The sequence below is a fragment of the Pipra filicauda genome, unplaced genomic scaffold (assembly GCF_003945595.2).
Source record: "Pipra filicauda isolate LSUMZ 115617 unplaced genomic scaffold, ASM394559v2 scaffold32_size4067784_pilon, whole genome shotgun sequence".
Classification (NCBI taxonomy): Eukaryota; Metazoa; Chordata; class Aves; order Passeriformes; family Pipridae; genus Pipra; species Pipra filicauda.
This window is the reverse complement of record NW_024104454.1, coordinates 349,490-469,814: the sequence shown is the minus strand read 5'-3', so window position 1 is coordinate 469,814 and position 120,325 is coordinate 349,490. Positions and strand designations below refer to the sequence as shown.

At 38.8% G+C, this 120,325-nt stretch overlaps 3 protein-coding genes across 7 annotated transcripts; all 3 read left to right on the top strand.

The window, feature by feature from the left end:
• The first annotated feature begins 17,292 nt into the window (after positions 1 to 17,292).
• On the top strand, positions 17,293 to 32,488 carry ELF5 (E74 like ETS transcription factor 5). The gene is given in 7 exon segments (XM_027732628.2): positions 17,293 to 17,311; positions 17,454 to 17,578; positions 20,559 to 20,685; positions 27,088 to 27,321; positions 29,590 to 29,706; positions 31,301 to 31,496; positions 32,118 to 32,488. Coding segments are annotated over 5 exon segments (768 nt in total). The 5' UTR covers positions 17,293 to 17,311; positions 17,454 to 17,578; positions 20,559 to 20,561; the 3' UTR covers positions 32,215 to 32,488.
• A 23,973-nt stretch (positions 32,489 to 56,461) lies between these two features.
• On the top strand, positions 56,462 to 95,188 carry CPT1A (carnitine palmitoyltransferase 1A). 5 transcript variants are annotated; one of them, XM_027732622.2, is made up of 20 exons: positions 56,462 to 56,541; positions 68,449 to 68,527; positions 68,670 to 68,824; positions 69,794 to 69,933; positions 70,338 to 70,509; positions 73,645 to 73,746; positions 74,974 to 75,111; positions 75,987 to 76,064; positions 76,734 to 76,841; positions 77,875 to 77,962; positions 80,507 to 80,702; positions 81,721 to 81,909; positions 82,943 to 83,048; positions 84,202 to 84,318; positions 85,111 to 85,275; positions 85,942 to 86,076; positions 86,718 to 86,870; positions 88,419 to 88,523; positions 90,556 to 90,648; positions 92,084 to 95,188. In XM_027732622.2, the coding sequence occupies exons 3-20, from the start codon at positions 68,684 to 68,686 to the stop codon at positions 92,168 to 92,170; spliced, it is 2,313 nt and encodes a 770-aa protein (XP_027588423.1). In that variant the 5' UTR covers positions 56,462 to 56,541; positions 68,449 to 68,527; positions 68,670 to 68,683; the 3' UTR covers positions 92,171 to 95,188. The 5 variants fall into 5 exon arrangements, with proteins under 5 accessions (XP_027588423.1, XP_027588419.1, XP_039239845.1 ...); XM_027732618.2 differs by lacking the exon at positions 56,462 to 56,541 and adding an exon at positions 57,045 to 57,174 and having other exon boundaries at positions 92,084 to 92,399; XM_039383911.1 differs by lacking the exon at positions 56,462 to 56,541 and adding an exon at positions 58,680 to 59,806 and having other exon boundaries at positions 92,084 to 92,399.
• Positions 95,189 to 102,043: 6,855 nt separating this feature from the next.
• On the top strand, positions 102,044 to 107,153 carry LOC113993988 (tesmin-like). The gene is given in 9 exon segments (XM_039383925.1): positions 102,044 to 102,091; positions 102,322 to 102,327; positions 103,027 to 103,073; positions 103,075 to 103,145; positions 104,642 to 104,756; positions 104,758 to 104,823; positions 105,353 to 105,427; positions 106,959 to 106,998; positions 107,001 to 107,153. Coding segments are annotated over 9 exon segments (621 nt in total).
• The last annotated feature ends 13,172 nt before the right edge of the window (positions 107,154 to 120,325 follow it).

Here is a 120,325-nt window from a genome sequence, read left to right as displayed (position 1 = left end):
ATGAAGGAAAAAAGAAAAGGGGGAGCGAAAAAGGAGCCTTCTGACACCGAACATCCAAATCTAAATGCAGGGGGCAAAGTCAGAAGACTTGTGCCATCAGCTTCAAGGACACCAGATAGTGCTAGCCCAGCAATCGATACCACCCACGGCTCCATGCCAGGAGCAGTGCCCATCTGACCTGCATAGCTGCAGGCTTTCTGGAAAGCACATTCTTCTTTTGTCACTTCAGCTCTGATAAATTCTGAATCATCATTTCCTTGGTAAACTTTGGGAGGCAGAGTCCTCTCCCTCCTCACTCCAGCTTTTGTAGCCTGTTATTTTCAGAATTGAGACAGAACTAAAATGTTAGATTAATTTACCACTCTCTGTGTCAGTGCAAGACTACCTTCACTATATTATATGAGTCTATGAAACACCAAAAGCAGTTTCTCTCCTTAACTTTTAGCCCTTTAACTAGTGCTACTAGTTAAATCACTAGTGCTACTGCTGAACATCATGAGTCCAAATTCCTCCAGCCCAGTAATGGAGCTATGCTTCCACTGCCCCCAGTTGGCTCGCATAGGGAGGAGGCAGGATCTCTAGACCTGTCTCAAATCTTAACATTACCTTTTCTTCTGCCTGCCCGTGCCTGAGACTGGTAATGAGAAAGATATTCATTCCTTTGGTCTCAATACAAAGCTAGCTGTCACTTTGAGTGCTAGCTTATCTCTCTCCAGCTGTAATTAAAATGTCTAAGGAAGGGCAGCATATTCTTAAACTGCATACCTGTCTTGAGATAAAAACACTTTTTGTTGGATTAACTCTTCTGCATGCATACTGTGTGATTTGCATTCTTTTATCACAAAGAACTATTTCCTGCAGCCCTATTGTCACAATCAGAATTGTGACTGTTTCTAAATCAATGTTCACAATGACCAGTCAATATCAGCTTGTCCTCTGACAAAAATCATTCCCAGACATGTGAATCAAGCAGCTTTAGATGGGGAAGAAGAAATACATTTAGCCACAAATATTAGGAAGTTTTTTCTTTTGGGTAGTGGATCAGATGAGAGCTTAAATTCTTCTAATAATTTTCCTTCTCCTGTAAATGCATCCTACTATTATGGTAGCTGGAGAGTGAAGATGAGACAAAGAATCCTATGAATTGTTTCTAAAATGAGGGCAAACTTCTAGGTAGAAAAAGACCAAACTAAAGTAGGCTTTCCAATCCATACTAACAAACAGATCTTGAACCATAACATTTACTGTACTTAATCCTTGAAGTATTTGGCACAAACACATGCAATGGCTCTACCACTATAATCACAACTGTGGGAGTATATTTTTGCCCCTTTTTGCTTTAAGAGTGGATCTGTCTGTGAAGGTTATAGCATTTAGGCATTTGAAAAAACAGGGCACATAGACCTTACAACAGATCACATGATCCAATGCATCACTAAAACGTCAAGGAAAATTAAGCTCAGGATGAGTCTGTGCAATTGGTCATCATTCCTGCACATGGACAGTCTGTGAAGAAGCTATTTCTAGGATTGAGCTGCTTGACAGTGAGCAAAGTATAATGTTTTTTGACATTAAAATTAAATACCTGCACTTGCACGTAAATATGGCACACAGGTAATGGAAAAGTATGTAATTTAAAAAAGAAAAAAAAGGAAATTAAAATTATTCACAGTTCAAAATTTTATTCTTCCATGAAAAGGTGAGGAAAAAGGGAAGGAAGCAGAAAGGAATTTTAGTTCACCTTTTCAGCAGAAGTCCTAACTGTTTTTAAGATGATTCTTGATCTGTGAATGGAAGGAGGTACATGAATTAGCAACCTTCAACAGGAGAGAATAGAACTCAACAGTTACAACTCTTAGGTTTGTTATAGTCTCACCAAGGTTTTCTTTAATCTTTTTAATTCACTTTTGAATCTTCTGTTGTTACAGAGTCTGCAAAATGCATTATAGAGTTGCAAGATAAAGCCCAGGCATACCTATTCAACAGTGACTCACTGTGCAGCTTGAGCAAGCGTCTGTCTTATTTTGTGAAGAGGTGAATGGGGGAGTGATAGTTCTCAGTCTCGTAAAACCCTTCAAGAACTTCCTATGAAAACGACATAGCTCTGCCTCTACAATCTCTTACCTGCCTCCTTCCTAGCCCATAGTAACATAGTAACAGCAAAGCACAAAAGTCCTGCAGAAAAACAACTCCTACTACTCACCATGTATTTATATCAGGTGTTGGAACCCCCACCCATCTCTTCCCGACACTGATTTAATTATTGAGATATCTAGTAAGTGTATCTCATCTACAAGACCAATAATGTACCATCACTGTGGAGTGGGAGGTAGGGTGGGGACTGACAGCAAGCTAAATATATGGAGAGGGAAAAAGAAATAAAAGGAAAACCTTGCAGCAAAATATATGCTCAATTATTCAGGAGTTTTTAATAGGAGATCCATGAAAAAGGCAGAGGTGAGGGCTGTGGAGGGCTGTGAGCAGGTGGAGAATTCTGATGGCTGAAGGATAGGACTGAAGCTGGATCTGTGGTGTCCACTAAGTATCCAGTGGCTGGATGCTTTTAAGGTCCCAGTAACATTATTTGTGGGTCAGGGCCTTTACTATTCTGTGCAGTATCACTCCATACATCTAAAATGACAGAGATAAAGTCGTGGGACATTGTGTTAACTTTTTATACTTTTCAGAGCTTTTAGAAGAGATAAAGATGCCTTTACAATATCCTTTCCTGCTGTCTTCCTGCTACTAGATAAAGTGGAAGTAAAAAGAGCTCTTTGGTGGCCTGCCCTGGGTGACCCAAACTGCCTTGGCTCTGCCTGATGCAAGATCAGCCCACAGCGGGGAACGAACGACCCAGTGTCAAGGTAAGTGCAGCAAGTGCTCTTGAAAACATGAGATGTAGACAGTGTAAAAGCAGTGTTGTTTCCTGCTTTGACTCACCCTTTGTTTTTAATTTGATATGTCATCCACTTGTTTACAGTGACACAGACCTAGTCTGGAGAAACCAATATGTGATTTCCAAAGAGCTAACACATTCCATCATGGGTCATAATCCCACGCTTGATGGATACATCATGGCCTCTAAGAGTCATACTGGTGTGTGGAATTGCACAGGGGATAACTAATTTCTTGATTTGCCTGTCTCAGACGGTGCCATAAAGGTGGATATGTGTAATGGTAACAAAGCGCTGGGCTGTACTGACACATTGTGATTGGACTCGGCTGCAATATCACAGTTTCATAACACATAAGGTTCTGAAGAATCAAACAGACTCCAAACATCCTATAAAGCAGCCACACATAACCAGAGGTCAGACGTGCAAAAGCAGCGCTGGCCAGAGGCTGTGACCCAGTGCAAAGCATCCAGGTGTACAGTGTGGGTAGAGACAGAAAAAGAGAGGCAGAGGGCTGGGTATAGAGATACAGTCAGATATTACTTGATAGGAAAAACCTCAGGACAAGGGAAGGAGCACCATCTGGTGGAAAACAGGTCAAAATTAAAAGCATTGATTCTCCTGATCTTTTCTTTATCATCAGCTGGCAAACAATAAAAGAATTACTATCGCTTTTAACTCACTTTGCACAACTCTGGGAACCCCTGACTTACTCTTCACAGAAGATCAGATCTGTCTCACTGTATGTAATCTGTGAAGCTCATCACATAAGATAAAACTGTGAGTCTGGGGAAACTTGAAGTTTTAGGATCATTTTGATTTAAATTCTTGAGCAGAATTAAATCTAGGTATGACACGCATTAAAAAAAAATTTTACTTCTAAAATTGCAAATTTTCTAGATTCTACCTGTTGCAATTCTATACCAGCCCATACACATTTAGTGTTTTCTCTGAAAAAAATGCATCCTTAGGACTCTGTTTTTATACATTTTTAGGCATTATACCTCTCTGAAGTCAGATGAATCCCCCATCTTCATTTGTTACAGCTCTGAATTTCTTGAAAAGAGGGAATCAGAAGGATCAATGAGACCAAGAAATCCTAGTTACCTGAAAATTTGGATCTTCTGGCACAGTTCCCAAATCCCATATGGGCTGTGCCTCAGAAATTCCCATAGCAGCACTGTTAGCTATAGATATATCTTGTCTGGATTCTCTCCTGTCTAGTGGGTGTTGCAACACTAGATGTTGTCTTTTAGTAACAAACCTGAAGGTTCTCTTATTCCTCATTTTGCCATTTCCATTGAACCTGTGGTGTCCTTGGGACTCATAGTCATGTGTTAGATAGAGTTAAAACTGGCCAATAGCTGAAAAATATCCAAGGAGACAGACAGGAAAGATGCACATGAACTTACACACACAAAATTTCTTAGGAAACAAGACTGCAAAGATAAGAAGGCAAATGTGAGCCATTAACCAGTCTGATTGTTTTGCAATGAATGGATCTCAGGCTAATGATTGCAGAGTACTTCTGCAAGAGTATTCAATGCAGCAGTGGAAAGATGCCAAACCTATCCGGTAAACAATTCAGAAGAATTAAGAGCAACATTCAGCAGAATTAAGCTGATGAGTTAGAATTCAGGTCAATTCCAATGATTCTGTAATTTGGAAAAGAGAAAACATCTAGCAGGAGTTTCAGGTTTCAATATTGAATCAGCAAACACCATTTAATATTTTTACAGTAGGGAACATCCAAGGGACATCTGAAAAGAAACTCCAAAATCAGCAGCTTTCCAAATTACATTAGAAGCAGACTACCAAGTCTTTTAAATTGTGTCCTCGAATGGGGTCAGTTTCTTTTCCCTACTTTGATTTTAACAGCATTTACCTGTCTTGTACTCTGTCTAGCCCCTTGCTTACTCCCCCTCACTGGGAAAAATGAGAAAACTCATCCGTTGCAATAAAGATGGTTTAATAGGTAAAGCAAAAGCTGCACACACAAGCAAAACAGAACAAGGAATTCATTCACTGCTTCATCCATTGGCAGGCAGGTGCTCAGCCATCCCCAGGAAAGCAGGGCTGTGCAACAGCTCCTTGGGAAGACAAACACCGTAACTCTGAACATTCCCCCTTTTCTTCATCTTCCCCCAGCTCTATATACGGAGCATGATGTCACATGGTATGGAACCTGACCAAAGGTGGGGTCAGCTGTCCTGGCTGTGACGTCTTCCAACTCCTTGTGCACCCCCAGACCACTCATGGTTGGGGTGGGGTGAGGAGAAGAAAAGGACTTTGCTCTATGTAAGTGCTGCTCAGCAGTAACAAAAACACCCGTTATCAAAACTGTTTCCAGCACAATTACAAACATAGCCCCGTGCCCAGAAGAAAGTTAACTCTAGCCCTGCCAAAACCAGTGCTCTTTCCAGTAAAATTGAATGTTACACGGACAGTGTTTAGTCAAATACAGAGTTTATTAAGATTGTCTTTGATAAAAGGACTGATGGTTCTACACGCTTTTGGATTTGCTCATAAATGTTAATGATATCCAACACTGCATGTACAACATCAAATCTATTTGTAGCTACAGTCGCCAAAATGGCACTGACAAATAAATACATGTTTCTCCATGCTATCTATCTCACCCTCTCACCTTTGCTGTATACCATGCTGGAAACCACTTACACAATAGTAGCAATTGCACGAGGAAACAAGCATCTCTGTGTTTTCACAGTTCTGACAACAGACATCTGCAATCTTTTAAAATCCACCCTCTGCTTTTAGAGATGTTTCTTTTGCACTTGTGTGTTCCTTTACTAACAAATAAAGACCTCTGCTGGTTTTTTTGTTGGTTGGTTTTTTTTAATGATATATCACAGTTCAGTGGATGGAGTATTCTCTTGGTTGGATTATAATCTTGGACATCTTTTGCTCTAAGAAGCTATGTATCCATCCTGCCATTGCCGCATAGCTTCACATATTTGAACTAGGTAGAATTTGCCACTATGTGATTTGGCCAATAATGCCATTTCATGTAATATTCTTTTGAAATTTATATATTTTCACAAAATAATTCAATTTTTGGCAACAGGGAATTTTTTGGTGGAAAAAAAATGCTGCCCTGGCAGATTCCTCACCAGCACTGCATTCAAGTACTTATGAAAAAATGCAATGACTATACTGAAAAAAAGTCCTAACCTCTGCCTAGGAACTTGGATCTTGTGTCTCAACAGGGAGTCATAAAGAGAGCAGTTAAGCCATGAGCTGCATTCCTCACTGACAGCTCTGACCCACTTGGGAAGGCAGTATACATGGCCTCTACACTTAACCATGTAGCTTACACTACATCTGCCAAGCAGTAACTGCATATTCCAAGGAGAAATTTCCAGAGGTAATACTGAATTCAGACCTGGAGCCAATGCTAAGAGAAAAAAGAATTTGACTCACTTATTGAATCTATCTCATCAGTCCAACCTGTTCCTTGTTTCAGCCTTGGACCCATGCCTACTTGAGTACATTTAATGTACTAGTCTTGCTCCTATGCATATAATTATTGGTTTCAGACATATATGTGATTTCACAGAGTAATTCTCTTTTTTTTATTATTGTTTTAATTTTTTTAAATGGAAATAGAACTTAAACAATCACCTTTTTCCACTCTGCAGTCAAATAAAAAGGCTTCATAAATGAACTCCTTTTTGGTTTAAAACTACAAAGACTGTGAGATCTTTATGTAATGATGTTATGGTCTAGATGAATATAGGCTACTTGCTAATTACGTTCTTTATTGAAATTCTCTGCCTGAAGTGAGTTTGAGGCTTCTCGATGCCACAAGATATATAATGCCTTCTTTGACCACTTTCTTTTTCTTCTGCTTGTTGTTTGGGATTTTTTTATTCCCTAATGGGCAAATAAGAGGACTGGTTACAAAATGAGTCTATATATTTCATGTAAGGCTGCTGCAGACAGTCAGTTGATGCTTTTTGTAGCTAACTGAATAAGATGCACTGCAAATTTCAGATCAAAGTTCCATTTTGGGAAGTACTTACACACATCAACAGATAGATAAAACATTAACGACATCCAGAATGACCAGAAAGGAGCCCTTGCCATTGATAATTCTTCTCCATATTTTATCCTTGTTCTACGGGTGATTCTATACAGCACTTTTGAGCAAATTGAACTATCCAAACCTGCTTTCTGTTGAGATTTACAAACACATTCTCTTCTGAAAATTTTAGGTTATGGATGGTTATTGTATTCCTTTCAAGAATAATATTGCAATGTCAAATGAACCACTTAGATGATACCTACCTTCCTATACTTAATCATGCATGTATCTTAAAGGAGTTATTTATCTTAATGGGAATCACACTCTAAAATTTACTTCATCATGTGCCTAGGTGAAGGAGGACTGCGGCCAGACTAGGCACTAAAGACTTTTTCTAGGCACATTTTACAAATATACGGATTGTTCCTGTTTCAAAATTGTAATGTCTATTAAAAATTCATAAAATGCTGGAGACCTTCCAAAAGGTAATGTTTACAGATTTATATGAAAAAAAAAAAAAGAGACAGCACAAAGAATAATATTGACTACTGACTAAAAAATGAAGCATGAGTGGTCTGTGTGACTGTAAACCTTACATTACTGATCATTGCAAAAGCACTACTTGATAACAACTGTATCCCACTCTCACATGCTGTGTCTAATCTGTAGGACAGCTGATGCTGTAGTAATACAGACTCTTGGTTAATCCAAAGCATAAATTGAAGATTTGAAAACACCATTCCAGACCCCAACAGTAAAAGTGTACAAACACACTTTCCTCATTTTCTGGGTGTTTGGCACACATGCTGGACGGCAGCTCCCCATTGTTCCCTGCCTCTGCCCTCACAAGGCACCTCCCTGGCAGCTCTTCCCTTACAGAAATGTACAGACACATATTAGAGCAAATGTTCTCAAAGCATGACAACTGATTACTATCTAACTTGGCCTTGGTACAGCCTGAGCATGTTAAGACCTGACAGTACTTCAGAGTTGTAAAAGGAATTTGATGTTCAGTGAGGGCATGCCTTCTAAACTTCACTAAAAGTTGGTTTGGGAGAGAGCTGCAAGCCAGTATAACAGAAAATTAATTGATAGTAATAGGAGGAGTACAGGATGTCACAATCCTAGCTGAGTACATATAAAAAGAAAAACATAGCAATTGTAGCACAAACTAACATTGTACTTGTTAGCTCCTAGTTCAGCTTCCTGTCTCCCTGGCTGACCTTTGACTGTCATTTGTCTATTCAGGAAAGTGGCTGTGAATTAGTTGTCTATGAGGTGGAATATCCTAAAGCATGTTAGACCTCCAATTCAGTGCTTTCATGTAGCCTTAAATCACTATAGCCTAATCCTCAAGTATGATATGTAGCTTTCTTTTAGCAAGGATAATTTATCCTAGCCTAGCTTTCATTCTATCTTCTATCAAATTTTTGCAGAGCTCTAGTCACATACTCTTGTTTTCTGATCCTTTCAGAATGTGAGAGGAATAACGAAGTTCAAATGTGAATCCTTTGTAATGGCAACAAGGAAAGCCAAATGCTCTTTCCTCAGTGCCTCTTCATGTGAAGACCACGTGCTATTCTTTTGGGATATGTGAAGGGTTAAGGCTTGCTCTGCATGCACAACAATCAGCCATTTATCTGCTAATCCTTCGTGCTTAACTCCTGAAATGTCAAAAGCATTGTTTGAGCCAACAACATTGGCAGCATTAAGTTTTCTGTACTGCCCAACATTCCTGAGAAATAGGAGACACAGAAATTTCAATTTCTTTCTGGAAGCTGTCTAGTTAAGGTTTAATTTCAGCTGGCTGCTGCACTGATACCTTACAAGGTCGTTTGAGGGAGAAATTAAACAAAATGAAACACTAGAAGAGCCTTAAATGACCTTTCCAAATAGTAATGGACATCCACTATGCTTCTGTACAGCACAAATTATGTTACCTCTATGTTCAGGTTTAAAGTAAAACAAAAGGTCAAATGTGTGCATTTGTACAAAGAAATGCATGGCAAGACAAGAAGTCAAGCGCAGGTGTCCTTGTTGCTAGCTGCTCTTTGTGGTCCACAGGCTGTACTTTGAGCTGTTCTTCACTGTGTTACAAAGGCAATACATAGCCCAGTGAGCTTCCTGACCATAGTTTGAAAGGACTTTTGAAGCAATACTTTCTGCCAAGAATTAGTGTGTAATATTAATGGTATACTGGTTTAGAAAGAGGAAAGTCTTCCAGTGGAAAGAGGCTTACCTATTTGGCCTACCATCTAGACAGCCTAATTTGGGCACAACCATTGCTCTTTTCCTCTTGTATCTTCCAGCTGAATTTCAATCAGAATCAGTGAACATTTGGCCCTTCTATGTTATACCAGGGAAGGTGACAAAAAACTTTGCAGAAATCCAAGTAGTTACTTGGTTAGTCCCATTCATTTGCAAGTCTCCAGGAGAACATGGAGTCTTGCAGGATTTAATAATTCTCATAATTAAGTTTTTCAACTAAGGCTGTAATGAGTATTTCCACTCTGTTTCTTATGCCTCAAGTCATGAACATGTCATGAGGCTTGATGAGTTTTAAGAGAAAAACACAAGAGAAACTTTGTACTTGAAGGAGAGAACTTTTGTTTCTCATACATGGACACAAAGGGAAAAGTTTATTTAACTTGAACTATGTAGAGGTCTGTCATTGAGAGATGTTTTCCTTTCTGGTCACTAAAACATGAGCTACCTTTGCAGGCAGTAGCAAAGGCATGCAAAGGTGTGTAGCAACTAAGAGGTTACTTTTCTCTGCCTTTGAGTTTCAAGGATTTTGAAACAGGCTCAAACACTTTCTGAAGTTTCATGTTTCATTGAATCCCTTAATCCCTCCAATCTTGGCACCATTTCTCACTCATGCTTATATCTTAATCTCAAGTTTCTTGAGAACTATATGGACCTATTGTTTAAACCTGAGGCTGTGAATGACGGTGCATCTGGGAGTTTTGTTAGAGATTTTCCAGCTGCTTCTCATGATTTGGGGGGTGTGGATGTCTGAGGGGGAGAGTGGTGGTGCTTGTTCAGGTGGGCTGCACATGAACGCTGCATGAGGCTGATCGCGTCCATAGGAGCTCATTTTGTCTTTGCATGTTTTGCCACTTTTGTCACTGGATGCTCGTAAACTAACATAAAAATAGTCATAGAAAGCAAAGCATCTGATGCTAAAGGATCAACACCCGAGCAAATGTCATCAGTCCCTGTGGATTAGATGATCCTTACATTTCAGGTAGATACTACTCAGGGCAGCGGGCAAATTCCCTCTCAGCCTGCCTCACCTTCCCAGGTGCCCTCATATGGTAGGTATGAAGCACTGGAACTTCAGGGCCAGGCAAATGACAGTGTGGATGAAGGCCCATCCAGGTGGGAGGGGCTGCCCTAGGGTGAGTCAGTCCACCCCCCCGCATCATGACGGCCTCAGTTAAGAAAAACAAAGTGTAGATGTCATCAGTGACTCCCTCCAGAGAAGAACAGAGGGCCCGAAATGCTGACCAGGCCCAACCGATGGGGAAGTCTGCTGCTCCCTGGGGTCGAGATACGAGATGTTATGAAGAAATTCTTCAGCTTGTTGCAGCCCTCTGGTTCTTCAAGTGAGCAGTGATGAAGTCCCAACAAGAAGTCTGAAGTCAGTCAAGAGGGATCTCAGGGCCTTTGGCTGAGTGGTTGAAGGATCTAGAGCACAAATAGCGTGCTCTATCCTGTCAGCTGCAGGGAACTATGGGGATAGAAATAGGAAAATCATACAGATGCATACAGCCTCATCTGGCTCCAAATCTGATGTTACCAGCAGAATTTGGGGTTTTTTGATCACAGATCAGTTTACATGACACCAAGATTTCTGGCAACAGACGGAAAAAAGGATCTTTGCTCAGGAGTTAGCAGGTAAGCCAGATTTGACGAGGGCCCACTAGGACCCGGAGTCATCCTGCCTCACTCATCATGCTGGAGGCATCCAAACCCATCAATATCTTCAAAACTTTACTAGCAGAGAGGGCTTCAGCCAAGTCTGCCACAGGGCAAACTGCTCCTCAGTCCAGGGCTCTGGATGCAGGATTTGACATTCAAATTCTCCTTCCACCTAAAGACCCCACGTGTTTTGCTGCTTATGAGATAGGCATGCTGTCAGCTGATATTCTTTTAATTGTCTAATTAACGGAATTTCACATTGCATGGACTAATTCATTAAGTTGCAGCAATTTGCTTAGGAGGATTGCTTTTACACCTTATGGTTATAGAATCATAGAATCGTTTGTGTTGGAAGGGACCTTAAAGACCATCAAGTTCCACACCCACCCCCCCACCTCAGGCAGGAACACCTTCCAATAGACCAGGTTGCTCAGGGCCCCATCCAACCTGGCCTTGAACACTTCCAGGGATGGGAGCATTGACTTTAAAAAAAAAAAGGGGGGACTCAAGCTTACAAAGCTACAGAATCTGCAAGATGTGGAGAAAGGGATAACTTTGTTCAGACTTATCTAAAGCTCCATTTTCATGAATTAAGCCCTTCTAAGTTCCCATGAGTAGGAACAAAAAATTGGCCTCAACTTAAGAATGATTAAATATAGTGTTCTAAGACATATACAGATTTGTTAAACCAAGAAACCTGTTGTGTCTATGTATATCTTTAAGTCAGCCTTTCATATCGTCCCACAGTTTTTAAACAGAAAAGTGAAAAAATTTCAGGGTGCACCAAATGATGAATAGCACCAAACACATACAGATGACCATTCCCAGGTCAGAATAAATTTGAGATTCTTTACTTTTGGATCCTTGCTTTACTTACTTTTGCTTGAGATCCTTACTTTCATGTGGAGGTTGTAGTGAGGTGCATGTCAGTCTCTTCTCCCAAGTAACAAGAAACAGGATGAGAGGAAACAACTGCAAGTTGCACCACGGGAGGTTTAGATTGGATACTAGGAACAATTTCTTTACTGAGATTTTCTTCACTGACTGTCAAGAATTGGAACAGGTTGCTCAGGTATATGGTTGCATCACCATTTCTGGAGGTATTTGTAAGACCTGTAGATGTGGTGTTTAGGGACATGGTTTAGTGCTGGACTTGGCAGTACTGTGTTAACAGCTGGACTCAATGACACTAGAGGTCTTTTACAACCTAAATAATTCTATGATCTCCTATGTAGACAGGCCTCTTCATGAATATTGGTCATCTAAACTTCTGAGAGAAATAGGCACTTTTATTTTGCCTTTTTTATGGGCCTTGTAAATTAGGAGATGAAAGGTATTTTTAAGCGGTGATAATTTTTATAGCACTCAATTGATTTCTTCTGCTGTTTTCTAATACTTAAAATGTCTCAGACTGACTAACCCTTTTGTTTCCTAACTCCTCTGAGGTTAGTCTGTAGGGGAATTCTCATCAAATTTCAAAGACACACCCTTGATTTTTCTTCCCTTTAAAAAAAATAACAGAAGGTTGTGTAAAGCATTTTAACCCTCATTTCTGGTAACATAAGGAAAAATAATTCTCACTCCATCTGAAACTGGGAGGTGGCTACTGTAGTTAGAAGAGGAACAGGATCTAAAAGCAGAACCATTTCACCATCTTGGTAATCTGAATTTCTGGTTAAGAGATCAATGCCTGTGGGAAGTCTATGGCCCTACTTCCTTTCTGTCAAGCAGAAGACAGAAGAGAAAACAACAAGTTCTACCAAAATGTAGTAAATCCAATTTCTTGAGTTAAAAAGTGCACAAAGGCTTTTTAGTGCCAAAGTGAATCCAGCAAAGCAGCCTTATCTATAGAGAAGGCAAAACCATGCTGTTGGGCTGGTTGGCAAACCAATATTTCCATTCCAATCCATCTCCTGCTACAAATGTAAGGTGCTGTTGCCACACAAACTCAAAGACTCGAGCTCTGCCTATTCTTCACCACCAAGGCTCTAGTCAGGCTTTGTTTTTTCTTGGTATTTCTGTCACCATTTTTAATTCTAATACTAAAAACATTCAACACTGGCTTCTCACAAAAGTTTTTTAGAGCAGAAAATGTGCAGCCTGTGAATCTTTAGCATACAGTGACCATCCCACATAAAGCCAAGGATGTCAGTGGTTCCATCATTCTTGAACCCCACCCTGTCTGGTGGAGACAGTCTTTAGGATACAAGGGAATGGCATCTCAGAAGAGATGCTGGGAACTCATGCTATGCTGCAGTCTTGTTTATACATGTTCCTACACTTGTCTTCACTAATAGACTCTTCTGTCTTTAGTCACTATAGCACTATCTCTACATGGAATTACACGCACAAAGAAGACCCCCAAAACATGGAAAATCTGTACCTTTTCAGGAGACTGAGAAAACCTGTGGGAGTAGATGCTACAAAACTCAGCAGAATCCTGGATAACTAACTGTACCTGCTGCTGGTAAATGCTGAGCACCAGGGCACTGTCAGAAATGTGATATTTTAGTCATGTTTACTATGGTTTGGTCTGATTACATTCAGGTCGCAGTGCTGCAGAAGGTAAGCACAGTGAATTACTGCCAGGGTCACTGATCAGCAAATCATTGCAGGAAGATATTGAGGCTTTTTATGCGTGCAGCAATGTCAACAACATCTTAAATTCTGGGGTTTCCATTGGTCAGATCCACAGGGTTTAGCTCCTTGGGGAACTGTGTAAAGAATCTGTGTAAGCTACTCTCTTTGTACAGGACAATTTGATCTGTGGCCCCAAGGTTCTGCCATCTTGGCCCAAGGTCCCACTAGCTGGAAACTCTGGTTATTGCTCTGAATTGCAGGGACAGACTCTGGTTATTACTCTGAATTGCACTGCCCACTGGCTGCCATGGAACAAGTTCACAGCTATACGTGATAATCTGTGCCAATCCATTTGCCCGAGGAATATAAAACAAAATCATATCACAGTAGTATTACATTCTACTTAACCATTCAGATTTTTGGATCATTGTAACTTATCCTCAGTGCAAATGTCAGGGTGAGACTTCTGACAGTGATCCATGAGGTGACACACACCAAGGGAGCAATGGAGTATTTAACATGTTTCATGCATGCCACTAAACCTTCAGATTTCTGTTTTTCATACAATTTTTCAGATATATGTCAGGATTTGTAGGGAACATTTCTGCAAAAGAAAAATAGGGTTAATTAGTTCAGTTGATCCATCATTTGGTTAAGTAGGATGTCTTTTTCCAATAAATACTTTTCCAAGTAGATCTCCCAGAAATTTCTGCTATTCTGTGGAGAGTGGCATGATTCCAATTTAGAGGATTTACATGTCCGGGGGTGAAGACGTGATACTGTGTGTTCATAACATCCTCTGCTACAATAGGAGAGTTGACCTTGAGTTTTTTGTTATCTGTCAGTTCTGGATGGAGGAAACAGAGTTAATCAGGTTTCTCTGCTTCTGTAGTTGAAAGGAAAAAAAAACTGGATTAATATTTATGGTATTATGATCCCCACACTTTCCACATCATATAAGTCAAAGTCTCTTTTAGGTCACTCTGATGATAGCGATAAAAAATAATAACAGGTTATAAAGTGAGGAAATATCAGATGAAGCCAGTTTAATAGACTGTGAACAAAGTCCATTTTAGCCAGTCAAAATCGGTGATGTATTTGGATCAGAAACATCTCATTGTGTAATTTTTCAGTGTCCATTTGCACTCATCAGCAGCACTTCTCCAATAAGTCTGAAAAGTTCTGTGATTGGCAATTTTATTAAAAACTGTGAAAGATGGTGTCATGGACTAATCCAATAATAACTTCTTCCTGTTAATCTCAAGAGCTCAGTCAATTTTATTTAAACCTGCAGGCATTTGTTCATGAGCTGAGCACCAGTGCTCAGGTACTTCTGTGTAAATCAAGGTGCACAGCATGGACTGGTGCTGACTTGTGAATTCATAAGTGCAGAAGCATGTCTACAAGATTGTATCAAAAGAAAAGACTTTTCCCAGATCCTTGAGAAATGAGAATTTTCCTTAAATATCTTGATTAAGTGGCAGAGAAAGAAGAGGAAATTTCTTTTTTCTTTTTTTTTCTTTTTTTTTTTTTTTGTGGTGCAATTCTTAGGGTTATACCTATCACTTTATGTTCATGTAGCCTTTGAGATCCATTCTGTACAGTGCAGTAACTGCTACTCCTTATTTATACAGTTACTGATGTTTACAAGGTTACCAACAATTTCCTGTCTGGATTATCCCACAGTTTATATGCCGCTTTATCAATGCAAAAGCCACATTGCAGGAAATCACACTATTGCTTTGGAGAACATGATAAGCTGTTGCACAAACTTACTTGTTTGGTCTCATGCACTATGGACTGGGTTTCTGAAAAGATCTGCCTGCAACAGGACTGCCACAGCATAAATGCATTTTCCCCATTGATAGAAGCAATTCTATCATTCCATCATTCTACCGTTTTGAAATTTGAAGAGAGAAAGATAGAAGAAAGGTAAAAAGAGAAGGAAATTAAAAAAAAAAAAAAAAGGAAAAAAAAGAAACAAAGGGTGGAGAGATAATTTAGTTAGCTAAAGGAGAGCAAGGAGAGTGCAGTGGGCAGAAGGAAGAAGACGTCCTCTATGGCTAAGGCTTTGCTAAATGGGAGCCTGCAGGCTAAGCTTCAGTCAGGTTTGTCAGCCACCATCTCGTGTAACAGAAGGTGATTCTCCTGGTGCAATATGCTCTGAAATGGTGAGCTGGGACACTGCACTTGGGTGGCCCTCTACCAGCTCCATTAGCAGTGTTTCTTGGCATGACCCTGTTGCGCTGGGAAGATGAAATGTGGCACTCCCTCTGAGTCACTTCTTGTATTCACACCATGCAACATTACCTTGCATCAGAGTTGCTTCTCCCCACAGTCATGCCTCACCACTAGCATGAGATGCACATGACAGCAGCAGGGAGAAGCTTATGAGGCACCTGTCAGCACAGTCATGGAGAAGTAAATGCCTTTGCTTGAAGTGAGAGTACAAAAGAAAAGCAGAAAAGTAAACCAAAGGGAATCTGCAAGCTCCTGCCTCTGTTATTTGTCTCATTTAATCACTTCTCCCTTCCCCATTCCCCTGTTCCAAGAAAATTCTAGTTCACAAATTTCTGCAAATAAGCAAATCTTTGTCGAAAGCCCACCTAAAATGTATAAAAGACAACATATTTTCAGTACTAGAAATAGTATGTCTCAGAAGAATTGAGGTGTCATATGTGCCTAAATTTTAAACTCTCGCTGTTTGTGCAGCCACCCTCAAGAGACTGCTATTTACGATGGAGCTCTGGGGCACAAAAATATTTCGATCTAGTTGACCAAAACTATTCTTAATTTATATATTAAAGAAGTATCATGTTATGTTAGATGTGCCCATTTCATTCTTCAATTCATTCTTGCTGCCTCTGGTATCTCTGGTCTGCTGCTCCTAATCATACCAAGCATCCTATCCATGAACATTCAGATATCTTCATGATCATTTCAGACCTTAAGGCAGCCGCATCTGGCCTAGAACGCAGCAGGTTTTTGTGGGTCTCAGAGGCACAATGCTCAGCCCTACAGAGATTTCACCTGACGTAGGATGAGCACTGTCGTTTCTCTAACACCCACAGTAGTTTGCTGCATGACTTTAAGCCAGTCACTTTTCTACATCCTGGTCTTTGCCAGATGTAAAAGGTGAGAATGCCAATTCCTCAGCTTTGAGGGCTCTGAACAAAATTTGATAGCTCCTCATACATGCTCAGGTCACAAAAGAAGGAGTGAGACTCGCCTTAATGAGACTCGCCTTACACGTACCAGGTGTGCTTAGGTGGTCTGTAAGTCATGGTTGCATAAATCAACGCTTTTAGAGAAAGAGGAAAAAAACAATATTGCCACGGTCCGGTGGGTAGGGGAATAGGACCGCAACACTGCACAAAGGAGTCCGACAAGGTAGAAGATCAGGGTGCAATGGTACTTTATTGAGGTAGAGCAAGGACTTATACAGGGTCTGTTTCAGAAAGGCTTGGTAACAGGGGAGGAGCATGGGATTGACATCTCAGGGCACAACAGGGTAGGAGAACTCAGGAAAGGAGGAGGAACTTGGGAGGAGTCGGGCATTAGGGACCAATGGGGACTCATCCCGCACCGTGGCACTCCTCAGCCAATCAGCGCAGCATGACCGGGAAAATGAGGGAGTAAACAACTTCTGGCGGGAAAACAGCTCTGGGCAAGCCCGGGCAAGTCTTGGGCTATGCAAGCAAATGGGGTTAATACGGCCCTGTGGAGAAAACACATCAAACAATGTTTAAAACAGGGTATGAATGAGCAAGTCCATAAAATGGAATCCCTTCACACATTGAGAAGGTCCCTCCATGCTTTAAAGCGTTCCCATTCGGACACAGGCTCCTCAGCACAATGTGGGATAAAGGTAAACCTTCTGTACTTGAGAATGTTTCTCCCCTGGTCCTGGGCTACGTTGTACTATATATTATCACTGTCATCAGAAAGGGTGTGTATAAGAACTTGAAAAACCAAACCAACCTGTCTCTAAGGTGTTCCATATATCACAGTCCTGCAGGTGGCTTTATTTCTAAAGTTCTGGGCTGTGCTGCTGTCGAAGCCTCCTGCTCCCCCTTGCTCCCAAGACCTACTTCTGGACTTAACTGCTGCATAAGGAGTAATCACCTACCTAAAAGTAAGCTCCATTTCTTTACTGAAGTCATTGTTTATAAAAGAGCTATAGGCTGCCAAAACGGTTTTGCTGTGACGATTTTATCAGACACTCAACTGATGCACTGCCTGCCATTCTCATTTGCGCATCACCAGTTTTCTCAATGATAAACAGTTGACTTTGGTTTAATGAATTAATGGTGGAGACAAGCATGGACCTCAGCATCTTTTAATATGTTAACAATTTAGGCATGTCTCACTAAATCAAAAGAGATTGTTTGTAATGTAAAAACTAATTTCTAGATTCGGTGAACCCAGCACCAGCTGGAGTAAAACTAAGAGCTGTAAAGCTCTCCTGTTGTTTGAAAAAACCTGATTGACTCTTCCAATTTCTATGTCCCCCAAGTGTATTCAAGCAGATATGTGCATACATAAGCAGCACCTGCTAACGGTAAGATAATATTCAATATGGCTCAAACCAATATCCTGTTTGCATAAAATACATGAAAATATATTATCTTTTTCAATGATATTAATAATTAACATTTTTTCTGGAACATCCAGAGCTCTATATGGGAGCAGCAGTGTAAACTGCATATGAGTAAAACAGGATTTTTCCCTCCCAAATAGTTTTTGCTGCCTGTAAGGCATGTGGTCAAACCTGTTGGTAGGATTTGAAGCTGGCAGCTTTGCCCCACACCTGCAAGCCCATATGTAGTCCTCAGCAGAGACTGAGGCTGCCATTCCACTTCTTAGTTTCTCATTCTCAATTTTTTGTTTTTTAAATCCAGTGGCCTTGGATTTTTTTCATACCCCTCTTTGCTTGTAACAGTTCATCCATCTTCCCGGATACTATTTCTCCTTGAGCAAATCTACTTTCCTTGTTTCATGGATTCTGAATTTCATTCCAGACATTTCTTTATGGAAAGTCTTACATGTGGGGAGGGAGGTATAGAGTGGAGGAGATACTTTGAATAGGTTATCTTTGCAATCATTCTTAAATCATGTCTCTCCAATGATCTGCAGAGAGATTCTATTCTCTTCAAGATGGCAATTGGCTTTTAGCTGTTTTTTTTTGCCCACTGAGTTGGCACCAGGGTATACTCACAGTAGGCTGCTCATTGCACTGGGGGGATGATAGTGACAGGAACTCTTTTACATAGATGATAAACATGAGTAAGTCTCTAATTTGTTGGTTTTCAGAAATACTTGGGTCAATATACTTGGAATGTAGTAAATATTGGTTGACTTCTTTCTGCCTGGTCCTGTGAACTTCAGAATTCTATTCATAGTAAGCCTGTATCATCTCATTAAAGTATTGGAATTAAACAGTAAAGCAATTTCAGAAAGAAATTAAATATTTTATAGTTGTACTCAATAAATTTTTTATTATATGCTGCAGCAACTTGGAACTGATTCAAATGTCACTGGTTTGACTTCATAAATTGTTTGTAAATAGATATCTTCCCCTGTGTGGGCCACTCAGTCAGAGGAATGAAAAAAAAGAAGACTGGGACCATCATGAACTTAAATTCTGGTGATTTTTTTATGTCTGAGACCTTGCAGTTTCATATACATCCCTTTGTATGAATTCTGTAAAATTCTGCATTGCTCACTGAATATACAGTGTTCATCCAAATGCACAATTACACACATATGTATGTATGAGGTATTCTACATTAAATACTTTGGCAGAAACGCATAGAGAATGAAGGTTTTTACCAGACTGACAAAATCTCTAAATATTGCCTTCCGTGTTCCATCCATAATAATATGACTAGGTGAAAATGTGGTGTCCTGAAGTATTACCTTGCCACATATATGAATTCTAGTGTATCAAAGCATTTCAGGGGACTCCCAAATGTTTCCATGTTCCATATCTCATCATTGCTTAATTTAGACTAAGATCAGCTTTTTCTTACAACTCTGGAGACCATGAAAACTTCTGAATGCTTCCCATTTCTTCAGTATACACAGCTATTTGGACATTTTTTGACTTTGTAGTAGTTTTAAATTACACATTGATCTTTAAGACCAGACCATGTTACTCTAGTAAACATTTCAGGTGTCTTTCTTCTACAGATTACCCAAGATAAAATTAGTTATGAAACACAGAAGCAGTTTAGGTCTGGAAAAAAAAGAGACAAAACTGGTTTAAGCAGTTCTGTGTGAAGTCTGAAAGACCAGAGCCACAATTCGGTCCATGTATTTATTCAACAGCAGGAAGTCCATGTCCATTCCAGTCTGAGGAAATTAATGCATGTGTACATGCATGATATATGTATAAGAAAATGGAATGAGCAAAAATTCTCTTCTTCTGTACCTGCTCTAGTTCCTATCATAGATCATGTTTTTCTCTGACACTTGTTTCTCATATCACCAGTTAGTAACCACTTTGTTCTTCAGTAATCTTATTTTTTGTGCAAAAAGCTTCTTCCCTGAAGTGAATAACCATTTTTCTACATAAATTCTCAGTTTCTAATCACTTTTGAAAGCATATTTTTTTCTCAGACTTTGTTAATCTCCTCACACTCTGGTGTGGATGACAACTGTGGCAGTGTCTTACAGACAAAGTGAGCATCCTTATGGTCAGAACAATGTTTTCTCATTCATTTGTATGAGAACTTGCTCAAACCTTTTTTTCCAATGATATTATTGAACCATAATGTTAATATCATGTATATGTTTCTAATTGGTTTATTGCTCACTCTTATTTTTATATCCATAGATTTCATTATCAAGTTCCTAGGAATGTGTCATTACAATAATTTTTACTGAAAATCTATCTGTAGTATATTGGTCATCTGCCTTCTTTCTAAATTTCTCAGTTCCTTCACTGCAGTTTTCAGAAGATCATCATTAACTTCAGCTGAAGCTTAAATGACTGTGGGCAATGGTACCTCATAGAACTATACATACACAGCCAGGGAATAATGCCTATAGCCTTAAAACTTTGCTCCTTAATATTATCTTTCCATCTTCAACTAAAGTACTAATATCTTAAGGTGATGCTGGAGTCAGTAACTCAGAGCACATTTCTGCCAAACACAATGGTTTGTGATCCCCTGATGTCTTTGACAGGACTCTTTGGGACAACTGAAGATGTCTACACTGTCTGTGATCATCAAAGAGGTATGCAGACAGGCTCCAACAGAAAAAAAGAAATTGTACAATGTCAAAAACTGAAAAGTGATTTGGGTTCAATTCATTTTAGATGAATCATGCAGCAAAAAGGCTACAGATTCTGAAACTGCTGCTGAGCCTTCTGTTATATGCATTGTCTGCTCTGATCTTACTGACCTTTTCAAGCATATCACCAGTCATAGTTAAAGGTGCACAGGAATAGTAGCAGCTTTAGTTTTGTTTGTCATGCAATGTGTTGAACTGATGCTTTCTCCTCTTATTTGAAAACATGATACACCTAATTCAAGCAGAAACTTTCAAAGGCCATTGAAGTTCATTATGAGGGGCTCAGCATCTATGGCTTCAGATTCTTGACTCCTTTTGTTTACTCCATGTGTTTGAAATCCAGCATTTCTCACTGAAAAGATACCCACAATACACCACGTTAGCTATAGAATGGAAGAGTAATTTATTTTGGGAGATTTATGGTTCCTCACTCTGCAACTTTGTGGTGAATAGTGGAGACTGGGTAAATACACACTTAGATGGCAATGACTAGGATTCTGAAAGCCACTAGAGAACAGAACAGCTGTAGAAATGCATCTGTAATAGTGCAAGAGTTCCCCACTACAGAAATTGCCAATGTTAAGGGTGCAATGTTCTAACTGTGCATATGGAAAACCTGTGCTTTACCAGGCCTTACATCTCATGTGGGGAATCCCTAATCCGTTTGAAGGAATTTATTCCAAATGTTCTGGTGTCAGATCAGGTTCTTGTTCAGAAGTTTAAGTAAGCACTGCTTGTTAGAAATCTCCCTTCTGAATGCTTGGAATTAATTCCTGAATAGTCCTGGCATTCTTCTCTGTTCTCAGGTTGAGTCATTCAAAAGGCTCTGAAAAGGGAGGTAGTACAACCCACTCTGCTAATGAGCCAAACTTTTGGTTAGAAATGGGAAAAAATTACAACTATGCAAAATTTTTCTCTTCCGAAGCTATTTTTGTTCTTTTACATGAGAATACTGGTGGTTTTATGGAAAAGACCTTTCCTAGCAAGACACATTTTGAGTAATAACAGTAATTTCCACATGGCTCCTGATGATGCTAATCCATGACCACTGAGGACATAGTGTTTTGTTTCTATATCACTAAGTTTGACATATGAAATAGAATATAAATCTTCTTGCTTCAAGATGGTTATATTTAAAGCCCTGCAGGAATTGAATTTTTTTTAAAATCATACTGGTTTAATATTAGTTTTCATTCCATCTTAGAATACAGTCCTAACTTTCATTAAGAATTCCCAAACTCACAGAAAGCAGTCTGTTTTAAAATTTAAACATGCACTTTTAAATACCTGATATGATTCATTCAAAGTTAATTTTGGATCCCTTCTTCTTTTACCTTGACTTTTATTAAAGATCTACCTGTTATTCAACCTTCTTCCATGTCTTTAAACAAACAAACAAAACACCCCAAATACAAAACCCACAACACCGACATTGAAATAATCCCAAGGTAACTTCTGATATTGGCATATACACGTTTGCCAAAGGCAAAGTAGCCCATCTGAGGCATTTTGACAATATATAACTTTACTGTGGTCTGTTACTAGTTAACAGTATAAGGTCTGTGGTGCTACACCTGCCCAGCTCTGAATTCATCCAGATGAACAGTGGTGCAGCAGTTATACTCGAGCAATCATGTTAAGTTGAACTCCACTTGTAGCTAAGTGAAAAGCTCCCTTAGTTCTTAAGACACAAGCTTTATGCAACAATCAGGTCAGACTGCCTCTTGCTAAGCAAAGATGAGCTGAGGAAGTAATTAGCCTTTTCTGACCAAGGCAGGAGCTATGTTTCTTCCTGCACATGTTTTCTATTGCTCAATTCTTCATGCTTTTAGGCTTTCTAGGAGTCCTTTCTGGTTACAGTAATTTCTCTCCTGAATCAAATTTAAACCAGCCTTTGAATTCTCTTATCATTTCTTCCACAGTAGCCAAGGAGTACATATAACATGTCTAGCACACACAGATAAAGCCACTACTGCATTGCATAAGCAGCCCTTGAGCAGAAAAGTACTTTGCTCTGCAGCCAGAGTAGAATGTAGGTCAGCCTAATAACATTCAACCTGCACTTTTTTCTGGTGACAGTAATAGGCTTAAGGATCGTGATCCCAACATCTTTTGAAAACCTGTTTTGTGCTAGGTAGAAACAAAGTAGAAGCTCAAGTTAAACAGAAGAGAAAGTGATGGCAAGACTGTCTAGAAAGAAACAGATGAAGACAACTGATTTACAGGCTATTGCTAGGCTTAGGTCCTGTTCTAAAAGAACACTGTATTTTAGTGTATGAGCCCAAAGTAAGTTTCTAAAATATTTTCTGCAAAAATGTGAAGAAGTTCCAGCAAGCCCGATCAGTTACAGGACCCTGGCTTAGAGGGACTTTCATCTGGGACAGTGCAGCCACCCCCATGCTCCCACAGGGAGAACTACAGAGTTAGTTTGCCTTTCCATTCCCACACTGGTAATTTTACTGCTTTTATTTTCTGGCTATCAGAATATATCAGCATTTGTATCTCAGGGCATTTTTTTTAATACAAAGTGGAGGATATTAAAATTCGTGACACCAAAAATACTGTGTAATTTTTCATTTCTTCTCTATGTTTTCCAGCCCTTGGTGAAAAGGGCAAAATAATACAGAAAATTCACACAGTCTCTGACTTCTAAATTTCAAACATTATGACTAAATTAAATGTCTTTTCCAACAGACAAAAAGGTGGACCGTGTTACATAGGAATGATCTGCCCACCTTATATTAAAGCTGGACTACATATAAAGAGACCAGACAGTTTTGTTTTGGCTGATGGCAGTATTTCCCTCCACATATATTTTCCCACACATACTGTATTAGCTTGCCTGCATATGCCATGCAGCAGTCAATATATCCCTGGAAAAGTCTGGACAGCTGTCTTTCATTTGGCACACATTCCTGAACCTACTTGAGACTTATTGCCTTCCACAGCTTCACTTGTCACCACCAATAAAACCACATCTCCTACAAAGTAGGAGAGTCATTTTAGAGGTGTCACTTTAGCTAGGGAACTTCAATCAAGTCTCTTGACTGAACAAGCTCTGTAGTCTGGGAATATTATGTCAAGAGATGCTATTCTCTGAGAGCTGCCCAACCCAGGCTCCATGAAAAGTACAATAAGATAGTCAGTGCAGCTGAACAGGCAGTGGTGGAATGGAAAAGGTCTGAATTCTGTGTTTTCTTCTGCACCCCCTGCTACCCATCATCATCCTGTTTTAGGCACAATTCTGGTATGTTCTTGTCACTAGGGGGTCTATTGGCCCTTATGTTTTTGTATGGTGATATGAAGTTTTACCTGCCCCTTTCTTTTTCTCTAAAAAAAAACCCTGAAATCTTTCATAGAGTCTATGTCTTTGGCTGATCTTTCCCTCCTTAGTGGCATAATACCTTGATCATGTTCATCATTTACAAGACAGGAAAGCTCCCTGAATTCTTTACTCTGATATGAGGTAGAAAAGGCATGAGCACATGTGAAGGTGAGGTGTTGGTGTCAGCACCTTTAAAGTGCTCGTCATATACAATAGTACTTCAAGGGGCCATAGCATATTTAAAAAGAATGATTTGAACCTTTCCAGAACCAAAGGAAACACAGAAACTGGACTACATGAGTGCTGTTCCATGAATGAAACATGCTGTGTCATTTATATGACAATACAAATCCTACCAGAGAAGATGATATTTATCAAAACAAAGTCAAAGTTTCAAGCCCAATGGCCAAAGTATTTCAAGGTTATTCACTGTACCTGTGGATTGGCAGAATAAATACTTCAGCTTTTCTTTCATATTGCCTTAAGATAGGAAAAAAATGAGCAACTCAGCACTCTTTTAGATAGAAAAGGGAAGTTGTAGATAGAACAGGGAAGTTGTAGATAGAAAAGGGAAGCCACGACCTTTTCACTCAGCTGCATATTGCACACAGATATGGGGAAAGGATCTAGACTGGCTTGTGGCAGCAGGTCACAGAGCAGCCCCTGAAACACAGGGCTGGATTTGTGCCCAGCCCCACAGGGACACCCATCTCTTGGTAAATCTGTCTAGTTAAGGACATGATGATGTTCCAGTTTTCCCAAGGGGGGCTGGAGGCTGTTGGCAGAGGATTAAAAAAAAAATAAAAATATGCCTGATTCAGAAAAGGATCAATTCAACTTTCTGCTTCTCTTGAGCAGCCTCTGAAGTTGGGATTCCAGTAGAGCTATAGCCTAATTTTAAAACTTTTTGTTTTTTACCTGGCAGAAGGCCTGTGAGCCTGCTGCTCCCAGCACTCCCATTCTCCCCCACAGAAGCCTTCAGACTCTGACATAGCCAGGTGTGTTCAGTCTGCAGGGCTTATAAAGTTAATCCAATGGCAAGCTCCTCTGATTTTCCTTTTAACTAAGGAGGTGAATAAAATCTGGGATTCAAATATCCTAAAGGTATGGGTCCCAAAAGTCAGACCCAGAGCTTCTGCCCACCTCTTGGCTTTGCTACAATGTCACAGTAGCGTCTCAGGGTTTAAAACACAGCATGCAGTATTACATTAATCCTATATGTGCATACATATGAAGATATTTATAGCATGGGAATGATTCATGAAAGCAACCACAAATTCCTCTGTAAACCTTTAGGAGTTGTAATTAAAGTAATTAGAAGTATTAATTACTTTACAGAAGCCATGCAGGATGCAAGATCCATAATACAGTTATTCTGTCACAATTTCAAGCCCTTCGAATTAATTTTACTGTGGAAACTTCTCCAGCCTATTTGCATCATTTTGCACTCTGAACTGGCTGTCTAGACAGACAGATGCTATTCACTTGACTTGCAGTGCTATCATAACTTATATTAAATTACAATTTCATATAAGCAATCCCTAAAATCAAATATTCAGGATTTATTCGAAAATAAAATAATAAATAATGGGTAACTGGACTAAGAAACTGTGAAGTACAGATCAAGTGTAAGATGCTGTGGGACGTGAAAATGAACTCAACCTTTTCTGTTTTCTACACATTACTTTCATTCACATGCTTGATTGCCTTTCTTTTGCTATTTACTGTTCTGCAACTGCTCCATTCCAGTGATATAAGTATTACAGATAATATATTCAAAATTAATTTAGAATCCTTAAAGATCCTAAAGTAAGGGTCAGGATTGGATCCCTGTAACTGTTTAAGAATCTCAACTGAGAGAAATTACTAATCATCTTTAAAAAAAAATAGAAGAAAATTGAGTAACAAATGAATGACAATAATGATTCCAAGATGTATACTTGAATTCTGTTTTCACTAAATGTTATTTGAATGGATGCAGAAAGGACATATCCTTGCCATTGCCTCTGCTTCTTACAATCACCCAAAAAAGGTAGCTGTACATGAATCCAGCAGAAGGAGACTGCAAGATCAGACTTTTGCCTGTATGTAGCAGTCTAGCTCACGGAAAGAAAAAGCAGAGTTTTTGAAAAAGTGTGCCCATCACTATACCCAACGAGATTCAATAATAAGAGCCTGTGTTTCGATTCTAGAAAAAAAAAGTGTTTAAATTGCAGCTTATGCTTGTTAACTGTATTATATAGATTTATCATACCAGGCCTAGGCATAAGATCAGTAATACATTTTTCTAGGGGAAAAAATTATTGCAAATATATGCATATTTCTGTACATTTTCCTGGTAACTGCACTGCTAAGGACAGAAAGAAGCCTGTTAAAAAAAATTTGGAATTTAATTGGCAAAGCAGTTTTAGGTTACAACTGCTTGGCAAGTTTACTTGGAAGCTCTTTGTCCAGTGATGTGTTTTCAGAGTAGTATGTTTTTCATTTTCTAATCTAACAAAACAAATATTCCCTATGAGGACATTAACATTATTTTAGATTAAATAAATGAAAGAACTTGCTGGAATTCTTAGAAAAAATGTAATAAATTAATGTTATTTACCTATCTGCCACAAATCGTAACTAGGTAGCTTTGACTATTTTCACATCTAAGACCGAAGTTATTTTAGTCTAGGAATACATCACTTCTTTATATTACAGAGTGCTCAATTCTCACAAATTCTGTACTCTGACTTTTTAAATTTTTTGGACTGTAGTATTCAGAGGCACATTTTCTTTTTTTCCCACGTGTAAACACTTTTGCTTGAAATGTCTCACACAAGATGAAATACAAAGGGCTGTACAATAGGAAGCAAAAAATGCAAAACACAGGGCTTGATGCATTTGAGAGGAATAAGGAAGGAAAACTGCAGTCAGGAGAAGGAAGAAGGATTAGTTTTGTTTGAAATATGTTTATTAAAATGAAGTGTACCATGAATTTTTCATTGCAATATTCCTTTTTCTTGTCAAATATGTTGCAGATCCTAATTCTTTCTGGACATCTATCCACCCAGAATACTGGAGTGAGCACAATGTCTGTGAATGGTTGCAGTTTTGCTGTAACCAGTACAAACTAGATGCCAACTGCATTTCCTTTCCCCACTTCAATATCAATGGCTTGCAATTATGCAACATGACCCAGGAAGAGTTTCTAGAAGCTGCAGGCATTTGTGGTGAATTCCTGTATTTCATCTTACAGAATATCAGGATGCATGGTTAGTGTTCCAGAAATAAAGCGCTGAATTTTTGTGTGTTTCACACTAAAAGAAAATGTGAGATCCACGTTCTCGAGCACTGAAAAAAGGCACAGTACAGAGGCCACTTAGATACTGCACGAGGAGTACACAGAAATATGGCAGGCAGAAAATCTTCCTGCTACCTTAGGCCTCACAATCACACATAGACCAGGCACAACTCTGTGTGCCAGTCAAATCTCTAAATACCCACGAGCACTTCTCTCTCCTTTGGTTTTCTACTAAAACTGGTCAACCTGAATGATCCAAGGGAAGTCTACATCCTGACGGGATATAGAAAGACATAACACATTGTTATTCCTGTAACTCAAAGTAGTGAAGATTGCTTTGCTTCTTAAAAAGTAAGCAAGAAGTTTTGTTTGATGAGGTTATTATCACTGCAGTATGCACCTTATTAATAGTATGCTTAATGATGGTCTTGAATGAAAACACTTTTCATATACTGTCCTTGTCTTAGAAGACTTATTAATGCTTAAATGAGTCGAGGTTCAAAAACTAAGTTATTGGTAGTTTAGAATAAGTGAAATAGAAGTGAAATTTCTGCTGCAGATACTCTTTCTCTACAGTCATGCCCGCCAAAGATTAGTGTGTATGCCTAACTAGGGCAATTGTACCCAGGTTCATTGTGATGATGTGAACAAAGGAGTTTCCACTAAGCAGGGAAATTCAGAATGTCATTTCCTTGTGCCCCTGCAATGAGAAACTGAGGAGCATTTTAGCTCCTTGAAGCCCTCAATGGCTCAAGCCTTCTCTGGCTTAGGGGAGTATTTGACCAAACTGGAGTTACGTGACTGCTGAAAAAGGATTAAAAACTTAGGCATGAAAGTCCTGGAGGACCTTGTGGTAGCTGACACTGCCAGCGGCTCCCAATGGTGAACAGCTGCTTACTCACCATGTGCTGGGATTTATCCATCCCTCCCTGGTCCACTGCCTACTTTTGAACTGCCAAGTGGGGAGAGAGGTGGCAAGGCAGAATGCAGCAGTAGAGGATGACCTGGGTACCCAGCAAACAGGGAAGGGCAGGCTGAAGCTGAAACAGGATCTCTGAGAGACTGGGAAGACCAGAGAAAAGGAGATGCTTAAGAAAATATGTGGATAAGCTTTATCAAAATGAAGCAAGGTTGTACAGTGACTGAGACATCAGTAGGACAGGTAAGACTAGGAGAGATAAGAGAGACTAGAGATTGTCACAAGAACAAAACAGCTCTTTGGTTTAGGTTGGAACTGCTCTGTGGGACTGACTGGCATCACTTTCTTCCACCCAGTTAGTGTTCATATATCATGTCAGAGAGGCCATTCAGAAAGCAATTATTAAATGCAGGAGATAAGGATGTTATTAAGGGAATTAAAGAATTCAGAGCTGTGAAGAAAATCTCATTAAGAAAATTATTTTTTTATAGTCAGTAAAGAGATAGAACACTTGGCAGCGAACGAAATACATATGCTCATGCATATCCACCTTATAAATTGCATCAGACCTGTGAGGAAAGACAGTATGTGGCCCAGTAATGCAAGACATTACTACAGCATACTTAATGACCAAACTATGGCTGCACAAGCAGGCTTAAGTCTAGCTTTTCCTAATTTTGTATGCCACACTCACAGCATGAGTTAAGTTTCTTGAATGCAGATTTGTACATGCAATGCATTTGTTTATGTGTTGTGAATGTAAATACTCATTTAAAAGATGATACTGTTCTAAAAAAGCAGACAACTCCCAGCCTTGTGAAAATCTGATTTTCAGCCATAGAGATGGTCTTTACTTGCTTAGGGAAAGGAGAGAGGGAAGATTGCAGGAGTATTTTTCAACGGACAAGGAGCTGAACAAAAAAAGACTCACCTAAGTGTAAAGAAAGGGAGAGAAGCTGTCATATAGACAATGGCAAAAATGAAGTGCAAAGGGACCAGAGGGAAAAGAAACAATACACATGAATCATAAGATCAGAGACATACAGACACAATGCCAAGCATAAGAAGAAAATCCCAAAAGTTAAAAAAAAAAAATCCCCAAACAACACAAACATAGTCATAGTGGGAAGGATAAATCATTTTTGCAGCAGATGTGTTGAAAAATTATTTCGTCATTTTGCAGCCTGTATTTTCTACATCTGTTCTAAGATAAATTCACGAGCAATGATGCAGTAGACAAAGACTTGGCTTTAGATTTCAGTCATAAGTTAGTCTTGTGAAGAAAATAACTGAACACTGGATTATGTTTTTCCCTTTTAGGTATTTCCTTTTTTAATGATGCAGAAGTAACAAAGCCATCAAACAAGGACTGTAAGTAAACTTATTTGTACATGATAAGCTCCATTCAGCAGGAAACACTGTATTCAAACATCAGCAGTATGTAGCGGATGAAGAGAGAGATTTCTAAAACAAAAAAGAAGGGCCTTTGCTTCTTTAATGTTCTTTAATGCTGAGGCAGTTTTGACATTTTAGAAGCACTGCACAGCACTAAGCCAAGAAATTCTTTGACTGCACATCATGGAGGGGTGCATTGCATGCATGAATACCATGTGCTAAACTCCATATGTCTGCAGAATCCAAGAATTTTGAAGAGGGCATTGAGAAAAAACTCATGTTTTGTTGTGCCGCAATACACGCAGTTGCATGCTAATTACTCACTTAGAATCACAGAATCATAGAATGATTTGGGTTGGATGGGACCTTAAAGATCACATCATTCCAACTCCCCCGCCATAGGCAGGGATGCCATTCACTAGATCAGGTTGCTCAGGGCCCCATCCAACCTGGCCTTGAACACTTCCAGGAAGAGGCCAGCCAAAACTTCTCTGGGCAACCTGTTCTTTTGTACTGATGTAAAGTGCTTCACCAACCTCACACTAAAGAATTTCTCCCTAACATCTAATCTAAACTTGTCCTCTTTCAGTTTAAAACCACTGCCCCTTGTCCTGTCACCATCTGCCCGTACAGAAAGTCCCCCTCCCTTCTTTTTATAAGCCCCCTTAAGGTACCAGAAGGCCACAATGAGGTCTCCCCAAGGCCTTCTCTTCTCTGGGCTGAACAATCCCAGCTGTCTCAGCCTGTCTTCATAAGAGAGGTGCTCCAGCCCTCTAATCATCTTGGTGGTCCTCCACTGGACCAGTTCTAATAGGTCCATCTCTTTCTCGTGCTGAGAACCCCAGACCTGGATGCAGCACTCGGGGTGGGGTCTCACCAGAGCAGAGTAGAGGAGCAGAATCCCCTCCCTTGCAGAATCCCCTCCCACCATCCCTGCTGGTGATGCTGCTTTTGGTGCAGTCAGGATGCATTTGGCCTTCTCCTCTCTGAGCACACAGAGTTGGCTCTTGTCCACCCACGAGCACCCTGAAGTCCTCTGCAGGGCTGCTCTGAATGACTAATCCGAAGTTAAGGTGATTTCTACATATAACAGCACTAGCAGCTTTTTCAGTAGTCACATTATTTGTATCACTTCTGATTCTCAAACAAACTTTTGAACTGAGTTGAAATAACAGAATTTAGCAATGCTGGGAAGCAGGGTTTCTAACTCCTCATACTCCTGTCTTGTTTTCAAGGCGAGCAATGTTAGTTACAATCTTTCACTTGAAACACTTAAAATGACCTTGAAAATTGCTTTTAAAACATCAAGTTGAATACAATGTCAATCAATGGAACAGAAGTTATGAACGACATAACCTTTGCAAGACATTAAAATGTACTGATTTCTGGAGTTAAAAACCCAGATTCTAGTGTCATAGGTGTTTGCATGACCGGATATTTTTTTTTTTTCTGGAGGAAATAATTTGAAGCCAGCTCCAGCAAGGCAATGAACTAAAATTTTGAAAGTTACATTTAGGTAAGTGCAATTGATTTGTGAGGATGACAATCCAATAATAAAATGTACCGTAAATACTGCCTTAGTACTTAACATGCATAAGAAAACATCTACTAAATATCTGTCTTCCTCCTGTTCAAGACCTACAGAATTCTCACTTGTGGGAATTTGTAAGGGATCTGCTCCTTTCTCCTGAAGAAAATGGTGGTATCCTGAAATGGGAAGACAGGGGACAAGGCATTTTTCGTGTTGTTAAATCAGAAGCTCTGGCAAAGATGTGGGGACAAAGGAAGAAAAATGACAGAATGACATATGAAAAATTGAACAGAGCTCTCTGGTGAGTTAATGGGCAGCAGTATCCCTCATTTCATTTGGCTTCTATTCCAGCATCCATTGTTCATAACTATTATGAAAACTTTGGGGTGAGAGGGAAGGATTGGGTGGGTGGTTATTTTCTTCATGTTTTTTCTTTAGGTCATGAGATAGCTCCTGGCCTCCTTTGCTTCTGAAAAAAATCCATAGGGCTAAATAGAAAGCAGTATAGAGTTGTAACTGTTGATGACAACAAAGTAATCACACTTCATCTCAGTTGAGCATGTTACACTACATTTGCCAAGCAACCCCCCAAAAACTTCTCTTTTTGCTGTTCCAGTTACACTGATGGTTTCTTCTCAACTGTGATGACCTTGGGGAAAAAGTACAACAAATCGAAGATCACAGTTCTTTGTAATTCTTGCATCTTTCAAACAGTGGAAGGCATACTCCAAGGCATGTGGGAAAGTTTAAACCTGTTTAAAGTCTTGAGAGCAATTTAACAGAAAGAGAGGAGCTCTCTGACTGTAAAGAACACGGTGATTCACATACTGTTCTGCTGTCATGAAGTCCACGTGAAAAACTTCTCTATTGTGACTTCTGCTACTACTTTGTCCATTGTTTCTTTTCTGGTTTTCCTCTGCAGTTACTATTATAAAACAGGCATTTTGGAATGAGTGGACAGAAGGCTGGTGTACAAGTTTGGAAAGCATGCCCATGGTTGGCAGGAGAACAAGATGTGAATTGCCTCATGTTTCCTTCTCAGTACAGAATGTGCCACATCCTGAATTATAAAGCTGCAATGGATACTTGAGGGAGAGTTTTTCTGCTCCCTCTCTCCCCTCTGTCAGTCTGGTTGAACTCATTGCAGATTGCTTCAAAAGACAGAGTAGAGCAACAAAAACAGCACTTGAGTTTTGGAGTTGTCCTCCCCTTCATGATTTCTGCCAAGCACTATCTCTTGTACCCCTTTACTGCTCCTCAAGAGATAAAGATTAATGTTGATGTTTCAACACTCCCTGCCTCTCTCTGTCTTAGCCAGTATGTCCACTGGGAAGTATTAAATTCTGCCCAGTTTCACTGCCATTTAAAAGAAATTGTTTAGGTACATCTTCCAGTTAGGTTCCTATACTTTGGAGTAACACAGAAAATTTTCCTTCATTTCATAAGAAAAACACTTTTCTTATCCAATATACCCTAAACCATTGCATTTCTCAGATATGCTAGAATTCAATATGTTGTTCAAAATGAGCAATTCAGTCCTCTATATTTATCTGGATTTAACTGGTTCAGTCAACTAAGTTAACAAAGAAAAAAGACTATTCTGAATTATTTATCAAGCAGCTATCTTCCTTGCCTATTGATGTCATCTATGCAATTATATTAACCTATATATACTTGGTATATTTAGTTTTTTGAGCCAAAAAGGAGTTCACTGCAATTATTTATCACTGTTCTTTGTGCTGTATTGGTGAGTTACCATTGTTCACATGATATCAATTCTGTTATATAGCAGAATTAATATAATTTTTATTATAAAGAATTTTGATGGAAATATTAACTCCTGTGAAATCCAAGGTCACTTTTTGCAACTTTGTATGCACAGAAGTTTGAATTTTTCTTCTATTAACCCGCATGAAGGTGAATTCATGTGACTTTTGCATTTGGAAGAAGCAGTTCTGGAAAGAATATAAGCATTTGCTGAAGTAGATTAATTTTGAAATGCAAATTATTATTTGTGGCAAGGTTTTTATAGAACTTTCGCCCACATCTATACAACCATATGTTTAATTCTTCAAAGCAGCCTATGACATACAGTTTTACATATACCAATAAAAATTAACATGCAGTAAGTGCCCTCAGGTGCTCCCTACCTTAACTTTACAATAAGTAAATTGGTTAGAATGAAGGATGATATGTGAAAATTCAATTGTGTTTTTTGAAAGCATCATAGTCATTTGGTAGTTATTACGGACATTGGTTTTTACACATTACAAATTTAAGCAAATCTAAATCCATCAACAATTTTAGGCTAACCACAAGTGGCTTTCAGGGAGTTTTGATGGGGTTCTGGTCTTGCTTTCCAATGGATGTCTTTACAGCATGTTATTCCACATAACCTGAGTTCATTGTTGAGTTCCTTTGTTCTTTAGCCCTAAAAGTCTCATTCTTGAAAATCAGAAAACTGTGACCATGTCTGCAATAACAATTGTGTTTTACAGAAAGCATTTGGTTTAAGAACTGGAATTATCCAGTTAAGTACTGCTGCAATAACATTTTAAGTTGGTACCTCACTACACTACTTAGGGGGGAATGGCTGCGATGGCTCTTACTGACTGTACAACCTGCATCATGTCCTGACTTCACCTCTACCCATCAAATGCTGCAAAATTCATATTAGAGATGATTATCTCTGGGTATTCTTCCAAAAATTATGCATCTATGGATATCTTCATCTTATGCCTGTTTTACAACCATTTATTTTTTTTTATCTGCATAAGAGCTACACACATCCTTCTTGAAAGATAAATTCCTTTAAGATATGGATAGGGTATAAAGGGCATGCCGTGAAAAATGCTCAAATTTTATTGCAGCACTATTGCAGCACCTATTTCCCAATACAACACAATTACTTTGCTAAAAGAAAAAATCATTAACCACAGACAAAACAGGGACATTAAACCCGACATAAAATTAGTCTATAAGAGGACATAGAACTGAGGGATGAGTACTTTCAAAATAAAATTTACCACCTAAAATCATAGAATCATAGAATAGCTTAGGCTGGAAGAGACCTTAAAGATTATCTCATTCCAATCCCCTGCCATGGGCACGGATGCCACCCACAAGATTATTTTGCTCAGGGCCCCATCCAACCTGGCCTTGAACACTTCCAGGGATCCCCATCTTCTTTGGGTAACCTGTTTAGTGCCTCATTACTCTCGAAGTAAAGAATTTCTTCCTATTATCTAATCTAAATCTCTCCTCTTTAGTTTAAAATTGTTCTCCCTTGTCCTATCACTATCTGCTCTGCATAAAGTTGCTCTCCCTCATTTTTGTAAGCCCCATTTAAATACTGAAAGGTTGCAGTGAGCCTTTTCTTCTCCAGACTGAACAATCCCAGCTATCTCAACCTGTCTTTGTAGGAGAGGTGCTTCAGCCCTCTGGTCATTTTCATGGCCCTCCTCTGGACCCCCTTCAAGTGTTTCTTGTGCTGAGGACTGCAGACCGGGTCTAGCGGAAGGTGTACCTGCTCATGGAATGTGTAGCTGCCCATGGCAGGAGGGCTGGAACTAGATGGTCTCTAAGGTCTCTTCCAACCCAAACCATATGATTCTATGATTATTTACTGCATGAGGGGCTGGGTCAGACAAAACAGTCAGGGAGACTCTCCCATTGAATCATGAATTTAGAAAGGTCTCCCTTGTTTTCTAAACTCCTTCTTAGAGAGCAGTTTGGGTGCATCTGGATCCAATCCTAGTCTCAGACTTGATCAATAGTTTTTATCTATAGGATTATAAATATGCACAATGAATCCTTCACATATCTTTCAAAGTTTAGTGTGCTATCAATCACTTACCCAGAGTCTGTGGCAAGGAAGCTCTCAGCCAGAGAAAGTTTCTCAAGAAAACTCTTGAGAGGCTCCCCTGCTCAAGGGAAGATCCTGGTGTGCAGCCTGATGATGTACAGGAGAGTTCAACTGGCCCTCAGTTGTCCACTGCTTATAGAGTAAGATTATACTCATAGTTCCATACCTGCCAGACATCTGGCTCACCATTTGAGACAGCCCTTGGCTACCACATTGCCATCTACCCCCAAAGACAGAGTAAACTGGATACAGCCATCACAACCCCCACTTGTGGTTATGGTTTAAGTGAGAAGTAAGGGGGATGTGGGGAATGAGAGGTAAGGGGAATGGAGGGGCAGGAGGGAGTGACACCACCACATGTGTTCATCTCTTTCTGTGTCCCTTTCTGTGTCCCTTTCTGTGTCCCTTTCTGTGTGGCTCTGAGCACTAAGTGCCATTCTGTGTACCTCAGGGTCCTCTAAGTGCCCTTTGTCACAGCTCAGGGACCTCCGTGTATTCTTTTGTTCACTTTACACCCCTCACTCTCACTTTCTGTGCAGACCCAGAGCTTCAAAGTGCCTGTTGTTGAGACTGATGGGCTTCCTTGGGCCTTTCTATGTGTGCCAGTGTCTCCATGTGCTTTTCTGGGTGGCCTTGGCTCCTGGCCCTACCAAAACCAAGCTTCTGCCCTTATGCCTCTTCCTAACAGTTTTCCTAAACCACTGCCTCACTCTAACCAGAGCCTTGGTACAAAAGACAAAACCTTCAGCTTAGGACTCCCATAAAGAAGGGGCCAGGACTAACAGCTGTTGCTGCCCTTTGATGCTTACTCAGAGCCCCAACCAACAGCAGAACTCTCTGCTTGTTCTGACACCTAGCGATTTTCCATTTTGGAGCAATGTTTGGTTGACGTAGTGCCAGGGTACATTGAGTTTGATAGGCAAGTGCATCACTCCATCTAGTGGCGCTATGAAACAGGGACAGTGGGAAGGTAAAGGTCAGCAAGAGCCATCTGTCCCGGCAAATTTGGAGTGGGAGCAGTGCCTGGACATTATCAATTTTGGAGCTGAGCTCTGCCCAGAGTAAATAACGTGATGGTGCGTTTAGTGGGAAGGAAAGTGCATAACTTCAGTGTTGGTTGTGCAGTTTATAGTCTTCAAGGGGAAGGTAAGGGCCGACAGTTTTCTGTCTGTGTAGTCGCTGGAGGTCTTCAATTTTGTAGCTATGCTTCTAGGTAGATGCATTATTTCCAGAATTATTTTCTAAATAAAGTATCCCACCAACACTGGGACTATATGCTTTCCTTCCCACTCTCACGTTTTACCACCACATACTCTCACTCTGGACAGAGCCCTGCTCTAAAATTGAAAAGCTCATTGACTGCTCCCACACTAAAGGTGATAGGACAAAAAGCTGTTGCTGACCCCCTGCTTCCACTTCTAAGGCCCCCAACAACCCTTCCCTCTCACACCCAGCCGTGGTCCGTGTGCCCCCATCCGCTGACAGATGAACACTTGACTCAGGATGCAAAAAGGTTTTGAAGAGCAGAGAAAGTGTGCTCAATGGTATCAGCCCACCCCACCTAAGTATAGGTGCATGATTTAGAGAAGGTGACTGGGTGTGCAGCTGCAATGTGAGCTGCAGGTTGTGTCCTGGGTGGGGAAAAACAGTGAGAGATTCAGGCCAGGGACCGTGACCTGGTGCCGACCTTTAGCACAACAAAGAGCATGGGGACCTGTGGCACAGGCCAGGTGACCTGGCACTTAGGGACACAGCAGGACCCAATAACACAGCTGGAAGGCCTCAGACTACTGCATACACAGACTGTTAGAGTACAAAATTCCCAGGATTCCTTTTGTTGGGTGTCCCTCCCCAGGGGCACTATCTTGAGCAGTTATTCTGTTGTTCGACAATGACTAAATCACTCAAAGGATCCAGACATCTGAGACTCTGCTATGGGAAACCGACCATCGAGCCAATAAGGAAACTTTGTCTGATTGTGTGAGTGTGGGGTGTCCAGGGAGTCAAGTGGGGCACCCATTGGTCACTAGAGGTGCCTGCTGTAAAGGGTCCTTGGTCCTAGCAATTACAATCCTGGAGGTGGGAGTGTAGCTGCCAGAGTGGCTCCTGGGTAGTCAGACAGGAAAGTTTCTTTACAAGTACGTTTTGATGGGAAGGAAAGACCATAATGACAGAGTTTGTGGTGCAATTTATAGGCTGCAGGAGAAAGTGAAGTCCAAAAACAGCTTTCTGTCCTGGAAACTTTTATGCAGGAGCAGTCGCTGGACATCTTCTGTTTTAGAGACAGTCTCTTTCCAGAGTGATCATGTGTGATGTTTTAGTTTGCAAGGAAAGTGAACATTCCCCAGTGTTGGTGGTGCAGTTGATAGCCTGCAAGGAGAAAGTGAATGCCAGCAACAGCTTTCTGTCCCGGTAGTTTTCATTTGGGAGCAGTGCCTGGTGTTTTCAGTTTCTGAGCTGGAATCTACCAAGAGTAAATAACATGATGGTATGTTTAGTTGGGAAGGAAAGCACAGCGTTGGTAGTGCAACTTACAGGCTGCATGGTGAAAGAGGAGCATCAGCTTTCTGTCCTAGCACCCTTTATTTGGGAGCAGTTGCTGAACTTTTTCAGTTTTGACATGGGCTTTGCCTGAAGCGTAAGAATGCGACAGTACATATTTTGGGAAGGAAAGCGCGTAGCTTTAGAGCTGGTGGTGCAGTTTGGAGGGTGCAAGGAGAAAGTGCAGATCAGCAAGAACTGGCTTTTACCTTCCCTCGACACCTTTCAACAAAACCACTAGATGGTGGTATGTGTCTGCCTAACAATCTGAATGTACCATGATGCTTTCTCGCTGAGCAGAAAAGTGCAGCTCCAAAACTGAAAAAGTCAGGCGAATGTTCCTGTACAAAAGCAGCCAAGACAGAAAGGTGTTGCTGACCTTCACTTTCCCATTGCAGCCTATAAATTGCATCACCAGCACTGGAGCTACATTTCCCACTGAAATGTATTATGATATTCACATACTCTCGACAGTTTGGTGAGAGCTCCACTCTGCAGGTACATCTTTCTTCACTCTGATGCAGTGAACCCAGGACTCTATCTCTTTTATTTTTCACAGCAGTACATGTAGTCAAAATAAGTCAATATATGGTCCTTTCCACTTTTCCTCTGACGGCTCATCCTTCCAGGTCTGAATATAAATAGTGTCTCTTGGTCGAAAGCTGTGGACAGCCACATCCAAAGGAAGGGAAGTTCCACTGGTTAAGATACCTATGCAAAGAGGACAAAACCCATGAGAAAGACAACAGATAATTTCTCAGCATATCATCACCTTTCACATGCATTTGATCACCTTTAGTCACCACAGTATTAATTCGATACAGCCTGCCATAGAGAATTTCAAAGGGGTTTATTCCCCCTCTAACATGTGGGGTAATCTGGATTCTTATTAAAGCAATAGATAATACATCTACCTAAATTTTTGCAACTTGTCTTTTGATAGTCTGATTCAACTTTTTCACTAGATTGTGGTTTCCAAGACATGTGCAAATCCCATTAAACTGAAGGAATTTAGACACTCCCCGAACCACCTCTTTGATGAAACGTGGCCCACTGTCTGAGGATAAAACCTCTGGAATTCCAAATCTTGTAATTATTTCTTTTAGTAACATTTTTAACAACCTCACTGGCTCAACTGCTGTGGCAAGGGAAAGCCTCTGGTCATCCTGAAAAAGTATCAGCTAGAACTAGCAGATCCTTACTACATCCACATTTAGATAACTAAGGTAAATCTATTTGCCATTATTCCCCTGGAGTTCTTCCCCTTTTCAGCACTCCCACAGGGGCTTTCTTAGGATTTTAGGATTATTTACACAGCAGATTGGCATTTTAGTGGTTGTGAGAATTTGTTGATCCAAAGTGTGTGATTCAAAGTTCACAGGCAGGCAGACATAATAACCATAAACCCACACTTAAAACACAAAGAGTAAATCTATTTCTGTTATCTTGCCAACGGGGTTATCCCCAGAGCAGTGCCTGGGCAAAGGCACACAGGCAGAGACTCAGGCACTGTTAAACTTGGTCCATGCTAGCAAATCACTGGCCTGTTGTTCACTCTGCTTTATCAAGGGTTATTCCCAGCTGCAAGGTCACTTGAGCTATTGACAATCTGCCTCACCAGTCTTCCGCTTTTAACCCGTTCCTCCAAACAGTGTTATCCACCAACCCTCAGAATTAGCTTTCTTTTTTGAATATCTCAGTATTTCTGCCAATCAATCTTCTTTCATTCACGTATTGACACAGACTCATGTTGTTATTGTTATCTAACCATTGTTCCAGTTCTGTTGCAAATACATCACCAAACAGAGTCAAGCTGATTCATTATCCCTGTGGTTGTAACGTCCAGCATAGCTGCATCTTTCTTCCCATTGTTGGACCTCTGCTCATCCACCAGATTGCAAAAGAAAGCATCTTTTAAATCCAAAACAGTCAAATAAGTGTTTGCCCATTATTTGTTTGGGGTTTATTTGGTTTATTGCTGTACCAGCCTATGTTCCTGAGAACGAGGCTTCTTTACTGGTAATATAGAAGTATTAAATTCAGGTTGATGCTCTCTAAACAGCATTCAATACCATATCCAGGATGTCATTCTCAAGTTCCTCGACTGTCTGGTTCACTCATTAACAGATTGGAGCCTTCCATGCCTTTTTTTTGCGAGATTTGTAACTGTACAGAGTTTTCTGAAAAAGTTATTTGAGCATTTAACTTGGATAATAAATCACATCCTCACAATGGAATGTGTTGTTCTGGCACATATATAAACTCATGAGTCAGTTTAATATCTCCAATTGTATACTCCATGAGTTGCAAGAATGACCACAAAGCTCTTTTTCCCATTGCCCCAACAATCAGTATTGTAACTTAGTGGGCCATTACAGCTCTTACTTACTGAATGTGTGGCTCTACTATTATTGAAAATCTGTTATTTCATTCCCTAGTTTTACTGGAACTAGGGAATCTGCTGAGGATGCCCTGATGTTTTCCCCAGTTCCATTCACTCATTGTCAAAAATCCACCAGCACAGTAACATTTACATTGTCTAATTTACCCTTCCTGCCTACACATACACATTGATTCAGGCCAGAAAAGTGTTTGTGGGAGATGTGCTTTTCAGACCCCAGCTCCCTGCCCATTCCTCTGTTTGTCTTAAAGGTTTCTGTATCATTGGCCAAGTATGTCCTTGTCACTTCCCATATGCTCTTCATTTTTATCTGTATCCTCTGTATCTATCCCTGCTCCGATGTTATATAGGGTGGAAAGGAGGGAACTAACATTTGCCTTCCCTTGCCTTCCCTTCTGGTTCATCCCTTCCGCAATGTACAGTCCCTTGCCTTTTTTCATTCCTTCTCCTCAGTATGTGGCATCAGCATAACTCCTCCCAATTCACACACAGTGGCCTGCTTCCCCCTTGTCATCTACTCAGCCACCAATGACATCATCAAAAGCTGCAGAACCCTCTTTCTGCTCCCACATAATCACAACAGAGACACCAGTGACACTGCAAACACCTGCCAAACCCACTCATACCCAAGCAGTTGTTATGTCAGCTAGGATGTCATAGGATGGAAAAGCACATAGCCCCAGTGTCTGAAATGCAGTTTATAGGCTGTATGGAGAAAGAAAAGGCAAGTAACAGCTTTCTGTCCTGGCATTTTTTTGGTAGCAGATGCTGGATGTTTTCAGGTTTTGTACTGGAATCTGCCAAAAGTAGATAATGTAATGGTACGCTGAGATGGAAAAGAAACTACAAAGTGTTGGATGTGTAGTTTGTAGCCTGCAATGTGAAATTGAAGGCCTGCAACTGCTTTCATTCCAGGCACTTTTGTGTGTGAACAGTCACCAGACGTTTTCACTTTCGGAGCTGCAATTGTGTTAGGTTAGAGAGACCCATGGTACACTGCATTAGGCAGTTCCTTATCCCCATTGATTTGTGTGGATGGGTGACAGGGGCAAGGTAGAACTCAGCAGCAGTTTTCTGTCCTGGCACTTTTTTTGTGGGAGCAGTCCTTGTATGTTTGCACTTTTTAGCTGGGCTCCTCTGAGTATGAAAGCATATGATGGTTCTTGTAAGTGGAATGCAATTGCATAGCCCCAGTGTGGGTGGTGTAGTATAAAAGCTGTAAGGGGAAGGTGACAAGAAAACCCTTCTGTCCTAGTACCTTTCCTGTGAGAGCAGTGCTGGAGATTTCCAATTTTTAGCTTTGAGTACTCAGTACAAAACATACCATAACATTTTTTCACACTCAGCAGATTACAGCTCAAAAATTGAAAGTATCCAGCTACCGCTCCCACAGAAAAACTGCCAGTACAGAAAGCTGTTGCTCACCTTCTCTTTCCCTACACAGCCTATGTACTGGACCTCAACACTGGTTCTAGGTGCTTTTCTTCCTGATCTAAATGTACAATCACATTTTTTCACTCTCACCAACAAATACGAAAATGTTCAGTCACTGCTCCCACACAAAGGTGGTAGGACAGAAAGCTGTTGCTGACATTCACCTTACCCTGGCAGCCTTTCAACATCACCTCCAATACTGGGGCCATGTACTTGCCTTGACAACTAAAGGTATGATCACATTCTTTCAATCTCACCTGAGCCCAGCTCCAAACCCAAAAATGTACAGGACCTCTACCACACAAATGATTCCAGGTGTGTTGTTGGCCTACACCTTTCCCTGGCAGCCTTTCAACAGAGCCACCAAAAGTGGGGCTATATGCTTTCCTTCCCAAGGTTCATTCAAACTCTCTTACTCTTGCCCCATCAACACTGGGGTTTTGCTCTTGCCTTACCAAATAAAGGTGCCATCACATCCTTTCAATCTTGCCAGGGCCCAGCTCCAAAGTTGAAAACATTGAGCGGCTGCTCCTACACAAAGGGTTTCAGGACAGAAAGCTGTTGCTGGCCCTCACCTTCCCTTTGCAAACAGTCAACAGCAACACAGACACTGGAGCTATGCACTTGCCTTCCCAGCTAAAGGCACCATCACATTCTTTCATTCTCCCTAGAGAAAGCTCCAAAACTGAAAACATCCAGCAATTTTTCCCACAAAAAAGGGTTCCAGGACAGAAAGTTGTTGCTGGTCTTCATCACTCTATTGCATCCTTTCAACAGGATTCTCTAGGTGCCTTTCAGGATGAACCAAGCGCTTCTGTGTGCCTTTCTTTGCTCCGTAGTGGCAATGATGTGTTGTGTGCACTCCAAGAGTCTTCAAATGCCTTTATGTGTATCTGAGGCCTCCAGAGGCCCAGAGATCTTCAAGAGCCTTTCTGGCCACCTCTGCTCCTCAGTAGCACCTTCTGTGCAGCCCTAGGGACCTCCTGATGACCAAGGCCCGTGTAGGCTTTTCTGTGCACCCCAGGAACCTTTGAGAGTGTTTTAATGCATCTCTGAGGCTTCCAAGTAGTTTTCTTTCTGGCCCCAGGAGTTCCAAAAGTCTTTCAGATAGACCCATAAGGCACCCATGGCCTTTCTATGTGTTCCAAGGGTTACTGTGCACATCTCAGTGAGACTTTTTGGCCTCTGAGTGCCTTCTGGTGAGACTCCTAGTGTAATTCACTGCTTCCTAGCAGCTCCCAAGTGATTTTCTGTGCATCCCAGGGCCTCTGAGTGCCTTTCCGTGTGGTCCAGGATCCTCACTGAGCAGTTCCTAGGACAACGTTGTTGAATAGAAAGGACCAAGAGACAGGAATGCCTGGGAAGATGCCCTAGGCATGCAGCAAGTAAAGTACAGCAGCCTGACACTGCCACAGAGCTGGCTCTAGCAGTTTGTGGCACATGCCAGTCTTGCTCTTCCCATTTTTAAAACTTGAGAGGTTTCGTCTTTAACGTGTGATATTTTCTGTGCTATAGTCAGCTTCGTTCAGTTAAAGTGAATCAAATGTTCCTGTGAACGTTAAGTACTTCCAGGAAGTAGATAACTAACCAATTCCTGTAGTCCATAAACACACCTCAGTTTAATAAGTCATCAGTTAAAGGAAATTCTTGCACAATTTTTTGCCTTTGGTGCTGTGTCTGCACGTCTCACAGCAACTTTTTCAGTACCTCACACTGTTTTGCTTCTTGTCCCTGTAACTTAAATATATATATTTTTTGGAGAAAATTATTTCTGAAAATTAACTGATGGTAGCATCTGGCAGAGAAGAGTATTTCAAATACAAGACATGCACCAAAAATACACATTCTTTCACTTTTTGTCTCATTTGTTACTCTGATTAGTTGGGTTGGTGGTCTGGTAAGTTGAAGCACAGGTCCCACTCTCTATGGTTATATAGCAATCTAGACAAGAAAACCTAAAAGCAGACTTTAATACAAAAATTACTGCTGAAAGTACTTATTTGAGCATGGATGTCATTTAGATGGAAAGCCTGATAATCATAAAAGTGAGAAGTTCAAATACTGTATTTTGTATTAATGCTGCTCTTATTTTTACATATCACACAGCATGTTAAGGCCTTGGTCTCCTCTGCAGCAGCCATAGAAATGAAGGTTCATCTTTAAGCACAAGAACAACCCCACAGAATTCACATGTAGATTATTTGAATGCTTTGTTGGATTAGAGCCAGGGATGCAATATCTCACCATATGGACTTCTCTTGGGAAGACTGAGGATCTGGAACTGATTTTAGTTCTGTCCTTGATAAGAATCCATCATTAAAAATGGCAAGGGCCTATCCCAAAAGTCACACAGGACTATGCTTATTTAAATGTAACTAGGATGCAGGTGCAGTAAATACAACTAAGAATTTTACTGAAATGCTGTGGATACTTCAGGCTGTGTGTCCATTACGGGCTGTAGCCTAGAAGAGCATGGATGGGCTTAAATCTGCTACTCGGCATAGTCAAGGCAATCAGCTGTCGTAGCCAGGATGTCAGCAGGCTAAATTAGCAATCTTGCAGTGAGGGCGTAAATCTTTCTATAGTTTCTTCACCCAGCAAACCCACGCATTTCATAGAGTGTCATGTAAACAGTTCACCTTGGGCTCCCACACTGTGTAGCTAAGAGAAATAAGTGAACTGAGTTGGATTTCAAAGGAAATTCCATCAAATTGCAGATATTTCCTGTCATTTTAATGAAGATAAAATGAGTCACTGCAACTTTCATTAGGCTAAATATTTCATTTAAAGATTTGTATCAGTTCTTTTCCTAATTGACTGTTTCATTTTTTCATTTGCTATATAGATAGAGTGCAGATTAAAGTCAGAGGACCAGCTCTAACTCCCACAGCCTAACACTTCACTCACATTGGAAGAAATGGACCTAACTGTCCTGCAGTCATCAGTGGGAACAGTGGGAACAGGCAGGCAGTATTTGGCCATAATCAAACATCACCGGACCAACTTATTTGTGGAGGAATCCATCTCATTTAATTTTAGGTGCCTAAGAATTACTTAAGAAAGTGTAAGATAGGTGTTGGCTCCTTTCTTAGACCTGCAGAGTCATTGTAATGCCTCTGGGCCATGTTCCAGCTGACTTGAAGAGGATATGTTGCCACTACCCGCAGGGGGACCTGGGATCAGATTTCATGAATTAAGTGTCAGAGAGGCACCATGAGGTAAGACAAACTGTCATAACAGCAGATTGTGGCAACTGCCTGGATGATGGAAGATTTTCATTAAACTGAGCTACTTGGCCTAAAAACCAACATCTTGGCTTTACATACCGTACCTTTCTAAAGTGGGACATTTCCCACTTTAGCCTTCTGAATAATCTGTGCTTTCTCTTTCTGTGGCAGAAATCATAGACTCCAAATGTACAAGAAAGCATCAGAACCCTGTTGAACCAGTGTAGGCTAGGGTCTAGGGCCTAGAAAAACCTAGAGAAAAACCCCTGCCACCCTGGATAGCCCCCAACAGCTGTGGCACCAGCAATGATGCTTTCTCTAATAATTTTACCAACCGAGAAAGTTACTTCATTTTCCTTTTCCCTTAATTTGTGTGAACAGCTTGAGCATTTGTTAAATGGTATTTGGTGGGATTTTGCTGAACAAGATGCGATTGAGCCACACTTGTCCACCTTGTCTGTCAGCAGGCTGAAATGTAAACATCAGTGTAGGCGATAGTGTCCTAGTACCAGTATTTACAGAGAGAGAAATAAATAAGTTGCTAAACCTCCAACCATGTATCTTGTCCAGTTCAAGAGTCCATTTTGGGCAAGGATGCCAAGTATTTTTGTGCCTGTGGCCTTCTTTTGAAAAGATAGTCTGCTTGAGAAAGACTCCCTCTATTTGTCCTCACCATTTGTTTTTAAAGGCTAACTCAAAGGTCTTCACTGTCTCTTGACTGCTGCAAGAATGTGCGTGAAGGAGGGGCAGGAGTGGATAACATGCCTACATTTTCCAAGTAAAGTCAGGTCTTATATCTGATATGTACCCTACAGGTACACTGCCATATGCATAGCACATGTGCACTCGCACATGCCATAATATCCATGCCTGTTTCAGGTAAGGAGTGTGGCCAACTGATGGCATCCCACACATGAAACTCCAGGAAAGGACATCTTTGGTAGGTAATGGCCCTTTATGCAATGCTGGAATCCCATTACATTAGAGGGTGACATTTTCACCAGAAGGCTTCAGGTACAATGTGAAAGGTCAATCACGAGATAACAGGGCTAATGATGTTATCAATAGAATCACTACGTATTAGAGGAGCATTATGAAGGCATGCACCCTGTAGAAAAAACAGAGATTTTGCAAGCTCTTCTCCATTGCATTATTATTATAGCTTCTGAAAAGTAGTGATGGATACAGTTAGAAGCCCCTCTACAGAAAGCTATAGATGAAAGGGAGTGAGGGATGCTAGCTAATCTCCAAACAGTCCAATCATATTTGCACCAATATTCATGCTGTTTGCACACTATCACAAGAAGTCCAGCAAAACTGCACACTTTTATCTCTGGAAGTCATGTCCAGCACAAATCCCACGGTAGGGGTGAGAACTGCAGATATCTGTGAGAAGCCTGCATTGCGTGGGACTTTCTACAAAGATAAACATGAACAAACAAGCAAACCCCTTCAGCTTTCAAGGGGGCTTTATAGAAGTACCTTCTGAAAAAGTATGAGAGCAGAGTGACTCTGCATTTGGTTAATTTCTCAAATGCAGAAATAGAAAATTTTTAAACACATCTCATGCTGGGTTTTTAAGAAGAGTGTTGACCTCCACGCAGGTATTCCTATGCTTTTATGAAAATGATGAAATAATAACGGATCAGTTACAAAAATTATAGAACGAAAAAATTAATCCATAATTTCCTTCCTGTTTCCAAACAGATGAGCTAAAATACCTCCTCAAATGTAGAAGAGCCCAGAAAAACGAAAAAGTCAGACAACATAAGATGCACCGCTCACCTAGTCAAGTCCTGCTTGAAAGCAACAGCTTCAAAGGTAAGAAGAAAAAATTTTACAATGAAAAAAACGTGCAATCTATGTTTTGTGAATGTCTGTTCTGCGTAGTTTCGTTCGATTAAACCCTGAAGTGTACGTTTTCCAAGGTCTTTATTTATTTATTTATCTTAACAACAGTCACATGATGGCAGTGAGACCTATTTTCTACTGAACGTGTTGCACAAAGTGCTTGTTCAATAACATATGCAGTTGATATTTGCACACTAAGGACTGACACAGTTCAGTACCTTGCCAAGTTTTCAAAGTGAGGATCATTTTGAAATCCTGAATCAAATTCAGGACTCATGAATAAAAGCACATTTAGGGACCTAGTATTATGGCCTTTTTAAAATGGCTTCATCCAAGAGTATGTAATTTTCCCCCATGTATTATTTCTTCAAAGTCATTTTCACATAATTGTTTCTAAAACCAAAATTTGCCTGTATCAAATTCATTATTCAAATCATATTAGCTTCCTAGAAGCCATGTAAAATTAGTCACTGGCAGAGTCATTCCCATTTTGCTACAAATATTAGGCCTGCATAAGATTTGCTGAGAAGTACCACACCACTATTTTTATAAACTGTGCTGGAAAGCACTCTTTCCTTGCATTCTGTAATTGATTTTTTTCACTATTCTTCATTTTAAATCATTCAGAAAAGTATAGTCTTTAAAGGAGAGGTGCAATTGCAGTTCCTTCTCTGATCAACTCAATTTCTTCTATATTGTCATATAGAAGATGACAAACTTCTCAGCCCTATAGGCTTTTAATAATTCCACATACTCATGGCTTTCTTATCTTAGCCATTTCCCCCTTGATCCTAAACTGCAGGTGATATTCTAGTCATCCAGCAGGCCATCTGTGTGATTTTTAAATTCATTAGTTTCCCAGGCACAAGTGTAAACTAGACTTGTTCTTACAGATGATGAGACCGTGAAGCTCCAGTAGGGAGAACATGGGGCTTTTCAGTAGTCATTCCCTGGCTGACAGTATTTTGACCAGTACCCTGGCAGATATGGCTTACTTAGGAAGCTGACCTGCCTACATGTTAGTAAATTGCCCACAGAGTCGTGTATATTATAATTCTTTAGGTCACAGAAATCTTGTTTACGAAACATGATGATGATCTGTGCTCCAAGTTCTCAGCTCTTTATGCGGTTATAATACCTATTTTAGATACATATGGGAAGCATTTGTGCTCTGTGTATGACCACAAAACTGAGCAGAATTACACTGACTAGAACTACTCAGTCACAAATATGAACAAAGTCCACTGGATGCCTACGTCACTTCAAAGACACCGGCCAAACAGCAGTAAAGGACTTGTGCACTTGGTTTGCTGTCTGCTGTCCATCCTGATATGAGCTGAACTTAATGTTGGCAAATGGGTTAGTCAAACATTTTGCTTTCTGTAACAATTTTTATTACTCATTAGGATGGTTTGATAAACACAAGGTCATTAAATGAGACTAAATACTTCCTTTTCTCCAGAAACTGAAAAATAATGCAGTGCTTTTCTTAGCTGTTTACCAGCAGAGCCAATCTTTCACCTGCTTATATTTAGGTGAAGAGTACCACATGAAGCATAAACCACTTCTTCCAGACTTGCTTTGCTTTTAAGCATGTAGATACATCAATGTGATCAGGAAATATTAAATTATATAAACATAAAGACAACACATTTTGCCAATTAAGTGGGGAAGAAAAACAAACATGACAAATTGTTTGCTCTTGGAAAGGCTTGCTCATGCAGGAAGAATAAATACAAACAGCAGAACAGAAGACTATAGAACAAAACAACTCCCAAAGTAACTTTTGAACCTGGCATTTCTTCAGCCTTTAAGCAATTTTCCTCTTTAATAAGGCCTTAGTGGTAAAACTAGCCATTGATTTTGCTGATGTTGGTGTCAGTTTCTGATGGAGTGGGGGGAAAGGCAAAAAACCCTACCTTGCTTGATGTTAGAGATTCCATGGCAGAGGTATGGAATATTTAGGTTTCTAATTTAAGCATTTATGAGCATTTATGAGCACACTGTTTCGGCAGCTACCTATGTTTCCTCTTTTCCCAATAAGGATGAAGAAGATTCAAAATGTCATCAGGGACATCAAAGGCATCAGGGCATGAAAGAAGCCAAAGGGGAGGAAAGTGAATGTCAGAATCCTGCAACAGCATTCATATAGGCAGCACTCACATTAGCACCATGAATCCACAACAGAGCTGTGGTATTTGCTGCCGCAACAAGCACACAGGCACGCCAGAGTGTCTCATGGTGAAGAAAACCAGGTACTGAGGGTGTGGAGGGTCATGAGGCCCAACAGCCATGGCAAGAACAACACAGAACATCATGCCATGCTGGACACCTGCCCCCAGCAGCAGCCTGCACACCACTGCTGCAGGTGAGGGGTGGCACTAGTAACCTGGATGTGAAGGGAGATTTTAAACTGCTTTCCTTCCAGTACAAACACTGTCCATACCCAAGCTGCTCCACACTTGCTTTCTCATGTCCTGATCCAATTTCTGAAGGACTTTTTCCCCTTCTAACCCACTCAGCACTCTGCTTTGCTTGAGTTGTTGGTACTATAGAAGTTAAAGGAAAAACATCACAAAAAAATTATGGTTTATTGTGGCTGCAAATATAAAAAGATTAGGAAATCCAATAGAAAAGGTACAAAGGTGGATTTTAATCATATGTGTACACGCAGCTTTGACTGAAGATGAGACTTGCATGCACTGCAAATCTATGGGTCTTTAAAATCTCTTGGTTATGCATTATACATCTGAAACAAAGTCTAAGGGTTTGAGCTCATACTGCAGCCTGTTTATGGAAATCTACCGGTGTGATTTGAGAGAAACTATAGCACAGAGACTTTTTACTTTAGTATAAACATTATAATGAAAATCAGCCCTCTTTCAGGACTTTGAAGGTTAAAATATCTTTATCTTTCCTGATACAGTGGTCGGGGAACAGTCTTTATAAAGAATAGCACTGTGGATCTTAGTTTGATTGCTGTGACTATGGTGTTCAACACTGGATACTTTATCTGGCTTAGTTTGGAAATAGCTCTGGCACTGATGTTAGATACTAAGAGAAGCTTGATGGGGGCAGGGTTGGTCTGATCCAAATTTCCTGTATTTTCTGGGAGGTATTCTGAAATGTAGAGCAAAAAAATCACAATGTACTAGGCAGAATGGAAGAATATGTCCTCACACAGCTGTAGTCCTTACTAAAGAAGGCGTATCTGAGTGAGCATGACAAGTAATAAGGAAAATGCCATAATGATGTGGGGATGTGCTTCAGTCACCTAGGGATGAACTGCTGACATTTGAAGGAAAAAGGCTACACTGACACAGCAATGCCATGTAACCAATAGTAGTCCTAGTGAGTGTTGCAAGGTTTTGAGGTTTTGTTTTATTTTATTTGTTCAAAACCTATGAAGAAAGCGGAAGGATCTTTTAATCCACTTCAAATCTTTTAATCCACTTAGCTGGAAGCACATGGTCTTATCCCATGCATTCTTCATTCTGTCTAAAATGGTAAAATGAGGTGAAAAAAAGGGAAGTTTTTCCTCCTTACTCCTCACTTGCACAGATCGAGTTTTGCATGGTCTTCCCATGTGCTCTGCTTATCTTGAACTACGAATACCAGTGAGGAACTCATCTGATATACTTTGACTGGAAATTAGAGTAGCAAGAAATTGAACTCACTTCCTTCATTTTAGACTTAATCTCTAAACAGCAGTTCAATTTTCTTCAATATCTGGGACCAGTTTGAGAATTACTGTAAGGCACATAATCGGTATAACAGAAATCAAACAAATAGACACAAATACTAAATACCAGAGTCCCTGCAGACTTTGGTGGGTAGCAAATAGTTCTGCTTCTCTCCAGCAGATTGCAGTAGGAAGTAGCACTTACAGTATCTGTGGCCCAAAATTCTGCAGTACAAACCCCTTCAGTTATGGCTGACATTTGAAACTGTTAAGGAAAACTATGCTATCAGTTTGAGATCAACTGTTATTCCGACAGATTTTCTATTGACAGTAGATGATTTTAAATATTTTGCAAATGGACATAACAGTATCTTTCCAAAAGTATCAGCCAGATCCTCCAATCTGAACACATAAACATCTAAATAACTTTCCAAATAATCTTTAAATAGACCTTTAGTCTTTGCCAGAAATGATGGTGCGTATTTTCAGGCCAGAGTGTTTTCTTTCTCAAAGTTTTGCAGAGTTAAGGGAGTGCCATAAACACGACCACTATTAGGTTGCAACATTCACTATGGCTTTTTCTAATACATAGTGACCTTTAGTATTGTATTTTTTACTTGTTCCCTTACCTTAGAAAACTTCCAAAAACATACTTTCCTTTCAAAGCTTGGCCAGGCTCTGTATTGCTACTGTTAACATAACCTTAGGCACATGATGTGAGGCTTGAACGTAATGTCCTTTATACCTGGGATGTCATCCATCCTCTCACCTTCAGGATGGTATCAAGAGATCCATATTCCTCACTCAATGTGACTGTGAAGGACAAAGTCAGGAGTCATAAATATGCAAAGTAAGAGATAAGAAGTGAAACACCAGAAGGAGAGAAATGAAAACCATGAGATCTAAAAATTTGCATATGGTGCAGATCTGTCACTTGCTGTGGATGTTCCTACCAAATAGCCTCTTGGCCCATTTTTCTGGGTGGAAGATCCCCTACAAACTTGCCCAGAAGGGCTATCTCTTCTGCATGTCACAGCAGTACCTTCCTTTTGGTCTTGCTGGTCAATATGCATTAAAAATAACTTGGAGAGACAGTGAATCGCCTGAACACAGAGTATGCAGTTGTCACTTAATTTCTTTTGTACTCTTCTGCTAAAGATGCTCAGGCATTTTAGGAAATCTCAATGGGGTGTAGTCATGGTTATTGAATTAAAAATTTAAACTTTCCAAGAAAACTCAGGTACCTGCTAAGTTGATGGATATTTTGGTCTGTAGCGTATTAGACCTATACTTATCAACTTCAAAAAGATATTCATTAGTGCTTGTGTTCTCTTGGTCCCCTGGTCATCTCTTTGGAGGCAATGTTACAGTAGATAAGACTATCTCAGTTGTTTAAAATAGTAACAGCAGACATTGGGAACATAACCGTGGCCATGGAGAATTATTAGAGCTGATTTCATTTCTAAAGCAGTAATGTATTACTTATTGGTTAAATGGCACCTGCAAGTGTTCACTTTCCAGGCAGACTGCAAAGTCTAGTTAGTTTGACAGAGCACTGGAAAGGTACCCTTGTTTTATTTGGATTTATAAACTCCAATCAAATCTTATGACACGTTCTGAGTTATCATTTTGCCATTCCTTTAAAAAAATGCTTGTCTCACTCAGGAAAAATGAATAAACTATAAGTGTTCTAAAAAGGATATTGTTTAGGAGAAGAAGGGCATATTTATTTTCCCAAAACATCTTTCTGCTGTTGCAATCACAGACACACACCATATGTTCTGTGCTAGGTCTGACTGCCACAGGGTAGTCTGACAGCCCTGTTGACAACTCAGTCAGGTTAGTAGTATATAAATTATCTGGTTAAAAAAAGCAGTGCAAGGAATAGCAAGACACTGTTCTGCTTAAATATCTGTTGAATTGCTCCTGTATCTTCATGAGAAAGTATTTAAGAATGCCAGCTAAAGCATTTTTAATAAAGCCTGCTCAAAGTATGAGATATTACTATGCTGACAGAGCTTGGTGTTACTCAACAACAGTGGATGAGATGGTTGACTCATACCAATAAGGACATGGGAGACAGGAGTGGTCTGCAACATGTAAGAAAAGGAGGATGTGGCAAGGCATGGCCAATATGGTACATGGAATCACTCAGTGATTTTAACTGGTCAGTTATGTGCACTACATAGTTTTGCAACATTGCTGACTCATATTCAACTTGCCATTGACCAGGACCCTCGAGTCCCTTTCTGCAGGGCTGCTCTCCAGCCTCTCTTTCCCTAGTCTATAAACACAACTAGGATTGCCCAGCTCTCTAATTTTTCAAGGTCTCTCTGCAGGGCCTCTCTGCCCTTGAGGGAGTTGACCACTGCCCCCAATTTGCACAGTTTTTTGGAGAACAAATAAAATAACACTTTCCCTGCCTCATCTCTCTGAAGGTAAATGTGGCCATTTTGTGAGTCTGCACAAATGTAAGTGTGTACACTGTCAGTGCCCTGAGGATAGTCTCCCTCCACCCTTCCTGGACTTTTGGCTGCCAGACCTCTGGGCCTCCTTAGACATAGGGTGCAGGTATCTGGTCTTGAAATGAGCTGTTGGGAGAAGCTGCTCTGCAAGGTCCCAGTGGGACTCCCTGCTTAGCTTGGGAGTAGCTTTTAAGCAAAGGGTCTCATTCTTGGTGCACTTCTGCAGTTGACTTGCATCTGGTTGTTTTCCACCTTCACAACTTTGGACTTGCCTCATCGCTGAAGACTTGTCTAATGATGTGGTTGACCCTGTTTGCTGTCATAGGACCTGTCCTGCTCATCTTGCTCAGATGCCATGGGAAGGTGCCCTTGTCAGGGAGGGTCCTACCTGGCCTGCTTTGCTCTGACCTGTGGGTTCCTGGCAAACAAACATGCATACACTTACCTGTCTAAACAAAGTTACACTTTTGAGCCGTTCTTCATTTCACTTTTTACCAGTTTGTTTTGCCACTCAGGCTATCAGTGGCTGTGGGACGTTGACTTACCTGACCTTACATCCTAATTATGGAAACCTTCATTTTTTAGATACCATGAGAGAAAACAGGAAGTGAAAAAAAACCAACCTAGTCGTTTTGGTCCTGTATAAAACAAAACTGCGGTGATGTTTTCACTAGCAAGCAAATTGGGAGAATATCTGATCAAGCAAATAAGACTGCACCCATTAAATTTGTGCTCTGAAGGTCTTGAATAATTAAATTCCAGTAAGTAGAATAATTCTGTTTCAAAATAGTGAAGAGAATTGCTCATCTATATTAAAACTGCTTGACATAAGCAACTTGAAAAACCGAAGTAATTTAAAAAAACAATACACCAAAACAGAGAAACACAAAATTGCACTGGAGATAACCAGGTTTCCAGAACAGATCCAGATCTAGGGTATAGTACTTTGCCATGTCTTAAAAAATAGACAAAAGTAAAACCAATGAAAGATATGTACACTGAATAAGAAAAGCTGCTACAAAGATGTCATGCTGCATGTACAGAAACCAGGAAGTCTTGAAGGGATGGGATAAGATAACCAAATATATTTAGTTCAAGAATTACATATCCATTGTAGTAAACTGATATTATTTCAGTCTTACAAGCCACAGATAAATGTGACCTGTCATTGATTATTTCGATTTCTTTGGATTTCAAGGATCAGAATTAATTACTAGAAGTCTTACAGCACCAAGCACATGTGGTCTGCGCTGATGATACTCGTAATTTTTTTAGAAATTATAAATAGGTCAATTTTAGGGGAGTTAACTTTGCTGAGCAGTGCAAGATTGCTACAGAAGCACAGGCTTCTGATGCAGGCATGCAGATGAATGTACTTACAGCCATGAGAGGCAGAATCATCTTATGCCCTTAGCTGAAGAAACATAGGAGAGGAGATAGAGCATTTCAGCAGTGCATGCTCTCATAATAAAAGGTGTGTTCTGATTTGGTTGTTCTTAGAGAAGTACCAAACTTTCTTCTTGGGGGTTAATGGGTGAATAGAGCCGGACCTAGATGTCAGTGTCAGGATCACTGGGAACTACTCAATAGGATTATCTGTGAGGTTTACACTCGCCAGCTAAATAGAGCCAAGTCAGGTTTAGCTAAGTTGCAATCATCACAGCCTTATGTAATACAATACCTTTCATGTCTTTACTAAGGTTATCTGCAGGGTATTTAATCATGTTAAAGTAAGTACTCTGTCTTGATGCTTCATAATCCATGACGGCTTGCACAATTATATGGAGAACAAAATAACTAACACCGACATATATTCTTAGCTGACTGGTCCAGTCCTGATTTCATATGCAGTTGAAAATGTTGACTGGAGACTAAGATATATAAAAAACTACTGGTAGAATGAGTGAAAGCAGACTTTTTGTTATTTATATATACATATATTTCAATAGTAAAAGGTACCTGCAAGATTAAATAAATATATAAATGCCTAACAAGACATTTTAGACTGCCTTTCTGCATAATGAAAAACATAGAGATGATTTTTCCTAAGTAATTAATTACCTTCTTGCAGCTGTCTAAATTACATTCCTATCCACTATAGCTAAAAATGCTTCTACTGGATGTAGATGGTGACTTATTCTTTGGCTTTTTTCTCCCCCTGCTAATATTAATAGATCTAAATCCCTCTTCTAATTTTCCTCTTGATTTTTTCAAGGCTTTATGTTTCCTTCTAAAAGAATAAAACCTTAAAATTGCATCATTAGGCATACAACATTAGAAGGGAAAATTCTGACCAGAAGCGGGTTTTACTTTTTATTGACACTGCATCTTCTTAAGGGTAATGCAAAGATTTAGCCTGTAGTGTCAGCGCTTCTGGATTCGGTCACGTTTGTTTAGAAGCCTTCTGCCACATCCTGGAAATTGCAGCAGGCAGAAGTGCATGGCTGGGTGGGTTTGCACACAAGCAAAAAATATAGGAATCCCAGCTCTTACTAGTTCGAAGGAGAGACTTCATACTGACACCACTACAGCCTGACAGGCCACGATCTCCTTTTGGGACACAGCGGTCTTCTAGCTGTTATGACGCTGAAATCAAACAGAGTATCAGATATTCCAGCTCTGAGCTCTTGAAAGGGATTAGTTCATTACAAATTCAAAAAGCAGTAATTTTCAAATTTAGTGCCATTTTCCTTGGCAGTCCCTTCACAGCACTGCAAATACTGGCACTTTGCACCTGCTCTTCTATCTCCCTAATCTGAGCATTGGTTCAAAAGAGAGAACATCCAGCTAGGGCTTCTGAGCAGGAGGAACCAGGAGCAAGGGCTGTTGTGTCTCATGCCTTCCCTTGGAAACTCCACACCTCCATCTGCACTTGCCCTAAGACCTAACTGTCAGCCTTCCCAAGCGCCCAGGAACCTATGGGAAAGCCATTGCCTTGGGCTCACAGAAGTGGCTTAGGGTTTCCAAATCTGTTTTCCTTGGCAGTCCATTCATAGAATCATAAAATCCTTAAAAACCTCCAGGGATGGAGAATCCACCACTTCCCTGGGCAGCCCATTCCAATGCCTGATTACCCTCTCTGTAAAGAATTAGTTCCTAATATCCAACCTAAACCTCCCCTGGCAGAGCTTAAGACCTCTTGTCTTACCGATAGTTGCCTGGGAGAAGAGACCAACCTCCACCTGGCTACAACCTCCTGTCAGGGAGTTGTAGAGAGTGAGGAGGTCTCCCCTGACCCTCCTCTTTTCTCGGCTAAACAACCCCAGCTCCCTCAGCCTCTCCTCATAGGACTTGTGCTAGAGTCCCTGCACCAGCTTCGTTGCTCTTCTCTGGACCTGCTCCAGGACCTCAATATCCTTCCTGAACTGAGGGGCCCAGAACTGGACACAGTATTCGAGGTGTGGCCTCACTAGCGCTGAGTACAGGGGAAGAATCACTTCCCTGGACCTGTTGGCCACACTTATCACCAAACTGGTCCCCCACGCGCAATCCTCTCCCAAGGTGCACATTTCGCCCCCGCTTATACGCCCCGGATCTTCTCCTCGCAATCCCTGGAGCTTCATTCCCGCGGACGGTTGAGAAACCATAGAGACCGTGGGACCCCGTCCCCGCTGCAACCCCAAGACCACCTCCCCCGCCCGGACTTCCCCCAGGTCCGGGAGGGCTTCCCTGTATCCCTGCCCCCGGCTTCCCGCCGACCGCTCAGCCCAACCCAGCCCAGCCCAGCGCTTCTCTCCGGCGGCACCTCCCTGCCCGCTCTCGCTCCGCCTCCGCGGGGCGTGCAGGGGCGCGGCCGCCGTCCCATCGCTGCCTCCCGAGCGGCCGCTCCCGGCCCGCCCGCCCAGCGCCGCTCAGCGCCCGTCCCCGCCGGGCTCTGCAGGTGAGCGGGACGGGGCCCGGCCGCCGCGCCGGGGCAGCGAGCACCGGGCTCGGGCGGTGTCAGGGAGCGGGGAGGGGGCGCGGCGGGCCCCGTCCCTCCCGTGTCCGGCTGATTCACCGCGGGCCGCCGCTCCCCTCCCCCTTCAGCCGGGGCGCGCCTTCCTTGGGGCTGAGGAAGGGCCACATTGGGGCCAGGCGGACGGGCTCGGTCGGTCCGGTTTCAGCCTAATTATTGTTTCTATTAGGTCGAGCACGAAGTTGTGTGGTGCCTGCGCCAGTGTGCCGGGTGCTGCTGTTAAGCGGGGCTTGTCCTTGCTGGAGAAAAAGGTGGAAACGCAGAGAAGGTGGTGGGCGCGGTGCCGAGGCGGGCGCTGGAGAGCCGTGGAAAGGCGCGGTGTCCTTGGCATCCTGCTCGCGATTTGCCCGTGGTTTGAGGGCTAGTGCCTTAGTGCCGCAGATGAGGGAGGGGATTGGGACAAGGGAGCGGCGTGACACAGGTACACGGGGAGACTCGCTAAATCTGCGCCGCCGTGTCAACAAAGGTGACACGGGTGACCCGCAGCTTCGTGGTTGTGGCCCGTAACCGGGAGGAGTTTCACGTCTGTAGAAGTGTGCACGCGGCGCAGCATCACTGGTGGGTTTTCAAGTGTGCGGAAGCGAAATAATTGTGTGTGTGCGTGTGTGTGTGTGTGTATGAGAGACAAGTCCATATTGCCCGTGCGATTCCAGCCTGTGAAACCTGCGTTCGAGCTTCACACTGAAAACGTAATACTTTGCTCAAGGCATGACATGTTTACTGTAGGAGGACGCTAATTAGACTTCTTGTAAAAGATCAAGATTTTTGCATCATTTCGGAATTCCCTTTTCTTGCTTCATCTTTGCACAGCTTCGGTCTTTTGCGCTATGTTCTCGGGTTTAAAATAGAAAACTCAACCTAAAATATTACTTCTGTTATAATCCAGTTATAACAGAGCTGTAGTAGTGTTAATGAAAGTGTAACAGGAAGTTCCTTTTTTGGAAAGAGAAAAGTGCAAAGTAGGATCAAGACAAACATCTCATTCTTCCTCTTAACCTGGCAGATTGTCAGCACTTAGAGGGCAGTCTGCAGTCTAAGGGATGTTACAGTACAGAACGCTACTCGTTTCCTTTTCACGTGTGTAGGAGTGTAGCACTGAAAATGGAGATGTAATGCCTTCGTTCTTCTTTCATTATGTTTTCCTGAGTGTCTGACGTGTTCAGTTTCCAGATCTGCAACCTCCTTTCTGCGTTTTCTGACCATTGCAAACGGATGTTAAATGAAACAATTCTTGTGGGCGTCAGAGGTAATTAGCAGGTTCTTTTTGTCGTTAGCATATCGATATAAACTAATAATTACCATTTTAAAATAGCACAGGTAGTATTGTAGGTAAGTATTGTGTGAATCTCTGTTAGTCTAGGAAATGTAGATTTACATGATTACACAGGTATTGGGATCTGTCATAGCTGTGACTTAGCTTGAAAGTTGATCTGAGGACTCTTTTAAAATTCTGAGGTGTTACAGCCCTGAATGAAGAGCTTTTCCCAGGAAGAAATCATTATTCCTGGCTAAACAAAACTGTAACCTCGAACAACTGAGGCTTTATAGTGCTGAGAACCAGAATGGAAATTGTTCCGTTGCACAAGCTGAGTAACACCCTTTTTTGTTTCCCCTCCTAGCTGTGAGATGTACTCCGCTTCTTTCATTGCTCGCGGTGCTTTTCCCTGGGAACTTTTGTTTGGCTCTGGCAGCGCCTTCCCGGCGCGCGTGGAAAGGCCTGGAGCGGCCGGGGGCGCGCGGGCGGCCCGGGGCGGGGCTGCGGCGGCGCGACCTTTCACCCACTTCTCGGCAGCGGTCACGTGAGCGCGCCCGGAGCGGGGCGGGGCGGGGCGGCGGGGGCGCGCCGGGGGCGGGAGCGCGCCCTGCGGCGCTGGGGAGGGACCCCGGATCCCCGCGCTGGGAATCCAGGGGGCCGGAGACGGAGCAGCACACGATCCCGAGCAGCTAAACCCAAACGCCGACTCTGGAGCGATCGGCGGCTCGGTGCGCACTGGACAGGGAGGGTGTTTCTGCCATAGGCAGGATGTTGAGTCCCGAGCCTCCTGTTGAAAATCTTGGGTAAAAATCCACTTGGATAAATGCTGGTATTAAAAAGACAAGGAAACAACCCCTCCCTCCCCCAAAACCTCAACCAAACAACCAAATTCCAAAACTGTGTATTTTTAATATTCCAAACCCATTGTCTTTGTCATGCAGCATGCTGTATCATAGTCCCGAACTCCGCATTTTCAGAAAAAGAAGATCCAGATGACTGAAGAGCATCCTTCTTTCTTCAAGTCTGGGTTAACTTTAATATGAATGGCCAATTTAAATATTTTTGCGAAAGGTTTGGAACTGGTTCTTCGGTCTTTCAACCTTCTACAGGGTGAAAGACCTTATTCAAGTCTTTCAACCTGGTACAGTAAAATGTCATTGAACTACTGTGAGAGCAATTAATTCAGTTTGCTTTTGGTCACCACACATTGTGGTCCATCTTCCAGGATCTCCTAAGTCCTAAAACGTGACATCTTGTATGTCTCGTAAAAGTCTTGCCATTCCAGAAATATTTGTTGTCATAGAGAATAATTCTTGTTTGCTGCATAGAAGCTCATTAAGTTCAAAGAGAGAGAGAGAAGGGATAAAACTTGTATAATCTAAATGCCTAGGTATGTCTTTTATAGCAGTTAAAAAGAAATACCCAGATCCAGAGCCTAGTGTTTGTGGGGTGGGGGAAGTTTCTACATGGTGTGATAACTGTGCAGTGTTTTAGCAGAGTATGCTTCTCTGTTACTCAGTACGATTATTCTGGATTTATAGAAGGTCAGAGGATGTAGCTTGCTGGGGTGTGTACAATATAACATGTAGTGCAATAGATGCTAGAATGATGTAAGAGGCCTAGGAACAGTATGGTATGTCCTACCCAGTACAGGGGAAAATCCCTAGAAATAATACAACAGTTATAAGTTTCTGTTTTGATGTGAAGAATGTTGATGTTTTGTGTTTGTTGAGGGTTTTGGGGGGGGGTGTTTGTTTATTTGTTGAAGTGTATGTTTTGGAACCATCTTTTACAGGAGCATGCTATTGGGAAGAGAAAAGAGGTCATAAGATCCAGAAACTGTAGGGATTAATATTCCTTTGGGATAGCCTAGTAATTAACACATTGTTTGCTATAGCCAGTCTCCTCTACTTTGCCTGTCTTCAGTTTGATCAGGTGAGAAGACAATTTACTAACTTTCTCCCAGAAGTGCTAGTGAAAAGTCTGTTCTGTGACTATCTCTCCAAGAAACCTTGATGGCATCTGTGTTGAGTCTAATGGGAGTTTAAAGCCAGCAGGCAAACACTTGTTTGGATGTCTTAAAATGAAAGCTAAAACTAGCATTGAATTCTGGCCCCTGAGATACACTCGCTTGTCACAGTAGCTAGTGGTCACAAGCTTGAGCCCTCAGAAATGACTGAGTGGGTAGCAGATGAACTTTGTCACTCCACAGTTCCTTACCATCTCAGACATGTTCAGTGTAAATGGTTTCATACAGTGTAATGAAAAATAGTGTTTGAGAACTGCTGTCTGTGACTATTTTCTCCATTGGCATCAATTTTTCTGAAATTATTCCAATCTGATCTATTCCCTCTGAGCAATTGAAAGCTGTGTGTGAATTAAAAGCTCAAACTGCTTTTCTGGACTTTCTACTTGAGAGCTACAGCTGACTGTTTGATGTTACTGTGTAATATCTGTTAGGAGCTAGGAGCATTGGCATGAATCTGCCTCTCAGTGTGTCCTACCTTCAAGATCCCAGCTGCAGTGAGCTTCTGGAACAGAAGATTTGTGTGTGATAAATAGATCTCAAACTGGCTTTTAAGGAAGAGATCTGTTCATGTATGTTTACGTTTCATTCTTTGGTCTGTTTGTTATTCCCCTCCATCCACATATACCTGTTGCACCAGTTTACCACTTGGAAAGGGGATAAAGAAATGGGCCCTAGATTCCAAGGGAGATACCTGCAGAGGGTAATGAATATTCACCTGCAGGTGATCTTGGAGAACTGCTGAGGTCAGGACACAAACTGTCAGTGGGACAGCAAGTTGCTGCAGACTTCTTAGCTGTTCTGATTTCAGACTGTCTGCTGTGGGTGACTTTTGCTGTACCTGGGAAAATACATGTGTTCAGTTCTCCACCTTGTCTTGAACCACAGCATTTGTTCATTTTTTTAGATGTGGGAAATCCTTAGAGACATTTGCAATTCCAAGAGACCACAGCTGTCAGGTGTAGGTGAGGGTGGGAAGGATTGGAGCCAATGACGAGCAATAAGCAAATAGGAGAACTTGTCAAAACTAAAGTGGCATGAGAACACCTGTCAGTTTAACTTTGTTTTCATCAGATCAAGTGATAATTGATTGAATGCTATGCTAATTCAACTTTTAAAGGAGGTGATTCTTTGGTTTCTGTTTTATTTCTATGCCGTGGTCATTAGGTTCACCTGAGAAGCCCTGTTGAGTGAATTTAATCCACATGACTAATTTTTGCATGGAAATTATTTGGCTTCACTCCTTAGATTTCTCATAATGATTTTGTGTCTGTAAAATATGATTAGTCATTGTAAGATAGCTGAGTTATTGGTAAGAATTGAGAGCAGCAAGTATCCGTGTTGTCTTATATGCTGAAGCCTGATTAGATATTATTGAAGGTTATTAGGTAAGGAAGCTATTTAGAAATAGAAGTTCTCAAGTCAATAACTGTGTCTTGTTAATATTTCTAGTAGGTTCAAAAGTCAGCACCTCGTGGAATGTCACATGAGCTATGAATAAACTCTGCTCTTTCTGAGGCTTTGGTATACCTTTTTGCAGGAGTGCAGTATACATAAAGGTGGCATTAGCTAATAAAATATCCAAGAAATAGATATGAGAGAGACTAGACAGTCTTTTTAGTCATATGTTTAAATGTTTGAGCTGCATATTTTATACTGTTTACTGAAGATTTTGTAGATCCAAACCTAAATTTCCTTTGGAGGTCATAAAACTCCAGACAAATTTGATGTTTGTTTAGTTTTCCATTAAACTGAATGCTTTTTCTTTAGCTTTAGTTTTAATTTTGTTCAGCTATGCATCAAAGGAGCACCAGGAGCACCAAAAGCATTTTTGGCATCCTTTTGGCATTCTCTGGTTAGCTGTCTTACTTAATCAAGCCTCTTGCATTAGAGCAGAATTGTGGCATTTGTGTGAGTGACTGCCTCCCCTCCACTGTCTGACATATGAGTGGATGGCACCTTGAGTTACTGAGTCAGCGCTGGATGCTGCTGTATAGCACATACTTTAGTGCCTGAAACTATTGCATTTGTACCAAACTCCATGAAAACAGTTTACTGAAGTCATGTCAGTTTTATTACTGATAATACAGACATTTTTAATTTGATTGGAACAGTCAATGTTTTGTCTAGATAGGGATATACATGTAACATTAAATTTCAACCTTATTTTTTATTAGGAGTTTGTACAGTTTCCCACCATATCTGCAATATATGTGGCACTTAAGGTCAGCTCCAAAAATCTACCTCCTGCCTTCAGACTAGCTATTGAATATTTGAATATTTGACTGCTACTACCAATGTGAATTTCAAAGTATGATGTTCATTTAAAGTAACTGAAGCACAGGATTTCTTGTTCAGGCCTTAGTGCTCTGAGTTTATTTTTTAAAGCAAGTCTCTTACAAAAACTCCTATGTTAAATTTCATAAAGCATCTCTGCTATGTTAGAACTGGATAAAAAAGCAGGACTGATGGTTCAAGCCCTTAATCCTCTTAGTGGCTCTTCACTGAACTCTCTCCAGTAGTTTCATTTCTCTCATTGGGAAGCCCAGAACTGGACGCAGTTCTCAAGATGGGGTGTCACCAGCACTGACTAGAAGGGAAGAGTCACCTGGTGGCAACAGTGCTCCTAATGCCCTCCGGGATTCTGTTACCTGCTTTTGCTTCAAGGGCACCTTTCTGGTTCATGTGCAGCTTGCTGCAGCTTCGCTTTCCAACCAGTCAGCCTCCAGCGTGTACTAATGTGTGGGTTACTCCTCCCCAGGTGCAGGACTTTGCACTTCTTGTTGAACTTAACAAGGTTTCAGCCTGCCTGTTTCTCCAGCCTGTCAAGGTCCATCTGAGTGGCAGTGAAAACCTTTGTTTTATCGGCCATTGCTCCCAGTTTCAGTACAGGGACTGGTAAATCCATTTGCAGTTTCTTCTTTTTTTTTTTTTTCTTGCCATCTTCAAACTTTTCAATATATTTGACAGCTGCTGCTTTTGCATCAAACATCCAAAAGGCTGTCAGATTGAGAGACTTCAGAACCTCTGCAGAATTCAGACAGGTGAAGACACACTTGTTGAAGGTTACAAAGACGACTCCATTTACAAAATATTTTGGAAGATTCTAACCCTTTACGTTTGTGTAATAAGAGACCCTGCTGCGTGTTGTAAGTATTTGATACACTTTTGGCTTGGAGAACCTTGTTTGCATGAGTGTTTTTCAACAAAAGCAAAAATAAGCAACCTTGATTATCCACAGATTTGCATCCACTTCTGGGGTGGCTGTGTAGGTCAGTGTTGCCATTTAACTGTAGCTGGTGGCAAAGTGTGGAAGTAAACTAACATGCTAGCAAGTTACTTGAGGATGTTGGCACTGTCGTTGTTGTGCTTCACTGCATATCATTTCAATGCTAGCACATTACATAGGCAAAGTCAGCTACCATAGGGTAGTCTGAATTATTTTGTATTGGTGGTACTGAAGGCTTGGACTGATATGACCATCAATAATTGAAATCTGAAAAGAAATTCAGAGTAATGCATGAGGAGATTGGATAGACATCTCAGTGTTTGGAATTCTCTTTTTATTTAGTATGTGATATGAAATCAGCAGATTTGAGCATAAACAGTTATTTACTGATTTGTATAGAACAAAACACGTTTGTGTTTTTGGTTTTTTTAGGAGAGTAGAAAATACAGATTTCCATAATGATAGCTTACACAGCTGAGAGAAAATATTTGGTCACTGCCTCAGCACAAACACAGCGCAGATGTCTTAATGTTTTAGTATTGGCTCTGATTTCACTAAGTCTGTCCTCAGACTCTTGGAATTCAGTGATCTATCCTAAAGTGTCAAATTATTTTGTCAAATAAACATACAAAATAAACTTTTTGAGTGTCTGTTTTCTACCAAAAGCTGTAGCAAGCTCACCTTCTGAAGGGAGATCTTATCTGTGGGCAGTAAAATACTGGATAAAACTTCAACGTTTTCAATTTTTAAACAGGTTTCAGAGTTGAAGTGTTTTACGAGAACTTGTGAGAACTGCAGAATTATTTTCCAGTTCTCTGTGGCTGCTTTTAGCATTCAAACAGTAACTCTTACTGCTTTGCATGTTAATAGAAATAGATTCCCTCCCTGCCCCGCTTTTCTCTTTGAAATAAACTGTTTTGGGGTCAGACCAAGAGTTTGGGGTACTTGCTAAACTAAGAAGGTTTTCCAAGACCTTCTTAGTTTAAGGTGTCTAGCTTTAAATGGAAATTTTAATACAGTTTTTAAGTATGTTTGCTAATTAAAATTGGGTTTAATGTACTTTCATCTGATATTTCTCTCCACTTCCCATCTTGAAAGCTTCCTTAAGCAATGTAACTTTAAATGATTTAGTATCATATTTCTCAGCAGTCTCTATTTCTTTTTGAAACCTGAGTGCTAAGCTAAAATTTGAAGTTTTAACTTTATTTTTATGAATGAACAAAAAATTCTTCAGGGGCAGGCTTCTGTTATGGTTTGGTTGTTTACTTCTAAGCTTGCCTCGTAGGAACTTGGCAGGAGTCAGAAGGCAGAGTCCATGTGATAAGATGCTTCTCATTGCTTTATTGGTGGTACCTTGCACCTCCATGAAGTTATGAGGACTCCCAGGTAATTGGGAATTCAGAACTGCCATTATACAGGTAATTCTGAATTCAGAGCTGCCATCATACATGTACTGCTGCAAGTCTACCCACCATCTATGAACACAGTGGTTTGGGTGCCAAAGATGTCTGTTTGAGAGCTGTGACAGTATGAAACCTGTGTGTGGTGGTATGTAGCAGAGTACTCAGAGAAACTGTATGCAGCAGCCATTGCTTTTTGAAGAAAGCTGTCAGTCCTTGGTTGTCAGAGTAGAATAATTGGAGACAATTGTTTTATGAACTTGGTTTGGTCACTGACAGTTGTATGCCCTGCATATAAAAGCTAATCTATAAATAGATGTTAAAAATCTGTGAGGACAGGGTCAAACTAAATTGCCAAGGTAACTTGCAAGTGAGAGTCATAGAATTAAGTCTCTCATCAAGGTTTTAGCTATTCTGGATCACGTGAGTAAGACTTCTCTCCAGTTTTCCTCCCTGTTAACTTACTTCCTTTCCAGGAAAAGGAGTTATAGATGTGAAAACTACATTTAAATAATATGTGTCTTTCCATTGGATGTTTGAACTTCTGACATGGGGAAACAGCAGGGTTCTCTCTGTTCCAGAGGAAGAGGAAATGGGGGGGAAAAGTGGGAATGTATGGGAAGCAAGTGTTTAGGATGAATTCTGTGATAAGAGGTGACATCCCCTTAAGGCAGAGGAGTTGCTTTTTATGAAGTGTAGGTGGTGACTTAACTCTTTTTTAGCCCTATTATTTTATCCATATAAAGCTTATGAAATCTACAGAAACACAAGAAGATTCATACTCAATAGCATTTCCAAAAGTAACCACTTCAGAAATTAATACCTAGTTTTGTGCAGTGTAGCATAATACATTTAACTGCTGTATCGTGGCTTGGTGTGTTTTAAAACGCGCATGGTAATTCTTTCACTGTCTTTTAGACATTGTGTTCTGTATTGTGTGATTCAGAGAGACATTACCAACCAGGAGTAACTTCTTGCATGCCTGACTTAAATGGAAGCATCCTGCACATGGGGCCTCTCTTAGCTTCGGATTTCCCAGAGTTGAGGCTCTTATCTCCTTCTGTGACTGTAGGAACACGTAAGCCCTAACACAGACAGTTCAGTGTCATAATGTCCTGAAGTCGTAAGGTCTGTCAGTTAAACGTCAGGCTTTGTAGTATAAATGTCCTGAAACTGCAAAAACAGCAGCCTGAGGATGCTTTATGCATAGGAGGTGTAGCAGCATAGTTTTTCAGACCATCACGACTTAGGCTTTCTAGTGTGCTTTGTGTTTTCTTGACTTAAAAGTGACATCCAACATAGCAGTACTTGCTTACAACAATGGAAAAAAAATTGTGCTAAGTTTTGTTTGGCTCAAGCAGAGGTATGAAAAAGGAAGAGGAGAAACATCTGCAGATGTTACAGCATGTTTGAATTGAAGTAAAACCAGATAAGAGCAAGGAACAGGCAGCTTTCTTCTTTAAATAAACAGGAAAAAACCCCCAAACGATCAATAAACCAAATTTTAAGGGGCAAGTGTGTGGTTTTTGAAGATATATTAATATTACTGGAGGACACTGAAAGGAATGAAAATAGCCATTTCAGATTACTTTTAGAAATAATTGTGCTGGATTTTTTTTTTTCCTCTTTGAGTGAGACTTGGCCAAACTGCTAAGAAAGTCAAAAGCTGTTGTTTATGGCTCTCTGCTGGGAACGAGGTCAATTAGTGTATGCCATACAGAAATATGTTGCAGATTAAAATGCCTGAAGTTAGAAGAAGCCATTGTTTCGGTGTGCGTTAGCTGATTGATGTGGGTGCTGCCTTAGGAACAGTGGCAAGTCAAGTTTAAAAGTCTAAGGCATGCGCCTCCGGCCTGTGCCCTTTTACCTACTTTCCTTGCAAGCACGTGGCAGTGGAGGAATGCAGCAGAGGGGAAGTGCACAGCGGCTTATGATTAAACTCGCCTTGAAGGAGGAAAACAAGTGTTCAGAGAAAGAGACTTCAGGAAGCCTTTGGTATTCAGCCATCGTAATTCAGGGCACTCTTAAAGGCTTATGGTTTTCTTAAGTAAAGAAAAAGAATATGAAAAGAAACAGGCCGTTTTATTGTTTCACATCCTAAGGTCAAGCAGTACAGTCCTAGAGCTGGACTGTATTTGTTTACTGGATTCGGGATTAATTCTTGCTGGATTAATATTTTTTCATTTGGGAATGAGGAACATTTTCCTTACTGAAGCATGTTTAATTTTATGAGCATGCTAAATTTTAATTCATTAAAATGTCAGGTTAATTGTTCACAATTAATGCTATTTATAGTATTTTTATGTCTTCAACAGTAAAAAAAGCATGTGCCTAAAAAATGAGGGTTCCTGAAATTCTTTCCTTTCAGAAACAGAGAGGAGATTAATTACAAATTTCCAAGCCGAAAAGTCAGAGGGGAGGTGAAGGGTAAGAAAACTAGTAGATCTGGTACTTAAGACACTGGCATTCTAAAATACAAAATTCCATGAGTGAACTGCAAAACCTGTTGGCCCTTCTTGAGACAAATCCAGGTGCCTGATTTTCTGTATGTGGATATGGTTGGGGTCTTTTGTTTGTGTTTGTTGGGGTTTTTTTGATCCTAGTCTTAATAGTACTGCTAAATATATGGTAAATTCTTAACTTTGAATACTTTCCCCTTTCGCAACCCCTGTTGAGCCCAGGTTATACCATGTATTACTGCTGCCTGTCTCTGTTTTATTGCTCTGTTGCAGTTTTGGTCTCGACGTCAGCTGGTGCTGAACAATTTAAATGAATGAATGGACAGCTGACTTTGACTTCCTCATACAGCAGGGCCCATATAAGTAGTTGTTAGTGACTGAGTCATTAAGTACTACAAATTGCAGTTGTTACTAGGGCATACAGGGCTTGTTTTAAAGCTTTCTAAACCAGTCTTCAAAGCTGATTTGAGTTCTTTGTTTCCTAATCAGATGCTGTATGCACATAGATCAAATTACATACTATCTGTAGGATACTATGAGCTTTAGCTACCCCTCTGGAAACAGAGAAGCCTGATTCCCTCAGAACACGGCTTCTAAAACTTGAGCAGTGGCTGATGGATTTGGGAGATCTGTGAATTACCATCAGCCACTGTAGCAGTAGTTGTATTGCAGAGGTGGATCATTGCAGGCTGGTCTACAGATAGGCACTTTAAATATTGCAGTCCCTGCCTGTTGGTCAGCAACCTTGCTAGATGATGTGTAGCAGCACTTACTTTGTTCGTATTTGCCTAGTACTCCTTCTCTTTTATTTATTATGCATTTGTTTCCTAAGCCTACTGTTACTGCTGCATTCCAAGTCTTTATGTTCCCTAGTTGTCTACTCATACACTTTTGCACCCGTTCTTTGTGTTTCAGAGGACTTTGACATAGTAGAAAATTTACAGACTAGAGGAGCAGCACTGCAGTCATAGTAAACTGCTTTTGAAGTGTCCAGCTAAACTGCACTGGTTAGTCCTCACATACCATTCAATAGAGAATGACAGTCTATCAGAATTTCCTCTAATCTGCATAATTTTGACTTTTGCAGTTATGTGCCAGTCAGAGCTCAGAGCCGTAGGGACTATATAGTGTCTTATTGGTGTGAGTAATCAGCTTGAAATTAAGATATGAAAAAAATTTCAGGAAAGATATGGCCAGAAGCAGCTCTGATTTGCTAGCTGAGGCGAAAACTTTAGATATCTTTTGTTTCAAAAGGATGAAAAAACCCATTTGCTGAATCGCCTTCATCATTAAGAGGGAGATGCTCTGTAGCTGTGATACGCTTTTTCCAAATATTATGGCTTTTTCTGCCCTGCTCTGATATTTATTTATTTTTTTTTGTATTGTGTATATGCTCAATATTCAGCTTGCTGCGGTGCTGCCAAAATGCTGGAGTTACAGGAGTGTTTTGCTTCCATTTTCAGCTGTGGTGGATAGAAGAGGTACCTTAATTAACAAACCGGACAGTCAGACCGAAGTGCAAGCATAGTCTGTAAGGAAGAGGCAAGTACTGTATGTAAATTTTTCCTACTTGGAAATCTTCCCCAAAATTACGGTGTAGAATATATCTTTCTAGAAATGGGCTAGCTTCTAGTTTTGTTGAATGAGAAGGAAGTATTTATTTTTTAACTTTGTTTTTTGGCAGAACTCCCTGTGAAAATGGCGGAAGCTCATCAGGCAGTAGCTTTTCAATTTACAGTAACTCCAGATGGGATTGACCTACGAATGAGCCATGAGGCACTCAAACAAATTTACCTATCTGGTGTCTATTCATGGAAGAAAAAGTTCATCAGATTCAAGGTATGCCAAATTACTCAAATCCACTAAATCTGAGGGTTATTTAATGCTTTATAGATTTATTGGAGTTTTGTTAGGCAAAACTTTTTTTTTTTCCTTTATGGCAAATGAAGTTCCTCATTGTGAAAGACTTGTGTAGGTTTTAGTTAATACAAGGGATACTGAAGAAAATAGCACTGAGTAATGCTGTAAAGACTGAAAGAGTGCATGTTTTTGATGTATTCTGTGGAAGCAAGATGAAACATGTAGGAATTAATAATAGCTTTAATTGACTTCATTCTCTTCCTAATGCATCACGTAATTATATATTCTTTTAGCTTAAGTCAAAAATACAACTAGTTGTGATTTTTAATGTCATATCTCTTAGAGGTACAAGACTACACTCTTTATTTTGGCAAAGAATATATAAAATCAAATTTGCAAATTAAGGAGAAGGTTTACTGTTTTCAAAAAGTTGCCTGAGCATCTGTCTTGTACAATTTATGCTATGTAGTATTGTTTCCAATGAGGTATTTGATATAAATCCTTGTGAACTTACTGTTTTGTTCATGAGATTATAAATGCTACTAACAAAACAAATACTTATCAATCTACATAAGCTACAGGCTATCTTCAACATCTCTTTCAAAAACATAAGCATATTAACAACAGTCTTATTACAATTTTCATATAAAGCTAGCTATGAGGAGGACCATTTAAATTATATAAAAAAAAATCTTGATTCTCATTCTCAGTGTCTTGTTCGGTAAGAGAACTTAAAAGTTCCTTTAATTCTTGATATTAATGTGACAATTTTCTGTAGTAGTCAAACTTAACTAAATCCATTCCCTACTCCTGAGATCAGCGTATGTAAGAAAACGTTGGATAAGCTTAACTACTTGTTTAAAACTAAATGACTTAAATGTCTTTTCATGGTAATAAGAAGTCAACCACTTTGGTATGAAAAAATTATGTGAAGGCTTTTCTTTCCAGAATGGAATTATCACCGGCGTTTATCCTGCTAGCCCATCTAGCTGGCTTATTGTAGTTGTGGGTGTGATGTCAACAATGTATGCCAAAATTGATCCTTCCTTAGGAATTATAGCTAAAATCAACAAAACACTTGATACAACGTAAGTAGACAGAAAAGTTACTTTTCCTCTAAAGAGAAGTTGGTTTTATTTGCAGATACTGTTAAAGCTATTGCTGTTTAAAATGTATCAGTTTTGGGATCTATGGTTGTGAGAGGGTAAGCCAAATAAACAGATGTATGAGGGTATGAAATAGGTAGGTTGTTATACCAGTATTACTGCATTGTTTTCTGAGTATTTGGGAAGCACATTTGGCAACTTTTGTGGCCTTTGATCTTGATGCATGAAAAGGTGTTTGGAAAGAAGCTTATGAAAAAGGGGTAAGCAGGCATAAAGCTTGTGCAATGCCTGCCTGTAGTATCATTAAACTTAGGTTTGCCATATCAGCTTCTCTTTGGAACTTAAACAGACATTAACTGGCATGTGCTGGCTTTTGTTTTAAATAGTGGCTACATGTCAAACCAAACACAGAACATCGTGAGTGGAGTGCTTTTTGGCACTGGGCTTTGGGTTGCCCTTATTGTCACAATGCGCTACTCTCTGAAAATGCTGCTTTCCTATCATGGTTGGATGTTCTCTGAACATGGCAAGCTTACTACAGGCACCAAGTGTTGGATGGTAAGGATATGTTGTCTTCCTGTTTCATCTTAACTTCTGTCTTATTGGTATTCAAAGCCCTAAAAGAAAATCTTGTATTTTTTTCTCTACTTCTGTTTTCTGTGTCATGGGACAGGAGGCTGTTAGGCAGCTATTTCTACTAGTTACTGTCACCCTTCTAGTGCTGTAATTAAACTATTTTTTCTGACCTTATAGAAGGAAGAGTAAACTCTTCAAGAATACTTCTAAATTTGCCAATGCCTTGGGACCGTGTGACTGAAATACCTACTTTTTCTCTGTGTGCAAGAATTCGGCCTGCAGCACCAAAGAATCTTGTCTTCACAGAAAGTGCTACCCCAATTCTTTGTTGAAATGTTAGGATTTCTGGTCATCCATTATAAAATTATTCTTATGCTTGAAGAAAATAATATTGAGTGTCCTTTCAATTGATTTACTGGTATGCCTCCAAAACAAGTTAGAGAAGAAGCATAAGGTGGAGGTGGCTTGTTATGCAGTTTTCATATAGGGGTAAGATGAGAGTGCTGTATCTCCTGTGGATTATTGTGGTGCTTTGGAAAAGGATTCTTAAAGGATATGATAGGAAATGTAGATATAGGTGCTGCAAGAGATGAAGTGGGGTTTTGCTGCTTGGTCTAAGTTGTTTCAACTCACTTTTGGCAGTATCGTTGTAGAAATAACTGAAGTACCATACTATGATAAAATTAGTCTCTGCAGCCTCAAAAATTAACTGGTGTGCGTTAACCTAGGCACGTGTCATGATTTACTATGAAATATGTTCAAGGACAGGTATCCAGAATGGTACACTAAAATAGAATTTAATGTTTGTCTGTTACAAATGAAATTTCTAATTGATGGTTTCTCCTGGAAGCGGTATCAGCCTCGTGACTTGAATTTGTACAGTCCAGAGGCTCTGAATGGTAAGGTTTTCTGTCAATTGCTTGAAGCTCTAGCTGCCTTGGTTTTCAGCATGTCCTACCAGATATTTTTAAAGCTCTTAATATTGCCTTATTGAACTTAAAAGAGTATGAACTGTAATGCTACTTACCATGCTTTGTTGCATATCATATTTATAAATTTCTCCTATCATATATGTTGCATATGTATTTTGTTGTGTATTATATATGTTTTAAGAATACAGAATGCTAAAGGTGTATGCTCAGCAGTCTCATCTATACTTACTATGAAAATTTGTTTTAAGATCTTTTTCTCTCTTTAACTAGACCAAACAAAAGAGAAGACTGATCTTGCTAGTTAAACAGCTCCAACTACCTTAGCTTTCCATATTTTTATAATAATTTTTATAATACGGTTTTCTGTTCAAATAGTTATGCCAGTCAAAAACCTGAGCTCTGATTTCAGTCACAGTACAACATGATTTTTCAGACTGGTTGGAAGTCTGGTGACACTTCTAGTGAACATATTTCATCTTCTAAAGTCACATTTCCTGTACCAGTGGTAAGGGGAAAATGCAATTATTAGTTGCGGTTTTAAAAAATTAAATAAAATATTTTAATTAGTTAAAAAATAGTAATCATCTGTGAACAGATGCAACATATGCTAGAATGACATTATTTGCTGTGTCTGTGTATGAAATCAGATGTAATGAAGTGTGTGTGTGTCTGTCAGATCACTTTAATGGTCTCAAACTTTATAAATTTTCTGCTACAAGTTTGCTTAAGAGGTAAATACCATGAAATCTGTTTGCTGAATTTTGTCAGTTGAGCAGGTATTCTCTGTCTGAAGGTAACTTTAGCCTTTTCTGGCTTAAGAGTTCTGGAATAAAATTGTCTCCAAGTATAGAATTAGATTTTCATATGGAAAGCTGAGCTTTTTCTTTCCCACCTGGTTTCAAATTTATCTTGTCATGAAGCACAAATAGATTTTATTGGGCCAATCACTGTGGTGCATCTATGTACATCTGATGGCTCTGATACAGATCCATTTGCAGGGAGGTCTTTCTTGCTGGTAATACTGTGCAATTCTTAAGAGTTTTGTGCTTCTTGAAATAACCTCCTCTAGAAATGCTGATCAAGGAAATTGAGAGGGAGGAAACACTCTGCATTTTAACTAATAGTTTTGTCAGTTGAACAGGAGACAGAAGGGAGAAGTTTTCGGAATTTAGTAGTGAAATTACGTCCTCTGTTTTCTTCTGTCTTTAGTCTGTTGGCTCATATACAATATATGACGTAATATATTGGACCAAGATTTAAAGGTTCCACTGGATTGTTGGAATAATGCTTGACCTCACTTTCATGCTGAAATAGGGTGACACTGTCAAAATCCTTTCATGTGTAACCTAGAACTTGCATGGTTTAGACTTTCAGCCTACTGTGTGCTGCAGCTGAAAAGTAGTTGTAGACAGAAATGCTGCTTCTGTTTTCAGTCTCCTGTGGAACACAGGAGGTGCTATAATATCTGAAGCTAAGTCATCTCTGGCTTTTTTGTTTTGGGTTGTAACACAAGCACTGAGTATAACACTGGCATGCTTGCACAATTTTATATGTTCAAATCATGTAGTAGACTAGCAGAGATATACTTATGCTTGAATTAATTCCCTGTGATATCAGTCCTATTGTTGATGTTGAGCTATAACTTTGGAAAACATTAAACCATGATACCAAAGCATAATTAGTATTTTTGAAGGTGGCTATAGTTACCTAGAAACCTTGGCTGAGTGACAGTCTTGATTCCTGTTTTGAAGTGCAGTACAGGTATTTTTGTAGGATCTACTATGTAGTATAGTAAAAGATCAACTGGTAGACTTGTTTTTTTAATCTTTACAGAGGGGAATATATGAAGAAAAGAAGTGCTAAGTAACTGTCTTTATTTTCTACTGAGATCAAGATGTACCATACATAAAACAGCATCATTGTCTAATGACAAGAAAATTGAGTGGAAAGTCAGAAATTACTATAACCATCTTTGTCTTCCACTGACATATTGTTTAACCTTTAGGGAGTTAGTTTCTGTCAATGCCTTTTTTATTTGTGAAACAGTGATAAATATGCTAGTCTCCTAAATTTAGTACAATATAATTTACCACTGAAAAGAACTGAGTTACATTACAGTTTTACTCTGTAATTTTTCTTTTGCTGCACCTAATAATTTGTGGTGTTTATTTTTGCTTTTCTTCAGGCCCTTGTAAAACTGTTCTCAGGACGTAAACCCATGTTATACAGTTTCCAGACATCTTTACCACGATTACCGGTTCCAGCTGTTAAAGACACAGTCAATAGGGTGTGTACATTCACTGATTTGTTTTATTCAGTAACATTGAATCCATATTTCATTCATTCATGGCTGGGCTTCGCGAACGAAGATTTAGGAAGGCTCTATCCACGTTTGTTACAGGCACGCTGGTGACTTATGAGGCCAATATGAGATAGACATATCCGATTGCAAAAGGCACAGCAGAAAGACTCCTTAGGTGGTGTATTCAGCAGGATACGATTCTTTCTGCGTTGTCTTTTCTCCTCGAGAGTGATCCTGCGTGCGTTCTCAAAGGAAACGGCAGCGTTATAGATGGTGTGTCTCCAGGCCTCCTGATTTGAGGCCAGAGTAGACCAGTTAAGATGATCAATGTGGCCGAGGCTGAGATGTTGTTTCAGGGAGTCCTTGTGTCTTTTCTTCGGGGCTCCTCTCTTGCGGCAGCCAGAGGCAAGTTCACCATAAAGCAGGATCTTATGGAGGCGGTGGTCCTTCATCCTGGAGACGTGCCCTGCCCAGCGCAGCTGTGTTCTCAGCAACATGGCCTCAATGCTAGTGACTGCTGCTTGTTCTAAAACAGATGGATCGGTCACATAATCTGACCAGTGGATGTTTAGGAGAATCCATATTTAGATGGGGGAGTTTGCCATGTCTTATAGAAGTATTGCATGGCAGTATTAATATTGTGTGATGGATTCAAACTTCTGCATAGAAATTAAAATAAAGGCTGTGACAAACCACTGAAACTGGTGACAGTTTGAAGCCAGTGTAATTCATATTGGATGGCATGAAATCAGTTGTTGTAAGACTGTGCCACAAAAGTCTGATTTCCAGGGTTTTGGAGCATACCACTTTTATTGTCTTCCACAGGTTGAAAAGGTAAATGTGTGTGTTATGACACACAGCCTTACAGCAAAGTGTGTAAGTATGACAATATGTCACAGAAACTGAAGGTTTCATTTTTAGAGATGAAAAAAAATTTGTCTGTATATCTTCCCCTCTTGAGTGGAAAATCTTTAGAAAACTAACCTCTTCCACTTGTGGTTTGCTGACAAATGTCTGGAAAAGTATCTTATTTTTTGAAGTTTGCAGCAGACGTTTAGAAGAGCATACACTCTTATTTTAGAAATGTAGTATTTGCAGCCTCATGGGTTGAGACTGGATAATGTTTATTTGCTGTTAAAATGCTTTAGTAGGAATGGTGAGAAGCTGCTTATTTGTTACTGTACTGATGCTGATTCTTTTCCTGTATTCTAGTATCTGGAATCAGTTCGGCCACTAATGGATGATGAAAAGTTCAGAAGAATGGAGGGTCTGGCCAAAGACTTTGCATTTAATTTGGGACCAAGGCTTCAGTGGTATTTGAAGCTAAAATCCTGGTGGGCCACCAATTATGTGAGTGTATAAATAGAAGGCTCAATTGTTCAAATGACATTATTTGTTCCCTGTTGCCCTTTTTGGCTTAAGCTTCATTATTTCTTAAATGCAAAAGAAGGAAATTGAAACTGCCTAATATTTTTGTAAAGTATGTGTGAGACCACCTGATTTTGCACATAAATAATTTGTGTGATTTGGTAAACAGTGTGGTGAATGGAACTTGAAAAAACGAATCCTTATTTTGTGTTTGTTATTCTGGAGCAGGTGATTTAACTTTTGCTGTTAGGATTGCTTTTGGGGTCTGTTTATTTACTTGTTGACCTTGATAACTCAACAATGGGTCTGGCTACCCAGATAGTTTAGAAGAGTCATTTAGGCCAATTTTATAATATAGAGCAGCTGAATCATATAGAAGAAAAATAAAGAATTGTAATAATATTGTTGTTGCTCTGTTCTTTCTTTTTTCTTTTTTTTCTTGCCAAAAAAGAAGACCCAAACCCCAGAATCATAGTGAGAACTGTAACATAATTCCTTTGTGATATATTATGAAGCATATATCTGTACCCAGTAGCCTAAGCTGTCCTGGCAAAGGCTGCAAAGCATTCAGGAGATCTGAATCATTTTCAAATATTATCTTGAGATCATGACTTCTTTGGAACCTTATCAGAGAGCTACAGCTGAATTTAACTCAATTCTTTCACTGCTTTTTTTACTGTTTTTCCTGAAGTTTGACAAATTAGGGGGGTTTTTTGTTGTCTTTTTTTAAGTAGGGAGACAAATTAGAAGTTTCCTTCCTGCTTCTGTACAGAATGTTGTCTTGTGGAGCCATTAACCTAAAAACAAACTGTGGAAATTATGAGATTTTACTGCTTTTGTTTTCCTTCCTCCTTCAGGTTAGTGATTGGTGGGAAGAATATATCTACCTTAGAGGACGTGGACCAATTATGGTTAATAGTAACTATTTTGCGATGGTAGGTAAATACTTATAAACACCTTATGTGTCAGGCACTAACATTTCTGCCAGGTGTCTTACTTTGTGATATCCTTCTGCTTAGAAATCCATTGCCATTTAGTATGTAACATCCATTTTCCTTTCTTTAATATAGTCTGCAGCCAATGCCTTCACATACATTCAGGTACCTTGAGTACTTGAAGTACTTTAAGTACATCTGTCTTAATAACAAACCTAGCACATCTGCCACTTTGGCAAACTCATACAGTAATTACTTACACGGTTTTGTGCTTATTGCAGCAAGCACTCTTTCAAAAGCTCCATGTAAAACTGCATGGGTGACACAATTCAAAGGAGATGTGTGCTCATACATGCAAATGTCTGTAAAGGAAGTGAAAAAACATGGTCTTGGATCAAGTTTTACGTAGCATTGTCTTTTCTGCTGGAATGATTAACAGCTGTCATGTATGTTTTAATACTGATGCTGTTTACGAAGATAATGACTGCTGAACAAATTCAAGTTTCAAGTCATCAACTCGCTGCATTAGTGCATTCCATATCTTTTGAAACCTTATATATATATTTTCCAGAATAAACTTTTAAGAATGTGGATGAAAAGTACTGTCAGTGGTGTTTTTCAAATAAAAGTCAGGTAATCATTAACTTATGATTCTTATCTACTTCACAGGACTTCCTTTCTTTACGTCCCACAACCCTGCAGGCAGCTAGAGCTGGTAATGTTATCCATGCCATCCTGCTCTATCGGAAAAAACTGGACAGACAAGAACTCAAACCAGTACGTATATCAGTTTAAATGGCTTTTGATCTCTTTCCAATGACAAGTTGATCACTGTTCAGAATGGGAGAGGAGAGGAATTCTTATTGTTAGAACTATATGTAAGATGTAACTAATTTTTGTGGTCCCATGTCATCTTTGTTATCTCTTCAATTACACGCAGCACAAAATAGCAACTATCAAAAATACAGGATTCTGTTATGCCAAGTAATTGCAGTATTTGAAGTTAGCATCGTCATTACCCAAAAGACAAATAGAGACTTGTATTTGCCTATGTCAGATATTCTGTATAAGTGATATTATTGGTATATGTTAAGCCTGTAATGGTACTTTTGAGTCACTGAAGGATGAAAAGTCTGTGGTGCCATGCGGTGTGAGCACATGAGGTTTTGGGACAAAGGACTGGAGGCCTCTTGATGCCAAGAGTGGACCAGTGGGAGCTTAAGCATAGATGGTGATAAAATCCTGTGTTGCACTAATTTCTAGGTAGCAAAGATAGGCAAGGTAAATCCCATCCTGAGTTTCTGTTATGTCCAGTGGCTATGTATTGTAGTGAACAAGGGTTGTGGAAACAATTAAGTAGTTTTGTTCAAGGTCATGGCAAGGATGTGATTAGTTGTATGTAACTACAAATCTGAGAAATGTGAACTTTTGTTCCTACACAACTATAAATAGTTCTAAAATAAGAAATTAAGGGGTAATGAATGCTGCATGTGTAAGTTTTGCATCCAGACCAGCCATCGAGAGGTTTTTTGGATTTCAGATGCTAGCTAGCTTCAGTCATCCCTCCTGAAGAGCGAACTTTTGGTAGGAAGGAAAAAAAATAGTACTACTGGAATGTCCTTGGAATCTTCCACGTGTGGTTCAAGGAAAGAGGATGAACAGGGAGGAAAAAAAACAAAACTGAGTTGATGTATTATAAATCTTATTATTCTGCAGCCTGTCTTTAGTCAGATCCTTGTTATTTTCTTTGCTTTTTTAATTTTCTAATTGTATATGCAAAATTACATTTTAATGTACATTTGTGTCACAGATTCTTCTGATGGGATCTACTGTTCCACTTTGTTCAGCTCAGTGGGAAAGGATGTTTAATACTTCCCGTATCCCAGGAGAGGAATCAGGTAAGCAAGGCCAGCCAAGGAAAATAAATGCTGTAATGGAATTTAGGGTTTAGGGTCTTTTCTACCAAGATCCCATTTTTCTACATAAGGATCTGACTGACACAAGTATACATCAAATACTGTATTCCAAGAATCAGGAAGTAATGAATTGCTATAGAGTGCATAGATGTTTTTCGTATGTTACTCGCTCTTATGTTTCAAACTGCCTTTGAGCATGTTACTCCCACTCAACTACAGAATTCAAAATAGAGTTTCTAAACAGAAACAGGGATGTGCCCATTCTTTGTCCTACATTTGCTGTACTGTATGAAATTGGATAAAGGGGAAAAGTGGCATTGGGTAGTGGATAAAGCAGTAGGTGCATGTGTTGGATAATACTTTGCTCTCAGTTCTGCTGCTGCCCTTTGCTAGTTTATTGAGGAATTTTTTTCCAGCTGTGCCTCAGCTTTCTTTATCTGCAGAGTGAAGACAAACACATCCCTGATGTGATTACTCCCTGTCACAAATTAGTAGCTTAAATGGACGAGCAAGGTTTTAAATCTCTATTGGACATCTGTAGTGTATGAGCTATTGTTATTTAGAGTACTTCAAGTACTAAAAGTGCACCCCTTGCCCTTTCCCTGTCCTCAATAAAATAAAAGGTATAAATGGTTTGCATTTAACTTTGGATTTGGTGTTCTTTTAGTTTAAAATGAGTTTTGCATAAAAGTGTAGAAGTAGCTCATTCTAACTAATACCTGATTAAAATACATTCTATATGTCTTAATGGTTCTCCTCAGTTTCTCCTGATTCAAGTCTTTCAAATTAACCTACAGTCTGTATCATAAAAATTAGCTTATTTTTCTCCTAAGCACTTCACATTTTCTGTTTCACTTTTTCCATTTTCTTTGTTTCTATTTTTCTAAAAGACAAACAACTTTGTCATTCTGTATGAACATGTGAGTTATAAGGACATTTTTCTCACATTCTCACGAGTATCTTGATTTCTTGCCCCCTGATTTCAATTTTTTTTATGTATATTACAGTTCCTAAAGAAAAAAAGGAAAAATTCCATAGCATGACTTCATATTAATTGATGGTAAAATCTTTTTCTGTCACTTGAGCAGTTGTTTCATCTTCATGTTTTTTAGCAAAACATACTATGGGATGAACTACTTCTTCTAAGAAGGAAAGAACCTTTATGTCTTTCCATTCCCATTTTTTAGTAGGAATTCCATGCAGCATGTTATGTACATCTTCAAATGTACCTAAATGGTTTCTTGGACTAGCAAAACAAAAGGATTTTTTTGTTTTGCAACAAATGTGTATTCCAGGTGCATGAACCTCTGTTTAGGCCTATATAAGTAAAGGTGTCTAAAGGTAAGTGCCAGGGCTTAACAACTGTTGTGAAGTCAGTTGTTGATGTAGATGACTGGTGATCTCAGTTTTGCTTTTTACACTCATGAGGTTGTCTTTTTTAGTATGGACACATGAGGTACAAATACTTGCAGTGTCCTGACTCAGGTTGGGATTACTGAAAAATTTACCTCATTAGCTGATTGCTTTGCTGCTTTCCCAGCCCCCCCCATCAGGGGGATCTTCTCAATTCACAGCCCATTGTATTAATGCAGTTGACACTTGGAGTGATGCTTCTACCAGACCTATAGTTGGCAGAAATGCAACGTGGATAGCCAGAGGCACAATTAGCACAGTGCTGCTTCTGATAAATAGATTGAGCATACCTACCAAAACCTGATGGTTAACTGAGAACAGCTGAAGTAATGAACTCTTGTTTCTCATATCTCTCAGAATCATGATTTTTAGGCTCAGCCTTTATTTTTGACATCTTTCTTCACCATCTCAATAATGGGTCTTTTCAGCTTCATAGGATTATAACAGTTCTTTGGGATAGTGAAGGAATTCAGTTAACAGTTTTCATCAGTTACAGGCTTTTTCTGTCTGTTTTGGAAACCTTCACCTGTGATTTGATACAATGCCTTCATGACTAAATTTTGGCTTATCCCAGTTAAACCATATAAATAATAAAATGAGGAAAAAATTGTGGTTCAGTTTTCTGCTTCACTGACATCCATAACATTAAACATGTTGACCATATATGGAGTGTTCACTCTGCCTCTACCAGGATAAATGTGAACAAAACCTTATGGTACTAAATTTTGGGTCTCTTAAGACTCTTCACAGGTTGTACCATGAGTTGTCTAGCACTTCAATGGAGATGATTTAAAAGTACCTCTCCTCAGATTCATCTAGCATGTTCTTTTGCTGACTGCTTTATCAGACTACACTACTAGTGCTCAATTTTCAGATAGAAAAATGCAGGTTTTGTTCCTTAATACTAACCTCCAGCATGGAAACTGGTGGGGCTATGTGTGCAAATGGTTGTCAGATCTGGGTATTTGGCTGTTTCGTGCAGGAATATTTGTGATGAAATAACATGGGATGCTGAAATAACTAGTAGTGCATGCAGCAGGCGTTTGATGTTATTTAGTGCATTAGTGTTTTGAGATCTCAACTTTGTTTTCACATAAGTGATTGCAATTCTAGATACTCTCCAGCATGTGAAAGACAGCAAACACATTGTTGTGTATCACAAGGGCCGTTACTTCAAAGTGTGGCTGTACCATGATGGCAGACTCTTGAAACCCCGAGAAATTGAACAGCAGATGCAGAGAATTCTTGATGATGATTCAGAGCCTCAGGCTGGTGAAGCGAAACTTGCAGCTCTTACTGCAGGAGATAGGTATGGTGGTTATTTTTTAGACAAATTTAGTGTTTAGAAATAGTTACATAACATGCTAACTGAGTACTGGCTTTGGAATTTTAGAATAGTCTGCAGTCAGTTGCTTGTACACTGGTCACTTATTTTGTATATTGCTGATGTGTAACAGTGCTTCAGTCATTTGTAACTGTGTGGAGTTAAAGGAATTTTGCAGTGACAATAAGTAATATGGATTACTTATCTGGAGAAGTTGGTTTAATTGTGGCAGTCAAAAGAGTGGTAATTGAAAGCTTTACAGTGCTACACATATTGAACTATTTGAGTTCAATAGCTTTATGTCTACGCTGAGATTCATTGGCATTTTAAAGAATATCTTAAAAATTTTGATTGAGAATGAGAATTCAGTAACTGTTACTCCATGTTTATGACTTGCACCTACACAATAAAGCAGTATGTACTCTGTTCTAGGTACAAGATCACTGAATGCAACTAAATTGTGGCAAACTCTGTCAAATTGTTTCTGGACAAGCGAGAAAGAGCTGTGGATTTTAATATACTTATGTACTAGGAGTACTTCCTTTTGTTCACTTTCTGCTTTAAAACAAACAGATTTTTTTTTTCATTGGGAAAATCACATAAATTTAGAAGTAAACATGGTGCAGCCATATAGAAATTACATTGATCAGGACTTCTTTTGCTTCAGATTTGTTGGAATTATTTATTGACTTTTTTATAAGAGTCCAGACTTTTTAGGTGTTGTAACAATGGGCATTAATATCTGTTAATTGCTTTCATTATGTGTAGAAATGTTGAATTTCTGAGGATTAAGCTTCGCACGTGTGTGATAAATTGAATTGGTTCCTAGGATTACACTGTATGAGTATTTTCAGAACTTTTCACTGCTCATATAGCTTAAATGCATTGAAAGTAATTGTGTCAAATTCTGTAAAACTAGGAGGAATCTCACAGTGATCTTTAGGGTGATGAAACATTCACATGTTTATGTAATCTGGCTATAAACCAATGGTTTTTTTTACAGAGTACCATGGGCTAAAGCTCGTCAGGCTTATTTTAGCCGTGGAAAGAACAAACAGTCCTTAGATGCTGTTGAGAAAGCAGCTTTCTTTGTGACATTGGATGACCTCGAGCATGGGTACAAGAAAGAAGATCCAGAGAGGTCACTGGATGCATATGCAAAATCATTAATACATGGCAGATGTTACGACAGGTGCAGTATTGCTTCTGTGGAAAATGCCTTCTCTTTTTTAGAATTTGGCTAATACATGCGAATCAGTGACTTAAAAGTTGATAAATTTCATAGAGTTCACAGAATTGTTTGGGTTGGAATGGATTTTCAAAAATAACTGGTTCCAACTCCTCTTGGAACGGGAAGGGACATCTTTCACAGCATCAGATTGCTCAAAGTCCAGTCCAACCTGATGCTGAACACTTCTAATGACAAGAACTCCACAACTTCTCTGGACAACCCACTCCAGTGTCTCACCACCTCATTGTAAAAAATTTTTCTCGGTTATGATCCGTTGAAATTTACCCTCTTTCAGTTTATATCTGTTGCCATGTGTCCTGCCGCTATGAGCCCTGGTAAAAAGTCTTTCTTAGCTTTTCTTTTAAGCCCTAAATAAAAGATATTGAAAGGCTGCAAGGTGTTCCTAGAGCCTTCTCTTCTCCAGACTGAACAACCCCAACTCTCAGCCTTTCTTCATGGGGAAAGTATTCCACTGCTCTTACCATTCTTATGACATTCTTCTGACCCACTCTAACAGGTCTGTGTCTGTATTTGCTGGGGACCTGAGAGCTGGAGGCAGTGATCCAGGTGGGGTCTCACCAGAGTGGAATAGAGGAGGAGAATCCCTTCCTTTAACCTGCTGGCCATGCTGCTTCTTAAGCACACCAGGACATGATTGTCTTTCTGGGCTGCAAGTGCACATTGCCAGCTCATGTAGACTTTTTCATCAACTGATATCCCCAAGACCTGCTTGTCAGGGCTACTCAATCCATTCATCCCTCAGCCTGTTGATACTGGGCATTGCCCTGACCCAGGTGCAGGACCTCATATTTGGCCTTGTTGAACTTCATGAGGTTCGAATTTAGGTCTATTTATTTAAATAAAATGTTATTTTAAAAAAAAAAGGTTGAGAACTAATGCATTTTAATGTGAATTTTGGAGAGAGATGAAGTTACAATACAAAAATGCTTTGGAAATGTACAAAACCATAAGGAAATACTGATTTCTTTTGTAGGTGGTTTGACAAAACATTCACTCTCATAATATTCAAGAATGGCAAAATGGGTCTGAATGCAGAGCACTCCTGGGCAGATGCTCCTATTGTTGGACACCTGTGGGAGGTAGGTGGTTAGAACCAAAAGCTAATGTGGAAGATAATGTAATATGGTCTGTGCAACAGTGCTGAAGATCAGCAATTACTTTCAATCCCTTGCATTCATGTTGCTGATGAGTGATCAGGGGCCTATGTCTGTAGCAAGTGTAGAATTTTAAAAATATCTCAAACCCTTGCTTAAAAGGATGCTGTCCTTTGAAGGGCAGCATTTTAGTGAGCATAGATGTCTTCATAGAAAAGTGATACAGTTTCCAGTCTAACATGTTTATAATATTTTAAATCCATAGATTGTCGTCTCTTTGATATGACATTGTAATTTGTGTATATACGTGCTCCTGAAACCCTTAAGCTTCCTTGTGCTATAGAAATCTCACACTTACTTTCAAAATTTAAAGAAATTATACAGAATTTAACTTTTCCTCTAACCTGTTATTTGATCAGCTGCAGATTGATATGCTGTTTACATTATCTCTTGTATTTATTAGCAATGAGTGGAATAAATGCACTTTGTCATGTCTGTTCATCATGAGCTTAGTTTATTACTTGAAATCCTATTTGATTTTTTTAATTTTATTTTTGAAGCTTAAACCCATAAACAGTTGCATGACTCAATCAAAACTATTTCATAAACATTAGTTCATTCTGATTTCATATGTATTTGTGCAAATTGGTCCCAGGTCTAACTGGTCCCTCCAGTAATTTCCTAGTTTTACTGCAGAAGACTTTCATGTCTGTAAGAACAAAAAAAAAAATTCCTTGCACTCTCTAAGGAGGGAAAAAAGAAGGTCAAACTGATTTGAGAGTGACTTGACAGTTTAGACTGTCTCAATGAAAGAGACTTTTATTTTTTTACTTCTAGTGGGTTTTTAATTGAAACATTTTGATTAACTCAGTAGCAATTAATAAAATGCATCAGTGTAATTGAATAAGTGTTTGGTGCATATCTGGTGTTCTTCCCACTCAGAACACAAATAAAAATGCCTTAAAATAAGAGGTAAAATTGAGGACTTCATTTGCAGTTGTTTTCTGTATTTGGAAATGGCTTGTATATTGTATTTCACTGTATACTGAAAATAGGTTATATTGATTTCACAATGAAATCCTAATTCCACAGCAATACATATTGTTTTGCAATTCTGAAGAGATATCATTCTTTGCAGAATGTGATGGCAACTGAGTATCTGGAACTGGGCTATTCAGAAGATGGGCATTGCAAAGGAGATACCAATCCAAATATTCCTATTCCCACCAAACTACAGTGGGAAATACCAGAAGAAGTAAGTACAGAAGAAGTGGTTTGAGGAAGAAACTTCTCTTTTCCTAAGCAGTCATATTATTTATGTAATTACTGGTAACCCTATAAATCAGCTATAAATTCCTATGAGTCCTGTAGGATGTGTAGGCATTACTCAGTTTACTTATAAAGTCAGGGTTTTTTTAACATCAAGCTTTCTTGGTTGGCAATATATCAAAAAAAAGTGGCTATCTATTTTAAATAATAACTGTATTAAAATTAAGTGTAAGTTGCTGAGATTTCGTTACCGTTGTCACAACAAATACTCATCTAATAGTTCCCTGAAACTACCTGTCTTTTTTTGTGTTCAAAATTCTGTATACATGCCTAATAAGGTTTGTTTGGGGTTTTTTTTCCCTGAGTTCAGGACAAACTGCCACTGCCTGTTTTGATTTTAATTTTGAATAAAAAAATAATGGTTGATGATGTATTTAATTAGGCATGTATGGCAGCTTGGAAGTCATACAGCTATTGCCATTCTATATCTATGGGTCATTCTTTTATGTTCTGGTGATCTAAACAGTTTTAATGCTGGTGTTTTTTAAAGTGTTATTTTTGGATGTACAGTGGCTTAAAACATTTTTATTAGCTTTTTGAATTTTAACTTCCTGGCAAAAATAGCTTCTCTTCTTTCTCTAAAGGGAAATTATTTAGGTAGTGATGTTCCTGACATGCATAAAGGCAGCATTTCTTATTTATCAATTAAAAATACTTGCCATTGAATGCATGAGTGTATACATATAGGTGCGTGTAATTATTTGTTTCTTTATTTAAGTGTCAAGAAGTGATTGAGAGGTCTCTGAGCACTGCCGTAGCTCTGGCAGACGATGTGGACTTCTGTTCATTTTTCTTTGAAACTTTTGGAAAAGGACTAATAAAGAAAGCAAAAACCAGCCCTGATGCCTTTGTGCAACTTGCCCTGCAGCTTGCTCACTATCGGGTAAGAACAGACTGTTTCTGCCTTACAGAATCTCATTAAATTGGGTAAAAAATATTTGTGATTGAAACATGTGACTGGGTAGAGTAATCTCGTACTGCTTGTGCAAGGTTATTAAAGATGTTCAGTGGAAATTGATAAAAACCCTAAATGGATTACTAGCTGGAAGTGACTGCTTCAAGGACACGTGGAGATTTTTCTCTTCTTCTTAGCTGGTCTATCATTGGGCATTTGGAACTTGAAAGAAGATATGAAACTTCTAGTAGCTGTGTTTATAATCTAAACAATGTTATAGGACAATCCCTAACAGGATTAACAAAAACGCCTACCTGTGTTTTCTTCTGCTAGTTCACCTTTTCTGTAACGTGCTTTCAGGAAAGGCCAGTATAGCAACATTCAACTTCTGTTATAAACTGAAAAATATTGAATATAAAATGCAAATAGTAGTCCTTGCTAGTTTGATTGTTCTATTAGCATTTATCAGATCATGCTGCTAATCTTATTTTTGCCTTTATTATATTCAGATCAGAGGGCTAATGATAGGCTACTAAAAACTTGAGTTTAATTTGTGGAATGATTCATATCCTGTGTGGTTAGCTTGGACTATTGATTAAGAAAGGGGGGCTTTTATTCTTAAACCTTTAAGTTCTTATTTTTCCCTTTTTCAAGGACATGGGAAAATTTTCTTTAACATATGAAGCCTCTATGACACGCTTATTCAGAGAAGGCAGGACTGAAACTGTTCGTTCGTGTACTGTTGAGTCATGTAAATTTGTTCAAGCCATGGAAGACCCAACTGAAAGTGTAAGTCTATGGTGTTGTTGCCTTATACAATTGGGAGAGTAGGTTTAGATTGGATATTAGGAATAAATTATTTACTGTGAGGTAGTGAGACAACAGAACAGACTGCCCAGCGAGGTTGTGGATGCCCCATCCCTGGAAGTGTTCAAGCCCAGACTGGATGGGGCTCTGAGCAACCTGGTCTAGTGAAGTGGGGTTGGAATGATATGATCTTTAAGGTCCCTTCAAACCCAGTCATTCCATGATTCTGTGGTAATTCATAAGCGCATGAGTTACCACTGGTCAACTGTGTAAGTCCTCAAATAGTTTTTATACGCTTGTAGTGATGCTTTTGTTTTTTTAGGAAGGAAGTGCAGCATAAGGTAATTGTCCACATTTTCTGTCAATACAGCAGAAATTCTAGGCCATACCAAAAGAGAATGGCAGAACTTAACCATTAGTTACAGTTCCTGAACTTCAGGAAACTGTGATTACTTGTGAAAATTTTGTGACTTGTAAAACTCTAACAGATTTGTAGAACAAGTAATTTCATACCAGTTAAACTTTACTTTCTGAGAGGGAAGCAAGAATCATTCACAGGAAGTAAGTAGTTGCTCAACCCAGTTCACTTAACTGATTTTTCTTAACCTTTTTTTCATTGTTAGAATGAAAATAAGCTGAAATTCTTTCGGCTTGCTGCTGCCAAACATCAACTCTTATATCGTCTTGCCATGACTGGTGCTGGCATTGACCGCCATCTGTTTTGCCTTTATGTCGTGTCCAAGTACCTTGCGGTGGATTCTCCTTTCCTTAAGGAAGTAAGTGACTTTTATTGATAAATATTCATTACAGTAAAAAATCCTTTGTTTAATTAGTGTTTTGCTGTATCTGCTTTACGTACTTGTAGAGCTCTGTTTGTTCTAAGAAAAAAGATAGCATTGTAGGTAGCATTTTTTCACATCTGCTGAGAGATTGTAAGTTTCATTTTGTTTTATGTATACATTTATTATATTTCAGTGAGCTTTGTAGTATAATCACCTTGAATATTGTGTGCAGTTTTGGGCACCACAATATAAAAAAGCTATTAAGAGAGCGTCCAAAGGAGGGCACCAAAGATGGTGAAGGGCCTTGAGGGGAAGCTGTATGAGCGGCTTAGTTTGTTCGTCCTGGAGAAGGAGAGACTCAGGGGACACCTCACTGCAGTCTACAACCTCCTCATGAGGGGAAAAGGAGGGCCAGGTACTGATCTCTGTGGTGACCAGTGACAGAACCCAAGGGAATGGCCTGAAGTTGTGTCAGGGGAGGTTTAGGTTGGTTATTAGGAATAGGTTCTTCACCCAGACCTTGGTTGAGCACTGGAACAGGCTCCCCAGGGAAGTGGTCACAGCACCAAGCCTGACAGAGTTCAAGAAGCATTTGAACAACACTTTTAGGCACATGGTGTGACTCTTGGGGATGTCCTGTGCAGGGCCAGGAGTTGGACTCGATGGTCCTTGTGGGTCTGTTCCACCTCAGCATGTTCTGTGATTCTCTGATAATACATGTTATTAAGAATTGCTAGAAAGATATAGTATTTAAAAAAATATTGTTTGCATGTGGTTTTTACATATTTTCAAGGCAACACAACAGAGGCTGTGTGTTTTGTCTCATGAACATTCTTTTGGAACTGTGACAAATTCACTTTAAGTTATTATAAGCTAAAGGAGCTGTACATGGCATTAATGTCACAGTTTATTTCTGTGACAAATTTATTACTTAAACTAGATTTTAAGATTGGGTTTTATAAAAATAATTACATTGCACATATTCATTTTTTCTGATTAATAATGAATGACTTCCAGCTTGCCTCAAAATTAGTCTACTCGTCTTTACCTGTTTGCTCTACTCACATTTGCCTGTTTGCTCTCCTAAATGTGACTGGTGGCTAAGTCAAGAATAAAACAACTTTCTACATATTGCACAGACTTTCAAGATACATCTGTATTGTTAGATATTTTACAAGCTTCTAACTTGATGTAGTTTGTTACTGGGAATTGAATATGGCTAGTAATGATCTTGTTAAAACAAGACCTGTTATGCATTATTTACCAGGCTATCGACCAGATAATCTTGTTTGAAGTAGCATTTCTATTCAAATTTTATTTTAGTCTCTTTAAAGAATTGGCATCACTACCTCATATGTTAATATCAGGACAAGTTTGCCTGTTTCTTTTAACCTTCTTAATTGTTCATTCTGTTGAAATGGGAACTGGAGTTATCCTTAATATTGCTTTATTGAGTGCTTTATCTTAACTAGTTTTTGAGAAGGTTGCATATCTTTAAACAGTGTGTTATACTTGTTTGTGTCTCTTTCATATCTAATGAAGGTTTTGTCAGAACCTTGGAGGCTGTCAACGAGTCAGACACCACAGCAACACATTGATCTAAAGAAGAACCCTGAGATGTTATCCTCTGGTGGAGGGTTTGGACCGGTATGTTTGCTAAATACAAGTACCCATTGAAAAAGTTTTTAGTTTCAATATGCCAGTTTAAAAATTTCAGATCTGTAATACCCTAATATTGCACATCAGGGTGCAGCTTTACGCTTTTAAATGCACGTGTTTAATGCTTTACCGTGATCTGGATGTGCTTGGAAAAATTTGTGTCACCTTTTTATGGTATCCCGCTACAAAAATGGATTGTTCTTAAGGAAATATGTAGTTACAAAATGTGGTATGGGGCTCCATGGCAGAGAGATCTGATAAAAATGGGGGTTTTGTCATATTACCTGTGCCCAGAGCTTCTGTACATCAGACTGTCCATCACTGTGAGCACATTACAGTGACAAATGCCTTATTTTTTAAAATAGATTTTAAGGTTGGGATTGATAAAAGTACTTATTCTTGACTTGTTCTTTATATTTCCTGATGGATTAGTAAATGTGTCCATCCCTTCCTTTAGATTAAGCTGCTCACATCGTTCCGCTTTCCCTCCTAAGTGGGAATAGCGGCCAAGTCAAGCGTGCAACTGTGTTCTACAACTTCTGTAGACTTTCAAGAAACTAGTGTATTGTTAGAGATATTACCAGCTGCTTACTTGCTGTCATATTTTATGGGGATTTGAACTCGGCCATTGATGATCACATTGATGTTAACAAGATCTATTAAGCAGACTTTATGGGGCTTTAAGACTGTTTTCAAAAACCATTTATATTGAAAGAACAATAAGAGGGATCACCAGACTGCTCTTTGTCACACAGAAATTAGGGTGATAGAGTGTATTTTGGGCAATTTGTCAAGCTGGAAGATGTGGGCAGTTTTTAAATTATTATTACTTATTTAATCTTGTTTCTGATACAGGTTTCAGTAGTTTATGAAGTTGGAATGAGTTTGAATTGCAGTATCAAGGAAGCCTAGCTATTGCAATACTGCTTATTCTTGAGAAACTGGCTTATTCCAGCAGATTATAAAGTCAGTATTCAGAATCCCCAGATGTGATCTGGCAATAGAATAAGGGTTTGGCTGCAGGAATTTCTAGCACTTTTTTTCCTTTTGTTTTTGCTAAAGGTACATTAACTGATCCCTTCTTACTATTTCTTTATTCCTTTAATTTCCTTCCTTCTGTTGTCTACATTTCCAAATAACCCTGCTTATATTTCCCTGAATCCCTTCTTGTGTTCTTAGAAGAACTGTGCTTTTGTTTGCTGAGGTAGCACAGAGATTCAGTGCATAAACTTCTTGAGTTTAGGGGTTTTTTTAAGCATTCTGTAGAACTTATTCCTGTAGTAGTAATGATGAGAAGGCAGTCAGGCTGCTTGGCAGCAGTGGCAACAAAGAACTGGAAGGTTGTGATCCTTTGAGTTAGGAAAGAGACAAAGAAGGGTGACAGCAGGATAATTTGTGTTCACTAGGCGTACTTTGAATATAACATCAGACTGAAACTTGGGACAGTTAATGCTACTAATGTTGAAATTGGACAAGACCTCTGCTCATGATACAGGTGTTCAGAATCATATGTTTGCTGTAGAGTCAGATGACTTTGCCTTTGGGCAGGTTTTCATAATACAAGGCTTTTATACTCCATATTTATATATCATATTTATTTACATTGGCAGAATGTTTAGGTAAACATATCCCATGTTTAGGTATACAACTGAACTATTTTATTCCTTTCTGCTTAAGCACTGAAGCTGTGCAACTGCTTAGGACCAGACCTTGATAAGAGAAACTCCTTGAACAACAAGTATTTTATTTCAAAATACCAAAACAGGGAAATATTACAGACAAATATTCAGAAAATATTAATTTCATGCACTTCAGATAAGACTAGAACTGTTCCTCAAGTGGAAATCAGTCTTCAAAAATTATCCATTAAATATGGAATCTTGAGTTTTACTTGATGAGAAATTGCAACTGATTTTAAAAACTACACAGTAAGAACTCTTTAATTATGTGTAAGTTGATTCGGGAATGGAAGGAAAAAGAAGAAGTTTAGAACTTGTTTTTCTCTTCTTTCTTCCCATAGGTGGCTGATGATGGTTATGGTGTTTCTTACATTATCTTGGATGAAAATTCCATTCATTTCCATGTCTCCAGCAAAATATCTTGTTCTGAGACGGTAAGAGTCAGTCCTTTCCTATGGTTTAATAAATCTGTTCCGATGTCTGCTTATAAAACTGTTCTATTCATTGTCTAAAAAATTGTGGTAGAATTTGCAGCATACTGTTATGTGTTTTTTCTTTCTCAACATATGCTGTTTTTCTGGGGGTTTTTGTCTCCACTTCTATAAATCATGAACCAAGAATACCATATTCTCTTTCACTTATACTTTCAAGCATAAAGAAAACATGTGTTTACACATTTGTAGTTCCCTGGAACTCATGTAAAATGACTTACTGTTTATGTGTCCCCTAAACAGTAAGATGGGCATGTCTTGGTTTTTGTTATTACAGTTTTGCTTTGATTTGTCTCTGGCTGCAGTTGTAGAGACAGAGTAAAATGTATGCTCCCTATTTAAATCTTTGTGGTTTAAATAATACTGAAAGAAGCTGGCCCATAAGTTGTAATCTGTGCTTGAGAAACATAATTCATCAAAATTTATTAGAATAACACCTGTTATTAGAATATAGTAGATGTCATCTATTTAGTATCCTGCTATTGTGGAAGCCTGCCCTGAGTCAGATTCAATTCATCTTTCCCCTTTATATTTTTATGACTTTAATGAACATGTTGAGTTTGTTCAGGGTTACATAGCTGAACTAGTTTTCCTCTTTTGACCTAAATTTATCTGAGAGATCATGGTGCCTCTGGTTAATTATTAAAGATTAGGAAATACAACTTTGTTTTTCTCATAGTTGAAATTGTTCTTCAGATACCTGTTGGCTTGTGCTTTAAATTTCTCTGTATTCTTTTTACTTATTAGTCAAGTCAAAGGTCCATACAGAAAAGGAAGCATTTTATGTGTGTGGCCCTGATATTAGTAGGATCTTTGTAGTAGGTCTTGAAATGTAGCTGAGAATTTATATTTGTAATCTTAATTTCTTCTATCATTCATCTAGCACTTAGAATAAACAGAACAAGTTCCTAGTTTGTTTACACTTAGAACACTGTTATTTTTATTTTCAATACTTTATGTACTTTTTCAGTAGCAGATGATTCATGATTTTGATAGAAACTCAGAAACGTTTTTCTGAATTTTTTTTTTGTATTTCTTCTTCATTAGTCATACACATTCTGAACATTCCTCTGAACATTCCTTTGTTTTCTGAAAATTAGCTTTTGCAAAATCTTGTATAAAAAGCAATATCAAAACCCAGTGATTTTAAAGTAACAGAAACCTACACATGCATCTGATTTCAAAAGGATATTATCTCAGTTCTGTCTGTAGGAAAGTAATAAATTTGTATTGTATTGTATGGTAAAATACATGCCCAAATTCCATGAGCTCCAAAATTACAAAATGTTAAAAGGTTTCTTCTTTTGCCTGAAAAATTACTGTTGATTGACAGTAGAAGTATTTGATTTTGGGGTTTGTTTGTTTGTTTGTTTTTAAGGATTCTCATCGTTTTGGAAAAAACATCCAAAAAGCAATGGTTGACATCATGGGTTTATTTAACCTCGGTAAAAACTGTACAAAGTGAAACACTTCCTTGGTGCCAAGCAATGTCCTCTTGTTGGGATGAGAACTCTTCTGCACAGTGAACTAGAGCAAGGTCTGTCAAACAGTAGGTGGCGAAGAAACCGGTCAACACCTTCTTAAACATCTATTAAGACTTTAGCAGTGTATTAAATTTTTCTTTTTTTTTTTTTTTTTCAGTAGTTTGGAAGAGTTTATTTCCATAAAGGATGACTTTTGAAATCTTGTATGTTTATAGGGATGAAGCGTAGTATTAATGCATGAAGTCATGTATATTCTAACTTCTACAGTTTTCTCTTAATTTGTATACACTTGCTCTTTTTTGTTCTAAAATTAGTTTACTTCTTTCCAGAATCAAAGGGATAAAACACACCGACTTAAATACTAGAAAAAGTTAGATTTGCTATGTATTAATAGCAGAATGTTCTTCAGTGTATCTGCTGCTTTATGTAAATGAGTGACAAAACTTGTGGCTGTTTGCCTTTTTTGGTTTTTTTTTTAAGAGGTAAATTTTGGAAAACATACCAAAAAAAATCCCTACTGCAACCCACCTTAACACACTAAGTTGTATAAATTTTATGTTTTTTGAAAAAAACCTAAGCAAACAAAACAACCCAATCATTGGGTAGTAAAATGTGTCACCTCAGTAACAGATATCACATTTTTTGATTGCTTACAGGCATGTTTGCGACACTGACCTTATTTCTGTGTAAATAAATGGACCTGTGTGCTTGTTCATGCAAGTGCCTTAGAAAAACAAAGATCCTTAACCTAGGAAAAAAGCGTATGCTGGGAGTTGATTTTACACTGTTTTAGTGGTGAAGAAAATGAAGTAGTAGTAATGCAGATCTGGTTTTCAAATTACAAGTTAGGATGATGTGGCATAAGGAGACTTGAATATGTTGCCATATGGTGCAGTTTGGTTTAAAAGTCTAATTAAATGCTCCCATCTTAAATATAAAGATCAGTCCCTATGAAGTGCAGGACTAACTTTGTTTCAGATTTACAGATACTCACGTGTTTGTGTTGGTGAATGGTATTGATGGTCACTTGAAATAAGAGTTTCTGTGTCCCAGGAATTGTCAGTTTAATTAAATGTACTGTGTTGGATAGTCTACAAAGCAAGGTTGTCTGTATAGGCAATTGCAATTTGCCTCCTTTCAGCCTGGAAGGACCACTAACTACTACATTGCCAACCATCTGCATGAGAAGGGCAAACTATTAAAGCCATGGAAAAAACTCCAGAATGGGAGAATCATGGCAGTTCTTAAACCCTTCCTGGGAGATGCCCTTGGTCACGTAGTTTCTAAAGGATACAAGGGGAGAGGGGAAAGCTATTTCACTCAAAAAGAAGCAATGATGTTTCCAAGTGCAGAAATAAAATGGCTGCTGCCAAATGGAGTAACTTTGTGCATGATGCTTCTCTTCCACAGGCTTTATAGGTGTGGTAACTTTTTACATCCCTGCAGTGTAGTAGAGTGTACTTGTTAACACCACAATTTTTTTATTTTTATTATTTTATGTAAGATACATGGTGGTTAGTAGTACAGTGAATGGTGCTCCAGAGCTGTGCTGAGTTTAAAAGGCCCTTGGAGTGGATATAAAACTTCTCATTAGTCTCTGAATATTTTCTGGCCAGTATTTCTAACTTTCTGTGCCTCCTCACGTTTATTTTTACTCTGATCTAGCTAATAAAATATGTGGTGGGAACCCTCAAAGATCCAAGATGCATACCTAAGCAACTGCATGCTTACAAAAATGTAGGAATCCACACAGGAATTGATCAAAGACATTCATTATTTGGTTAGGGTACAGTATGTGGGAAAGGACACTTAGAAATAAGCCTTACTGTGGAGGGCAGGCCTGGCATTTATCAAACTACTGCAACAATTTTACAGTGATCTGGTTTTGGAGCTGCAGAAATAATGCACTGGGGGTTTGGGGGGTTTGTGTTGTGTTTTGTTTCTGTTTTTTTTAATTGACCAATCTGTGCTTAAATTACCATTAGGGCATGATAGCTTTTAGGATTTTCTTTTAAAAAGAAAGGTTTAGATTTGACTCTCAGGTTTTAAGTGTTTCTAGTCTAATTGTAGTTAGTGCAGTTATCAATGCAATTTTACATTCTTGGAGAGTAACTATAATTGGCACAGAAAGCTGTTTATTGTAACTGTTTAAAACGTTTTGTGTTGTTAAATGTATCTTTTTAAATTTTGGAATAGATCATAATTCCTAAACAGATAATATTTCATTTTTTTTTCTTTGAAATGTCAACAGCATGTAAATAAAATATGCTTTTTGGATGTAAATCTTAGAAATCCACAGTGAATGTAGGTTATTAATAAATAATTTAAATCATGATGTTCAATATTGTGTAAATACAGTAAAACTGCTTGGGTTTTTTTTTGCTCAAAGCCATAGGAATGTAACTGAAATTGCTTAGATTTGAATGAATTTTCTAGTACAGTGTACTTTATTGTAAAGGAAAATGTTCATATTCCAGTAAAACTACTAATTTGTTACTAAAACCTTGAATCATTGATTCTCAATTAGTGATTTAAGAGCTCAAAGTTGAGGTTGAGTTGGTGGTGAAAGTGAGGTTGGATGATAATAAATTTTTCTGTTGATTAAATTGCATTAGGAATTTGTGAAATAGCTAGAATGTGTATTTTTCAAATTTATCTCAGCTATTTCATAGCAGAAATTAGGAAAGCATTAAATCCATTTGGAGGGTACCATTCTTCAGGATTAATTCTGTTCCCAACTGAATATTCATTAAAGGCTTGAGTCTTTTGAAGAACTAGGGAAGAAGTGTGTGCGTGACCTGGAAAAACATGGTTCTAATTCAGCCTTTCTACCAATTGTTTTCTCATGTAAAATATATTAATTTAAGCTAGAGGGTTTTTTTAATCTTGTTTAGTTACTCTACGTCTATTGTTGGTTATTTACATCCAACACTTCGTCTCTATTTTCTACTTTCTTCTGTGACTTCAAAAAATGAAATAAAATTTCACAATTACCACTACTTTGTGTTTACTGCAATGTTTAACGTCTTCTGTATCTTTTTCCCAGCTCCCTTGCTGCAGTTTCTGGACTGACAAAATCATTGCTGTTAAATCCAGTTAGGAACAGTAGTAACAGACTATTGAATTGGTTTGAGCAATGATTTAAACATGTCTTGCTAGTTAATAGGGAGTGTGTTAATGAAGAATTCTCTTTTTTGGGTTCAGTAGAAAGAAGAAACAATGTAGGTCTTACTTTAGATGAGCTTCTTTTCACGAGATCGGGATAACTGCTGGAATGTTTCTGTGAAAGTCTGTCTGCAAGCCAGTGGATAGCTCCAGTTTGATTTTTACAGTGACTAATCCATGGAATAGGAATGGTAAGGCAGTGGACAACTAGTTCAGGCACAGAAAGTTATCATTGTTAAAACGTTATTTGTCTAATCTATAGATTCCCTGTAACTGAAAACTCCCTTGGAATTTCATTATAACTGGGGGGCTGCTTTGAGATAGTTGATAGGGATTTTTTTTATTACCCTTTGAAGGTTCACATGCTGATCTTTAAAATGCTCTTTAATTTAAAAAATCTACAAACAAACAAGCCAACACACACACACAAACCCCACCAAATTGTTTTGTGTGATACCCCATTTTCACAGCCATTTAGCTTGCTGCTTTGCTGGACATTGCATCCTTTGCAATACGAAAGAACACGGTGATTTCAATTTCTCTTCAATACTTTTAGTTCCTGACTGTATTTAAAACATCTCTCACCAAGACTGGATACTGAAGTTGTAAATGAGTATGTTCAATCTGAACAGAAACACCATGGAAACTTTCTAGGCGCAGAAGATACTGATTTTTATTTTTTTCCCCGTCTTCCCTTTGCCTGTTTTTCAGGGTGGCAAGTATAAGATGAAAGCATTAGAATAAAAAAAGCTTCAACTGTTAGGTGAAACCTTAGAGAGGGGAGAAGGAAGAGTAGGGATATTTTTTCTTTTGTTTTGTTTTTCTCTGACTTCATTGGCTGCAGACCTGGGGCCCGTGGGCTTGAAGATTGTAACAAAAAAATTGATTCTGGTTTCTTCTTGAATTAATTGTGCAGCACCTTATGGATGAGAGGTAGCTTGAAATTGTTTTGGGTGTCTTTAGCTGCTATGTTGGTTTTTTTAAACACATAATATTTCCTAAAAGTGAAAACATTTAATGCATAAAATGTAAAGTCCCGGTTCAATTTCTGCTTTCAAGAAAAATATCTCTTAAGTGGCCATAGGTAGTGGCCCAGTGGGTTTAGTGTGTTTTCTAACACTGAAATCTTCATGGCATCGGGGTAACAATTCCAAGATTTACACAGTGATTTGTAGAAAGGACTCTTTAAGGGCAGCAACTTGAAGCCAACTTTTTCACAGAATGGTTGAGGTTGGAAGGCACCTCTGGAGGTTATCTGGTGCAATCAGCTGGTTGCCCAGGGCCACATTCATATGACTTTTTGAGTAACTCCAAGGATGGAGACTCCACAGGCCAGTGAAGCCAGTGTTTATTCACGCTGACAGTGAGAAAGTGTTACCGGATGTTCAGAGGGAAACTCCTGAGTTTCAATGTTTTGTCCTGTCACTGAACACTGTGGAAAAGACCCCGGCTCCATATTCTTTGCACCCACTTCTTATCTCAGGGCTGCACAGTCCCACCTCTTTCACCCTCTGCCTATAGGAGAGATGCTCCTGTTCCTTATTCATTTTCCTGGCCCTGCGTTGGACCCTGAGCAGCCTGTCCGTGCCTCTCATTCTGAGAAGTGCAGAGCTGGACACAGTGCTCCAAGTGTGGCCTCACCAGTGTTGCGTAGCACTTCTACATGGATTAGGACATTAACCTCTGACTCGGTACCAGGGTCCTGGTTAATCTTTGACTCCTTGCAATGTGGGATAATTTCCAAGGGAATTTAAATAAACACAGAAGGAACAGCAACAAAAAAAATCCCCCCAAACACACCCTGGTTCTTAGGCCATGCCTGCACTCTGCCATTGCCCCTGCCTGGACACGGCGTTCCAGCGCGGACCCCGCTCCGTTAACATTCTGGTGCACAGCTGTCACTGCCCACCTGGGGGAAGGTGAATTGCCTGGGTAGAACCAAGGATGTGCCCTCTGAAGCGCCTGGGATGCCCCAGGTAGGGCCTGTCACCTCCCCATCTGCTCTGGACAGAGGGGTGGGGGAGCGGGAGGGCATCCAAACCCTCCCTATCCCTCACTGCACAGGTCCTAGGCCAGTGGTGGTTGATGCATATGGGCAGAGAGATCTGAATCTTTGAAGAGCTGTCATATCCTGGCCTAGTTCAGGGCCCATGGGGACCTTGACCCTCCCAGTATTGCCTTAACCTAAATCCAAAAATAGTAATAATGAAAGCGCAGGTGGATATTGGCCTGTCTTTTTGGTGGCGACCTTGTGTTACTCTGGGTAGAGGTGCTTTGGCTTGTGTTGTTGGCAACTGGCAATAGTGACATTGAGAGTACAGATAAGGTTTGGTCTTAATGCCCTGTGTCCCCAGGGAAGTGGTCACAGCACCAAGCCTGACAGAGTTCAAGAAGCTTGGACAACACTCTCAGGCACATGGTGTGATTCTTGGGGCTGTCCTGTGCAGGGCCAGGAACTGGACTTGGTGATCCCTGTGGATCCTTTCCAACTCAGGATATTCTATGATACTGACACAAATTTAAAACAGTGTTATTACAGCTAAGTGTACTACATGATAGAGGGTTTTTTTGACTACTAAAGCCAAATAGCGAAATTCTGATTCAAGTCTGAATGCTGTTAATGTGTTTAAAAGTTACAAAGAATGCATTCTTACGGTAAAAGCAGCTTTTTTTTTAATTGGTATGGTGGCCTGTATGTTCTGAAAGTTAGATTCAGAACCCAAAAGAATTCTCCCAGCATTCTGTTTTAAAGTTTCTCAGTTACATGTTAATTAGGGTAATCTTCAGTATTATATATATATGTGTGTTGTTTAGTTAAGAATATTTCATTCACTTTCAGACAGAAAAACTATTCAAAATACTGAAATAGGAGATTTGTCTTCGATAAAAAGAACAAATATGAAGCACTTGATAGTCTGCCAAAGACTTTAAGAGAATCAGATATTGCTTCATATAAGATCAGTAATAAACAGTGGACTCGTAACTGAAATATGTATTCAAAATAGTCCTGTTCTGAAAACTTTAATCTGGAAATTGCAGCAATGAATAATTTTGTTGGAGTAGGGTTGGCATCTAGTCAAGACAATAATTTGTGCACTGTAAATGTAGGAGAGACTTTGTTAGATGGCTTTAAGTATCCACTTAACATTGAAAATCAAATTACAGTGGTAAAAGTTGAAGTACATCCATGTAGAAACAACAGCTGTGATGAAGATCTTGAAAAGTACAAGGAATTAAATCTCTCAGAAGAATCTGAACATATGGAGTCAGCCTTGTCTGCCTTCAAATTGTGTCCACTTTCTTTCTTCTGTATCAATGCTGCATTAAAATTTCAGTCTTCCAACTTCAAACATTTTTTCTCCTGAAGGAACAGTCAATGAAAATGTTGAAATTATGCCAGTAATATTAAGTGAAATAGGAATTTTATGTATTCATGATTATTTGTGACTTAAACGTGGGAAATTGCCACATTAAAACTTGTATTTGGGATCCACATAATGTTTGAAGTCATGTCCTAAATTTTCTACTAGAACAAACTTAGTAGTACATACAGAAATAAATTTCTGGTTTATATTGTCAGAAATAGCATACACTGTGAACATAAGATTTCAGCTGCTGGAGGGTTTGTCCATGTTATGAACCATATTTTAAAATGGTTGAGTAGTTATTTTGCTCATTAAAAACATTACCACGTCACAAATACACCCACTTTGGTTCTACATATTACTGTCTGTATTAGCAACTATTAGACAATTGTACAATGTGCAAATAGGATACTAACTTCTGTTCTTTAGTTCCACAGCTGATACACCTTTTCAGCTTCAATTTTATAGTCCTAATGAGTTAAAAAGTAATTTATTTGCAGCAGTAAACTGTAGCTTCTATTGTTAAATCTCCATGGGGAAAGTACTTTTGTAAAAGAGAGGAATTTCCCATTGCTTACCACGTCTAGCAGTTTTTCTGTGTAGTTGGAAGTTACGTTTTCTAAGCTGGATCAATTACTATCTTGAAAAGTCCACAGCATAAAACTTCTTGTGGGGCTCACAGGACCAAACCCACTTGCTTAATGCAGGCTATCCATGTGTGGAATACCTGTGTGTCCTTGCATCTTTGTTGATGGCCAAAGAATATCTGAAGAAATCTCCAAATTCTAAGTTTGCACTGTGGCTGCTTCTAGAGGGGCACTGAGATTTCCTTTGAGAAGCTGTCTTGAAATAATTGAACATACCAGTTGACTTCTTTTCCATGTAAATGTTTTGACAAACTGTGCTGGTCTCAAATTTAAAAATCATGGGCATTGAAAAAAAACCCCAAAACTCACAAAAATCACTTAGTTGAAAAAAAGGTCTGATTTTCCCATGCAGTATCCCCCTCAGGTGCCAGGCTGAAGCAAGGTGGAAGCTTCAGGGCTGCCTGTGCAGGAAACCTTCTATCACAGAAATCATTGCTGCACTACCTAGCCCAGTGGGTCTTCCCAGTGTCATTTCATCCTGAGATGCTTGAAGGGTGCTGTTGACAGTTACCTTATATGTTTTGGTTTTCTTCCAGGTTTCTGATTATGGTTATGGTTTAAAAGTATCTCTGGCTTGGAAGGTTCTTTACACTCATGCTCAATGTTATCAGTAGTTCTTTAATAATTGAGACCTTCAATCTTTTGAACTGTTAATAAGATTTAAAAGACTGATGGAAGCCTCTAGATAATAAATATGTGATTAAGGTGTAACAGTTGCTTTCTTCAAAGTCAAGTTGAAGATAATGAAAGTTTGTTAGTCTCTGTACAAGGAGCTAATTTAGAAATATAGAAAGATTTAGAAAAATCTTTCCGACCAACTCCTCCTAGTATCCTTACAGTTTATCACACTGTATCTGCATGTTCCCTTAATCTGACCTGTTTCTTGAAGGTATTAGAACGAAATTCTGATCAGCTTATCATTTTATTGAAATAAAGAAAGCTGATTGCTGGCTTCTACATTGCTTGCTTGCCTTCCTAAACTGCTGCCTATATTATATAAAGAGGAAGCACAGCACACACAGGTGGAGAGCAAATTGTCAAGTTCAAACAATCTAAATTCTAACTTGAAACTAGAAAATAGTTGGTTTCTGTCTTTGTTCCATTTTCTGTTCGTTTGGTTTGTTTTTGAAAATACAAATGTAGGTATTAAGTATGATGCTATTATAGTTGTAAATGCATTAGATCTCTACCTGGACTGTATACTGAACAGAAAAAACAGAAAAAAAATTCAAGGTATATAATGCTATAATACTGAACAGGTTGCAGCATTTATGTGCTTAATTATGTCATGAAAATGTAAATAACTTCCCATTTTCAAGGTCGCTTTAAATTGGGGGGGGGGTATTCATTTGGCATTTTAAAAATGAATCATTTAATATATAGAATAGTTGTAAGTAAAAAATTCTCTTCTTCAAGTGTACATATCATTCATAATTCCAAATGTACATAAGAATAAATGGTTTTGTTTTGAAGACATCAAAGACCCAAACTGAAGTCTGTTTTTCCCAACAAGAGTGTTACAAATAACTATTAAGTATTTCTTTCACAAGAATGTAATGCTGTAGTGACGTCAAAATCTTTTATTGATGCTGCAATGGAGTTCTTGATATAAAACACTAATCTCTCTCTAAATGAGACATGCTTTATTTTGTGTACTAGAACATTTTGGTGATATCTGTGGTTTACCTCAGACTAGTGCTTCTGTGTATGATGAAATAGTAAGTATGCATGTAAGATTTTGTTATTGTTGGAAGAATCCATCCGACCACTGGGATTTATTCTAAGTGCCAGAGGGTAAAAGGTACTTTAAAACATTGTCCTGTCTGATCTCTTCACAAAAGAAAGGAAAAGAAAAATGTTGCTCTGTAGATTTCCAACACTGCCACTTTATGGAAGAAGGCAAAATAGCATCTGGAATTTTTGCCTGCTTCTGTTCCTCAAGGCTCAAGTCTGGTTGGCTCCTGTCTGCCACTTGCTACTACTGGTTCCAGTTCAGGACAGTTAGAAAGTCTTCTCCCAAGGCAATCTGAACACAAACTGCCTCGTGGGACTGCACCAAATAACCTTGAGCAGCTGATTGGTGTTTGAGCCTCTTTCCCACGTGCAGTGTATATAAAGGAACAGAGCTGACAATGCAAATCTGGCTTTAACGTTAGCATTCCCTGCCTATGGAGAGATGTTCTTTGCCACTTAATTATTCTCTTAAAATGCTTGGATTTTCAAATATAAATTCCTAAATATGAGCAAAACAAATTATAGAAATTCAAGTATTTAATGAAAGACTTCTCTGAAAGGTACTGGAAATTTATAAACAGGTTTTTCAAGGTTGTCCATTTGGTGTTTAAAGTGTGTACCGAGAGGGGCAAGGCTTCATCTGGAAGTGTGACTTCTGTGAGGATGACACTGTAATGAGTTAATAGATTGGCACGATGGGTGAAAAATTGGTTTTCAACAAATGTGAATGGCACCACATCTATGATGGAATGCCATAACACAGTGGTTTGTTTTGGAACAATCTGATTTATAGGTATAGATGAATTTGGAGTCCAGTCTCAGATGACTGCTTCTTAGTTGCACTAAATCCCAATTATCCTCCGTCAAGTTATATAATTCGAGATGAATTCTTGTTTTACATAATTTGCTGTGACTATTGCCTAACTTCTTCAGGGCCAGTTAGATGACGCTTCATGGTGTTGGAGACACTGAACCCCATTGTAACTGTGAAGTATGTTACTGTTCATTGCCATTCTTCAGGAATATTTTTATTTGAAATATAAACAAAAGTCATTCTGCCATTGATAAGTAAATTAACTATTCTCAGTATTAGGTTTGAATACGACCCTCACTTTAAAGTACATGATTTATGCAGATAAATTTTAAAATTTATTGTGTTTGCTTGGAATTTAAAGTACATTTTAAAGTGTGCCTGTTAAGATTTAAAACTTTTTATTTCAGGCTGAGGTAAGAGGCAGTTAGTAACATTACTGAGAATCACCAAGACACAGCAATTTTTCAGAGTTCAAATGTTGGTAAGTCTGACTGCATTGCACAGTGTGGTGAAGGAATCCAGATGTTCACCCAGAAATTATTCCAACTCTGTGGTAATTATATGCTGTAACTGATAGCAAAATTACATGCTAGAGAAAATTAACTAACTTGTACCCCACTAGCCTGGAAAGTCCCACTTAGTAAGTGCCATATTAAGAATAATAAGGCAGTCCTTTCCTTGGACTCACAATCTAAATTTTATCTAGCTATAGTGCTACTTTTCAGATACATATATATATATGTATGTGTATTTATATAACATGTTGCTTTCTAGTTAACATCTTAAAAAAAAACCCACCTACGTGAAGATTGAAGATTGCTTCTTCCAAAGGAAAAGTCTCAATTTAAAATCACAACTAAATAAATCAAATGAAACATGAACAGTTACAATGGTATGTTGAGGAGCTACAGTGTGAGATCTCAATAGGTGCTTCAAAAAGTAGATTAAAATTAAGGGTCAAAAAGCAAACATCTTGATGCTCAATTCTTTGAGAGATTCCAGTCTGTGACTATAAAGCTTTATAGGATGGGTGGCAGTCTTACGAAAGCTTTTATATCTATGTGCGTATAATTACAGTTTCTTAGATTAAAACTAATCGTTATTCATTACAGGTTGTCTGCCAGTTGGAAGTAGGTACTCAAATACTGTGTATAAACAGTTGGCACACAAAACCTAAAACTAGTTCCTCTAATTCCTGAGTATCATGACCAAAATAATTATCTTCAATTGGGTACAGTAAAAATGAAAATTATCTCTAATCTGTCATAGTATATCATAGATTCTTAATTTACAATTGCATGTGTTTATGTTCTTAAGCAGCAACAGGGGGAGATGAGCCAAAGGTAATGTAGATACCACCACTTAACATTTTACTTCATTTTATAAATGAAAAATTACTAGGCCCTCCAGTGCAATAAGAATGATGTAATGGTATGTTCAAATTATTGAAAGCTTTTAGTATAGAGATTACTTTCCATATAAAACACATTTAGCACAAGCTCCTGCATACATTTGCATTTACCCTTGTTTGCCACCAAGTGACACTGTTTCTCTATAAATGAAGAGCAGCATTGAGTGCTACGGGTACACTTCGGACTTGGAATTCAGAATGTCTCAATAATATTTAGATAACTATGTGAACTTGAAATGCCATCGGTTGTTAAAAGTGGTTTCTGAGGTCCTAAAGTTAATGCTATTTCGATGGAGTAACACATTTTCATTTTAACAGCAGCAGAGAATTTGAGTGTAGTTTAGTTTTAATGTATTATTTATTAATTATTTATTATTAATTTATTATTTAATATTATTAAATATTTCTTTACCTAAATATAGCTTCCACGAAAATATTATTTACATGCTTTATTTCATTATTTATTACTGTAATTTTATGTGGTCTTTTATTCTGATGGCAGTGCAAAACCAAAGTCTTTTAATATTAAGCACCATACAAGCACAGATATTGCTCTCAATAGCAACGGGTGCTGTGGGTGAACATCTCTCAGCAAATGCTCCAGGTGTGCACCTTGTTTGCTTGTATTTGTCAGAAACCATCAGAAGAGTAAACCAGGCATATTCAAGTTAAAGGTCATGTTCCTGTATAAAATTCAAACTGTCATTCATTTGCTGTAATGCTAGGGAAGAATAAGCTGAGGAGGAGTGTGCTGGCATATCTTTTTTAGTTTTTATTTGCTTGAGCTTTTGTCTTTTTTAAGTAATTATAAGTTTCTAGGGACTATTCAGCTTTAGAGTTAAGATGTCCTGTGGTTTCTTGGGGGTTTTTTTCTTTCCTTAGGTGGGAAGGAATTAAATACAAGTTTAAAATTCATCTTGTAATCTTACAATGACCAATGTTTGGTTGTTTTTGCATAAGCTTGAGTGCTCATTTATTTTCTGCAGTTCCTCACCAGGAGTTACACAAAGACTTAGTCTGACAGCTATGGTTTTCACCATGGGTTTTTAGTAATCTTTTTTCATAAGCTAAAGACCTCTGTTTCAGTTTTTCTCACAGAACTATGGAAATTTGTAAAATAAAAACTCAGGATAAATATATTTATTTGTTTCTGATATCTCTTATTTTATCAAAATCTTTTAAGTCTATGGCATTTGAATCTAAATGTACTTAATGTCATAGAGTAAAAGCATCCTATGCTCAGATTCCCAGCTGACAAAATGGTGGTGGATTCTTCTATTAAGGTTATTTTCATGTGGTCAGGTTTTTATTCTTAGTTATTTTTGCAATGAGCAGAACATTTCTCATAATCGAGCCATTTTTGTTTAAGGCCTGTCTTGATAGAAACCCAGAAGCTTTCTTACCAAAGATTGGGAAAAGGAAACTAGGAGAATAAACATAACCATAACAAAGGATGTAATTGCAAGTGCTCAGAATGCCTCAAGAATTATTGTGAGTGAGACAGGTGAACTTTCGTCTTGTCAGTTACTACCTTAACATTTACTAGATTCTGTAACTAGCAGAGGCTAAAAATAATCACTTGCCTTCTTTCTTTACATTTCTCATCATAAAACTTTTTCAACATGGGAGGCAAAGTCTTTTTCAAGTCATTTCTTTAAAGAACAGAATCTGGCTAAAGTTGATCAGCTAAAATTTTCAGGATCTGGTGCTCTCAGCCAATCCCATGCTCCAGAAGAAAGGAGAAATGATTTTCTGCTAATCCTTTCTTCTGTGGTATTTTGTTATATTGCAAAGTTATCCACAAATTGACAGGAGGGCTGACTTGTCCATGTACAGAACATCAACCTTCACAGAGATTCTTTGGAAAAAAACCTGTCTTGCTTCCTTAGTTGATTGTTACTGATAGTCTTGCTGAGTGTCCAAGACAAGCACATCTAGAATAAGTCCCTGGTGCTATGGCTCAAATGGTTGTTCAAATGTATGTTTAATTTAAGTTTTATATAAATTTTATTCTAAGTATTCTACATTTACCTGGATAAAATTATGTGTTCTCCTATTTGCAAATGAATTGGTTGCAAAAATCATGAAGAAAGTCCAGATGAATAAAAACAGTTGAACGTGTGAAACTACATGGACCTTGGAATTAATGAAGGGAACAGCCCAGCTTTGACATCAACATTCAAAATGTTACCAAAACTGAAGAAAGATGGGTGAATATTTGGAAATAGTGCATAATTCATTGGTCTGACTTCACTAAGTGTTTGTATAACCCTTATCATAAGTATCTAATAAATAGGGACTAAAAGGACAGAGGGTTTATAAGCAAGGAGTCGCTTCAAATAGCATTTGCCTTTTTCTTTCTATAAATTAAAAAATACCTAAGGCTGAGACTATAACTATCCCTTAAGAATATAATATACAGAGTTCAGGGATATATGTAGTAGTTCTGCTTACAAAACAGCAGTTACTTATGTATTGATCACATATTTCATTCAACCTTTTCCCCCCTTAGCTACTTTGTTTTTCCTTCAGTTTCTCTGTTCTTGAATTTTTCCACGTGCAGGAATTCATTTCTAACAAAACCTTGACCAAAGAAGTATTAAGAAAAGTGTATGATTAATGTTTGTGATGTTCAATTAATAAATGTGTTTGTATCAGTGCTTCTTTCCCATTTCTTCTGCCTTTGGTCCAGCTCCTGTCGATTTTATTTGTCTTGGCAATTTGGATTGTAAAATATTCCAAGAAGACCAGACTGTCCTGATGTTGTTATGTGTTCTAACATAGTTGTAGCCTAATCTCTGGTTTTGGTTGGTTTATAGTCATTTACCTAATAAATAGAAGCACCTGTTAATAAACTTTTAAAATTGATTAAAATATCTCAATTGATTTTAGGCAATGTTGCTCCAGGCTCTAAAATTTTCAGTTTCCCTACATGATTTTCTTTCCTTCTCTGCATCCACCATTACCTTGAAATTCCTATTTTATTTCCATTTTTAAAATACTTTGTAATATATTTTAATAATTTCTACTATTGATAGTGTATTGATGGGGTAGATGATGCCAAGTTTTACCTCTACTTGTATCGCACAATAGGATGTTATATTATTAATGTACTAAAATGAGTTAAGGTGTTAACGACTGGTATTTTCAAGAGTTTCTTCAAAGCAAAGCTGCTGATGTGCCATTCAGGGAATCCTTGAAGCACTTGGCGCTGTTTCCTGTAACTGAATTTACATTTAGTACCTCCTAGACCCTGAGTTAGCCTTTTGAACGCGTTTCCTTGTACGTGGGGCAGGATCTGAATGTTGCGTGCAGATGGAGTAAGAGGCTTGTTGTTTAACCTTTCTCTGTCTGCACCCATTAAACAGAATTGGCATAGTTTAATTATGTGGTGAGAATACAGTCTGCTATGTGATAAATGAGAAAAAACTCAGAAGCAATCTGTTAGAAGCAGAGGCTATTCAGTGTAGAACAGTGAAATTCCTACAAGGAGGTATCTTATTATAACAGTGTGGCTACTCTGATTCAGCTCTGTGTGTTCCAACTCTCAATGGAGTTTTGCAGTTTGTCTTTTAAATTATTTTGTAAATTTAGAATGGAGATATTTCATAGTAGTTTCTTTTTCTCTGTCAGGCAACCAGCTCTGTGCATGTCTTGGGAAGAAGTGAAAGCAATGCATGTGCTTGTCTCCTGCTGCAAGCTGAAGATGCAGAAAAAAAAGGTTACTCCAACTGTGTAGTTGAGCAGATGATCATGGAGGAGTTTGGGAGATGTTTACCGCAGATCCTCTGTGCATAATTAAAATCTAAAGGATTGAAAGTTGAATAATGTTTAACGTACTATAAAGCCAATAAGTATTAATATTGATATATTGCCCTGCTCTCCACAATTTTACTATTTAATGATTTTACTTTGATCTTTCATAGGAATGATTTCATTGACTTCAGTGAATTCTTTCTGAATTATCCTGGTGTAATTGAAACCAGCACCACACCCAGTGTTTTTCCAAATAACTTAATGCTGTAGAAAGTTTAGTATATTTTTTAGTATATTTTTTACTAAAACAGATTATCTCTGTAGTTGAGACTTTCTGGGCTGATTCTTCAGTCTTTACCTAGACTTTAAGGTAAGTTTAATTTGAAATTGGATATTTATGTGGGTCAAGAGGTAGTAAAAACTGAGTAAGAATTTGCTATCTTTGTTTGGTTGTTTTATGAATTGTGATGCAATTTCATTGTAGACAAATCTACTAAGTTTAGCTTTGGGTCTTCTCTCTTTTGGCAACTTATTTCTGTTGTCTTCAGGTGGTGTATTTTTTGAAAACAGAGTAATGTTGTCAGTATGCTTGGTATTCAGTGTTGGGAAAAAAAACCATACCAGGGTTTGTTCAATATTATATTTGTTAGATTTATGAGCCTCATAAAGAATAGGAAGAAGATGACTCCCTCTTATCTCCTACTGTAAAGTACAAGAGTTTGAGATTGGAAAATCTTTTATGTACATAGCATATAGGATTGAAATTTGCTGAATCCTACATTTGCAATCCAGTTTCCCCTAAAGGCTGGAGTTATTCATTTTTCTTATGTGGACATTTTCTCCATGAAATTTCTTCCTCTTCTCACTGTTACAATAGTAGCAGATTTTCTTTTCTCTAACAAAGTAAACTATTTCCTGACATATTTATGGAAAAGAAAAAAAAACTAAAATGGTCATCTAAATGAATTGATAGATAATATAAAAATTAATGCTTTTTGGGTTAAGAAGTTATGCTAAGTTAAAAATACATTCTTAGGTTTTTTGGGCATTTATGCTTTAAATTGTAAAATTATTCTCCATGTTACGTTGATACATGAAAAATTCTTTACAGCAGGTGAGATTGCATGCTATTTTAAGATTTTGTTTAATACAGCGGAGGGTTTTTTTATTGCTGGGAGTTGATATGTAAATCGATTGCAGTTTATATCTCTGTTTTCAACAACTGCTGCTGGAGGTTGCTGAAGGCCACAGGGGGAAATGGATTCTCAAAGTGCTCCGTTATGGCACTATCTGTACCTCTCAGCCCTTCCTGGGCCCTTCAATTCCTAAGATGATTTCTCTTGGTTTTGGAATAAAAGCATTATCTTAAAAAGCATTTGTCCCCAGATAGGGTTACTGTGAGCTCATGAATCAGAAGAGCACACAGAGGCTGTAGGGTCGGTAGACACTCCTTAAGGAAGCAAAGGCTAAAGAAAAGCCTGTATTGCTAAAATCATGCCTTGAAATCAAATCTTAGAAATGAAGTTACTGAAATTCCCAGTAGGGGTGAGTTTCAGTAAGATTAACACTAGTAAACAAGAAACTAGGGTTAGGACTAATGACACAGACATGGATTAAAAATAGAAATTAGGAATAGAAATTAAAAATTAAATTTAAAATTATTGAGAGGAATGGAAAAAATACATTTTGAGAGGAACTGATAGAATTCTTGAAAAAACAAATTTCCTGTAATACAATCTCATCTCCAGATGTATCTTAATTTGAATACACACATCAGGAGACAATGCCATAATATAAAATGTCAAGTTACTAAGCCCAAAAGAGAGATGAGCTCAAATGATGAGGAAAAAAAGAAAATTAAGAAGAAAAATAATAAAATTTTGACTAGTCAAGTGGTGGGAAAATAATATAGAGGAAAAAAAAATCACAAGGGATATTTAAAAGAAGTAATACAGAGAATTAAAATGTAATCAGAGTGGAAATGATAAGAAATTTCTACTGCCAAAAGTAAAGGGTAGGAGAGCTACAAATAGCACAATAAAGGAAATGAATGAAGAAGATATGAGCTACAGCTTTGAGCAACATCCCTAGGCCCTCATCTCTGTTAAAAATGCTATATAATGCTGAGACTTTCTCTCAGGGTGCCAGCTAAGATGCCTTGAGGGAAGATTTCTGCATTTCTTATGTAAATTTTGGAGTCAGTGTATAAGTGAGATGGGCATAAATGAAATTAATAACAGTTTGATAAAAAATACAAGGCACTGGAATATGTAAGAGTTTACACTGAAGTAACAGAAACCCAACTACAAGATGTAAAAAGCTGAAATTAATTGTCTTTTTTCATTATAGAGAGGTAAAACTGCTTTGATTTAATATATTCTATATTTCAGATGCTGTAAAAACACTCCTGGGTTCTGTGATGACTAGGATTGTAATTACATTCTGAAAACAAAAAAAATAAATACAAAACAGTATATGATAATATATAATGTAATAGACAAGCCTAGCAGAAGCAATATTTTTAAGTGTTAACAAACTGAAAAACTCTCTCAAAGAGAGTTATATATTCAATAAACAAAGCTAAAACTAGCTCTTACAAATGATGGTTTTTGCAGTCAGTAGTGAAAGTATTTGAGAACAAAATTAGCACAGTCATATATTTCTTCCTGAAACAGTCAGGTAGGAAATATGTATCTGTTTTTGTAACCAAGTGTAACATTTCTGTACTAAAGAAAAGTTGGTTTCATAACAGAAGTGAAAACTGTTGTGGGGAAAAGAGCACCAGAAATCCAGTCCTGAGGATGTCAAGAGATTGACATCTGTACAGAAAAGATGGAGAAGAAAAATTTTAACTGAATAGAATCAGAACAGGGGAAAATAGCTTTTCATATAAGTTGATGATTTGCCGTTCTGTTTCATAGAAGGATTTTCAAAATTAGATACTAATGAATGGAACTTCTTCAGATGACTTAATGTGAATGAGAAGATCTAAGCAGAATTGCCTTCAGTCACTGCTGCTTCATTTAGCAAAAGAAACCATGTGCCCAGCAAATAAATAAAAAGGGAAAGGATCAATAAGAGATGAAGCATGGATAGCTCTCTATAGCAGCTACTATGCTGTTCTTGGTTCTTCTTTTCACAGTATTTTATAACTTGTTCAATTTCTGAACATATATATCAGAAATATATTCACATTTCTGAGGAAACTAGCAGGAATTTAAATGGGCATAAAGTCATGCATTACCATGAATTACTTACATTTTAAGCTTGCAGATAAAACACAAAAGCCATTTTGAAACTGTCAATTTGTCAGTCTCATCTGAAAAGAACAAGTATGTTCATCTTTTAAAAATATGTAAGGATAGAGATTATTTTGATGGGTACAATTGCAAAGTTATTTAAAGCAAATATTCTCATCAAATGAGAATTTTTCAATTTCAGGTTTTACCTACAGGCAAATTAAACGGTACTCTGAAGGCTTGGCAAATTGTAGTCAAGATCTTTGGTGCAAAAACCAGGGGTCAGCACATTAGGATTATTTCAGAGAGGTCTCTGAAAGAAGTTCAGACACTTCTAGGAGGTCTCTCTTGGCTCATAATCGTGGAGTTCAGCTGAAGGGTGTTGTAATGTGGTATGTGAGAACTTACTGAAGGGTATGGATTGGTACAGAATAAAAGTTATGTGAAGAATGGAATTTCTCATATATATAAATATATGAGATATATATTGGATGAGAGAAGTGAAACACAATACAATCCACTCCATGAGATATTTACATAAAAATTGAAAGCTGCTATTTGATGCCTTCCCTATTAGGTTTGGAGTTTGTTCCTGCTTGATTACACCAGGTGCCATCAAATCTATTCAACTATTCTTAAAGTTCTTAGGGATTAAATGTTTTCCATATTCTGACAGAAGACCTCCTTCTCTTTTTACACTATATGGTCCATTTGAGAAGCTAACATATATGGACAGAAGAAGAAAAGGGTGAACATCAAAAGAGCACAAATTTTAATAAAAAGCAGCATTCAGAGGAACATGAAAGCAAATGGAGATATGAGAGACACACTTCAGGAAGAGTTGGAGTAAAGTAACAAGGTGTAAGAAACAGCTTCTAATTCTGTATTAGTTTTGCATTGGTTTGAGGAACGGGGAGGGCAAAAAGAAAGATGTGAATTATATGGTGAATCAAAAGGTCCCCCTCAGTTACCAGTATTTGTTCATATCATACAGTTGTAAAAAAGCTTTATACTCTTCTAGGGAATATTGGAAAGTATATTTTTAGTAGAGAGAGGAAGCTCTTTGTATTATTTTATAAAATGCTAATAAATCTCCATTTGGAATACTGTGTACAGTTCCGGTCATCTGTGCTCAAGAAAAAGAAACTTAATTTAGAACAGATGCAGTCCTCAAAGTCTCCTGGGACAAATGAGAGAATGGAGTATCTGTCTTTAGGTGGAGAGATCAAAGGAGTTTGATTTAGTCTAGGCAAATTAAGTCTGAGAGGATATATGATTCCTCTTTAAAGTTAAATTCAGGGGATAAATATTAAAGAGGGATAGAAGCTGTTAAAGATAAAGAATACATATCACTTAAATTTGGAATGGAAAATAAGTTTTCCTAACCCTTCAAAGAGTGAGGTTCTGAAATGTTCTTCCAGATAGGGTAGTGTGAGCCAGGAACCTAAACTATTTAAAAATGGAACTTCAAAAATTGTGTCATTAAAACAGATTTTCTGTTTACCTGTGGAACAAGGTTTTAGGTGTCTATATACATCAGCATATTCAGGGAATTCTGAAAGGAAAGACAGTAGATTATGCCATTTTTCCTTGCACGAATCTCATACTTCAGGGCTTTTATAGTCACCTATGGCACTCAGAAAAATATTTCTCCTCCTTATTATGTCATTCTTAGAACCCTTAAGTACTGAACACTAACAGATGCTGAGGCAAGATGCAGACATTTTGTTCACCTGTGTGTTAACCTGTGTGTTTGCCTTCCTAGAGATATTAAATAGTCCTGTTTAAAAGCTTAAACTTGAGTTGGTCAAACACACTTTCAGATCATGAAAGAATTTTAAACTACACGAGACAGGGACTTCTTTTAGATGTTCTATTTTATTTAATGTTCTGCCAATTGAAAGATTTACTTGATGGTGATGCTCTCAGTTTCTGATTCTTTCTGTGGCATGGTACTGGTTTTAATCTCTTGATTCATGTATGAGAGAGACAAGAAAGTGCTGGGAATTGTTAGGGGAATGGGAAGTTAATGTTCCATGGTTTGTTTCAAACTGAACACAGATAATGCTTATTGTCAGTAAGGGACTGGGTTTGAGGATCCACCCCTGAGTGCCTAAATTCCACACCAAAGAACTGCACGATACCTGAGCAAGTAGAGCAGAAGAGCTCTGGTTATTGTTACTAGATCAACCTAAGTCTGCTTGTTGCCAGACAAGTCCATAATGATGAGGCAAATATGATGTCAAACCAGGTATTCAAATCTGTGAGCGAGGATCAGGCACAGATATATCTATGAAGCAGCTCAGGACAGAGCAAGGCCTGAGCTTAAATACAGCTCTTGAAGGAAGGAGGGAGGCCACCAACAGCTCTCTCACACAAGTCTCATCCAAGGCTACAGCTGTGCCCTGTCAGAGTTGGCCTCCATCAAGGCAGCCAAGCCCCTGGAGGGGAAAAAGAGGTTGCAGAGTCTGTTGGTGCATTGGAGTGGTCAGAACAACAGGTTTATTGAGCTGTTCTGAGTTCTGTGGATTAGGCAGAAACCTGTAAAGTGGCTATCCCTTTTTCTTCCTCTCAAATAAACAGCTCATCCCCATATTACACATTTAACTCTTCCAGTTCTTTAGGGTTTGTGTTTGGGGTGGTTTTGTTTGGAGAGTGGCAGGGTGGTGGTGAGGGGTGCATTCTTGCTTGGGAGTTTTAGCCTTTTGTCAGTGACCCCAGTAAGTCAACATGTACCTTTTCAGTATCTGTTCAGTCTCCACCCAAAGAGAATTGGGGATACTCCCTTTTCTTTCTCAGTATTTTTAATATAGAAATTTCTCCTTTTACTGTCCTATTAATATAGCCCCACATTAAGTTTGACTATTCCATTCTTTGCTGTATCTGATTCTTTCTCACATCCTGTTGCATTAACACTGGCCAGGTCTGGCCTTAACAATTAAAACTGGTGAAAGGGATGAACTTTGTACTGATATAAAATTATTATATTCATTACATTCTATTACACTGCATCGATAGTGGTAGCAGTCATTTCTTATAGGATGACAAAACTCTAATATAATCATTTAATCCCTGTGTTTAGGTGATTTTGGTTTGGTTTTCAGTTGTAAGAATACCTCCCAAAAAAAAAAAAAGAAAAAAAGGTATTGCCAGTATTGCCATACCTGTTGTAGTGACAGTTCTATGTATGTCATTCTGTAGAGCTACTTCTGATCAACTGGTAAAGCTCATGAGCAATTTTGCACGTATGGTTTTCATTCCAGCTGTTGCAGTGTGGCAACCTGCTGTGGCATGTTTTATGTTGCTTATTCATTATAGTGCTTTTTTAAAATCATATAAATAAATAATTAAACTATGTCAGACAGGCCTTCTGAGAGGTGCTAATAGGTAATAAATTTACTAGTTATTTACACATTACAGAGAGAAATTATGTGGTTTGTGGCTAAGAAGCCGAAGAGGGACTTTGGAGATCCAAGTTCACTTCTGCGCTGTGCCACATGTTTCCAGGTCTTGAGATACTCACTGAATTTCCATGACTTTTATTCAGGAAAATATTTAAGTGAATACTGAATAATAAAGTCCATCATGTTGTCAAGGACCTTCTTGAATTAGGACTCTTGGAAGTGGGATGGCAGGCCCCTACCACCACCTTGTTTTCAGTTATGAGTAACTCACCCAAAGTCTCTCCATATTTACTTCAGCAAGGTCTGAGTCAGGCTTTTAGAAAGAAATACCAGACCCTGAACAGGTACCTCACAGAATGGCACCCTGAGCCCAGCTGGGGCCTCAACTATAACATAAATTATATGTATGGAAAAAGAAGAGGTGTATAGTTAATTTCCAAAACCTAGTAGCTATCCTGTAACTGTATGCCAGAATAATGCTTTCATAAATCTTCATTACAGAGTGGATATTTGCCATTCAGTATTACCCACTTCAGAGACCAAATGTGACTCATTATTAAATTACTTCAATCTGTGCTGATGTAGAAGCACCCCTGACACATCTCTTTGTGAGCCATTTCTTCAGAGTAATTGCATTAGTAATAGCCGATTACACAGCAATCTTATGTTCCTACAAAATTAAGGTAATTACTGTAGCTAAAAACACATCCCTCTGTATTCTGTCCTAGCAAGGAAGCTGGTAAAAGGCAATGTAATGCTTCAATTCTTTGTAACAAGAGAAACATTAAGGTATAATTACATTATTGATGTGGCGTAGGAGAAGTTTTCATATCTGAAAGGAGCATGGAAACAAAATCATAGTTTGAAGCTGTAAAATCCTAGTCTATAAAGGGGAAAAAAAGATCATTTGCATTTAGGTTCCTTAACAAGTATGGAGGAAATGTATTTGAAATACATGAATGAGTTTGTGTTCTGTACTTTGAAAGTATTAGATATCTGTCTTTGAAGTCGATTTCATTGTGCAAAAGTGCATTTTTCTCTGAACCAGATTATCCAAAGAAACTGTTATGGATATATTTTATTACTGAGTAAATAGGTATTAATTTGTTAATTTAATGGCAAACATCCTGAATACTAGGGTCAGATTCTAATTAGACTGTGTGCTATAGAATTTCATTTGTATTTTAATTTTCACCTTTCTTTTTGTCTTTGAGGGAAACTTGACACTTCACATTTCCTTTAATATGTTATTAGAAGTTTAATGTAACAGCTGAGGAAGAACAGACAGGCCATTGCCTGTAAATATCGCTAAGGAATTAAAACCTAAATATTCTAGAAAGGATACTGAAAAGCTGATCTCTTCACAAGTATTATGCAGTGTCAAAATTCATAAACAGAGGGTACCACTAGGTCATTTGAGAGTGGCAGTTTGTGTTTGGTTGTGGGCTGATGAGAGTCTGTTGCATGACGTAAGTACTCCTTGCAGATTTTGCTTTCTGTTGCATTAATGTTCCATATTTGAATTACTGAATGCAAGCTGATGGCCCTGGAGTATATATGATATACAAAACTGATAAGAATAATATGGTGCTCCAAATTGTTTTGATTACAAAGATAAATTCTGGCAACTGAGTATGGATTGTTCAATTGACATAGCAGAATATGAGAAAGTGTCAGGTTAAGCTAAATTCCTTTTATGCAAGTGTCTTAGCAGCTATTATAAATAGTTGCCATCTGTTAGTAATATTTGTGGGGAATGAAGTGGCTCTTTTAAAGTGTATAAAAATGAGAAATCTTATGGGATCAGAGTAACAAGTTTAAAAACATATTTTTTGCAGGAAGAGAAATTACAGAAGATAATACTGTATTTTTCTATTTCGTTTCAAAAGGACTGGGGACAATGGACATCAACTTCAGTAGGAAGCTGTCCAAAATTACATTTTTTTTCACATTCATGTAATTAATCCAGCCTCATTTGATTGCATACCTTTTCTCTTGTGTCTTGTTAAGATGCCTATTAAGATGTGGATACTGTCAGAAGCAGTAACAAGTAGTCCTCAAGAGAGATTCTGACTGCAGGGAATATAATAACAATAATAATAATAATAAACAGATTATGAGAAACAATTGTTATGAGACCTATTTTTTCAGACTGAGAAGTTTTGAAGTTTCAAGCAGCTTTTCAGTTTAATGCCTAAAGTATCAGACTGTGTGCTGCTTCACAGGGTGATCCTGAGAAACCCATTTTTTCAGTTTTCTGATTATGCGCTTACTAAGTACTGAGAAAATTTAATTTAGGGAGATAAATACAGAATAGCCTTCTTCACTGGAAATGAATATGTGAATATGAAACATCATTTTTTTCTCTTCAGTAGAAATGAGTAGACTTTTTTTTTTTTCACTTATGTGTTATAACATTATTGCTTCATTTAAGAAAGGATTTATTTGCAGCTTTATACTGTTTAACTGAGAATCTGTTTTGGAGTGTTGAAAAATATTCCTCCTCGGGAGCTGTACTTGCAACTGGAGCTACTAGTGGGATTTTCATAAGCAAATGGGCCATCTTGAATATGTTGTTTTCTGCATTATAGTGCTGGGACAGGCAGCAAGGAAAGATTTTGCTTTCTGATGCAGGGACAGAATTGGTCAGTGAGTGAAATCAGTAGAAGTCTTTCCCTTGACTTCAGTCAGTTATGGAAGGCAGTGATCTTATACATGGGTCTTGAATTTTTGCAGTATTGCTCTTTTAGCAGAGCTTAAGGAAACAGTGAAAAAATCACCCAGTAGTTTTTCTCGCTTTGCTAAAGCACAGAAGATAAAACAGGTGTTAAAGAAGAAGCCACTGCCTGAGCATTGTCCCACCATTCACGGAGTTGCCCACACACCACCACAGGCTTTAACTGCTGGGACAGAGTGCCTTTGCAGGGAACAGCTCCAGTGAGCCAGTGGGTGCCCCTTTTGTAAAAATAAATAAATAATTTAATAGCATGGTGCAGCAGCAGGTCAGCTCAAGCTGGGTGCTTCCAGAGAGTGACCCTGAACAAAGAGACCCCTGGAATTTTATACCCTTGCAGTCTATACACTTGTTTTTTACATGCCCTTCATGTGCCTTGCAAGCACCTTCTGGTCTAATGATGATTTTTGATATGGGGTCTTCTAACACCTTATTGGATTCTTTCTCTGTGTTTACACAGGCAGGGTGTTAACTCATCTTGTCAAGTTTCAGCTTCTGCTGATGGTTGTGGTCTCTTTACCTTCTGGTGTGTACTTCTGGTACACTAGACATGGGAAACTGAAAAGTCCTGGATGTAGAGTAAGCACTACTTAGCAACAACTAAACATCAGTGTGTTATCAATGATATTTGCATACTAAATTTGAAACACAGCACTGTACCAGCTACTAGGAAATATAAGAATGTTCATGAAACTGGCAGTAGCAATATCCATTAAACATCTCTTCAGATTTCTGAGCTCTGTTCTGACAAAGTTGGAGAAGAAAGCAAACCCTGTAAGTTTAATTGAACTAAAATATATGAAATAGTAACAAGTGATTCATGTATTTTATTGTTGATGATTTTGGCAATGGCCTTTTTGAAGGATAGACTCACTACCCAGTTTAACTTCTTTTTAAAAATAATGTGATCCCTTGCACACGTGGTGTTGTAAAAGATATGTGTAATCTTCTGTGTCATGAGATCAAAAAGACTGTGTCTACATGGAGATATCTCGTTCACTTTAGCAGCCTGAAATGTGAGAGTGATAGGCCCACGCACAGAGAGAAGCTGAATATAATCGTGGAGTTGAATGACTATTGTAGTATCATATGTGACAGGTTTTGGAAGGAAGCTCTTTGAGGATAGCAAAGATATGTTTATCTTGTATTTTGAATAATGCTGTTTCCCACAGACAATTTTGAAAATTATAAGGAGAACTGTAAGCTTTTCATTTACTGACATTGTCTCATGCATAATGTAAGGAGAAAAAAAGATGAACCATATTAGCAAGCCTTCAGCTTTCATAACTTTCAGATGTAACTTTAATGAGATAAAATGAATATTCATCTTGAAAGAAACTGATTTAACACTTTCTGGTCTTTAAGGACACTTATGCTGTCATATTTCCAGTAGTTACATTCAGCTGACTTTTTTTAGCACGAGGAGAGGTTTGCAGCATCTTATTACAATGTTTTTTGTTTTTATTTATTTAGGCTTTAGACTAAAAAAACCTGAGTTCAACACCAATGAACATTCTGAACATTGTAATAAGATGCACAAAATACATATATCAGCTGCTTCTAATAAAACAAAGCTTTACTGCTGTTTGCTACAAACCTCTCTCCATGAGAGGCACATATAAAATAAGAATGTATGTCAATAAAGTATTATGACATAAATATAAAAAAAGAAATCTGCTAGAAACAACTTATACATAATACAAATATGCTTACAAGAACTTTCTTATAGCCATTCCATAACAGAATATATTGATTTGCATAATTTCATTTAGCACACTTATCATATCATAAGCAATTTTATTAACATGCTTTGATTTTCTATGATAGTTTAAATATCTATTAATGTTTTTAATGTCTTCATCTAAGTAAGCATATATTTTTATTGTTCAGAAGAGAAACTTTTGGATAGGTACAACACAGAAGTTGATTAAATGTCAAACATTCTAAGAGGTGGTGCAAACGTGTAACCTTCCTCTTTGGTCCTGTGTTTTACTACAACGAAGAAGGACTATAAGAAGATTTAAAAACCTCTGAGTGAGAACACATCAGTTCTTTGAAAAATTTGTGTTGTTTACTGAGGATGAGATCATACACATTATGTTTAATGTTTTGATCAAGTGTTTTGTTTGAGGGGATAAGTTAAAAATTCTGGTTTAGGACATAGCTGAGATAACTTGTTGCAACAGAGGGGTCCCTCAGGCAAGCAGACTACTAAATATTGCACTTGTTACAGAGTATAGAGGGGTACTGTTGTCCTGAACAGAGTTCTTTCACCCACTGTGCAAGAAGCCGATCCACACAGAGAGCCGAGGCGTTTGATTTATTTACAGTTCTGCACAGAAAGGGGAGCTAGGTGGCAAATCCACAAAGCTACACACAGGGCACACAAAAGCAGGTATACTTACAGGGTTACAACCTTAGGCTATTTGCATATCTCAGTTAAGTCAATGGGCTAAGTTGCTCTTGGCTCATCCTTCCCTCACTTCAATTTACAGACATTATGTTCCAAGGAGTCATGGCACGTGCTCGGTGAGTAGATGTCTTCTTGTGGTCAGGGAGTGCCTGAGTGAGCAGTGTGTTTTTTACTATTATAATGAGCAAAAGTTCATTGCTAGGGCAAGTTTTCACCACAGAAGCTGTCAGAACTGTGGGTTTGTTAGCTCATCATTAAACATCCCGGATAAGACGGGAGTTACTTATTTTTGTTTACACGTGCGCACACACACACACCCGTCAAGAACCTAGGCCATCAATTTTGTCTTCTACATGCCTATGGTTATTGTTTCCATTGCTTAACCTCTTTGTTCTTTATCTTGTTATTTGGAACGTTGCTCCTGGTACTCATCAGTATCTCTCCCTGAAGCGGTTACCTTTAGCTATCCCTTTATTTACAGCAACCTGTGCTGCACTAATGTGAATCATACTGACAATGCAGTGTAATCACCTATTTCCCACGTGTTTCAGGGATAATGTATGCTGATATACAAAGTGTCACTGTGTGCCATGATGTCTTAACTGCTGCATGTGAAATTCAGCATAGCTTACATTTTTATTTCTCTGTTAGCAGATCTGCCAAGAGAGAAAAAATAACATGATGAGGAAAACACAGGAATACCTTCCAAATTTTCCACAGAAGTGTTGTCTAGCTGAAGTTCCAAAAATGAAGAAATGAACTTTTTTTCCCAAAGATTGTCTGCCCATGCTTAGTGGCAATAGTAATTCAAAATTTTTTTAAGAGAAACATATCATATCCCCAAGGGAAACAGCTTCACTTTAACTAACATGAACACTATTTTCCTAGGATCATTTTCTGTTCAGTTGTGCCAACTCTGAAGCAGCATATGACTCGCTGCCCTGCTTGAGGAAGTTGTAGACTGTGATGAGGTCTCCCTTCAGACTTGTCTTCTCTAAGCTGAACAAACCAGGTGACCTCAGCCACTCCTCTCAACTTTTGCCCTTGAGACCGTTCACTATCTTGGTTGCCCTCCTCTAGACACACTGTAATAGTCTGATGTCCTTATAGTGAGGCACCTAAAACCGCACATAGTTTTTCAGGTGGGGCCACAGCAGTGCAGCGTAGAGTGGGACAATCAGGTCCCTCAACCACCAAGCTATTCTGTGCTCGATGTACCCCATAACACGGTTGGCCTTTTTGGCTGCCAGTGCACACTGCTGACTTGTATTCAACTTCCCTTTGACTCCAGATCTGATTCTGGGGGGCTGCTCTCAAGCTTGTCATCCCCCAGTCTGTATGTGTAACCTCCATGTCCTGGAGCAGTCATTCCCTTGCAGTCTAAGATGAAGACTAGGGTGATGCAGAGTGTCCCCTGCAGCCCATGGAGCATCCCACGCCAGAGCAGATAGCTG

Coding starts and splice junctions, on each gene's coding strand:
- CPT1A (XM_027732622.2), top strand. CDS start 68,684: ATGGCGGAAGCTCATCAGGCAGTAGCTTTTCAATTTACAGTAACTCCA. Junction 70,510..73,644: donor CAGGCACCAAGTGTTGGATG/GTAAGGATATGT, acceptor GCTTTTCTTCAG/GCCCTTGTAAAACTGTTCTC. Junction 75,112..75,986: donor CCTGGTGGGCCACCAATTAT/GTGAGTGTATAA, acceptor TTCCTCCTTCAG/GTTAGTGATTGGTGGGAAGA.